This window comes from Hippocampus zosterae, chromosome 5 (assembly GCF_025434085.1).
Source record: "Hippocampus zosterae strain Florida chromosome 5, ASM2543408v3, whole genome shotgun sequence".
Lineage (NCBI taxonomy): Eukaryota > Metazoa > Chordata > Actinopteri > Syngnathiformes > Syngnathidae > Hippocampus > Hippocampus zosterae.
The window spans coordinates 7,098,869-7,236,616 of NC_067455.1; the positions used below are offsets into that span (position 1 = coordinate 7,098,869).

At 42.6% G+C, this 137,748-nt stretch overlaps 1 protein-coding gene and 2 long non-coding RNA genes across 11 annotated transcripts; all 3 read right to left on the bottom strand.

The window, feature by feature from the left end:
* Positions 1-2,796: 2,796 nt before the first annotated feature.
* On the bottom strand, positions 2,797-81,249 carry mef2d (myocyte enhancer factor 2d). 8 transcript variants are annotated; one of them, XM_052066352.1, is made up of 13 exons: positions 81,029-81,245; positions 61,704-61,805; positions 46,994-47,282; positions 40,469-40,672; positions 32,756-32,893; positions 26,666-26,903; positions 24,233-24,289; positions 10,874-11,058; positions 10,422-10,451; positions 8,508-8,625; positions 6,132-6,291; positions 5,626-5,694; positions 2,797-4,436 (listed from the first exon to the last, which is right to left on the bottom strand). In XM_052066352.1, exons 3-13 carry the CDS (start codon positions 47,045-47,047, stop codon positions 4,013-4,015), a joined length of 1,677 nt encoding a protein of 558 aa, XP_051922312.1. In that variant the 5' UTR covers positions 47,048-47,282; positions 61,704-61,805; positions 81,029-81,245; the 3' UTR covers positions 2,797-4,012. The 8 variants fall into 8 exon arrangements, with proteins under 8 accessions (XP_051922312.1, XP_051922310.1, XP_051922309.1 ...); XM_052066350.1 differs by lacking the exons at positions 32,756-32,893; positions 61,704-61,805 and adding an exon at positions 32,514-32,651 and having other exon boundaries at positions 81,029-81,249; XM_052066349.1 differs by lacking the exon at positions 61,704-61,805.
* Positions 16,258-18,634, bottom strand: LOC127601264 (uncharacterized). Its single transcript, XR_007962518.1, has 4 exons — positions 18,564-18,634; positions 17,214-17,285; positions 16,767-16,838; positions 16,258-16,388 (listed from the first exon to the last, which is right to left on the bottom strand). It is a non-coding gene; the product is annotated as an uncharacterized LOC127601264 (long non-coding RNA).
* Positions 81,250-83,454: 2,205 nt separating the features above from the next.
* On the bottom strand, positions 83,455-119,031 carry LOC127601265 (uncharacterized). 2 transcript variants are annotated; one of them, XR_007962520.1, is made up of 4 exons: positions 118,849-119,031; positions 115,802-115,957; positions 92,613-92,685; positions 83,455-83,551 (listed from the first exon to the last, which is right to left on the bottom strand). It is a non-coding gene; the product is annotated as an uncharacterized LOC127601265 (long non-coding RNA). The 2 variants fall into 2 exon arrangements; XR_007962519.1 differs by lacking the exon at positions 118,849-119,031 and having other exon boundaries at positions 115,802-117,101.
* Positions 119,032-137,748: the final 18,717 nt, after the last annotated feature.

A 137,748-nucleotide genomic window follows, 5' to 3' on the forward strand; every position in this document is an offset into this window, starting at 1 on the left:
GCGCTATAGTTTAACTTGGGCATAATGTAACACAACTCGTAGTACTGATATAGCTCCAAGGTATCGATTAGTGTGTAGTACCTCTGCCCCATGTATGGTGTTCCGCAGGGTTCAATTGTGGGGTCCCTGGTGTTTTCATTATATTTGCTGCTGTAAGAGAAATTTTTACTCGTTGGCTTATCAGAGTTACTATACTAGTACACCACAGTCATTTACTAGTTAGGTTTGAAGTCGTAGGCCAAAAGTGAATATAGTAGTTGAACCATGATACAAGTGTACTTGTACACTAATGAGGACAGAGCGTACTAGTACATGAACCTTAAACCTGCAAAAAAACAAACAAAAAACAAAAATAACGCTCAAATGGCTTTCCATTTGCAGGCGGGATTTGAAGATGATTGTCTTTTTGGGATTACGGCACCCCCTAAAGGAACCGCACAAGTAAAAACAACCACGTCGCATATGGCTTGAGGCAAACTCCCATAATAATAACAATCACATAGCAGAAAATGAATTGAAAATCGTTCATTTTACCACACTTAACAAGGACCGTATCGCACACTGTCCCCATAAAGATTCATCAAAATAAAAAGGTGCAGTGCTAACGTTAGCCTCATGGTCACTTACTGCACCAAAATTGCAACAGAAACCATTTCAAGTGGGACTTAATGCAGTGATATGTTTGTGTGTGTGTGGGGGGGAGTCTGAAAATCTTAATGGGCTAGGGGGATGATGTCATCAAAGTGATGATTGGCAGGGCAAACATGTGTGTGTGTGTTGACATGAAATATTTGCAATTATATAAATTACACATTTTCAACCCTGCTTGTAGCCTCTCTTGTGGCTTGAATGTAGCATGTCAGGGGCGGTGTTTGAAAATGTAATTTTAAAAAAGTGCCTTTACTAGCAATCAAAAAAAAAAACACGAATGCAAACAGAAGTAGTTTTCTTAAAATTACAAAAAAAATATTCATCTGTGTTGTGTGTGTGTGCAGATTAGGATATCAAGTAGTAGACTATTTGAAAAAAAAACTGACATGCAACATAGCTGAACTGATACCTTTCGGGGAATATTCATAAAGAAAACTACTCAAATCTGCACCTGTCAAATCTGCACCTGACACCGATAAAACTCCAAGGCAGAGTGTTGTTAACTTCATAATCTAATACTAGAATGCCAAAAAGTATACAAACACGTGGACGGTTGGAACCTTTGCATTGAAAATGTGTTTATGTATGTCTAAAGTGCGCTCCATCATCATCATCGAGTCCCTTTCCTGCCCCTAAAGCGCCCTCTGGTGCATTGTCGACAAACTACACTTTTATATACTGTACACACCGTCAAATAATCATAAAAAAGGAGTTCCACTGAGAACGTGTCCCCCCCCCTTACTTCCTGCCAAATACTGAGCTCCTATATACAATCCCTGTGGCGTACACGCGGCTGTTTTCATTATTATTATTATTTAAACTTGTCATACAGACGCACTCAACACACATTTATGTACAGACGCCCAATGGTGGTTCACTTCAGGAGTCGCCATTTCTCATCTCGTCCCTGATTCAGTTGTTGCTACGGCAACAAATCAGTCCAATTAAAGCTGTTTTCCTGCCTTAATTAGCTAACTAATCAATTGATGAATTAATTCATGTCTCAGCTGTCTGATTTGTAAGCAATGTAGATGTCTATTCACAAGGTAAAAAGACAAAAGGTAGCATAATGCAACAAAAACCATTTGATGGTTTTCTCTTCTCTGACTGGTCACAAGAATGGAAACAGGAAAACTAATGTGCTGAATTCTGGGAAAATTTGTCACAAAACTGGATTATGATTAGCATGGGTGGTAACAGGGACAAAGTCAGATTTCGTGAAACAACAAGTCTGCAATATTTGGGCACTCATATCCAAAAGCCAACAGAAAGTCAGCCATTTTGGGGACTCATGTCCAAAACAGAACAGAAAGGTGGCTGTTTAAGTGGGAATACCTGAAATGGAACCAGAAGGCGGCCATTTTCGGGGACTCATGTCTGAAAACTAACAATAAGTAGATCACTTATGGGGGATTAAGACCATAATTTCAAACCAACCACTTATGGGTCTCTTTAAAAAAAAAACAAAAAAGAGGTCAGTCATTTTAATTTGAATTTGAAGCATTGATGTAAACAAAAAAATATAACAGGAAGTTGGCCATTTTGGGGACTCAACTCTCGACATTGGACAGGAAGTCTGACAATTAGCATTGATGCGGCCATTTTAAGGGAGTAATTTTTTAAATTGAACCAGATGGGAGACTCATGATTAAATTTGAACAGGAACTTGGTTATTTTTGCCCAGGGAACAAAAGGTCAGCCATTTTAGTGGTTGAAATTTAACAGAAAGTGTTCAGGGAAATGTGTCCAAATTGAACAAGAACTCAGTCACTTAGGGAGGGCAGATTAGGGGGCACACTTTTCCTTCATTGTCTTGATAAATTTTGGAGATGATGGAGACACATTGACACAATAGAGCAAGGCAAGCTGGGAAACCTCTTGAGCCCCTTTTGCACGACACAATAGAGCTTCCTTTTTCCCGGCTTGCTGTCCCGAGTGAAAGGTACAAACAAATATGAAGTCTTCCTGCAATTGTGATCACAAAACGTTTGGGACATTAGTATTTGGGGTGTGATTTTTAGGATGAGCCTAAAGTGCGGTCTTTTCTTTCCAGGTCAACTTAATTTGACTTTCGTTCAAGTTTTCAACGTCCAGCTGTGCAAGGTTTCAGTGCTTTTTGCACAACTTGCTGGTTACAGTTATATAAAATTACAAACCAAAGACAAATTCTGAAAAAGGAAAAATCTGTGATTATTCTAGTGTCTCTGTATCTGTATTGCAACCAGCAGCTAACACTCTGAACTCAACCAAAAAAAATCTGAATCCACAAGATAAAAATACCAACCCAATTATTTTACAATAAAATAAAAGCAATGTGAGAATGAAATAAAAATGCAGCCTTAATTTTACACAAATCAAATATTTAAGAATGTTCGTAATCTTTTGAAGAATATTTCACAATATGTCACTGAAGCTTTAAAACATTCATTCATTCATTCATTCATTCATTCATTCATTCATTCATTCATCTTCCGAACCGCTTGATCCTCACTAGGGTCGCGGGGGGTGCTGAAGCCGATCCCAGCTGTCTCCGGGCAGTAGGCGGGGGACACCCTGAATCGGTTGCCAGCCAATCGCAGGGCACACAGAAACGAACAACCATTCGCACTCACACTCACACCTAGGGACAATTTAGAGTGTTCAATCAGCCTGCCACGCATGTTTTTGGAATGTGGGAGGAAACCGGAGCACCCGGAGAAAACCCACGCAGGCCCGGGGAGAACATGCAAACTCCACACAGGGAGGCCGGAGCTGGAATCGAACCCGGTACCTCAGCACTGTGAAGCCAACGTGCTAACCACTGGATTACCGGGCCGCCAGCTTTAAAACAAGTAAATGTTTTTCTCCCCAGAAAAAAGGGACAACAATATATTAGGGAAAAAAAAGTCACAATCTTACAAATTTAGAGTCATATTTTTGACCGATATATTTAACCGATGTGGTCAAAGGGCAGTGGACACTAAGTTTAGTGTCACGGTGTCATCAGCAGGTTGCAACTGAGAGACTGGAAGAGGCACCGAAAGGCAAAGTGGAATTAATTGGAAATAAATGGAAAAAAACCCAAACAAACATGTTGAGAAAAGCAAATTGTACAAAAAGCACTGAAACATTGTCAAATGAAGTTCAACTGAAAAGGTTCTAATGCATGATAGGTTCATCCCAAAAATTCACCTCAAAGCCCCTAACCTTTTCTGAGTAGTGCATGTGAATGTGTGTGCCCGAGTGTTAAGCATGCTCGTGTGTGTGTGTGAAGGAGTTTCGAGGCTGGCGTGTGTGTGTGTGTGTGTGAACTTGGGGGGGTCACGGGCCTCAACTGGTTCCGTCCGACTCGGCCTGGCCAAGCATGGCACTGGCCGGCACTTTATGTGACCCACGTGTCCAACCTTATCCTCTTCACGTTGTCCTGCTCCTGCGGCTCGGTCGAGGCGGGCCGCAGCAGGACCATGGTGGGTTGCTGGACGCCGGCCTGCTGGTGGAGCTGGAAGTCCGGACCCCCGCCGCCGCTCCCACCCCCTCCTCCTCCGCCCCGGCCCTGGGCGGCAGCGTCGTCCCGGTCGCTGCCGTCGTACGAGCTGGCGTTGCTGCTCAGGCTGTCGACGGGAGAACGGCCCTGGCCGCTGGCGGGGTACGACGGTACCACCTGCCCGTGGACTTGCACGCCAGCGCCCAAGGTGGGGCAGGGAGTGCTGCGGTCCCGGTTGGGCGACACGGGCTCAGATTTGATGTTGACGTGAGGGTTGGTGTTGACCGTCAGCGCTGTGCCCTGAGGGAGGGGAGCCATTGGCCTGTAGGGGGCAGCAGAGAACACAAAAAGAGTGAGACATGCTGGAGACAAACAGTGTTGCTATAGTTACACTGGAAAACTGTCTTACTTTACGGAATACTTGATTTTCAAAGTAAATAAGTTAAACTACACGTTACTTGATTACTTTGAACAGGTGCTGACTACTCAGCTCAACATAAAAATGCCAAGTGGAAGTGCCTTTTCAACAGGCATGTTTACCGATATTGGTTTTATTCGAAAATAAAATAAAGACAGACTTTTTGACTTAACATGAAAAAAAGGTTAAAATAAAAGTGTTTCTGGATTTCACTGAACCTTATTTTATGAAAATTTATTATTATTATTTTTTAATTGAGAGTTTGGTAAATTTTTGGTATATATTTTTTTTAACTTTAATTTTGTTATATTTGTTTAAAAAAGTAACAGTTGTGTAATTTTTGGGATAAAATCATACATTTGTATAGATATCAGAATAAAATCATTGCAAAAGAAAAAGCCAAACAAAAATACACTTTTTTTTCCAGAAAATTATTTTACAATAAAATCTTTTTTTCCCCAATAAAAAAGTTTTTTTTTCCAAGAATAAAATAACAATAACTACAAAAAAAAGCAGGCAAGATCGTCATTGTGGAAGTACAAAAGTCATCAGCCAAGCCTCAACACACATGATGCTGCACCACCACCACCACATCTCATTCTTCTTCCCATTCTCCACTCTTTTATTTTCCAACCAAAAAGTGCTACCTCTCAAGCAAAAACTTTTAATAAAGACTCATCTTCTGACACTGCCATCGGACCTCTCTCGCCTGCAGCTCCACATGACGGACGCCAATTTCACCCTGCCAATTAGCGCCTGTGGCCGCCGGAGGGAACTTTCTAATATGTCACATCAGTGGCTAATATGGACTCGTTCCCTGGCATATGCACACACACACACACACACACACACACACGCACACACACTCCCCATCCTCATGTTGAACATGTAGATGGATGACGGCGGGCAAAATAGGTCCGAGTCAGCGTGCCGGTGACAGTGATGGAGTTCAGAGCTGCGGCCTAGCTCCAACGCTAATGACATAGCCAGGAGCAGACGTCCTGTGTACGATTCTACCGAAGCCACACAGCACAGACAAAGATGAGCGAGCGAGCGAGCGAGCGAGCGTGTCGGCGTGGTGGCTGTGCTTCACCTGAGGTTAGCAGCAATGTTGGAGATGCAGTTAACCATCTCTGCACTCTGTTTGTCTGAACCCCACATGCTGTGGAAACAAGTGGGGGGGAAGGGGGGGGGAGGGGGTACAACCTCATTTGTTTGTAACTGACACAGCCAAAGACACCTGTTTTGGGAGCGAGCAGAGTAGCGGAGGATGTCACTAAAATGGGTCACCTTCGAGATGCACAAGCTACTTGGGTGGATTTAAGCTAAGATAACGGCTAACGGAGGATTTGAAATCCTCATTTAAAACCCGGAGCAATTGAATTCCTTAACCAAAAGCCAAACCCCTAATTTATTGCCCTAAATTAGAACTCTAATTTGGATACCCTAAATCAAACCCATCATTTGAGATCTTAAACTTAAAACCCATGCTGTGGTTTAGTACACTAAATTAACCTCTGCCAAAAAAAAAAAACCCTTGTGAAGTTCACAGTTCGTCCACGCGTGTGCGCGCGAGTGTGTGTGTGTTGCGCGCCTTACACCAGGTTTGTGAGTGAGGCCAGGCTGATAGCCGGCGCCGTCTGCTGTTGGGCGACGGACGGCTGCTGTTGCTGTTGCCAGGCAGCCATGTTGCCGGGCACCAGGCCCGCCGGCGTGAACGTCTGCAGGGCCGTCAGGTCGGCGCTCGTCAACTGGTACTCTGAAACAAACGCCAGCGTGCCGGACATCAATATGCAGCGGCGCTAATCCATATTCATCGTCATCTTCATATCATATTCAAGCGGCGGCTTTGAAGTAGCTACAAAGTGAATATTCATTCCACGCCGGGAGGCTCGCGAGATTCTTGACGACATTATTCATGTTTCTTAAACGGGCCTTACTCGGCGGGACGCTGACGTTACCTACCGCCGCTCCAGGCGGACGGCCACCCACCAACGCGTGCCGCGGCTAATGGGAGCAAGTAGCACTTCAAACACTCATTCCAAACTGAAACCCGTGTTAGAAATCCGAAAACCCAACTTATAACCTTGGTGAGAACCCCCACCCCCCACACACACGAGCTTAAAAGCTTTATTTGAAAACCAATTTGAGACATAAGTGGTTGTTTGAAACCCTAACAAGGGCTCAAAACCCTTTAAAAACCCAAACCTAAAATTTGAAACCCTAATTTCAAGCAATAACCTTGCTTTGAAACCTTAATTTAAAACCCCAAACCTAATTGGAAATCCTCTCCCAGGCTTGAGATCCAAATTTGAAACCCTATCCCTGGATTGAAACCCCACTGCTTGATTGAAACCATCCCCTAGGCTTGACATCCTTATTTCAAACACTAATTCAAGTTTCGAGCCCCAATCAAGGCTTGAAACCTTAATTTGAAACCTGGTTTGATGTGGGGCAACCTGAGGATCACAACAACAACCAACGAAAAACTGAAACTCTAATTCTGGCTAGAAATGCTCATTTGCAACTCGTTGGGCAGAATAGCAGCTCGGAGGCTAAACTGGCTAGCATGAGCGAGGCAATCCCTTCTGAGGGGATTGTGGCGCACGCTCAGATTTTACTCAACCTGACGCCCGCGTTACCCAGCGTCGCTCGAGGCAGATGGCTCGCACGAAGGCAAGGATGTGGGTCGCCCGCTAACTGGAGCAAAAAACAGGCACTTTCATGTTTGAAATGCTCGGCACACTTTCGTGTCAAAAGTTCAGCGCCAATTAAACGTGCGCTCCAAGCTTTTGATGGTGAATGCATCTACATTGTAAATAAGATTTAAGTTTTAAATCATCACAAACACAGAAGTAAAGCTGGACGACGCACTCCGTTTCATGAACCAGCATCGCGTATGATTTTCTAAAATGATTTCAAGTTATTCTTGAACATTTGAATCTGTTTTAAATAAAGTTGCAGTATGAAATTCAATTACAATTTTAAATGTTAGTGTAAATATGGAGTAGCGGGGGAAAGCATGAAATATAAAATACTGTACTAGCTGGTTCGCCGCCCTCCGGTAAGGTGGGCCTTCGGCCCACAAAAGTGTTGTTGCTTGGTTCAACTTTTTGTTCATCTTCATTGCTTATCGCGAAAATAAAGAGATGTTTAGCTCTACTAAATAACTAACAATTTCATTGCAATGCTTGTGGGTAGACAACATTTTTTTGCCAAGATGCCCGCGCGATCGTAGTGAGCCACTGCCTGAGCGGCGCAGTGGCGGCGCGCAGCGGCGCGGTGAAGTAGGTACGTTTTGAAAAGGGACAGACGGAAGGACAGACCGCGTGCGGGACGACGCGCAATATATATATAGATTTTCCGTCTTATAAGGTGCACCTCAAAGTAACTTCTAATCCGATACGTTTTATACATGAATCAATATTCTGATTTCTTAGATGTAGGATTTTAAATGTTTTGTAAATTGCTTTGCCACAGCTGCAGCAGTTGCGAAAGCTCTACATCAATAAGGCTGTATTGTATTCTATTCCCTTTGGCATAGCTCCCTCTAGTGGATTCATAATGCAACCGCAGCCAGTATTGTAGCCTTTATTCTCTGCGCCTTAATTCATCAATTAATCAACATAATAAATTACAGGTTAATTTATGATTAAAATAATTGTTAGTTGCAACCCTTGTCTAGTTGCAAATAAATATGATAACTTATAAGTTTATACTGTACATTAATTACGGGCAATATGTTTGAATTATAGATGTGTCAAATGTTACAGTGGCCGAACCTATACTTCAATCCTGGCAAGTACATTTGTTGACAGTTGTATTTAACTTATAACGATGACAAACGTCAACATTTTTCTGAATAAAACCTGATTTTTGTCGAACACTTGGGCTTACTATGTTGCATTTTAATATAAGCTATGATGACACAGATGTGTTTCTAGGACTTTAATTTAATTTGAATTTTTTTTTTACCAGTGTTGTAGGCTGTCTGCATGGCGGAGAAGGGCGCCAGGAGGCTGGGCGTCGCCACGGAAACAACTGGGGTGGTGAGGGGCTGCGGCACCTGGGAGCCGCCTAGCCGCTGAGCATTCTGGGAAGACAGAGGACAATATGGCTGAGACAGAGGTGGATCCTAGCGGTTAGCTTAGCAAACACGGCACACTACCCGGTGCTGTGCTGTGATTCGGAATTAATCGACAACATATTCATTGTCATTGTGGATGATATTTATATTCATATCACCTCTTCTGGACTTAACATGCTCGCTGAAACTTTGCCACCACCACAAATTTAGCATGGGCGTGCAAAGATGTGCCGCACATCAAGTTGCCAAGGTGACACGGGAATCATGATCAGTTGCTGTGGTGAAAAGTGCGAGGCATGCCATGCTTGTGTGTGTATTTTCATGCTCTTTGGACATTTCATTAGGTACACCTGCACAATCTCCTAATATCCTGTGTCCGAAATGGCAACCTCATGCTGCCGTCCAATTAGCTAGAAGTGTCCCTTCCACAAAGGATGTAGCATTTCCTGGTTCACTGCTTCCGTCCTGTGCTAAAGTGTTCTAGCATTCCTTCATCACAGAGTGTTGGACCGCCTGGCTGTCTGTCTCGGTCAATTTGCTACTCATCACAGGGTGTTCCACTGGCTACTGTTCTGTTGCATTTGCGGTGTATCTTCTTCATAGGGTGTAGCACTGTCGGATTTGCTGTGTTTATCCTGTCCCATTTGCCACCCTTCGTCCATTACAAAGTTTGGCACTGTCCGATTCTGTCCTGTCCTATTTGCTACTTTTCATATTCTTTACCACAACTTCTGTCCTGTCCTGTCCTATTTTCGGCTGTCATTTCCCTTCCTCACAGGATGAAGCACTATCTGTTTAACTTCGACGGCCCTGTTTTTGGCCTGCCATATTTGCTAGTTATTGCGTGCCTTCCTTAGACACTGTTGCACTACGTGGCTCACTGCATCTGTCCTGTCCTACTATCCTATTTGCTACTCATCACTTCCCTTTGTGACAGGGGACACTACCTTGCTTACTTCTATTGTGCAATCCTGCTCTGTCTGCTACTCGTCACAACGCTTCCTCACGGAGCATAGCCCTGCCTGGCTGAGTGCTTCTGTCCTGCCCCATCCTGTTTCATTTGCTACTTATCTCATCCCTCTCGAACGAGGTGGAGCTCTTTTCTGGCTCACTGTTCCTGTCCTTTCCTAAACACTACTTGTCGCATTCCTTTTTTACAGGGCATAACATTATATGCCTCACTACGCCTGTACTGTCCTATCTTCTATTTGTCGTGTCCCTTGCTTTCAGGATGTAGCCCAGCCCAGCTCATTGAGACTGTCCTGTCCTGTTCTATTCACTACTAGTTGCATCAATTCCTGACAGAGTTTAGCACGACCGGTCGCACTTCAACTGTCCAATCCAATTTGCTGCTGGTTGCATCCTTTCCTCACTGGGTTGAGCATTGCTCCCTACTCCTGTCCCCTTTGCTTGTCAAATCCTTTCTTAGTAAGTAACAGTCCCTGGTTCACTTTTACTGTCTTGTCCTATTTTACTTACTACCTGTGAACGCATGCAGCAGTTGAACAAACATCAAACACACGTGCAGTGGTTGGGCACAGCAGACAGGGTCACCTGATCCTCCAAGTTTTAGAACCAAAATAAATGAATAAAACTTGGCCACTATTGTTGTTATCATCAATGACTGATTTTGCTTTAAAAAAAAGGGTGACGGTGAGATTCGGCTGTGTCTCCCGCTTATTTCAGACGCTGAAACGACTGTGATTAGGTCATGACAGGCCTGTGCACGTTCATGCATGTTGTGTTCACACACAATTGGACATCACACGCGCGTGCCAAAGGTTGCGTAAGCTTCTATTCACCTCGCTGACCAGCTCCAGCTCTTCTTCTGTCTGTGCGGCGGGAGGAAACACACAAGGTGACCGGTCACGTCAATCACGTTGCACATGATTGGTAGCTCTTATTGAAAACAAAAAGCGTGTGATTGCGACTGTGAGTTTTTATTTGTGAGCACTTATGAAGTTTAATTTCAGCTGCGCCAGCAGTGAGGAGCGGCATGGGTCTAACTACATTTTTCACAAATGGAAGACTTTTCGCACGCAAGGAGACCTCTTTTCAAGTCATGATGATATTTTTACATGACAATAAACACAATTAGATGAAAATACTTCACGTGGAAGTCTGACCTTTTTCATTCCATAAATGATGACTTAATTAATTTTTTTAAACTCTCTATATCTCTTTATCACAGCTAAGTCAGTATTCGGTGCAGATAATTCGTATTGATATTTCACGCGCTTTTCTTATGTCTCACCAGTTGCATGAGGCTCTTGCCCCCTTGTGAGGTGATGACCCGGAGGTCCGACTTGCGACCGCTGACCATCTGAGGACTGGCAGGAGGCGGAGACTTGGCTGGGACTACTTTGACCAGGTTGCTGTTGTTGCCGTTGGAGACGGACAGCAAGCCTGGTGAGGCCCGGGCGCTCAAGTAGCCGTTAGCTGGAGAAACACACGGAGACCGGGTTCATTTCAAATAATAAGAATCATCAATAAATGAAAATAACACTTCAATGAATGCACACATCACACAAAATTACATGACGAATAAAAATGAATAATAAGCCAATAGGGAAATGCTGTGGCTCAGTTGTCATGGTTACAAACAGAATTTAAATGTGGTCTGAAGAAGAAAACTTTGGGAGAAGAGTCAAAGAGGGGTGGAGGGGGGGGGTCAATATCTGATCATCACGACAACTGGACACACACACACACACACACACACACATACACAGACCCACACACACGCGCGGGTCTGCGTAAGATAGCCAATAGCGGTTGTCCATGCCACTGCTTTCTGATAACAGAGGTGACGTGACTCTGCTCAGTGTCAATCTCTCATTCTCACACACACACACACACACACACACAAACACACGCACACACACACACACACACACACACACACACACACATACGTGTTTTGGTGCATTTTCAGGACGTCCGTTTGTTCACCCGACATATGGGTACATGCCTTTCCCGTGGTCCTACAGGCTCCAAAAAAATATGGTAACCATGAAAAAAAATCAGGAAGACAGCCATCTACTCAGATTTTGGCTAGGACGTAATTTTTTTTTGATTTATGACAAAACTACGACATATGAGGACATTGACAGGTTTTTGTGTATTATGGAGACAGTCACCTCAAACACACTACCATTTCATGTTTTTGTGAATTTTGAGCCCCCTGGATACACATCATTTTCAAGTATATATGACTTATGAAGACCAGCTAAGAGTAAAGTGTGTATTTTTAAATTGACTCATGTTACATACCAACAGTATATGTTAGGCACATGTGTCCAATTGTCATGCTCGGGCATGGGGAGAACTCTACAAAGGAAGGATGCCCAGATTCAAACATTCAAATATCAATTGCTGAACTGTGAGGCGAATGTGCCAAACAGTCGTTATACCCGTCATCCCTCAAATATTCACATTAATAATACAAGATAGTAAAATAAGCTGTGAAGAAGAAGAGACGGTTAAATATGTGGTCAGTCCACTTTCTTATTTTTTAATTGCTGACAATATGAAATTATGAACACAGAAAACATGCCACCTCCTCTCCATGACACAAAGCACTGCAATAGATGAGGGTTGTTTGAACTGAAGAAGATTATGTCAAAATGTGAATACTGCGATGAAGAATTTTTAATGAATCTGGCCATATATTGTGCCATGTGTGTAGCAACTTCTTTAGCTACCGTTAGACAAAAGCAACTTTTCAAAAAGTATTGAAATTCTTGAAATAGGATGAATTCAAATGTTTTAGGGTTTTTCCGAAATATCACCTCAAACCTAATAAGCCTATCTTTTGTGAGAAGTTTGTATATCGTACGTACGTTTATATACAGCAGGAGTGTCCAAAGTCGGTCCTCAAGGGCCGCTGTCTTTTTGTTTTCCAGCTCTCCCAGGATGTTCTAATGCTGCATCAGAGCTGACTGATGAACTGATCATCTGAAACAGGTGTGATGCAGCCGGGAGAGCTGGAAAACAGGCACGACAGTGGCCCTCCAGGCCCAGATCGGGACATGCCTGATATACAGTATAATTTACATGTTCATACATCTTCAAGGATTTTCCAAATTGCTCTTGAAGATCATGAAACAACAAACGTGAAACACAGTATCCAACAACAAATATGAAATCCATAATTGACCATCCCACCCTAAATGCACCATTGCTATTGCTTTAGTTAACTTGAACTGAAATGTACCCAGACGTGCTCGCATTTCAATGGACTAGCCATTCATTTCCCTTTTTAATGCAGTTATATCCTGTTGTGGATGTAGTTTTTGATGGACACCCAGCCTCTGTCGTTCAGAGCTGCTGGCTCTGCGTGGAGACAGGACTCACAGCTCGTTTTACCTGAAACTTTATGGCTTGTTATGAAATCAAACATATGTCGCTCAACAGCCTTCACTTCATAATCTGTCCACGTGCGTCTCTTATTCCCACCTGTAAAAGAAGGCATTATTTATTAAAAATGGAAAAATAAAATAATCAAAATAAGATATTCCAGGAAATAATGAGAATTTTGAAAATTTGAGAATTTTGAGAATTTATCTCTCATTCCATTCATGGTCTCCAGAGGGTTCAGTCAGGTCACTTGGTGTCTGCAACATAACATTACGGTGTCAACATATTCAGCATTCTTCATTTTGACCAGTTAAGAAATGAATAAATATTAATTATCATTGAACATTGCTCACGGGAGAGTTTGGGATGAATATACCACACTATAGAAAGTTAACACTGTTCAGTTCTGTGGAACAGCAATATGGGGACATTCGAACACAGGCTCTCCAGAGTTAGGTTAAGACAAAAGTCATGTCACCTGAAACACACTGAGGTTTTTCAGGTCTGAAGAAATATGAGGACATGACGACTGAAATTATGGAGAGTCTATGTTTCTGACTTATAACTTCTCCTGTGTTTGTCAAAGAAAGCTGAAAACTCAAACCTAGTATATCATGATAAGAAGTAGTAACCTGTTGTAAGAATGAAGTGGATCTCTCACTCCATTCATGGTCTCCAGAGGGTTCAGTCAGGTCACTTGGTGTCTGCAACATAACATTACGGTGTCAACATATTCAGCATTCTTCATTCTGACCAGTTAAGAAATGAATAAATATTAATTATCATTGAACAATGCTCACGGGAGAGTTTGGGATGAATATACCACACTATAGAAAGTTAACACTGTTCAGTTCTGTGGAACAGCAATATGGGGACATTCGAACACAGGCTCTCCAGAGTTAGGTTAAGACAAAAGTCATGTCACCTGAAACACACTCAAGTTTTTCAGGTCTGAAGAAATATGAGGACATGACGACTGAAATCATGGAGAGTCTATGTTTCTGACTTATAACTTCTCCTGTGTTTGTCAAAGAAAGCTGAAAACTCAAACCTAGTATATCATGATAAGAAGTAGTAACCTGTTGTAAGAATGAAGTGGATCTCTCACTCCATTCATGGTCTCCAGAGGGTTCAGTCAGGTCACTTGGTGTCTGCAACATAACATTACGGTGTCAACATATTCAGCATTCTTCATTCTGACCAGTTAAGAAATGAATAAATATTAATTATCATTGAGCAATGCTCACGGGAGAGTTTGGGATGAATATACCACACTATAGAAAGTTAACACTGTTCAGTTCTGTGGAACAGCAATATGGGGACATTCGAACACAGGCTCTCCAGAGTTAGGTTAAGACAAAAGTCATGTCACCTGAAACACACTCAGGTTTTTCAGGTCTCAAGAAATATGAGGACATGACGACTGAAATCATGGAGAGTCCATGTTTCTGATTTATAACTTCTCCTGTGTTTGTCAAAGAAAGCTGAAAACTCAAACCTAGTATATCATGATAAGAAGTAGTAACCTGTTGTAAGGATGAAGTGGATCTCTCACTCAATTCTTGGTTTCCAGAGGGTTCAGTCAGGTACCTGTCACTTGATGTCTGCAACATAACAACATTACGGTGTCAAAAGTTTCAGCATTCTTCATTCTGACCAGTTAAGAAATGAATAAACATTATTTCTCATTGAACATTGCCCACAGGAGAGTTTGAGAATAATGTACTACACTATAGTAAGTTAACACTGTTCAGCTCTGAGTAACAGCAATATGGGGACATTCGAACACAGGCTCCCCAGAGTTAGGTTAAGACAAAAGTCATGTCACCTGAAACACACTCAGGTTTTTCAGGCCTCAAGAAATATGAGGACATGACGACTGAAATCATGGAGAGTCTATGTTTCTGACTTATAACTTCTCCTGTGTTTGTCAAAGAAAGCTGAAAACTCAAACCTAGTATATCATGATAAGAAGTAGTAACCTGTTGTAAGAATGAAGTGGATCTCTCACTCCATTCATGGTCTCCAGAGGGTTCAGTCAGGTCACTTGGTGTCTGCAACATAACATTACGGTGTCAACATATTCAGCATTCTTCATTCTGACCAGTTAAGAAATGAATAAATATTAATTATCATTGAACAATGCTCACGGGAGAGTTTGGGATGAATATACCACACTATAGAAAGTTAACACTGTTCAGTTCTGTGGAACAGCAATATGGGGACATTCGAACACAGGCTCTCCAGAGTTAGGTTAAGACAAAAGTCATGTCACCTGAAACACACTCAGGTTTTTCAGGTCTCAAGAAATATGAGGACATGACGACTGAAATCATGGAGAGTCCATGTTTCTGATTTATAACTTCTCCTGTGTTTGTCAAAGAAAGCTGAAAACTCAAACCTAGTATATCATGATAAGAAGTAGTAACCTGTTGTAAGGATGAAGTGGATCTCTCACTCCATTCTTGGTTTCCAGAGGGTTCAGTCAGGTACCTGTCACTTGATGTCTGCAACATAACAACATTACGGTGTCAAAAGTTTCAGCATTCTTCATTCTGACCAGTTAAGAAATGAATAAACATTATTTCTCATTGAACATTGCCCACAGGAGAGTTTGAGAATAATGTACCACACTATAGTAAGTTAACACTGTTCAGCTCTGAGTAACAGCAATATGGGGACATTCGAACACAGGCTCCCCAGAGTTAGGTTAAGACAAAAGTCATGACACCTGAAACACACTCAGGTTTTTCAGGTCTCAAGAAATATGAGGACATGACGACTGAAATCATGGAGAGTCTATGTTTCTGACTTATAACTTCTCCTGTGTTTGTCAAAGAAAGCTGAAAACTCAAACCTAGTATATCATGATAAGAAGTAGTAACCTGTTGTAAGAATGAAGTGGATCTCTCACTCCATTCATGGTCTCCAGAGGGTTCAGTCAGGTCACTTGGTGTCTGCAACATAACATTACGGTGTCAACATATTCAGCATTCTTCATTCTGACCAGTTAAGAAATGAATAAATATTAATTATCATTGAACAATGCTCACGGGAGAGTTTGGGATGAATATACCACACTATAGAAAGTTAACACTGTTCAGTTCTGTGGAACAGCAATATGGGGACATTCGAACACAGGCTCTCCAGAGTTAGGTTAAGACAAAAGTCATGTCACCTGAAACACACTCAGGTTTTTCAGGTCTCAAGAAATATGAGGACATGACGACTGAAATCATGGAGAGTCCATGTTTCTGATTTATAACTTCTCCTGTGTTTGTCAAAGAAAGCTGAAAACTCAAACCTAGTATATCATGATAAGAAGTAGTAACCTGTTGTAAGGATGAAGTGGATCTCTCACTCCATTCTTGGTTTCCAGAGGGTTCAGTCAGGTACCTGTCACTTGATGTCTGCAACATAACAACATTACGGTGTCAAAAGTTTCAGCATTCTTCATTCTGACCAGTTAAGAAATGAATAAACATTATTTCTCATTGAACATTGCCCACAGGAGAGTTTGAGAATAATGTACCACACTATAGTAAGTTAACACTGTTCAGCTCTGAGTAACAGCAATATGGGGACATTCGAACACAGGCTCCCCAGAGTTAGGTTAAGACAAAAGTCATGACACCTGAAACACACTCAGGTTTTTCAGGTCTGAAGAAATATGAGGACATGACGACTGAAATCATGGAGAGTCTATGTTTCTGACTTATAACTTCTCCTGTGTTTGTCAAAGAAAGCTGAAAACTCAAACCTAGTATATCATGATAAGAAGGAGTAACCTGTTGTAAGGATGAAGTGGATCTCTCACTCCATTCTTGGTTTCCAGAGGGTTCAGTCAGGTCACTTGGTGTCTGCAACATAACATTACGGTGTCAAAAGTTTCAGCATTCTTCATTCTGACCAGTTAAGAAATGAATAAATATTAATTATCATTGAACATTGCTCACGGGAGAGTTTGGGATGAATATACCACACTATAGAAAGTTAACACTGTTCAGTTCTGTGGAACAGCAATATGGGGACATTCGAACACAGGCTCTCCAGAGTTAGGTTAAGACAAAAGTCATGTCACCTGAAACACACTCAAGTTTTTCAGGTCTGAAGAAATATGAGGACATGACGACTGAAATTATGGAGAGTCTATGTTTCTGACTTATAACTTCTCCTGTGTTTGTCAAAGAAAGCTGAAAACTCAAACCTAGTATATCATGATAAGAAGTAGTAACCTGTTGTAAGAATGAAGTGGATCTCTCACTCCATTCATGGTCTCCAGAGGGTTCAGTCAGGTCACTTGGTGTCTGCAACATAACATTACGGTGTCAACATATTCAGCATTCTTCATTCTGACCAGTTAAGAAATGAATAAATATTAATTATCATTGAACAATGCTCACGGGAGAGTTTGGGATGAATATACCACACTATAGAAAGTTAACACTGTTCAGTTCTGTGGAACAGCAATATGGGGACATTCGAACACAGGCTCTCCAGAGTTAGGTTAAGACAAAAGTCATGTCACCTGAAACACACTCAGGTTTTTCAGGTCTCAAGAAATATGAGGACATGACGACTGAAATCATGGAGAGTCCATGTTTCTGATTTATAACTTCTCCTGTGTTTGTCAAAGAAAGCTGAAAACTCAAACCTAGTATATCATGATAAGAAGTAGTAACCTGTTGTAAGAATGAAGTGGATCTCTCACTCCATTCTTGGTTTCCAGAGGGTTCAGTCAGGTACCTGTCACTTGATGTCTGCAACATAACAACATTACGGTGTCAAAAGTTTCAGCATTCTTCATTCTGACCAGTTAAGAAATGAATAAACATTATTTCTCATTGAACATTGCCCACAGGAGAGTTTGAGAATAATGTACCACACTATAGTAAGTTAACACTGTTCAGCTCTGAGTAACAGCAATATGGGGACATTCGAACACAGGCTCTCCAGAGTTAGGTTAAGACAAAAGTCATGACACCTGAAACACACTCAGGTTTTTCAGGTCTCAAGAAATATGAGGACATGACGACTGAAATCATGGAGAGTCTATGTTTCTGACTTATAACTTCTCCTGTGTTTGTCAAAGAAAGCTGAAAACTCAAACCTAGTATATCATGATAAGAAGGAGTAACCTGTTGTAAGGATGAAGTGGATCTCTCACTCCATTCTTGGTTTCCAGAGGGTTCAGTCAGGTCACTTGGTGTCTGCAACATAACATTACGGTGTCAAAAGTTTCAGCATTCTTCATTCTGACCAGTTAAGAAATGAATAAATATTAATTATCATTGAACATTGCTCACGGGAGAGTTTGGGATGAATATACCACACTATAGAAAGTTAACACTGTTCAGTTCTGTGGAACAGCAATATGGGGACATTCGAACACAGGCTCTCCAGAGTTAGGTTAAGACAAAAGTCATGTCACCTGAAACACACTCAGGTTTTTCAGGTCTCAAGAAATATGAGGACATGACGACTGAAATCATGGAGAGTCTATGTTTCTGACTTATAACTTCTCCTGTGTTTGTCAAAGAACATTGAAAATTCAAACCTAGTATATCATGATAAGAAGTAGTAACCTGTTGTAAGGATGAAGTGGATCTCTCACTCCATTCTTGGTTTCCAGAGGGTTCAGTCAAGATCCCGTCACTTGGTGTCTGCAACATAACACCATTCCGGTGCCATTACGGGACATTCGAACACAGGCTCTCCAGTGTTAGGTCCAGACAAAAGTCATTTCACCTGATCACACTCAGGTTTTTCAGCAACATTACAGTATCAGAAATATTCTAAAAAGTATTCTACAGTAACTGGGAAGTATGAGGGCATGACTGAAATCATGAAAATCAACATTATAGCAACCATAGAGTGTCAGAAATATGTCGTAGTTACATGACTTTTGAATAAATTAAACTTCATACACAGCACAAGCCGGCTCTTTATGGTAGTTACCACTGTACAGCTCTTATAGCTAACAATTTCAGGACAACAGACATGACTGAGTTCAAATAATAAAGACAACACCCGAAACATACTCTTTCAGACTAAAACAATGTAATGACTGAAAAATAATTCCGGTGACCATTCGTTGTTTTCAACTAAGTAGAGACTTTTGATGGGCAGTACAAATTGCTGATAAAAATGTGGATTTGTCAAACAGCTACCACAGCCTTCTTCAATCAGGTGAAATAAGCATTATGAAGGAAGTTTAAAGGCATCTAATTTTCCTTGACTATTACGGATGGTATGTGTTTTTATGAATTGTGATATTTGGTGAAGCACAATATTTTAACAGAAGCCGAATAATTTCTATTTCTATTTTTTCATTCCAAGATATTCCTAGTTCTACATGGCAATACAATATTCTCAATAATTGAATGATAATGGCTGCTAAACATTTTCTTCAAAAGTACTTCAATTATTTTTGCTTCAATATGATCAACGGCATAAAAAATATGCTGTTTATTGTGACATTTTTGGAGTAAATACAATGTACAAATACAATCTGTCACTGTGACAGGCTTTGGTTGCAGCTCTTGTCATGTGCTTGCGGTAGCCATAAGAATTAGATAGCAGGTAGATTGATAGCATACCTTTATAATCATTGATCCACTGGGCTTTCAAACAAGGCTTGTTGACTCCAGATAAAAGGAGCAGCCTCAGATTCAGGGCTCAGTCTGGTTCTTCTTTGTGACATTATCACCACCAGTAAACATCTACAATGGAAAGTGAGAAGAAGTCAGCCAGACAAGCAAGCACAATATTATGGCAGCACTTATTTTGGCTCAAAAAGTACTGAGCCAAAGGAATATTATTTTCTTCCTCAAAAATACAAAAATTCATTTCATCAAACATTTGCTGGTCAGACTAATAGATTCGGGCAAACCATTTGTCAGGCAGATAACAATGTAAAATTAAAATAGAGTAACACAATATTGTCTTGACCAAATGTACCAACAAAGCTGAATTCTGCTATAATTTCATTGCAAACGTTTGTTTTTTTTTTTCATTGAAACAGTGTACAATTGAATCAGCACAAGAATAAACAGTGTAAATACACCGGGCTTAGCGTAAATGCTAGAAGTGCCTGGCCCACTTTCATTAGGCTACCTGTACTAACTAATTTAAATTAACTGCAATCGAATAAAACAAATACTGCACTGAAATAAACATATGGTACCAAAACCAAGTTCCACAGACTGTGTTGTTAAAGATTTAGAAAAGTTTTCCAGAACCTTGCCTGCAGGACATGTCCACATTACTTTTACTGGAAGCTTATTAGCATGCTAACGATCGAGCTAGCTAGCTAGCTAGCTGTCTTATTGAATGATATTACCTTTGGTGGGCACTGTTAAACACGGTTATATTGAACAACTTCTATGTTACGGTAAGATAAATGAAAAGGAATTGCTTACCCGATGGTCATCCACGCGTGGTCGTGTTTGAGAGTAGGATTGTCTGGCTGCTTCACATGTTGGATTTTGTGTGACTGCTAATTGATGTGACTTATCAGGACGAGGGCGGGGAAAATGTGTGAGTCAGTCCGAAAAAGATGACATTTGAGGTCCTGCACAATGACGTCACTGAAAGTGTGTTAAAAGTGTGTTAAGTACCGAAGTTGGCCACTAGTTTTCCAAATGAAAAGTGAGTCGAAAGTTAAACACACTTAAACACACAATTTCTGAAAATTGTGCTCTTTCAGGACATCACTTATTTTTGGTGTGGGAGTATCCTCGTGAGCTCTAGAGTAGTGTAGACTGCGTGGAAATATGAGGACGCGAAAAATGTCCTCATTTTTCCACAGGTCCTCATTGTGAAGGTGTGTTATCATAAAATTGTCCTGAGATGTCATGAATACAAACGCACACACACACGCACACGCACACGCACACGCACACACACGCGCGCGCGCACATACACACACAAAGTCTCTATTCCACCTGGGTATTATTAGTGTCTGTGTGTTTGTGTTTCCGTGTGTGTGTGGAGTCCATGCGGTGGCGATGTGGCGACTCTGGACTAGGGAATGTCGAGAATGCCATCTGACGTCAATGTGGATGTTCCAGAAGAGTCGAACGCACAACAGCTGAGAGTGAAATACATACGAGCACATACACACAGACACACACGGGAAAGAAAGGGGATACTGAAGGGGGAGCAATGGTGAAGTGGGGCGGGGACGAGGTTCCAGGAGAAGCATTAGCTAACCACAGGAAGCTTCCGGATGTACAGTCACCTGAGCTGCGATTTGAGTGGACGGTGTTTTGGTTTTCAACACAGGATGGAGAATCTACATCAAAAGACTAGCACTAAAACAGGGCAACAAGCGAAGTAGCCAAGTACCATCTCCCGTGCAGACCTCCATAGCCATACCATAGTTTGGGCTAAAGTGTACAGTGATCACTTACTGAGCGCCAGGTTTCGTTACCTTCGAAATAGTAGTGATGAGAGATCATTTTATCCCGATCACAATAAATTAAAAAGACAATGTCATGTTAACACTAACCTGAAAGCCATTTTGGATTCATGCGCAAGCTAAGCTAGCAAGTGGATGAGTCTAAGGCAGCTTAGCCCAAAGCTAAGGTCTTGAGGCAAACATAGATCGTTGCTTTTTATAGAAGCAAATAATGGTAAATTGCTTGCTGCTGAAGTGGGATGGAATACAACCCTGGCTGAATAAGCAACACGAGGCCCCGTTCATTCGACTGTCTTCCATTGGTGCTTTTACAGTCACCGGACCGAGAGGTGGGTTTCCTGCACAACAAGCCCAACGCACCGGTCAAGTTGACAACGCCTGCTTCATTATTACGTTCCATAATCCGCAGATAACTTTATTCATTGTAGAAAAAAACAAAACAAAAAAAAGTTCACCGTATTGTGTGTTACTGTGTGCGCAATGCAGCCTGCCATTACCGGTCGCTGTACAACATTAACTCACCCGTGCAGCAACTTAAACAGCTTCTCCGGATAATACTTTGATTTATACCCTGTTGCCATCCGCTTTCAAAATAGTTGTCATCCTCCAGTGATTTGTAAGCTTTCATCTGGTGTGTGTCACAAAGCACGTGTGTAACCTCCCAAGATGGCCGCCAAAGGAAAAATAAAAAGCCCTCTCGAATGCGTGTAAGGGAAGCTATTGCAAAATTCTGACCCGAATCCACGTTTATGTAGAAGTCCTTCTAACAATAATAAAATGATCTTCACCAGTCGATGAATTCAGACGAACAATGGAGTGCACATGCAAGGTCTCATTCCAAATGCAGCCTCGTTTGTGTGATCAAGTGCAAACCGGTGAATGTAAACGCATCCATGGCACTGAATTTCCATTCGGCCATCAGAGACGGAAGCTTTAAGCTTCTCACGCCTTACTCAATTTGACTACACTTTCGGCTTGTTTGTAGCCATTTTTTTGGCTAGAGAGGTATCTTTTTTTTAATCTTTTTGCTATTTTTAAAACTAAAGTTTTGAATCACTTCAAGTCATTCGTAGACCGTATTCGTTCATTCTTAAAACGTAAGCCCCGCTGGAGCACAGTAACACATTCAAACCCTTTTTTTTCCTCTCTCAGTAACTAACATTTTTTTAACCTAGTTTTGTTTCTAAAAATCCCCAGTCACCTTTGGGAAGTCTCATTATATTGGCAATGACACTGGTAAAATGGTTTTTAAAAAAAAGGAAAAAAAAGGAAGCAAGCTGGACCCACTTGGCCAGCATGGAGCCCAGAGGGTATGGAAAAAAAAAAAGAGAAAGCAAACAAGAAGATATCTGTTAGTGCTGGCACTCTGATGTGCCGCTAATGGGCTTTAAGGGGGAAGCTCTGGCCAGCGTCAAAGTCACCTCTGAGGAGTGGTCGGTGCCAAGATTGGTGACGCTTGGGCGGGGCCACTGCGGATAGGGGAGATGAGGGGCAACAGCTGAGAGGGGCCCCAAGGGCAGGGGGTGTAGGGGGGGTCTGGGGGGGGGGGGTCAAGAACACAAGTCGATTTTATTGGCCGCAGTTGTCGTTGGGGAACATTTGCTCTCAGCTGCTTTGCACAATTAATTCTTGACGGACGTATCTGTACAGCAGTGCCTTGAGATCGGAGTTGAATTTATTCCGTGGCCTTGCTCGCAACTTAAGACGCTCGCATTTTCAAATCATCATTCCACTTTGAAATGTATAAAATCGCCATTAATCCATTCCAGCTACAAAAAAACCCAAAACCAACATAAATGTTCAACTTGTTATTGTATTGAAAAAAAATAGGCCCTGACAATATTGCACTTTATAAAAACATAAGCGTAATAGTAGCATACTGCAATTAACTAGAATGTGAAGGTTAAAACAGTTTGTGACTCATGTTTGCTTTCAAAATCTATCTTGTAGCAGACGTGTGCCCATTTTTAGCATGACGTCTCTTAATAAAGGTTTTCTTATCTTAATTTCATGCTACAATGCCCATGATCATCATGCTCCTTATGGTGTGCTCACCTTGGCCACCAGTGGGCGGTGTCATCCAGACATTATAAACGAAGAAGAATTTCATAACGATGTGACTCAGTAAGCTGCAGTCATATTTAGGGACTGAGGGATAATGATTTTTTTAAGGCCGATTCTGAATAAAATTATGGTAACCGATTACTTGGCCAATTATTTTTTTAAAAAGTACCTCATGAATAAAATAATTTACTTTATTAGTCCGATAGACGATAACGATAAAGATATTAATTTCAGGGACAACAGTTTAATGTTTTACAATACTTTTTTTTCTGTATTACCTGTTTAACTTCAATCAAAATCAGCTACAATCGGATGATTTTATTGTCTATTTTGGGGCGGGGGTTGTTTGAATGTGATCTTTGTCCGTTGTTGTAATGTGGTAATGTACAAAAGGGGGGGGAAAAAAAAGATTAAATCAACCAATTTTGGCCGATTTTAAAAGAGCTCATATCGGCTGGGCTATTGGTTGGTCAGGCCTTCATAATTAACAATAACAAAATCATTGTATTGTCTTAAAAAAAAAACAACATTCAGTAAGTGAGTAAACAAGAAGGCCATTTGCACGCAGTTTAAAAGGCTGCTTACATTTTCTCTGACGCAAATCAAACTGTTGTTCACCCGTCATATTCGGTCTTCTGGACTGTGACCTTTCGCTGTTGCCTCTCAACAGCATTCGCGTGTCTGACTGCGCGCGTGTGTGTGTGTGTGTGTGTGTGTGTGTGTGTGTGTGTGTGTGTGCGTGTGCGTGTGTGTATAGACTTGACTTACGGACTGGACTTGGACACGCTCCATTGGAGTTTCCCAGATCTCCACTGAGGAGTGCGCCTGAATACGAGGACAAAAACAAAAAAAAAAACAAACAAAAAAGAAAAACAGAAAAACAAAAACATGAGCATAACTCAACCGGTCATTCATATTCGATTTAAATAATCCATTCTAATCTCCGCATCAAGGGTCTCGTTATACAAGTATTTCACAGTTGATAATTTTGCAGTGCTTGAACACAAACGAGAAGAGCAGAATGTCAACTCACTCATTAAACAACAACATTTGAACCACGCAGATGCTCCTTTAATTGTTTGAATGATGCATATTTGAACCCTCTCATGCCAAAATATTAGAAACGGGTCTCCGTGTGACGCAACGCACGAGTACTAGTTAAACCTCATAAGTGAGCATTAATATCTTTGCACAAGGAGAATTTCCGCATTTGATGGTTTATCGAATGAAGTGGAAGTTGAGTGCAAAATGTGTTGCGCCTTGAAGAGTAAAATATAATAAAAGACAAAGGGGGGAGGGAGCCAACATGTTTCGGGAGGTAGAAGTTGTTCGTCTCACAAAGAGCCGTCAAGCAAATCGTGTGGGCGGCACTTCACAGCCGGCTGTTGTTTTTGAAGAGGCTTTTGTTTTGGCGCGCCTTCGCTTGATGATGTTTCCACACGTACGAACCTCATCAGTCAGCAGCGAGTATCAAAAGACGTTTTAGTCAGCTCGTGTGGAAGTTACAAAAGTTTAAATTAAAGCAGTAGCGAACGGGCCCTCGCACCCCCGCAGTCGCCACGCGCAGGATTCCGTGCACGTATACCGACTTTGAAGGGAAGGAAGTGTCAAGTTCCTCACAAACGAGTGCTAGCTTCTCAAATGTGGTTTCAAATTGCCAGCAATTGGACAGAATCTCCAGTGGTTAGCACGTCGGCTTCACAGTGCAGAGGTACCGGGTTCGATTCCAGCTCCGGCCTCCCTGTGTGGAGTTTGCATGTTCTCCCCGGGCCTGCGTGGGTTTTCTCCAGGTACTCTGGTTTCCTCTCAGATTCCAAAACATGCATGGCAGATTAATGGAGCACTCTAAATTGTCCCTTGGTGTGAGTGTGAGCGCGGATGGTTGTTCGTCTCTGTGTGCCCTGCGATTGGCTGGCAACCGATTCAGGGTGTCCCCCGCCTACTGCCCGGAGACAGCTGGGATAGGCTCCAGCACCCCCCGCGACCCTAGTGAGGATCAAGCGGTTAGGAAGATGAATGAATGAATGAATGGACAGAATCTCACGGACGAGTTTGGGCCACTGAAAATTTCTGAATTAACCTGAAATGGCCAATTCAAATTAAAATGGCAAATTTCTTGTGTCTTTTCAGAAAATGGGTTTTTGCCTTGAGAATTTATTTATTTATTTATTTATTTTTACTTTACTCATGACAGATACACAAATCAAATTTACTGACTCAAAGGCTTGTAATTGGTTTTGGGAGACACAGAATTGTTTCTGAAATGTGACTGAGCGCAGCTGAGCCACTTGAGCCTGAAATTTCCACTTAAATGGCTGACTTCCTGGAATTGGGAGATGTCTTTTTGAGATTATTTTGTGGGCCATATATCTAAGTCGAACGGCTTTCGGAAGCTGAATATTTTAACGCTTTCACAACATGTCCACTTTAAACAAAAATGGCGGACTTTGGGGATCTTTGGAGGCATCGCTTCTCGAGACTTTTTTTGTCGGTCTACTCCACAAAGACTGTGCAACTAAACCTCATGATGCTGAGTAAAACTGGATAAATTCATCTTAGAGGGAAGTCCCTGAAAATGACCAAATTAGACAAGCAAAATGGCTGACTTCCTGTGCTTTGTTTTTTTTTTCGTTTTTTTTTTTAAACACAAGTTGAGCCTTTTCCATTGATTCATGATGGACTTTGCTAAATCAAATGGGTTTCATGAGTTGGACTTTTAAAAAAAATGTAACATTAAGAAAGCTGAGATTGTTATGTGTTTATGTGTTATGTGTTATGTGTTATGTGTTATGTGTTATGTGTTATGTGATTTATCTTGACAGGTCAACTCAAAATAGTTGATTCCCTTTGTTTTTTCAGGCATTGCTTCTTGAGATTTTTGAGATTCTTGAGATTTTTGCGGGTCTACTCACGATAGATACGCCTGCCAAATTTAATGATACTGCGTCAAACTGGATTCAATGGCTGAACTGATTTTAAAATATGGTTTGCCGCCCCTGAGACGATTTAGCCTCAAATGGTCGTTTCAAACCAAGATGGCTGACTTCCTGTGTCTTTTCAGGCATGGCTTCTCGAGACTGTGAATCTACTCTTGATTGACATTGCTATTAAATTTAATTTGTGTAATTTGGGGGCTGAATTTTCCCAAAAATATTTCCCCTGTTTGAACTGTAAACATAAATACGTAGTAGAGTGTCATACCCGCGCTTGCAGGTCGCTGCGGCAGTCCCGGTGAGACGGTGTTCCTTTGCAGGGTGGGTTGCTGCGGTGACAGCAGGCGGGGGTCCGAGAGGGCGGCGTTGATGAAGGAGGTGGTGGTGACCAAGGTGCCGCCCGGGTTGTTGCTGAACTGAAGGGTGGCGGGTTGCGGCGGTGGGGCGCTCTGATTGGACACTGGCACGGTGACGGGCATGGAGAAGGTTGGCTGCGGGACGGTGGCCTGGGCGCAAGAGAGAGGAGAAGGGCGGGGATTTTCAATGCCAATATCCACAGTATGAGACAGTTGGTCAATTTAGCTTCATTAGCTTAGCATCAGCGAAGCAAACAAGCCCGAATGTTGGAAAACGGTCACACCAAAACAAAACAAGTCAGCCGAAGAATGGCATCTCCTAGCTCCTTCGCATGCTACTGTTTCAAACGAACAGTACATCACAAGGCTAATGTGATCCCACTATCTATATACTCCATCCCAATGTTATCAGAGGATTACATAGCTACCCATAATGCGACATTTAACTGCTAAAGCTACATTCTAGCTCGTCGTACCTAGCATTTACATTACATCCCGCTTTTAACACTGTTCAAATTGGTTATACTACAGCGCACCACTTGCTTTGCATCCCAGCAAGAAACAGACACAATGCTAATGCTACATGCTAACATTTTAAACGTTAATCAATAGTACAAAGCTATCAAATTATTTTAACTGACACGATACGACAGACACACACAAACACGCAGAGGCGTGCGGAATGACATTTTTGAAAGTGTTAAATGAAGATCTTGGTGGTTTAAACAGTTGAGTCCATAAAATGTACTAAAATTTATGTCAACCATTTCGGGTTGTCCTGGAAGGTGACCCACATCACAGCAAAAGCAGGACTTCTATTTCAAGAAAATGGGCCAAAGCGCCTAAGTTCCAGGCTCTGTGCTCGGCTTATACAGCCTGGGACCCACTTTAACTGTGAGGAAGGCGAGAGCACACGGGATGAAAGAAAATTTTGTTTCATTTAAAACATTAAAACGTTTTCAAAGATTTCGTTATTTGTTTATTTATTTATTTTTGATAAACATAACAGAAACGGGACGGGAGTTGATTCCTTCAAGAGTTTAACAGTCTGCAGAGAAGTTGGAATTTAGAGTCGCTCAACTTTAGTATTATAAGATGATTTTCCACAACACAATGGGCAGCACTAAGGTCTCCTGGAATACACACATTTGACAATAAAGTTGACTTCAACTTGAACTTAATTAACAGCGATGACAAAAGGCACAGAAATGTCCCCAACTGAGCACCAATAATATTCGTTGTTTCCACAGAGCAGAGGGACTGTGTGCCTGTGATCATTGTTGTATGTTCTCTTTGTATGTATTGCTGCTCTGTTTGTGTTGTTTGAAAGTTTACAATGGCTGCAAAATCGATGCTATTTTTTTGAAGCCTGTACATGGCGTTCCGTGTAATATGTTAGCATTAAGCCAGAGAAATACGGTTTCAAAATACAGTGCGTCAGTTTGACAGGAAGCTTCTCCTGGAGTGACGGAACACATTTTGTCTCTGATTCGGACAGTCATCTTTTTGCTTCCTCAATGTAACGTTATGCGATAGTCTCACATTTTCTTGCAAGTGAGAGAGTGAGAGTGACTGGTGCGAATCAATACAGTGGTGCCATGAAACATAAATTAAATTTGTTACGTTACCATGTGTGAGACTCAAAACACAAATGAATACATTTTATCCATTCCATCCTCTTTGGGTTTCCCCCCCCCCCACAGGGGGATAAAGAATATATGCCTTTTATGTTGTTTGTCACCATGTGTTGATGCACCTTTGTGTTCAAATACCCATTGCTTGAATGGTTTTAACTATTTATGCTATTCATTAGCCCATCTACGGTGCTGTTAGCTTTAAGCTAGCGGAAGGCAAAGTTGTGTTGCTTTAAACTCACAACGTGTGATTCTTTTTGTTTTATGTTTTAGTTTGACAGCAAACTTAACTCGTGGTTCTATTAAGCAGCTTGACGCCTCGATTTTGAATAAATGTTCATTCATTTCCAAAAGGCTGCTTTTTGTGAAGTGAGTCGACTTTACTGTTACCACACAATCTATCATAAAATAGTATGATAATATTGTAATGGAACTAGTGGCCAAAGTGGAGCTGTGACTTTCCTTGCTTTGGAGGTAGTATCAAGCTCATCGTGTCGCGGTAGTGTCAGTCTCAGGGGTAAGATCATAAAAGCGCTCAGGGTGACCGTGTGCGCGTTCCCCGGTGACCAATCACGAGCCGGGCAGTTAGCCAGCTCGTAAAATCAAACGGCACTCGTTAAGGTGATGTTAATGGCGTGATTGAGTGCCACGGGAGAAGACACCAATCGCGGTGCTAGGTGCCTGAACCTGAGCCGGTTCACGACCGAAACGCCGTGTCCAGTCAGGGACGTCTCCACGGCGACTGCATGCTAGCTCTATGAATAGCGTCACTTCTTCACAGTAGGAAGGCATGAACCCGAGGTATTAAATTGAGTTATTACGCCCCCAAAAAAAGTGTGTTTTCCTTGCCTGCGGTTGCCATGACGACTGCGGTGACAGTCCTGGATGTCGTTAACATACCTTTTGCAAGTTGCGTGATTATTTTTATGGCACACATAACCAATTGTCTCACTCACAGTTATGAATAAGGCGCATGAATTCAAGTATGGATTGTCTGGGTTTATTATTTTTGAAAGAATTACAGGAACAACACTATTTTTTTTTAATGTATAAAATCAGAGATGTACCGTCATTTCTTCACCGAAGAGTTTAATGTAGTTCAGGCTAATTTATGATGAAGAAAACATTTTTTAAAATGATTTTAAAAAATGTGTACCTATGATTGTTTCAATATTTTGTTTTATTTTTAATTGAATTATATTCACACTGAATATACAGTATGTTTATATTTAATTATTCTATGAACAAATTGTCTGTATTTGTTAAAAAAAAAAGAACCTATATAAGTCGGATTTGTTCCCAGTGAAGGTTGGACTTTGTCACTGATTCTGTTCATAACTTTTATGAACAGAATTTGTAGGCGCAGCGGAGGCGTTGAAGGGGGTCCTGTTTGGTGGTCTCCGTATTGCATCTCTGCCTTTAGCAGATGATGTGGTCCTGTTTGCTTCTTCAAGCCGGGATATTTACAATGCTCTGGGATTTTTAGACTGTATACGTTTTTAAAAGGGATAATGACTGCTCACATTTTCTTCATATTTTTTATCGATTTTTTTCCCCACATGACTTATTCTTCATATTTGGCCATCTTTTAATCTTGGTGTCATTTTCTAGAAAATATAAAACGATTGAAACTAATATGAAGACTTGAGCAAACACACAGTCAGGTCCTGGGGAAATTGTACCTCCCCAAAAAAACGAAATAAATGAAATACAAATAAGAAATAGGCACATAAACACAATTTGGCACCTTGAGCTTCGTGCACATGCCAAAAAACTGTGGCAACACACTCCACAAACATGGCTGACATGCAAGCTGAGCCAAAGAAATGTACAAAAAAAACTAAACAAAAAAAGCGCTTTATAGCTTCCATTTTTCTAAGTAAGCTAAAAATTCAGTAGCTTAACTCCTGCTGCCATAGCATTGTTTTTTTCTTTTAATATTAAATTACACTATATTCCTATGAGTACAAACTGTGAGATGACAACAGCCAAAATTGATAAAATCCTAATAATACGATGGAACCTCGAACATAGTCCCTTGCGCGTGCTTCCTGTTCTTTTTTTCTTTTTCTGTATCTTTGAACTGCCCTTCTGAACTGAGGTCTCTCGTGATGTCACACATTCATTTAGCATTTTCTGTGCTCATTTATCAACGCAATTCCAGAAGTAAAATAAATTATAATTGTAACAATTTATTATTTGAATATTTTTATAAAGGCAAATTTTACCAACAACACAAGTAATAAAAAAATAAATAAAAGTAAAATTCAAGTGTAACTAATTCATCAAAAAGTTTGAAAAAAAAGGGTAAAATAAGCAATTTTATGTGACGTGAATGTTCAATGCATGTATATGACAGTTATTTTTCATGAGCAGATAAAATAAATCATACAATTGTATTTTATTCAGGGCAAAGGTAATTTGAGCAATTTAGGTTGCGGCCACTGCATTTCCCAAGTGAATGCATAACGTCTGCCTGCCTGTCCTGCCTTGGGGGAGGTCTCCGTCTCACACACACAGCATTAGCATTAGCTGATGTGCTGGTGAGTATGGAAAGTTGTTTGAGCTTTTATTTTGTTCAAGGACAACTTCGGGCATACTAGTAGGACAACTGGACACGCTACTAGCGTGCACGAGTTGACAACAGTGCTACTAGTAGTACTACAAGGAACGTTGGAAAATTGTACTATATAACACTGAGCGCTTCACAAGCATGACTATAAGGAGCGCAGTTGTCAACTTGCGGACATTTTTGCTTCACTAGTAACATCTCACGGTAGAATGCCAATGTTGTCCTACTAGGGTGCAGAAAGGTGGAAGATTGAAAACAAATGGATACAGTCATTCTACTAGCGCGCTGTGTTATCTTACAAGTGAGGACAAAGAGTGAGCGTACTAGTAAATGGACCTTAAGATGGATAGCAAAGATGCGCTGGTAGCCGAGACCTTATTCGGAGCCATAAATTAACCACGAGTCATTTTCCCAGCCAAGGACAGGACACAAGTAAGACATATTTGGCGTCCTAGTAGGGCTAGAAAATGTTATTAGCGAGGCAGAACCATGCGCTAGTCGTTATCTGTTTAACTGTTAACTGTCGCTGTTCCTCGTACATAGCGCGAAGCTTATATCCGAAGATGTCAACTAGTAGAATTTTAACGTTTCACTCCTAGCATGAATGGCGACTAGTGACATTTCCGTATCAGTAAAGGTTTTGCTTAATTTGTAGCCGTTCTAGCCCTATGCCAAAGTTGTTCTATTTGTGACGACAAAGCGTGGACGAGCGCGCGGACTTTGAGCTGGACGTCGAGGGCATCAAATAACACATGTAGAAAAACTTAAGCACAATCGTAGTCCAACTACCTACATGTGAGACAAAACGACTAGTGGGCAATTGGCCATTAGTAAGACAAGTACATGTTATTCAACGGATATTCTCTCCGATTTTTTTTTTTACCACATTACAAGATAGGGCAAATATTCAACCTACCCCCAAAAAGGCAAAACATCTGCATTTTTCTTTTTGGTCATTTTTTTTTCTGTTGAAAAATGAAACGACTACCAAAAACACTTCTATGTATGTATATATACAAACTGTACATAGATTTTTTTTTTCCCGGCCGACTAATCAGTTAGCGGAATTTAACTCAATTTTTACCCAAATAGCGGCCTCAACAAATCCATCCCGGTCGAGCCCTTTTTACTCGTAAAGCAAAACTACTTGCGTGCTACTAATAGACTTCAGAAATGTGACCCATGCAATCTTGATATCCATCTTACGGTCCAGTACACTATTTGCCCTCGCTAGCAAAACAACTCGTGGTGTTACCGACGCAGCATTAGAAAGACACAGGTGGGCCAGGTGGCGTACTAATCACACCGAACTGGTACGAGGACGCGGACCTCAAAAACGCATATGGAGGACAACAGAATAAATGCTCAAACGGCTTTCCATCGGTGAGGGTTGCGTGGACGAGGAAGAGGAGGTGTGAGGATGGTGAATGCGAGTGCTCTGTGAGTAGAAGTCAGCCGCCGCCATCAGCAGCCCGAGGAGGCGAAAAAGGAGTAGGGTAAGGGGGGGGGGATCAAAAAGGGGTGGGGACACAGAGGAGGCGTGGCGGTACTCACTGACAGCCTATAGTTGCGCATCATTTTATCAAACTCCTCGTCAATTTTTTTGTACTTCTCCTCAGTGCGCGGCGTGAGCGAGAAAGGCTCCTCGGGGTCCGGGCTCTCAGAGTCCCGGTGCTCTTTCTTGTTCAGAGCCTTGGTAGCCCAAATAGAAGAAGGATAGGAAGAAGAGGAGGATAGAAGAGGAGGAGGAGGAGGAGAGGGGTTAGAGACGATGACACAGGTGCGAGTGTACTCACGCCGTAGCGCTTGTAGAGGGTGTCCAGGTCGTCCGTCTTGTTGCGGTACTTGTCGTCGTTTAGCGGGCTTTGGTCGATGGAGTCGTCGCCATCGGGTTCGGGGCTGTTGCAGCCGTTAAAGGATTTCTTTCGCAATGTCTGGGTAGGGGGGGGGCACATTTGCATACATACACACGTGCGTGTTATCAACAGAATTAAAAAATAATAATCATTAAAAAAAAAAAGAGAGACAGACATGTGTCCTCGCATGAGTCGACAACATTTCTCCACAGTGTCACTCGCGTGGGTCATGTCAGCTGACCTACATTCCTAATCGTTTGCCTGAAATCTTGAGGTATCAAATCCTTCCTTTCCTGTACATTTTTAAACATAAAGTACAGGTATAGTCAACTTAAAATTAACCCCTATGACGAAAAAAAAAAATCACGTCAGAGATAGATAGATAGATACTGTAGCTACGTAGCTACATAGCTAGGTAGCTAGATAGCGATCTATGTAGCTAGCTAGCCAACTAGATGATAGATAGATAGATAGATAGATAGATAGATATAGATAGATAGATAGATAGATAGATAGATAGATAGATAGATAGATAGATAGATAGATAGATAGATAGATAGATAGATAGATAGATAGATAGATAGATAGATAGATAGATAGATAGATAGATAGATAGATAGATAGATAGATAGATAGATAGATAGATAGATAGATAGATAGATAGATAGATAGATAGATAGATAGATAGATAGATAGATAGATGGTTCAGAAAATGGATGGATGGATGGACTATCTATCTAACTCGGACTCGAGTTGCCTAACGTCGCCTACGTTGAAACCTGAGAAGGAAATGGAAAAGATTTTTGGCCTTTAGGAGGAGATAACACGCGATTCCGACCTGGAATAACCTTGGAGGGACAACTCAATCTGCACTCGCAGGTGCACTCGGGAGCCCGGAATGAAGAAAGAAAGCTTCTCAATGACACCGACCAGAATGTTCTTCGATCCATAAGAGTGCTGACGCGAGCTGACAACTGACGCTTTGGAACCGCAGCAAGCCAACACCAACCGGGCAGCTCGTCAACGCAGCTGCTTGATTGGTGTGAAAGCTGCGGAGTCAGTGCCGAGGATTCCGGCTCAACCCGATTTGCCGCTAAGCTAAGAAGCTTTGTGGCCGTGTGAAGCGACGGAAGACACCGTGACTGGCCGGGAAAGCTTTCCCGCTTTGGAAATCAATTAGCGAAACTGTAAAATAGCAAAGAAAAAAAAAAGCTCACTTGCTCGGGAGTAAAGCTCAAAATGAGGAATGGCTGAAATCTGAATCTACAACACGAATAGGTTGCCTTCTTTTTTTCGAAAATTTGGAACAATAACAGTTTGAACAGTCTTGAGTTGTAACGCTTTCAAACCACCCATGGCTTTAAGAAAATAAACAGCTTAAATGTTTTCATTTTAGGAAAGTGTAACATTAATCGTTTGCCTTCTTTTATAGGAAATGAAGGAATGCAAAAAAAAAAAAAACAACCCCAAAAACATTTGAACAGTGAATTGTAATGCTACGAAACCACAAGTGGCCTTCGTGATATCATATAAAATCGCTTAAATCTTTTTTTTTTTAAAGAATTAGAGCACAACAGCTACAGTTTGTCTTCTTTTCAGGAAATTTGGACTAACAGTAACAGCTAAAGAAACAGCAACGGAATGGTATCAGTAATACATATAGTATATCTTATATCTTTTCTATTTAGAAAAGTGCAATATCTAGTTTGTCTTCTTTTCAGGGGCGTGAACAATGCAAACAAGAGCAACCGTAACGGGTTGATCAATGTAAATGATTACGCTATTAAAACACCAAGAGTTTATAATACTATACATTCGGTATTAGCTTAAATCTTGTCATTTTAGGAAAGTGAAACAGTTTAAACAGCCCGAAATATGGCGCATCTAGTAATATATACCATATAACAACTTGAAGCTTTTCTTTTTAAGAGTGGAAAATCACTTGTTCATCCCCGTTTATGGAAATGAATGATGCAGATAAGATTAACAATAACCGTTTGATCTGATTATTACTATTATTATGTGATTACAGTACCAAGGGGCTTAATATGACAAAACATAATTGTAAAAACTGTTTTTCTTCTTTAATAGAAAATGAATGATGCAACAAGGTATTTGAAGAGTGTGAACTGTGCTCTATAAAAATACCAAATTGCCTTTTTTTTTGGGGGGGGGGGGAGTTCAACCTCAATCATTTGCCTTCTCTCCAGGAAATTAAAGATACAACAGGAACAATGAATTTCTACATTCTAAAAAGGAAGTAATAATGGCTTTTGTTATTGCCTTGGTTCCATTCGAAGATCCCGCGAGAGGCGGTTTAACTCCCGTTCAACATAAAAAATGTCAAATACAAGACAAAAAAGTTTATTAAAACGAGCAAAACGAAAATTGAAGCACGCGTGCGAGCTGACACACAATGACACACTGACACACACACACTGACACACACACACACACACTCGGCCGTCCGCCAGTCATCGGGACGACAAACACTGTACACGGCGTCTCTGTCCTGGAAGATGCATAAAATCAGCACAAACAGCATAAGGCCACAATGAAAGCTTGTGACGGACGCATGAATCTTCTTTGAGGATACTGAATGGACGTCAGAGGGACGTTTGCACGCGCGCTCACGCAACCCAAAAGCTGCTGTGCAACAGTTTTACAGCTGAAAAGAAGAGGGCTGCTGGGCGTTATGGCAAAACAAAGCAACATCATCGTCCGTTTTCAAGCATCTGTACAGCAAACGAAAGAAACTAGAAAGTAGGTCAACATTTCATTAACCGATCAAGTCAATTTTTTTTCTTCATAGAACAAAATGAAAAAGATGAACACAGAAATACATGAAAAGATTTGAACTGCAATTTCCCCGCCATCACAACAACCGACCAGCTCGGGTAGAAAATCGCATGAATAAATAGAGCCAGTAGGAATATATATATATATATTTGATCGATCCAACCATGAAGCAGAATTTCACAAGATATTGACGATAAATTACCCGATCACCTTTGATGACGCTCACCACAAAGATTTCAACCAATAATCTAACTGCATTTTCCCCCTTAATTATTGTGATCGGGATTTAATATGCGATTATGATTACCAAGATCATTTTCCCATGGATTTTTTTTTCTCCAACACACCCGGGCAATTAATCAATGCGTATCAGTAATCATTTGAAAATTGCATCCCACTACACTGCAATGTTGATTTGAATTTGATGAATTGTTCTCGCTGCCGCCTGCAAGCCCCGCCCACCAGCTTTTCCCCACTTCGTATCTTTCCTCCGTCCATCACTTCCATCTGCCTTCCTTCCTTTCTCCTCTCGCGTCTATTCATCGGAGGCCTTTTCGCATCGTGCTCGCTCGCCTTGCCTTCCGCCGCTCCTTTCTCCTCTTTTTCTCGCCCTGATTGGGATCTGCAGCCGAGCGGATTAACACGTTGTGGCAGCGGAGGCAAGCCCGCCCACACATGCGCACGCGCGCGCAGTGCGTGCACCCGCACGCACTGCGTTTTCGAGGCGGCGTGCGCGTGTATGCTCCCTCTCACCGGAGTGAAGGAATGTCAAGCCGTGTGACGAATACTGACACGCACGCACGCGCGCGCGCACACACTAAAGTGCTTCTAAGCATACAGGAGAGTGAAATGGTCGTCTGCACTCTGACCCGCACTGAGTCGAGTGTATTCGTGTGTGCGCGTGCGCGTTGCAGCCTGCGTGACTACATCCACACTTCATAATTTATAGTCAAAAGCACTCGGCAGAGAGGCTCACGGAGGCACTGAGCGAGAATGCGAGCGAGTGCATTTGGTGACCGGCCAATTATCCTCGCCGGCGTCCTCTGGCCGCAGATTAAGCCCAATGTAAATCGTATAATTAAGTCACGCCGTCCCAACCGGGTCGGGCCGGGCCGGGCTGGCCTGGGTGACACAGTGACTGATGGAAGGGGGGGGGAAATATTTTTTTTTTTTTAAAAAGAAGCTTCCAATGACAGCTGCCCGACGAATGTAACGTCTCATCTCCACTTTTACTTAAGCTTTATCGATGTTAAGCTCCGAGGCTCGGCACTTCTTGTCAATTTGTCATTTATTTATTTTTTGAATATAAGGACCTCATTACTTCGGAGCTGGATACATTTCTATCCAGGCCTGTATATGCGATTCGATTATTTCGAGAGAAAAAAAATGGAATTTAGACAACGTCTACGGTTTTAGTGTACAGTTTTACCTTCATTGACAAGAATAATTGGGGCCATGGACTCTGCTTGGAACCCACTACACTTACATTTCAAATCATCTTTTCTCACGGGAAGCATTGGCGATGATCAAAAACATGTTTTTTGTTGTGTTTCATTCAAGAAAATAACACTCAATCAGATCTTACTAACATAATTTTTAAAACATAAAGACAGTTTGTACGTTAGTTCATTCTGACTGCATGCATCCATTAGCCACCTGGGGGCAGTATAATACAGACACGTTATAAACAAGAGTTTCACAACGAAGTGACTCAGTCAGCAGCTTTCCTCGCGGGGGATAAAGAATATATCCATGTGAGTTGGTTCAAATATCTGTTGCTCAAAGTGTCATAACAGCGCGGCTATCGATAATTATTTTTTTTTTGCGAATCTTTAACCCGTTTAACCCGTTTTGCATTGTGTGTTAGCCACCCAAGATTCCCCCCGCAGCCCCAATCTTCATCTTCAACTTCAACGCTGTGCTGATATCAAACAAAAAGTGCTATGACACCGGCATCTAATGTTGTCTGTTCGTCACTACAGGGATGAAGAAGATTGAATTTCGCAGACAGGCGAACGACGGGGCTACCTATTCCAGACGACTACGGATATTTTTTGGTGGCAGTAAATGGTTGGATTCCAGTTGTCAAATATAAACGTCGTGAACGAGTTAGGCCAGTGTATTTTTTGAGAGGGATCAGGTGAAACTGATTGCTTATGGTTATAATGGCATCCCTTCTGAGATGTATTTACTTGTTGTCCTTGTCTGCCATGTATTGTCTGTCTCTATATTATTTCTGCATATGATGCTGTCTTGCATTAGTACAAAAATATATTCATCTATATAAAATAATATTTTATTGTTGTTGCATGTTAATGGTTCCGCCCACAATTTTCTGGGTTGCAAAAGGGCAGAACTGCTATACAAATCCAGTTGAGCAGCATCACAGAACCGCCGATTCGCCATTAAAAAAAAACAAAACAAAACAAAAAACCGGCAAGTGGCATTTCAAAGAGGTGTCATGTGAGGACAGAGAGGAGTACTAAGTGAGGATTAACCAATCGTGGCCAGACGACTAACACCCGCTTATCGAGGAGGTGGGCATCTGGAGGGGGACAACCGAGGACAAAGTCACTGAAAGCATCGCCAGTGTGAGTGTGTGTAGGGTGGAGGGTGAGGTGGGTCACGACAGCATAGCATAGTTTAGCGCTGGGGAACGACGCTCCCGTGTAAAGGACGCACACAGACACACAAGCGCGACGCACACGAGGCTTGAATATTGTATGAGACGCTCTCTGGGGCCATGGACGAGCCGTGCAAAACACATACACAGACACACACACACACGCACAAATGAACACAAGCATAAAGAGGGAAAATAAAGACAGGGCGACTCATACGCACACTGGAAAAAACACACACACACACGCACGCACACAAACAGGACCAGTGGGGCTTGAGCTGATGTGGCCCAGAGCTGCCCAACGCCCTACGACACACACACACGCGTGCAAACACACACACACATACACATACACAGACACACACACACACATTTAAGGTCCAGCTGCCTACAAAAATCTTGACTGCTGACACTTTGAGACAGAAAGAAAAGGGGTAGATACATTACCCTAGATCACCCGTGTCAAACGTAAGGCCCGGGGGCCTGATCTGGCCTGCCACATCATTTTATATGGCCCACGAAAGCAGCTCAAAGATGTCAACTTCGATGATCCTTTCTAAAATGTCAACTCAAATTTTAAATTCTCATCTGTAATAACTAAGAGATATTTTGAAAGCATTTCCCTGTTACGAAAACCCTCATGATAGTAACTTAATGATTAGTTGACTTCTTTTCAGTTTCAGTCATAACGGCCCTACAAGTGAAACGGTAACTAAAATGTGTCCCACGCCAAAAATGACTTTGACACCTCTGCCTGAGATAAATATTTTAAAATGTAAATCCAAATCAGTGGCTCCAATCTCTTCTTTTCATTTTATCCAGGTGGCAGCATTATCTGAAACTCGCGCTTCACAAAATAAATAAATAAAAAAGGCTCACACTTTTGCTCTCATGCTATAACACACGTACCGACAATCTGGTGAAAATTGAGCATTCTCCCTCCCTGTGCTGATCACCGTCAGCAAAGGCCCTATTACAAGATGTCTCTCAAGATGATCCTGCAGGTGTGAGTTGTGTTTAGAGCATTTTTCCTCCCTGATGTACTTGATAAACCGACAATTGTGACAGTTACATTTTCATATAATCGGATGACATTTTCCTACCATTTCATTTTAAAAGGCAAACAAAAAAAAATCCCCAAAGATAAACGTCAAAATCTTCAGAGATGACACACCTTTCTTTTATTGTCCATTTGGCTCCCATCATACAACCCCACGCATACACACACACACACACACACACACACACACAACCACACACCAACAAATTGAAAGTCAGCTTTTCCTCAGCTGGTTTGACCTCACTTGACTGATAATTGCTCATGGTGTAAAAACAGGAACATGAAAACCAATTATGCCGTTAGATTTTATACGGATCATACAACATTAAAAAAAAAAGGCAACATTGTGTTTTAAAGGAAGTCAAAACAACCTCAACCTCTCCTCTCAACCATAAAATCTTGTGGAAAAAGCCAAATAAAAAGCATTATGCTGCAAAAAAAAAAGATCATGACTTTGTAAACATGCCAGAGGCTGCAAGAGCAGAGCTAAATCTTGTAGTTACTCCGTACTTGTACATGTGAGAATGTCACAAAAACTTTCATTCATTCTTTCATTTAAGAGCCACACTTTTTTTCCCGATTTTGAAGGTCTATTTGAAAATAATGTCACATTCAAAACCAAATATCCCACTCATTCAAAACAACAATAAAAATACAAAGAAAATAGAACTGTGGCTTCACACTTGTGCCAGTGTGTGTGTGTGTGTACTTTTCTAGGTCAACAATTGGTGAGGTAACCCAAAAATCGAAATGAGGATAAGCGTTATCAGATGAGTAGATGAAATGATATCTACAAAGAATTCTGTTACATTAGCAGCATTTATCCAGTTATATCGTGGCACTTTTGTGTCTTTTGCTCTTATTCTGAAAGACAAAGCACATGTCTTCCAGTCGCAGAAGTAGCTAACTTAGCAATTATTGGACGGTTAACATTCACAAATGAATATCGCACAAAAAAGGCTAATAATACAGTCTGGTGCTATAGCTAATGGCTAATGCTAACAAGCCACTTAAAAGTGTATGTCGCTAATCATTTTGTCTTTGACGCACACAGCCGAACGAAATTTACAATCTGGCATAGTAAAATATAGGTTGAAGTTGTGTGTGTGTGTGTGTTTGAGAGGTTTGGGGTGGGGGTCTAATTCAAATGTGCGATATTTCGACACGTTACCTCGATGATGTCGGCGTTGGTTCGGCTCTCGTGCGGCTCGTTGTATTCGGTGTACTTGAGCAGCACCTTGTCCATGTCGGTGCTGGCGTACTGGAAGAGCTTGTTCGAGTGGTTGAAGATGATGAGGGCGATCTCGCAGTCGCACAGCACGCTCAGTTCGTACGCCTTCTTCATCAGGCCAAACTTTCGTTTGGTGAAGGTCACCTGTGCGGCGGACAGAAACGCGGCGCAAGTTGAGAGGTGCACTGAGCATGAATATTTCAGCGACCAATAGGAGACTTCCTATATGCTTTCACGGGCTGGCTTCTTGAGACTTTTTTGTGGCTTTATTCATGACAGACATGCCTACTAAATTTCATTACGCTAAGTTCACTTCAGCTTTGGGCCAGTCAGGAACACGACGGCTACCAAAGGATAAATGCTCGCGACCAGTACAGCAGCAGTCAGCTAGAGACGCCCCGTGTGACAAGCCACCCGTGTAAAGACTCGATATTACAAATGTGGGCCAAAGCACTTGATTGACAGGCTGTAAGCTTTATCTACACGAGCTCAGTCGGGATTGCAGATCAACCCGACAGGTCTTGTTTACGCTCGATTTAACGGGAAGTACAATTTCAACACTTTTAATCACACTTCTGCTGTTTCCATTACGCCATTCATTGCATCAGATTGCATTCAAGCGAAGGGAGGGAGGCTGTTTTTAGGCAACAGACTCGAGGACCGGCTGGCCAAACATGCTTCTCGTCTGCTGTCACGTTGACTATCCTCGTCACTTTCACACTCTGCCATGCTCTTTTCCATGCCCGCCCTCTCCGTCTCTTTTTTCTTTCATACACGCACACATGTGCTCCGTCATAGCGCACACACACACACACACACATTTGTGAGAGTGCTCAGAAGGTGAGAGCGAATGAGAGATGTGAGCGTGGGGTGCCGGTTTGCTTGAAGCAAAAATATTTCAGTCAACCAACAGAAGAATGCAGATTTGGACAAATCAGCAAGAAGATGAATGATTTCTGCAGATTTTGACTTCCAAGTAGTCAATCGGTTGTGGTGTCTCACAGGGCTCCATTTTAAGCCTCTTTATCATCTAAAAACAGAAGCTCTCTTCTATTTTGACGAGGGTTAGGCAACGAAACCCGGTAGCACATTTCTACCAGTTCTTATACATCCCGTACTTACCTTTTAAATAACAGCACAAAATGTAGTTACTTGTTTCTGCGGCAATTAAAAATTAACAGTTGATTTGACCTTAGCTTACTGTCCCTTAAAAATGACTGCACCACTCACAATTTTTATTTTAAAAAAAACAACAAAACCCCCTAAATTTAAGAAATTTTACTTTACTCAAATTTGAAGTAGTCAGTGTACAACTTGTACGGTGTAAAAATGTTTTACTGTCACCTCGAAGTACTTAAAAAGCAAATGTCTAAATGCTGACAACATTAGCGATTACACCACCTACATCCCGAAGTGAAAATATTCAAATTGCGGCCCAAGTATCTATATTTTACGTAACCATTTCCTTCATACATAATCTTAATGTGATCTTTATGATTTTTCAAAATTTAAGATATTTTTTTTGCCATAAGGTACCATATTGAGCTTTGCAGGAAAAGAATATGACCGATACCAGCGATCTCAAACACTCGATCCCCATTTACAACGGAGAGCTTGTGACACTACTGAGTCACATGACACTGGGAAGGGAAAATTGATAATTCGGCCCAATTTCAGATTCAGATTCAGAAAACTTTATTTATCCCCGTGGGACAAGATGTTTAAGCACAATCATTGGACTGTACAGATCATTATTGTATAAAACCAGAAACTAATATCTTGTTTTATAAGCACTGTTTCACTGAACCGCTTCACATCTATGTTGATTCCATCAATCGTTTGCTTTTCCAGCCCCAGGACAATTAGACTGCATTTTGTCAAGTAGCATTCTAACCACGGGGATTGATAAAACTGCTTCACTTCTGTGTTATTATGAGGTAAACAATTTGGGGTAACGACTTTTCCAAATCAGGACTATTAGGAAGGACTGTAGTGTGGTCATAAGAGCATTAAAATCAGTAAATCAGTTTTTGTCACAATTGCTATTGGCGTCCATTCCCAACATTATTCATCAAAAAGTGTGTGAGTGTGTGTGTGTCCGCGCGCATACACAAATGTACTTTGGGATGAGCTTCAGGTGAGGTTAAGTTAAGATGACTCTTGAGGAAATGAATCTGTCAACATGTGAGTGTGTGCGTGGGTGTCTGTGTGTGTATGTGTGTGTTTGTGTGTGCGTGATATGTAGATGGGCGCGGAGATAAAGATGAGAGCTGTGGGGAGGGGAGGGAAGTGGAGGTGGGTGAGATGATCGCGGCACCGTGTGATGAGGTGGGAAACGGGTTGGGTGAGGGTGCGCGGAGGGGCGGGGGGGCGACGCGGAGGGAAAAGCGGTTGCCCGTGGATACGACCCCGATATAATTTGATTTGTGGCAGCAGGAAGCGACGAGAGAACGAGGGCGAAAGGGGAGGAGGAGGAGTGAGAAGGAGGCATGACAGATGCTGCAACATGTCAGAGCAGCACAGGGGATGGAGGGATGAGAGAGGAGAAGGTCCAACGTGAAAGAAGGACCTCACACCGAGTTACATCCGTCCCTCGATTCCTTGATCTGATCCTCTCATCTCCGTCATTACTCGCCTCCTTGCCGTCATAAAGCGCAATCATTTGCTATCATCGTGCAGAGAGGGAGGTCATTGGGAGAGTGGGGGGCTGAAAAAAAAAAATCAATCACTGATGCCACCAGTTAGTTGACTTCATGCAACACAGACATTAAGCAGTCCACAGAAACATTCAATTATATTGCCGTTAGAATGACAACATACAGCGTTGCGAGGCTGGAAAAGCAGTTTCGTCGATGCCAGAAGTTGGCGGACTGCATGCAATATAGATGCAAAGCAAAGCATCCATCCAGCGACCCCCCCCCCCCCCCCCCCGCTCACCCCCCCCCCCCCCCCTTCCTACTTTATTAGGTACTTTTGTTTCACTCAGGTTCGATCCAAGACAAACTAGCTGGACATTAGGTGAAAAGCAGGTAACCAATGGCAACGGAAGAAAGCCAAAAGGATGGATATCTTTTTTTTTTGATGCGTGCATGCATGCGAGTGTCTTGGCAGAGTTCTGCTCGCGTGGCAGATGGATGAGGAAAACCACCACTGAGAGCTGCGGCGGACTCTCGTCGTTTTCCCGTCGCCAACGGCTCGCTAGTGTTTGTTAGCTCGCGCGCAAGCCTGGAACGTCGACACGCTCAGAGCCGCCATGGCAACTGGCGTGGATGAAATGATGACTCGAATGGTAGGAATAATATTTTTTTTTTTGCTGTGCTTTGCCAGCTAGAATTTCTTCAATAAGTTTGGTGATTTTTTTTCCCTCCTCAAGATAATAATAGTTAAAAGTATTCACAATTTACCCCATGTCGACTTCAAATATGGTAGGAATCATTCTTTTTAGGACACGTTGGTCTTTGTGCTATCAAAAAGCTCTTTCACACAAAGTCTTCTTGAGACTTTTTTTGTGGGTCTATTCATGTTAGAGCTGTTTGTCTCCCAAATTTTATGTTGGTATGCAAAACTGGCTTTGGCATTTAATCCTTTGACACACCCTCTAACCTGATAATCTGTCCACTGTAGTGACCGCTGTCCCTGAAAGGGCTCATGAAAGTGAGAAAGCAGAAGTTTTTCAGTGTTTTTGGGGCAACATGCTAAAATGGTCACACCCCCAAAAAATGTCAGACTTCCTGTATTTTTTGGGGTATGTCTTCTTGAGACGCTTCTGTATGTCTACTAATGGAAGGATTTAAACTAAAATAGCGATTTCATGTGTCTTTTCAGACATCGGTTTTTGAGACTTTTTTTGTGGATCTACTCCTGATAGACAAAAGTGAAACTGCCTTCAATAGCTTTACTCAACAAAGCACGACTGAGAGTCATCCAACTCAGCCACCCGTGAAAACTCAAGCATTTCCCAATTTGGGGTTGTTCATCACTCTGCATCCGTTTTATAATTTTGACAGCAAGCTGACAAAATTTCCAAGGCACATTTATATGGAAGGTGTAGAATGGCCAGAATGACTTACCAACCAAAATGGCAACAACAACAAAAAATTGTCAATTTTGTTGGGGCCATACATTTTGTACCAAAAGCTGACAGGTTTGCATAATAAGAAAATCGCATTTTCTTCATCCGGCACCGGTGTAAAACATTTGTCTCGACAAAATGTCAATACTGGCTGAAAAAAAATGGGAAAAAAAGCCTAAAACCCAGCAATGCTTCACAGTGTGTGAGTAATGCTTGAAAGGAGAACAGAAAGAAGAAGAAATGTGCAATTGGAGATACTGTCATGCTTCCAGTCGGGCCCACACTCGCGCTGGGTGTTTGTTTGGTAGAGCTTTTTGGAAACATCTCCCCAATCAACATGTGGGAGGGTGACGGGCCCTCATGTTCTCCGACATCCATTCGATTCCCTTTCGTCAGTGTCGCTCTTCATTAAGCTTCAAAAGAAGACCTTTTATTCATTCTTTTTTTTCTGCTCTTCTTTTTTTAAACAGATAACTGCAAATAGACAGGTGCCCTTTAATTTAAGAGAATGCCTCGACTCAGCCTCATTTCAACGTATCGGTTATTCGTGAAGGATGCCGATACTAGTTGGTGCGACACTGCGGCTGTTTGGCACATTTGGTGAATCATCAAATGCGCCAGAAAGAGAGAAAGCTCTTTGTTCACACTTATCTGGCACTGTGTTAATTTAAATTGTTAGGTGTCACAAGTACTAGCCATACTCTCAGTGGTTTCATAACAATCTCTCAGGATGTTCTGAACTTCTGAATAGCAAAGAAAGGCAAACGGCATATACATATATTCTTTGTCCTCTGCCAAGAGCGAGTAATATTACTGTGGATTACTGAGATATCCGCGTTATGTATCGATATGAATTTTACGCCGCCGCGAGTGGCTGAGGCAAGCATGGCAAACCTTCAAACTTCAATTTGGTTCATTCCTGATTTATTCCTGGAATTTTGCAATCCTCAACCTCACTCCGGGATTGATCAATTAATCCATCCAGTGAGTTCGTCAAACCCTATCGACTCTCCGCTGGACACCTTATATGAGCTCTAGATGCATCAACCGCAAATAGCTCCGCTCGCATCTGAATAAGAATCCTCGGTAGCCTGCGGGTGTCATTTGCGCGCCTTATGGAAATACAACCTGCTGGGATTGATGAGGAAGAAAAAAAAAAGCGGAGGATAATTCCCCCCGCCACTGCCCCCTCAAAAAAAGCTGGCGGCCCGGCTTTTTATTCTATTTACTTTCTTCTTCTTCTTCTTCTTCTCCGCCGCCGTCTTGTTGATCCCCGACTGTGGGCTGCTGGAGGTGGCCATGTCAAATCCATGACTCAGTGAGCTCAATCGAGCGAAGCCCATTTTAGCAGGCGACTTGTTTTCGATAGCTCATTTAGCCTTTCATCCTGGATGACAATATGGCTCCTGATGTAACCACGCTCCAAGGACATTTTGGCTGTTGTGGTAGGATACCTTCATCATCGATTTCCACAAGTTTGAAGATAACCCCCCCCCCCCACACACACACACACACACTGATCTGATGGTCCACGATGTAATGTGAGCCTCGTAGAAAGAAGAAAAAACAAAATCACACTTGATTGGCGTGTTGTGCTGATACTGCTGAGCGACGCTCAAGTGCTGTTCAAGCTACACGGGGTGACCGCAACGGTGCATGTCACTGTGGGAAATTTATTATTCTATTTCTGTTACCAGTATTTCGCTTTTTTTGGAATCGTTGTGGTTCGGCTTTGTTATTATTCTTCGGAATAGAAAATTCAGCCCTCAAAGTTATTCGCACTTACCGACATGAAATTTGGTAGGTAAGTAGATCATGAGAAGACCCACAAAAAATGTCTCAATACACCGTGCTTGGAAAAGCACGGTGCCATTTTTAGGCAAAACGTGGCCATTTGCTGTGTTTCTTCCTTGATAAACTCCAACGATTTTGGCCAAAGAACACAAAATATTTCCAGTCAGGGTTTCATGGAAGAAAATGCACAGCCCACACATCGAGAAAATGTGTGTGTCACTGACAGCCATTAAAAATGCAGTGTGTGTGTGTGTGGGGGGGGGGATAAAACAATTTTTGTTTTATCCCCCCCCCCAAAAAAAATAAAAAAGGCAACGAGCATCCATGAAAATTTAGGGGTTGGCACCTCACCCCACAAAAAACAAATAAAAATTTTAATGCAGATATGCAAACCTGTATGTGAGGGGGGGTCCACAGTTATTCGATGAATTGCTTCAGCCCCAGTTGCAATTCTAACAACCATGTGAGCTTCGAGTGATTTTGTTTCAACTTTTTTTTGGAATCAAATGATTTGAAGGTGCAACTTTAACAACCGCGTGCAAAAGCGGCGACCGCAGCAAGACCAGCTGAGAGGGTCCAACTGTGCATTTAGCGCTAACCTGTCTGTTGCGCTCGTCGGTGATCCTCTGAATCTGAATCTTTTTCCTCCCCATGTTGATGTCGTTGCGGCGGACGTGGGGGAGGGGGGGTTCACGGTGAACGGGGGCCGAATCTTCTTCCACTTCCTGCTTGTTACGTTGAAACACTTCCTGCCGGACACGGGAGCCGTTTATTCAATGATGACGATGGAGAAAGAACAGCGGACCGGCGAGCCTTCAGATCATGGTCCTCGTTTCCAGGGCGGCTCATCCACACTGTGCCCTTGCCTTCACCTCAGCTGGCCGGCTCCTGGAAAACAACACATGGGCGATCAACACACAGGCAGCGATGTGTTGGTGGTGGTGGTGGGGGGGGGGGGGGGGGGGTTCTCGGTTTTGCACACCGTGACCCATTTCAGCCACCACAAACACCGTCTTTGCCTCAACCCAGCCGATAAACAAGAGAATAAATGAGGCAGTCATCAAATCAGCCGCACATGAAACAAGTCGAGCTGGGGGAAGGGGAGGATTGGGAGGAGGAGGGGGGGGGGTGATTTTGTTGCTACATGGAGAGCAGGAGGCCCTCGGCAGCCCAGCGAGCGAGGAGGCTGTGCTGTGTCAGCTTCATTAGAGGCATCACCGCCACATCACTGATCGGCCGGTCGCCCACGGCAACCGGCTGCCCGGTCGGGGCCGCCTGGCACGCCGGCCAATGCAGAGAGGACAGCGGCTGTGCAGCCTTTTGTGTGCGTAGCAATGTGTGTGTTTTGTTTTGGTTTTTTAATTCTTCTGACCTTTATTTGCTCTGTTTATTCTTCTTCGAAAGAAAAAAAATTGATGCATAAAACGTGTACATTTTTTTGCACTGCTTGCATCACGAGTCAAACACTTAAAAAATAATGGAATAAAGACAATTAATATTTTTTTCATGATGTTCTGTCTCTTATTTGCCCTGTAAATGTCTTCAATTGGTGTTTATTTTTTCTTTGAAAAATGTTTTAGTGACTTTGCAATTATTGTGTCGAGAAAAAACAACAAACAAAAAGGAAAAGTTAAAAAATACGATTTCAACCTTGTAGATTGGAGAGTTTTTCTGGCAGAGATAAACATCATTTAAATCCTGAAATACATATAATATTTTGCAATTAAAGATGATCAATTTGTATATTTTAGGAAATATTAAAATTAGGCTGCATTTTCTTATTCAAAAAAGAATCTTGTAAAATAAAGACTTTTTCCTGAATTTTTTCCCCCCAGAAAAACATGATTTTATTTCTTCTCGTTGTGTTAAAACTACAAATGATTTCTAGAAAAACACTTTATTTTTACATGATTTTAACAATATATGTATTTTTTCAATCATAGTGTTCTCGTCTTAAAATACAACTTCATTCTTGTAATACTACACCTTTTTTTTCTCAAAAGGAAACTATACTCAAAATATTACAACTCCCCCCCAAAGAATTACGACCTCGATAGTATGACTTAATTTCAAAAAATTTTTTTAGGGTGAATTTTCATTTTTATTATCATTATTATATATTTTTCAATTAAGACTTGTTACATTTCATATTATGCCTTTTTTCCTTAAAATATTACATAATAAATATATACACAAATATCTATATAGATATATATATGATAGATATATATAAACACAAATATATATATAAACACACACACAACTTATTCTTAGAGCAACACATTTTTTTTATCTTGAAGAGACCCCAAAATATTCCACTTCTATTCAAAAGAAAAAAAAAACATGACGGGAATGTGTAAGAAAATGTATGTGGAATAAGTAAGAGTCCAGCCCCCACCTAAATAAATGGTGCTTCCGTCCAAGCGTGTGAGTAGTAAAAGTTGGCGGTTGTGGTCGGGAGAACGTTCCTAACGTTCCAAAGTCGAAGAACGCGTGCAGTGTTGGTGCAAAGTTATGAATGAATGAGCAGGCGGCGCGACGCCGGGAACGCCGAGGGAGACCGGGGCTGCTTTTGGGCGTCGTTGCTCCTATTTGTGGCTGCGATGTAAAAATAGCCATCCATAAATAAAGACATACTGTACAAGCAGGCACGCAGACGGTTGTGTACGCACGAGCCGCGATGACGCCGCGCCAGCTCGCCGACATTGCTGCCTACCTGTTGGCCTCCATTGCGAGTCTTGCTATGCGGACAGAGGCCAAATTCAATGGCTACAAATGTACGCGGCAAAGCTCTTTTTTTTAACCTATGTGCAAATACAGCGGCCCGGTGATCGAGTGGTTCGCGCGTCGACCTCACAGTGAAGACAGAGGTCGTAGGTTCGACCTCTGATTCCTGTGTGGAGTTTACATGTTCTCCCCGTGGCTGCGTGGGTTTTCTGCGGGTACCCGAGAGTGTTCCAAATATGCATGGAAGGCTGATGGAACACTCCAAATTGTCCCTCGGTGTGAGTGTGAGCGCAGATGGTTGTTCGTCTCTGTGATTGGCTGGCAACCGGTTCAGGGTGTCCCCCGCCTACTGCCCGAAGACGGCTGGGATAGGCTTCAGCACACACCCCCGGCCCTTGTGAGGATAAAGCGGATCAAAAGGATGGATGGATGTGCAAATACAGGCGTACGATTCCAATCTAAATTGGAAGATGGAAATATTGACATGGTTCTAACTCATCAATTCAAGTCTACTAAAAAACAACGGAAGATACTTGAAAATTTTGCGGAAATTTTACAATTACTCTCTCTTAAAAATGTCATGTTTTGAGACAAAATTTGTTTCTCCAAAAAATACGACTTGATTATCATTTTATGATATCATATATCCCTGAACATGTCATGTTGAAAGTGCTTTCTTTTAAAACAAAATCCGACTTAAATGCTGACTGAATTGTCAGACGATGACTTTTTCTTCAAAGAAGAATCTCATATCCCTTTTCTTTAAAAATATGATTTGATGCCCTTAATATTCTAACTTGAAAAAAATAAAAGGAAAACTGTAGTAACAAATAACCACGTTTTCAAACGACAATACGAACTGTATGAAATCTGAGTGCAAGCTCCACCAACTGAATTGCTGATGAATTATGCACTGACGGAAGTGAGGGAAGGGAGTGAGGCGTTTTGGTGCTCATTGTTTTCCTGATGAACAACCGGAGGCGAGAAGTTCTACAGCGAGGTGTCGAAACTGTCTGCAACATTCTTGTTCAATTCAGCACCTCTGCACTCGCGAAAAAATTAAATAAAATGAATAAATAATAGGGGCGGCCCGGTAGTCCAGTGGTTAGCACGTCGGCTTCACAGTGCAGAGGTACCAGGTTCGATTCCAGCTCCGGCCTCCCTGTGTGGAGTTTGCATGTTCTCTGTTTGCGGGGCGGGCCTGCGTGGGTTTTCTCCGGGTGCTCTGGTTTCCTCCCACATTCCAAAAACATGCATGGCAGGCTGATTGAACACTCTAAATTGTCCCTAGGTGTGAGTGTGAGTGCGAATGGTTGTTCGTCTCTGTGTGCCCTCCGATTGGCTGGCAACCGATTCAGGGTGTCCCCCGCCTACTGCCCGGAGACAGGTGGGATAGGCTCCAGCACCCCCCGTGACCCTAGTGAGGATCAAGCGGTTAGGAAGATGAATGAATGAATGAATGAATGAATGAATGAATGAATGAATAAATAATAGATTATGTGGTTTTTTTGTCTCTGGGGAAAAAATTGAAAAAACATCTGATCTCTGTCTTGTAATAATAGGAAATTTGTTTCAAGTTTTTGTTTTCAAAAACATGGTTTTAGTCTTAACGAGACTTAAATGCTGTGATTAATTTCTCTTAGTTTTATATATATATATATATATATATATATATACACATACACTGTAATACATACACTTACTATAGTTTAGAGAATTCATATTCATATTATTTTCCTCTCTCTGAGTGAGTGAGAGAGAGAAAGAGAGCAAAAGAGAGAGAGAGATACATATTCTCTTAACATCGAGATTTCTTTCTTGAAAAAAAAGTAACTTTATTGTCGTGCTATCAAAACTTTTTTTCCAAGGGAAAAAAAAAGTTAAATCTTATTTATGAATTATTCACTGATGAGGGGAGGGAGGGAGTGCGGCAACTTGTCGCTAATTGTTTTCTTGATGAAGAACCGGAGGCTACAGCACATACAGCGGGAATGTCGAAAGCATCAGCAACATCCTTGTGAAATTCAGGACTTGGAAAAAAAAAATCCATTTTTAACTCTTCTTCAAATGGTCGCCTCCCTTTCCGCTGGCACAGATTTTTATAAGAGAGTTCAGAGCAGGATAATGAATTCTACCTGGATCAGATCATTAGTGGACTGTGTGTATTTAAAAAAAAAAAAAGGTAGGTGTTCTTAGAGTGTTGCACAGTCTTTCCGATGACATGCGTGTTGGTATGTTCAATCCAAAAGATAAAGTGTGTGTGTGTCATTTCTACAGTCAGTCGCTGCCGTCGTTAGCTGAGCTGGAATTCAAAAGCAGCTGCGGGCATTCTCCATCGCATGAGAACATCCTTTATCCACCTGGATGTGGTCAAATCGCAACCTTGTTACTCTTCACAAGCGACCGCTGATTGTTTATGCCGAGAGCCTTGAGTGGTGTCGTGTCAGAAACATAAACACGGATAATTAGCCGATCTGCGGCGGACCTAGATAGGAACCCTGGAGGATGCCTGGCAACATGAAAAGTGGGTTATCTCGGGAGAGCGTGGACATTTTGTGAGCGGACATAAAAGGAGACATGACGCGGCGGCGCTCTTGAGGAAATGAAGAATATCTGAGGTGCAGCTACTTTTGATGAAAAGTACATAGTCCCTACAGACGGACTGGGCAGATAGAAGCAGTCAGAAAAAAAATACCTCCTCTGATTCCAGCTCCTTCAGTGGGAATGTTTTTTTTTTTTGCTTTCTTGATTTTTTTTCAACATTTGAAGTTTTGTCTCGTGGACTTTTGACACTGAAAAGACAACCGCATCAGATTACGAGTCAGCAAAACAAGCGTAACTTAACTTCAAGACCGCATTTTCTGTTGTATTTTTAAATAAGACATATGTTTTTTTTCCACAATAAAAGACTGTCTTGATAAATGCTCGAATATGATTGTATAAAAATCCACAAAGGACTTGAATTCACTCGGTTTTATAAGGATGGTTCTGTCTCACGCAACTGCAAAATGCAGCTTCCACTGAAACGATGGCTTGGTGCGGCGATAGAGAGGCTGCCTTGAAGAGACTTTTGTGTTGATATTTGGTGACTTTTTCAAACGCAAGCGTGACAGTTATCAAAAGCTAACACTTTTCGCTCACTCTAAAATATGTTGAAATTTTATTTCTCTTTAGATTCGTAAAGGGTATTCCAAATGCAACACTATTTGGATGCAAGAGATGAAAAAGCCACTCTGACAGATTTTCCTTGGACCAGTTCTAAATTATGAAAATAAAAATGCTCAATAAATAAAAAGGCCCCGGGCAGATTAGACTGACACGGCAACACAGTGAGGCTGAAATCTGATTGGACAAAATAAATTCAATGTTCGCATGGACTGCACTGAAAGCAGTGGTCGCTGACCACCCACCCACTGCTTGAATGTATCCTTGGATGTGAAGATTTTTATTTATTCTTTTTTTTTAATGCTAAAAAGCAAAATCCCAGTGAACGCGTCCGCTAAGCTCAGCCAGGGGAGGGCATGCTAGGTCATTGCCTCAGAGCAGCCTGTCACACAGATTAGCACTAAAAGAGCAGTTCGAGAATGTTGCATGGCGGCATCATTATCCCTGACATCTGTTGCTGCATTTCAAAGCTTCAATCTGCTCTATGTGGTGGAGCTGAAAGGGCCGTGAGGGGGTCTTGGTGTGACTATTATATTTACTTGCCGTCATCACCTGCCGGACGATGGGAAGCCTGAGGGTAAGTCACCCAGATCGAGGCGGGATAACGGGTGACCTTACCGCCGACGAGGTGCCTCCGGCCTCCGCTTTTCATGCTGGCGGAAAATGGGTGACCGTGACATGCCGGAGTCAGAGCACACAATCACTACGGTTTTTCAGACGCGACTGATGCGGTGCAACGTTCACATGACGGAAGTTGAGATTTGACAACTTGAAAATATTTTTCTTGCAAGCCCCGTGAGTAAATTCCCGCAATTTGAATGCCGATTCCATGCAGTATTCCGTTCAAAAATATTTTGCCAAAGTCATCATTTGCAAGTATTCCTTCTTCGATAAATACAGATTATTCCCCAATTTTAGTCCCCAATTTTGATTTGTCTTTTAGATATTTTTGTTTAAGGATAAGCAGTCACAGGCGTATTTGGAGCTCTGTGGTACAGGTTGAACTTGAAAACGTCATCCGTTTACAGAAGTGAAGATTTTGCTCCTCGGCGGCATGTTTTTTTTTTTTTTTGGAAGACTTTCCACTCACTACGCATCCCTGAAAAGCAACGTCATGCCATCCATGCCACCTGCTAAGTACAAAACCACAAACTGGACTAACACGCTCACATTCAGGAAAGTTGACAGCGAGACAATGACGCAAAGGAGTAGAAATGTCGCGTTCGATGGGGGGGGGGGGACTTTTGTGTAGCTGTTTCACTGATAATAAATATAGACATGCTTCCTCTACGTAGCTTTGATGAACATCGTAGATTGTTGATCGTTCGTGGTTCTTATCGGGAACAAAATTGTCGAACAAGAGAAAACAATCTGAAACACAATTTGTATCCCGTTCCGATGTACACAATATTAATGGGTTGAACTATTTCTGACATATGAAAGTAAAGTCTGCCACTAGGTGGCAGAAGTGAATCCTTAACACATAGTCGCCGCACATAACAAACCTACGGCGCAAAAGTAAATCTAAGAGTCAATGAAAATGATTAAATCACAAGGTCGGGGAAAGCAAATGACGAATACTCCTGTTTGGGGGAATAAAATAGCAACACCAAACCTGTAATTATAAATAAATATTTACAAATTATCCAAAAAAAATACCTTGAAGACATGCTGGGTTTGCTTTTCTACGATACAAGTACAACAGTTTTCTTTTATCTTGAGCCCCACCAAAACACACAGCCGTTGTGTGGCAGAATCGAGCGAGGCGGCGCAGCAGCTAGCGATAGCATGTTCAGCCACGAGCTACGGCTAGCTAGTACTCCATGCTCAACATGCCGGCAACGAGGAGAAACAACGAATTACTGCAGTCACTCGGTGTCAATAAAGCGGATTTAGTGGTGGGAGCATCTGCAGGTGGAGGTAAGAGGAGAGTTAGGAGACGGGGTGAGATGTTGGCCTGGTATCGGTTTTTGGGCATCCACGCTGCCAAGCACTGGCAGAAGAACTCACCCCTCCCTTTACACTCACCGCAATCCACTTAATCAATCACGGAGGAGGCTTTAGAGAGATGTACAACTCGATTGCTGTATTTTGCCAATAATATCAAACATGGCTACATAATCTGTTTTCAAATTCAATTTCAACATTTGTGTATTCCCCACGCAAAAAAAACGTTTTATTCCAATTTATTATTGTTCATCTATTTTTCAAATTATTCATTCATTCATTCATCTTCCGTACCGCTTGATCCTCACGAGGGTCGCGGGGGTGCTGGAGCCTATCCCAGCTGTCTTTGGGCAGTAGGCAGGGGACACCCTGAACTGGTTGCCAGCCAATCGCAGGGCACACATTGACGAACAACCATTTGCGCCCACACTCACACCTAGGGACAATTTAGAGTGTTCAATCAGCCTGCCATGCATGTTTTTGGAATGTGGGAGGAAACCGGAGTGCCCGGAGAAAGCCCACACAGGCCCGGGGAGAACATGCAAACTCCACACAGGGAGGCCGGAGCCGGAATCGAACCCACGACCTCAGCACTGTGAGGTCAACGCGCTAACCACTGGACGACCGGCCCGCCCTTTTTTTCAAATTACTATTCTTCAAAATAATGACATATTTCGAATATTGTAATTTTCCTCTGTTACAATATTTTGGAATATTTAATTACACCAATGACTATTTGTCGATTAGTAATCATGATGAAATACTTTTCGCGTTGTGGATAAGCGGTAGAAAATGGATGGAGGGATGGATGTCTATTCTATTTTTCATCTAATATTTAGTTTGTTATTCTCTCTCTCTCCCTCCCTTACCTAAACAACACAGCGCTGACAATTATGTCCTGACTGTTTTTTTTTGTTGTTTTTTTTTTCTAAACTGAATGCCTGGATGAAACCCTTCAACAGCATCTCCGTCAAGACAATGGGGAACCTCTGTGCCGCCACAACAAAACAAAATTCCCCCAAACGTCCATTGTTCGCCACAAGCATGACGACTGTAGCACGACTATGTCGTTTGACCTGTCTGGTTACATCAGCAACAAGAAGCAAAAGAAGACTCAGGGGCACACCCATCCCGCCGTTAGGTGCGACATTGTTGTGAAGTGGGCAAACAATGACAAGGAAAGTGTTTTATGGTCGGGGCGGCATTGTTCCCGTTTGTGACTTTGTCTTGGCACTACGCGACAGTTTATCAACAATCTCTGGCCGTGCCAAGGCAATTAAACTAACTTCAACCTGAAGTATTCAACGACCAAAGGGAGCAACTTTGTTTCGCTTTGTTTCGATGGGTATTTAGAGTTCAGAAGCGGATGGAAATATTTGAATTTGTGATTGGTTTCAATGACTCGTGCATGATACACTAAGTCAGATGCGCAAGTCATAATTGAGTGCCAAGCTCGAGGTCATTGTGGCAAAAACTGAGTAGGTTAAGTAGATTCAATCAGGTCGATTGATTTAAAGCAGCTGTTTTTTTTTTGTTGACGGGATCGTTTATACAGACAAGGGTTGGTCATTGGTGGTGTATATCTGCTCTGCACTCTTACTTACGTTGCGGTCTGCATTGGCAGTTATCCAGTACGTATCAGGTTCTGATCCACATTTGAAAGAGGCCTAGATTTGAGGATATCCGATAACATGCGTTTCTATCGCTTTGCGCTGATGTGACACTTCTCAAAATTGTGACACACACACACGAAAAAAAAAAGGAATCATGTCACTTGAAGCACGCAAGTGTAAATACAGCCTGTGGTGGCCGACCGAAACAGAAATATCGTCCGAGTGAGTGGGAGGAGGAACTCCGGTACGATTGCACCTGTGCGTTTTATAGCCTTCAGCGCAAAGCGTAAGATGAATTTCATCTGTCATTTACGGTGAATCATGGGAACCACAAGCATGCGTAAGGTGTGCAAGTCACCACAAAAAAAAACTGGCAGACATTTTGACAACTGCGAGAGCTTTTCGGCACGCAACCTGCGCCACTGATTGCACGCGGTCTATGAAGCGTTTGTTGTCGAGATGAACTTTAGAAACAAGCATCGGCCAGCTGCTTGGAGACCGGCCCGGCTGACCGATGTCTCCCGCTGAGAGCTTTCCTACCGTCGTCTAAACAAAATATGGCGTCAAATCAAATGCCAACTGGACAAGTGACACCAAGACATGCCAAGACAGCGGTCAACAAACTGACACCAAGCCTTGTCGATTAAGGGTGAGAGCTGTCAGCAAGAAGTTTAGTCCAGAGTGTCCCAAGCTTTATTGAGCCAAGGCTAAAGGTTGGTAGCGTAGCTGAAAACCGTACTCAAGTCAGATACTGTCGTAGTATTCCAAATAAATACTCTAAGTACTGTACACTTCGGTTCAGGCAATTCAGCCTTAGTGTGAAAAATCTTTGGATGAATTTAAGCTAGCGGATGAGCGGGGAATAGCCGTTAGCCTCACTAGCTTTTGTTTATTCCAATAAAGATTCATACCAGCGGGACCTTGAAAATGATAAGACAGCGGCATGAAGAGAAACTCCATCGTATGCAAAATGATATGTCCTATAATACGCGGGCAACAACTGTGTGCTAGCAAGAACTTTATTCATCACACAACACGCACCGACACGTGTTGCTTTTAACACCTGTCGCCGTACAGCATACGGTCGTACGATGCTACAAGCGCGTGGAACTACTTGACCCCAAATGAGACCTGCAGAATGGTATCCCCAAATACAATAACGGACAAATTCTTATTTTTAAAGGCGCGTGTCTCTTCTAACAATAGTGTGCTAGAAAAAGGTACACAAATAATGCTAACTACAAGAAGACCTTAATTGGCGAACCTGGACATGGACCTGCTCCTCCCGCTAATAATTAATGCTAATAGTCACCTTACGCAATGGAAGTAGAAGGACTCACAATAAGCTAAAATCTGTTCAGCCTTTTAATCTAAGTGCCTTTCGGTTAGCTTTAATGAAACTTTGGCAACACAACGTCAACATTTATGCCAAGAACACAGTAAGATGACCTTTCACAGCTGCTCACTGATTAGCCGGCCTCATTTCATTGTCAAGGATTGTGATTGGCTTCGAGTTATGGTCGCTTTGTATTGACAGATTTGAACTTGATTTATTCCCGTTGACCAAACCGAGTATCAATGAATTGAGTTTTCCCCATATCGCGACTTATGATACAGTGGACGCAGTGGTTCTGATTTTACAGCTTTGAGGATACGCTAACAAACGCGCCATAATTCACGCGGGGTGGAAATGAATCAACATGGCGTCACAGAGTAGGTTAGCTAACTGCCGTAAAAGAAGAATTCATATATTCACGCTGACTTTTAAAGGTAAACAATGGTGTCTCGACAGGTGGCGGCGAGCCCACCATTCATGATGCTCGACACATTAATAGCCTTGCGAGGCAAGGGGAGGGGGGGGGGGGACCAACAGGTGCGGGCGTTACGAGGCCCACTGCCGCGCAAGCTAGCGGGGCTGTAAATCTATCCCGAGACACATAACCCCACCACCACCACCGCTGCCGCCTCCCCTCACCCCTCAATGACATCCCCCAGCAACTACCCCTTGTTGCATCTCAGCAGCTGACGACGGCCTCTCCTGGCCGTCTGTCAGAGGTGGGAGTAAATCACATTTGTGCAAGTCATACGTAAGTCTCTAGTCTTAACCATCAAGTTTCAAAGTAAATCCCCAGTTGCTGCGGCAAAAATTAAAGCGAGTCAAGAAAGGAAAATAAAATTGAGTCAAGTCATTATTTGGGTTCAGCATGTCATAAGTCGTAAAATCTTGCTTGGTCACGGCATTTATTCGTACCTTAGCCGCTTTGAACTCAGTATCTGTTGAGTACTGATAACTGATAACTAAGGACTACCTCAATCAAACATCAAAAACTAAAATAAACCAACAACCAAGTAACCACAGCATGTCCTGAATTCGGACTTGGACCAAAACCTTTTAGTTCCCTACGAGACTTCCAGATTCTCAGGTCATACGTCCAAATGTTATTTCCTGTTTTCATCATCAGGCTTCTGAATTGCGTTTTTTGAAACATGCTAGTCCGCAAGGTGAACAAACCAAAAAATAAAAATAAAAACGTCAAGCTTGAAAAGCTTTCATATCAAAGCAAGACAAGAGTCTGCCAAGATATTTTTTGTTACCAGGAAGTTTTGAGTAAGACATTACTTCCTTGACAAATTTTCCCCTTTACTTTTTAATTGACATTTTACAACAGGTTATAATTAAGTCGAGTAATGGCGCGATCCAAATAAACTCGCCTTGCTTTGAATTCACCTCACTCAGGTCATCAATGGCTCTTACCGTGAGAAAACCTTGCCGGTTCAAAAGCCAGGCAGTAGTCCAGATCCAGGTCTAAGATGGCAGCTAGCGTCCCTGTCGCAAAAGAAAGGAAGGTCGACGGAGCGCCGGCGCGGTGGCTCCACCAGCGAACGTCCGAGTGACAACTGCTGCTGGAACGCCCCCCCCCCCCCCCCCCGCCCCTCCAACACCCACCCCAACCCCACCAAGTTTTGGACACCCACAAACTACCGTGCTCACTGAACACCCTGAACACGCCTCCTTAACCTAACACCTCATGCAAACACATGCACTCCTCGACGCCCCCCCCCTCTCACCCCCACTCCATTCCACCCTCCACCTCCTCCCACGTCGCTGCTGCCTTCAGCAACTGCCTTGATTCGTCAGCCCTCTATGTTGGACATAGACAGTAGATTTTTTTTGGGGGGGGGGGATAATAAAATTTCACCTTGTAATATATATTTCCGCATCAAACGGTCTACACGATCAATGTACGAGTCTATTCCATCATTTTACAGTATTGGTTCGGAAATTTTTTAAATACAATTTCCAGAATCTCGACATAATAAGGATCAGTTGGCTAGTCGAGAAGTCAAGTTTACTTTTCGGCGTCGACATTTCAATCTTGAAGCCATATTCACGTGTTTCGAGCATCTCATCTCCCATCCATCCATTTTTTTTCATCTGCTTATCCTCACGGAGGTCGCAGCTGTCTTCGGGTAGTAGGCGGGATAACACCCTGAATTGGTCGCCGGCCAATCGCAGGCCACGCGTAAACAAAGCAATCGTTTGCGCTAACACTCACACGCAAGGACAATTTAGTCTTCCATTCACCTGCCACGCATGTTTTTTTTTTAATGTGGGAAGAAACCGGAATACCCGCACAAAACCCACGCAGGCACAGGGGGAGAACATGCAAACTTCACACAGGAAGGCCGGAATCGAATCCTCGCACCTCTGTACTGTGAGACGGACCTGCTCATCTCATCTTCCAACTGGCCTAATTTATCAGCCCTTCGGACTCACCCGTCTGCTTTTGTCTTTTTCCAACATCTTCCTTCAGAGCAGACTTTTAAGCCATCTCATGAGTCGAGTTGATCACTTTACAGTGTTTTCAGTGACCAAACTTCATTTTGTTACACTTTTTCAAAACATAAATTCACTCCATTTCAGCAGGTCCAGTCCATCACTTTGAAGCGTTTTTAAAACGCGAAACTTAATCTCTCAGAGACGTCGAGACCATCCCGTGAGATTAATCCGTCACGCTGCGGTGTTTCTAACTCACAAAACATCATGTGATAACGCTTGCCGTCAAAACCTCAGTTTCATCTCGTCCATTACTTTGCACTGTTTAAACCAAAACAATTTCATTTGAAACTTTCCTTTTTTAAAAAAATATACATTTCAACCCATCAAAGAGTCTGTTGAATCCATTTCAAGAGTCGAGTTTATGACTCTGCAGTGTTTTTAAGCTCTCAAAAGTTCGTCGACTTACGTTTTACACCTAAAACTAGCGGTACAATCCATTGTTTCAGTCTAGAAAACCACTTAGTATGATTTGAATTTGTATTTATGTGAGTCTATTTTTAACTTTGGGTCAAATCATGAACAAAGTCAATGGCAGGTGGGTGAAAACAAGCCAAAAAGCTGATGTGTGTGTGCGTGTATGTGTGTGTCGGTTGGGGAGCTGCTGGCAGCAGGATGTAAGCAGCCTCCAGGGCCTTTTTTCCCACTAGCCCCTCATAATAGTCCTTACACCCCCCCCCCCCCCTTCCCCATCACACGAACGTACACACACACACACACTTATGTGTCACCTGTACATGAATAATAAATATATACATGCAGATGCAAATACCAGACTGTACATTAATGAAGTGTAAGGCTGTGGCTATCATATATTTTGGTATGTGTATAATTTTTATACTTGAACAGTGCTGTTTTGTTTTGTTTTTTTTTTCTTCCAAATAACGCACCAAACTTCAAATAACTCCCCTTTTAGCACTTTATCTCGTCTCTGACAGAATCTGACCACCATTTTGATTATTTGAACTGCTCGGTCAACACTAAGACAGCTGGACAAGTCCGCGCGCACACACACACACACACACAGACACACACACACATACACACACACGCTCAGCTGTCAAGAGTGTTGTCCAAACACATTGCTGATGTCTCTTGCCTTTTGGCCAAACGACACAGTAGTGGTGGTGGGTGGATCGATCCAAATATGGATAATATTGATACAGACATCGGTAGTGACGAAGACGGATACCATTCAGATGAGATAAGGTGGGAAAAAAAAGCCGGAAAACACTTCAAAAGTCATTCATTCCATTTGATAAGAACCAGTCGAATTTGAAACCCTTGCGCTGTCTTGAAAACATTTTGAATTTGAAACCCTCCACTGATTGAGGCCTAACTCAGACTTGAAACTTGAACTGAAGCCTGAACTGTATTTATCCGTTTTTAAAAAAAAAAAAAAGCAACCCGACCATCGCAGATCGTCTTTTTCTACATTCTCTGCATCAAACGAGCCGTTTCTTTCGTCTCAAGCGTCTTGTCAATCACCCCTCGTGCTTTCAAGTCACAAAATGTCATCGTTTTCGACGCCCCCCGGCCCCCGCATCAAATTGAGCTTTGATGTCATCTCAGGAATTTAAAAGACGGTAACTTTGCAGTGAGTTCAAGGTACGCAATAAGATGTTTTTCCACATTAAACAAGCCATGAGTCTGCGTCGTCTATCAGTTTGCCGGGTTTGAGGTAGGGCTGAACCATTTTGAAAAATTTAGAAAAATGAGAATTTTGACCTCAATATTGCGATTGCGAGATATTATGCAATTATTTTTGATGCAATTTTTTAAGGCCCTCTTCCCTTTTCAAGGCCCTTTTCTATCTTTTTTTTTTTCCAAAGTACATAGATTTTTTTTAACCCTTTCAGGGACAGCGTTCACTACAGTGGACAGCTTATCATGTTATCAGGTTACAGGGTACATGAAAGGGTTAGAAACGGTTTGGGGTTATATTTTGCATTTATATGAACCACAAATTAATATGAGAGACCGCTTATTTCATGACTTGAAGAGAAGCAGTGAACTTACTGAATGCTTTGTCGTGCCGTCTTTTAAGCTTCCACTATGACAAGTTCCCAAAATTCTATAAGGGGCAAAGTATGGCGTAAACATGTCAGTCCGTCCAAAACTCTGCAAGAAGAACGGAAACAAATCTGTGACTTGATCATGACAACTTTTCACGAAACAAAATGTAAACATGTTGACCGCACTTTGTTCGAGCGCTGAACTTATCTACACACGATATAAAATAAAACACTAAAATATACTCTACCGTATATTCCGCACTATAAGGCGCTCGGGAGTATAAGGCGCACCTCCAGTGAATGGCCTATTTGAAATCTGTTTTCATTATATAGGGTGCATCGCTTTATAAGGCGCAGAGGATAGAAGCTACAATAGCAGGCTGTGGTTGTGTTTGCATCCACTAGATGGAGCTACGCTAAAGGGAATACAATACAATACAGCTTTATTTAGAAAGAGCTTTCACAACCCCTGCGGCTGTAACAAAGCGCTTTACAAATCATTTAAAATACTACGTCCAAGAAATCTAAATATTGAGCCATGTATAAGGCGCACCGGTTTATAGGCGCACTGTCAGCTTTTGAGGAAATGGAATGCTTTTAAGTGCGCCTTATAGTGCAGAAAATATGGTACGTATCTATTTGACGAAAAAAAAAGCCTATCGACTGACCGAAAATGCATTTGAAAAATGTATTCCACGACTGTGTGATATTGACTTGAATTTCCCAAATTGTTCAGCCCTAGTCCAAAGTCACAAAACGATGTTTTCATGTGCATTCTTTCGCATCAAATCAGACGTTGACACCATCTCGTGAGCGTCGTCCAACTATGGTGTTGTGGCAAATCCTCAGGTATGGCGTGAGAAATTTACCCAGTTTCCCTTCATGGGTCCAAAAATTATTCACGTTAAGGGGCCGGTGGTGCTTGAGCAACAACAGGCGGCCAGCGTTGCAAGTAAATGAGGAAGGGGTTTTGGAGATAAGGCCATTCCCCCTAATCACAGTTTGTTTTTGTTTTGTTTTTTTTTTGGTTCAGCACTGTTGATGTTTCTCATCATCTGGCACATTTTTGGGGGGCTCCCGGCAGCCCCGGCGCGATTTCTCCATATTAGTTAGTGCTTCCAGACGCGACCGCCTCTTGGAATGTGGCCCACGGGGGCCGCTGGCACAGACGCGACCGCTGCACCCCTCTCGGACATTCGTGGCGTTGTGTGGAAAGTCAATGACGCGACTGTTCCGCCCGCTGCCGGACCCCCCCGTTTCCCACACCCTCCCAGCCCCAGCGGAGACTTCAAGGTCAAGAAAGGGCACCAGGCTGAGAGTTTTTCCTTGGGAAGCCCAGTCGCCTTTGCTCGCAAGAACTCACTCGCTCCTTTTACAGTCCTCAAGGCAGGCCTTTTATTTTGAAGGACAAGAGTACTTCTTGGCTCTTCCGGAAAAAAATTTGGTGACCAATCAATACCGCATATTCTGTCCATCGATTTTTAATGTCATGAAACCTCCCAATGGGGTTTTTTTTTTAATAATTTCCAACTGTAGCCCTTTATTAATAATTATACTGCTTAAATCGGCAGGATACAAAAACTTTTCCTGTTTCCCAAAATAAAGAACACATTTTCAGAACAGACAACACAAACGTAATAGGTGTATGTGGTTCGCACGTTGACCTCACAGTGTTGGTTGTGTGGGTTTGGTCTCCGGCCTTCCTGTGTGGAGTTTGCTCTCCCCCGTGCCTACGTGGGTTTTCTCCGGGTACTCCGGTTTCCTCCCACATTCCAAAAACATGTATGGCAGGCTAATGGAACACTCTAAATTGTCCCTAGTTATCGGCGCGGATGGTTGTTTGTCTCTGTGTGCCCTACGATTGGCTGGCAACCGGTTCAAGGGTGTCCCCCGCCTTCTGCCCGAAGAAAGCTGGGATAGGCTCCAGCACGCCCCAGGACCCTTGTGAGGATAAAGGCTTCAGGAACAAAAAAATATCTATATAATTGTTTTTTAATAGGTGTATTACATTTTTATAGCCTGCAACGATTTCATTATCCTATGAGTGGAAGTCCATGCTGTATGAGAACTATCTAGTACAAATGCCTATTTATTTATTTTTTCCTCATCCCGCAATGTTGGCCAGCGGCCAGAAACGAGGATCTGTGATCCTTCCTCCGCTCTCTCGCCGAGCCAAGTGAGGACCTGCCAGGTTGAGTGGGGGAGGCAGCGGGACGTTCTTGTCCAAGAAGGAGGAGAAGGAAAAAACAAAACAAAACAGGAGAACACTGCGAAGAAGGCAGCCAGTCGGCCTGCAGGCGCATGTATTTAAGTCGAAAGCTGAGCTGAGCTGAGCTTTCCATGGCTGCCAAACGCCATTCCGCTGTGTTTGTTTGTTGTTGTTTTTTTTTTGTTTGTGTTGCTTTACAAAGAAAAAGAAGTCACGCTCGTTTGCCACAAATAGGCGTGGAAATGAACACGACGCGCTCGCAAGGCTTTGACGGTGTTATGCAAATGAGCCTTCCTTCTCCCTCCCTGGGGAGGATTGGAGAAATTAGAAGAAAATGACAAAGCTTTCCTCTGCTCTGACCTACATTGTGTGGCAATTGTACACATTCTCTCGAACACGTTTGACAAATCCTGCGGCGTAATAATGAAAGCGGGACATGCCGCAGACAAAAAGCTGGAAAAAAAACTTCTTGAAAGCTGCTCAGCCGCAAACTGATCAATCTCGGGCTGGCCAATTATGGGAAAAAGCTTAATCACGATTAACATTTTTTAATTATTATTTTCGAGTGGCTGAATGAGGTGTACGTAAATAGACCGGATGTTGCCCCCCCCCCACCCCCCATCGATCCAAAAATAATGTGAGTACATTGTGAAATACTTCAATAAAAGTACCACTGGCTTCAGTTTTGCTCCCGTTGCCTTTTTAAAAAACATACGCTAGCTAGCTAGCATGCATACATGCTAGCATTTATTTTTTCAAGCTCGCACAGAAACTGCCATCTATGGTAATTTTCAAGAGAAAGACCGTCCGGAAAGAAACGTTTCCAGGCGGAGTGTTCGTGAGGGTAAATCAAAAAGGATGAATGGACGATGGAGAAAATGAGAGAGTGGCTGAGTGAGGTTTACGTGAATAGAATGGATGTAGTTGTTTTTTTTCTCCATACCTGGATGAGGATTAATCCAAAAATAATGTGAGTACATTGTGAAATACTTCAATAAAAGTACCACCGACTTCAGTTTTGCCCCCGTTGCCTTTTTAAAAACATACGCTAGCGAGCATGGATGCTAGCGTATCTTTTTTTAAGCTAGCACACTTTATCATACCCGTGTCCAATAATGCAGTGCGTCTTATGAATGTATGAAATATAGAAATTACACTCATAACTGACATGGCGCCTTTTGTTACGATATGGTATTTATGTTTGAAGTTTTGTATTTTTAAACTGTGCATGACATCTGCATTGTTTTCTCATACTTTTGATCTTTTATTTCTCTGGCATTTTTTTTCATCAAATATTTTTTCCAATGTTTTCAAATTCATTTTTTCCACATAATTTTGCGGGCATTTCCCCCCCCCCCCCAATATTTGTGCGTTTCAGTATTCCTTTTGCTGTTGTGAATGAATATGCAAGTGTACCAAATGTTTTGATTTGTGGACTCAGATGAGCAAATGCCTGACTTGCGGTATTTCTAGCAAATAAGATGTGACACATGCTGTCCCGACTAGCCCCCCCCACCTTCCAACCTCCCTGAAGCGGTCACAGCCAAAGGTGAAAGTTCAAGAGAGTCACGACGAGCCCTAACAGACGCTACAAGTCTGCTCTGCTCAGCTGCCGACTTAAAAAAAAAAAAAGAAAAACGTCCTCAGCTGCTGCTTCTTCGTTTGAAGGTGAAATTCATCAAATGAAGAATCCGCAAAGAGACGACGAGCGGGACTTTGCCGTGATATCCTCATTAACACGCCGCCCGTGTGGCTGTGTTATATTTTAATCTGTCAGGTAAATTAAAGTCATAAATCACCCGACAGCTGTGACGACTCCCATGCCGCGACCGATCGGGAGGCGGCAGACGTTTCGCTTACGTGCGGTAAAAGAAGAGCAGAGGCGCCCCGATGAAATGAAAAGGTTTGCTCTGGGGGTTGGTTCGGAGCAGGAAACAGGAAGTTGATTGCAGGCCAAAAAGCTCCTGGACGCTGCTGACGTCAGCGGTTCAGGTGCCGCACGGGTTTAAAGTGAGTTGGCCATTTTGTAGGGGAGGGAGTTGGACTGTACAATTAATCGAATTCAAATCGCATTGCTATGTAGTCAAATGCAATTTTCAAATCATAAAAGCTGGAATCGGGGAGGAGAACAGCTTAATTTTTCTTGATCTGGCAGCCTCATTTTATATTCAGACAGAGGAGAGAAAGAATGTACGTTGAATTTTTGTGAAGATGAAAAGACTGCGAGTGTTTCGTAAATTAAAAACCCAAGTCCATAAAGTCCATAAAGTTCATAAATAAACGTCTTTTGACTTCATTCAGATTTGCCGTTATTTGAGCATTAGCCTAACCTACAAGGCCAAAATATTCACAGTCTGCATATTAAATTTGATATGGCAATCCATTTTCTGATTCTCTCTGTCCAAAAAATGTCATTGGGAAGAGGACCTTAAAAAAAATCTCATATTAAATCGCAATTGCAATATTGAGGAAAGAACCCTAGATTACTTTTTTTTTTTTTTTTTACAAATTAAGTTGGCCTGTCCATTGGCCGACATGGCGTCCCAAGGATGCGAAATGCTGTCGGAGCAACCTAACAACTGACCACCCAATGAACTATGCAACCCCCCCCCCCTACACACACACACACACACACACACACACACTTCTGCTCAGAAACAGCTGACGTTTTAACAGGCTTACAACAGCTGACAGGGTGCAGGTGGGTCAGAGGGGACCCTTCATAAGTCCTCTGTCCTCTCTTCTCCCCCTTTGTAGAGCTTCCACCTCAGTGCGCGCACACACACACACACACACACACACCTGTTGTGACTCCGGAGGAATTGTCCTGGGTGAAAAGCCGCATCAACCACCTCCTCTCTGGGCATGAAAACGAGCCTTTATGACCCTCCAGCATGTGTTGGAGAGGCCTTAGTCCGTGTGTGCGTGCGTGCGTGCGTATGTTTGTGTGGCAACAGATGCTAGCGGTGAGCCGAGCTAAAGGCTAAAAGCTATAAGCTTCTTTGCTTCGGTGGAGGAGGCGGCTGCATTATCAGCAGCAGCAGCAGAAGAAGAAGAAGCCATCACGTTAATCCGTCATCACTTGAATAGGAAACAATGACGACACCTATACAACATAGTATACGGATAATGACACGCATGTTTGAGTATGACGCTAATGTTATAATCTCACAGGTTCAATTTAAACGAGGCATTCTTTTATGAGCATGGCAAAATATGACAACCCGTGAGCAAAAATAGCGCAGTTTCGCAGTCGGAAAAGTAAAAAAAATTATACTGTATTTAAATTAAAAATCTTCAATGACATTTTTTCCAAATTTTTGGGGGTAAATAAAAAGCTTTTTTTGCCCCTCAGTGAACACCAACTATTTTATTTTATTTTTAGAGATAATATCGCAAGATTTGGTAAAAGACGAAACGTGACACAAGTTAAGTTTAAATAAATATTCATATATTATATACATGGTAACATTCTTCCTCTGTTTTAATTATTCTTAGTGAATCACAGTTTTACGTCACTGGTGAGCTACTTTGAGAATCGACCCGTGGGCTTTGTCGGTGGGGCTAACTAGTACCCACTGGCACCATTTGATTTTCTTTAAATTAAAAAATAAATGTAAAAAGAAAATTACATGGCAATTGCTGAAAAGCACGTACGCGGCGTTCCACAGATAAATGACTCGAAAAATGATCTGATTTTAACTACTTACTCTCGTTTACAATGTGATTTTCTCCTATTATTCTACTAAATGATACGATTTACTCTAATTACGATTCATAATTACAGGACCATTTACTCAAAATAATGCATCATGTGCTCCTCACAAAGCCAGTATTATTTACTGATTGATTTATTCATTTAATTTGTTGAACTAAAATCCGACAAACGCCGAAGGCGTAAACATTTTCATGGCTCTCAGTATGTAAACACGATTCCGTTATTGATGAGGGTCGTTTCAAAAGGTCATTTGAATTATGTATGCGTCAAAAGCATAAGAATGTTTTTGAACATTTGACTCAGTGTGTTTTCAAAATTATAATTTCATGCTCTCAAAGTAACTTTTGCTGGCTCCTTTATTAATATTTTTGTTTTCAGTTATTTGCAATTAAAACGGTTGTGAGCGGAAAAGAAATGTCAGGAGCCAGATGCTAACATTTCTGCTTAGAAACTTTTGTCGTGTGAGGACGGGAGAAAAAAAAAAAAAAGGAAATGTGGCGGGATATTTAGGACAAACTGACACTTGAAAGCACAGCCTTTTATACCCGTTGTTCGTTTGACGACAAAAGCAAGCGAGGGGAAAAAAAAAAAAAATCAGTGCATGATATACTCCTGCCGCGTGGGCAAAAACAGCTGAAAAAGTTTCAACTTTTCAAAACACGCCAAACCAGTTTGTCGCCCAATCGCTAAACTGCTGCTGTGTTCGCCGTTTCATATTCATGAGCGTCCTGTCCAACAACATCGCTGCGATGCTGGGCGAACGGCGAGTGGCGGCGGCCGCTGTGAGAAGTCACTGACGCCAATGTCTTGTTGCCATGGCGACAAAAACATGAGCAACGCGGTCAGCGTCCTGAGATCATGAACCTGTGGCTTACTCCATCCTTACGAGGGTCACCAATTACATTTTAGCTCCCCAAAAAAAAGTCTATCCTTTTCCTCATCTGATAAAAACATGCAAAAGAAACATCCAATTAATCGGATGGTCGATTAATCGGATGGTCGATTAATCGGGAAAAAATCCATTGATTTCTTTTTTGGGCCCAATTTGATTCTTTTCGACATTAACACATGACAATGTAAGACAAAGATTGTGACATTCAACCATCCCCAACCTGCCAACCTCAAAAAATCTGGAAAAAAAAAGAAGTTGTAAAGTCAAATAAATATAGTACTGAATTGTAAAAAAAGTTACATATTGTGTTGGTAATTTGTAAGCCTTAAGGGACCAAAAAAAATAAGTAAAGTATTTGTATATGAAATAACTAGCTGATGAGCCGCCCGGAGGCTGTGGAAGGCTGGTAAGGTGGGCCTTTGGCCCACAAAAGTGTTGTTGCTTGGTTCAACTTTTTGTTCATCTTCATTGCTTATCGCGAAAATAAAGAGATGTTTAGCTCTACTAAATAACTAACAATTTCATTGCAATGCTTGTGGGTAGACAACATTTTTTCGCTAAGATGCCCGCGCGATCGTAGTGAGCCACTGCCTGAGCGGCGCAGTGGCGGCGCAGTGGCGGCGCGGTGAAGTAGGTACGTTTTGAAAAGGGACAGACGGAAGGACAGACCGCGTGCGGGACGACGCGCAATATATATATAGAAGATGGAGAAAGTCATCATCTCATCCATTTTGAATGAGCAAATATACATTTGTTCACAAAACACTAATAATGCAAATTGCATCATAAAAGGCTAATGTTGGCGTTCGACTCAGCATGACTTAGATTTGTTCTTGATTTTACTGCTTGGTGCTTTCTACCGCCTTTATTACCGATTCGTCTTACTGTTTATTGTGTATGTTAAATCGCTCCATGTACAGCACTTTGTATGCAGCGATGGCTGTTTGAAAGTGCTCGAGAAATACTGTTGACTTGACTTAATGTGAGGATAAACAGAGATCGCTTCCAAAAAAAAAAAAAAGATCAACTATGGCATTTAGTTCCTGACCTGGCCACAAGATGTCGCCTTGGTATTGGTCTCCATCGCAAGTATCCGATAACCTCGAAACAAGGTCGGTAGTCGCCCGTTGCTGGCATCGGTTAACTGCTGAGCCCCCTCGCGAACCAAAACAGCGGCACTAACGCCACGCGTATTCAAGGTGACCTTTTCCGCTTCAGGTTTTTCACGACAGTCTCTGTCGGTTTCTGACACATGGCCACTCCGCAGTGTTGTGTGCCTTCAGGGTTGCTGCGCACCCTTTCCCGCATTTCTCCGCAAGGCTTCAATTTCATTGGACATCAATCGGAACATCCCGCTGAATAGCGTGAACAGCATTCCAAAAACGCATTTCCATCAAAACATCCGCGCATTTGCAGTTGAGGCAAGAAACACAAGCGCGGTTCCGTGCGGTCGTTATTAGAGCTCGCTGCTTTGCTGAAACAACAATAGCGCCGTCGATACCGTCTTCTACAAACGAGGTCGTCTGTTTGCGTGAAGCATACCACAAGCCGGAAACGAGGAAGCGCCGCACACACCCGCTCAAACTGAAGCTAGTCGCGTGATGGTAACGTGCGAGCAAGACACTAAAAAGACACTTTGGCGTCTGTATCCTCCTGGCGGAAGAGGGGAGGACATTGGAGTTGCAGCTGTAATGTGATAACCAGTTCAATAACATAAACAAGTGCCAGAATCCTCCAGAGATTGTGTGCGTGCGTGTGTGTGGATGTGTGTGCGAGTGGGCGGATGTGTGTGTGCGTGTGTGTGTGTGTACATGAGTCCGTGTCTTTGCTTGTGTACGCATGTGTGGGCTGGAGAGGCCTGGGCGAGAGGTGAGGACGAGTCAGCCATTGAACAGCATCAAATAAAATGTTATCTAATGCCTGCCATGCTGACACCAAACAAGTACTCTCTCTCACTCTCTCTCTCTCTAACACTCATTCGCTCTCCACATCGACTGCGAGTGAGCGTCACTTTGATTTTTGCCTGCTTGAAAAGGGAAAAAAAAACTTCCGCATTTGAGAAAATCTACACAAGTTCAGCGCAAATATATATTTATTTTTTAATCACTTCCAGGACCTTTTGATTGTTTGTGTGTGTGTGTGTGTGTGTGTGTGTGTTAAAGCAGTGGTCCGCCAACGATATATTTGGTGTTGATGTTATGAAAGCGGGCGGCCCGGTAGTCCAGTGGTTAGCACGTCGGCTTCACAGTGCAGAGGTACCGAGTTCGATTCCAGCTCCGGCCTCCCTGTGTGGAGTTTGCATGTTCTCCCCGGGCCTGCGTGGGTTTTCTCCGGGTGCTCCGGTTTCCTCCCACATTCCAAAAACATGCGTGGCAGGCTCATTGAACACTCTAAATTGTCCCTAGGTGTGAGTGTGAGTGTGAATGGTTGTTCGTTTCTGTGTGCCCTGCGATTGGCTGGCAACCGATTCAGGGTGTCCCCTGCCTACTGCCCGAAGACAGCTGGGATAGGCTCCAGCACCCCCCGCGACCCTAGTGAGGATCAAGCGGCTCAGAAGATGAATGAATGAATGAATGTTATGAAAGCAATGTCGTCTAAAAATGTTCGGTCAGTCAACCGAGAAAGTGGCCATTTTGAAAATGTGACGATTCCGCCCGATAGCGACAATAAGATGAACGGCCCCTTGTAAAATTTGCCGAGAGTCTGCGTTTGTGTAAGACAGTGGTTCTTAACCTGGGTTGGGTTCGACGAAGCCTCTGCCGTGGAGAGTAAGACACACGCGACTCAACGTGTTAATTAATTACGACACGCCCCCTTGGCCATCACTGGCTGCAGATGATCACATGACATTGCTTGTCCAATCAGTGCTGTGGGAAATTTAGTTCACTTCGTAGTCAATGTGTGATTGTTGTGGTTTAAAAAAAAATTATATATATATATACTTATCTCTTGAAATGTTATTGACTTTTTTCTGTTTTGAATAAATGTGTTTTTTTTATCTTGAATTTGTAAAAAATAAAAAAATAAAAAATATTTTTCACTCATGAAGAATTCGGTGAATGTGCATACTAACTGGTTAGGTTCGCTACCTCTAAACAGGTTAAGAACTACTGGTATAAGTCCTTCAAGAAGGACTTGGCCTTAAAAAACAGTGATGATGCTCAAACTAAAAAAAAATTTAAAATGAGGCTCGGTTTAGACTACATTCTAAATCGACGTGACCGTAATGGATCGCAGTCCATTCATTTTGGCTGAGGGTTGGTCAAGACTAAATGCTGGATGGTGATTGGCTCACGTGTTGGCTGTTTGTGAACAACTCAACAGAGTTGATGAAGGAAGAAGTTGAGATGAGGCGACTCAGATGGCACTCACACGCCCCCCCCCACCACCACCCCCTCCTACCACAAAAACAGGAAGTAGCAGGCGCAGGAAAAAAAAAAACATCGAATCTCCAAAATGTCATGCGTCTGTTTTAGAAAGATGTCTTGGAAGAGACTCATCTCCCAGCCTCCGTGTTTTGAAATCAAAGAGCCTTTTGCTCCAAAGCGGAATACGAGCTGTGAGTCGTCTTTGCCAGAAATGCTTTTTGTTGGAGTCGCTGCCAACGCTTTTTGACAGCAGCGCTCATTGCGGCTCGGGAAGAAGACGGAATTGAAGATCTGGAGGTTGCTCACTCAAGCCACCGGCAGTCCCGTTGAGTCTCGCTGAGGCTAAATTCAGATTTCGATTTGGCTTTGCTCATATACACTTGCCAGAACCTTTTTTTGGGGGGGGGGGGGGCCGGGGGGGTTGGACCGCACTTGTTCTTTTGATAACGCTGCCGTCACATGACCTCCTTCTGGTTTCACCTTCTGTTGCTGGCTCGGCCGAGGAGACTCAATGCAAAACCCCAACATCCAAATCATTTTTTTTATTCAACCTCCGAAGCCAGTTGACCAAGCAACATTAACCCTTTCAGGGACAGCACTTACTTCAGTGACAGCTTATCAGCTTATCAGGTGACGAGGTGCACGAAAGGGTTTAATTGAGTGGATCCGTCTATCCAGAGTACAGTGGTCCCTCTACTTACGAACGTCTCTTCATATGAAATTGTCAAGTTACAAAAAACCTCACCAGGAAAATATTGCCTCTTGTTATGAAATAAATTTCAAGATTAGAAAGGTAAAAAAAAAAAAATACAGTCCGGGCTCCGAGTTTCCGTAACGCAACATACATATAGCTGCTCTGCCATTGGCTATTACCGAGCATCATCCTGGCATCCCATTGGCTAAGAGGGACCTCCACCATGTATGTCTATGTGTGTAGATCAGGCATGTCCAAAGTCCGGCCCGGGGGCCAAATCCGGCCCGCGGTCGAATTTCATCCGGCACTCGGCCCCTGTCATAAAATCAGTGCCGTCTGGCCCGCAGGTTGGGCGCAATGGAACACGTGTTGCATTGACTGAGGTCTCGTAGACTGGTGAGTGATGTTTCATAGAGTACTGCTTCCCTCTAGTGGCTAAATGAATAATAGCATTCACTAAATGAGTAATAGCATTTAGACACTAGAGGGCATCACTCACGAGTTAACAAGACATCACTCCGTGTTTATATTGACTGATATGTCATATTTCAAATGATCCTTGCAGTTGTGGATATGTGTATTGCTTGTTCATTTCCCTGTTGTTCGAGTCAAAGGTTTTGTGACTATTGAAAAGTCATGGTGATACATTTTATGTTTCAAATCAATCAATTTGCACTCAGGATACTTCTGTTTAAGAAAAAGTCAAGTGAATAAGCAGTTGCATGTGTTATACCTGTTTCAAATGAACCAAAAGAAATTCTTAAGATTGTTGAAATTAAAATAAAAATGGAAATGTGAAACAGACTGGCTTACTAAAATTTGTTGAACAATATTGTTGTTCAATGTAAAGAATGTCAGCCAAGGTCGGCCCCCCAACATTTTACCACATAAAATCTGGCCCCCTTGGCAAAAAGTTTGGACACCCCTGGTGTAGATAGATCTGTGTCTATGCATCATTCCCCCGCCCCCCAAGTCATGAGGCGTTCCGATATTTTGACGTAAATGTGAATCACCCAGAAAAAGTGTTCAACAGTCAAGCGATCGCTTCACAATGCTGACGTTTGCCTTGAACTAACACGAGAGCAAAAAAAATCCCAACTAAAACTCTTCATTGTCACGTTTCTTCTTCTCCGCTTCAATCTTCTGCCAAAAGCTCCCGCAAGCATAATTGACAACCAAGCGCAAGCATCTTAAAGCAATTTCAAATCAAAAGTAAAGCGTGGCTGAAGGTTGCCAGAAGCCGAACTAAACGGATTCAAATGGAATCTAAGTGGATTTTGACACCGTGACCCAGTCAAGGTCAAGCCGGGCCTCAGAGTTCGGCTTTTTCTGCGACCATCCTCCTCCTTCACTTGAGGATAATCCCGCAAATTGCGCTCTAAATTGCCTTCAGCCTACATGAGACTCCGCAGCTTGTGGATCCAAGCCGGACCGCCGGCTTTTGGATCAGACTCGCCTGTGGTTGTCGAGAGAAATAAAAGCGTCGGCAGGCACAGATTTCCCGGATATTAAATGTTATGAGTCGGCCAGATTCTGTCAGATTTCGTAATCCCCGATGAAAACAAATGTCGTCGTCATTCTGTGTTTTTTCATTTGCTCATCTGCTTGTACTCGGAGCAATCAAAGCCAGGTCGGTCATTTCCACCCTGGCTCGGAAGCGGCGTATTTAGAGCAATTCCGTTCGGAGGCACAGCAGATAAATTTAGCGCTCTGTGCTGATTATTTTTAGCCAAAAATCGACAACTGAGCAGGGATTACCATCTCCCCCCCCCCCCCGCCTTTTTTTTTTTTTAATTTCCATGAATGTTTATGCAACATGGGGTGGACGGATGATAGCCAAGTGCATGAAAAGATCAGGAGTGACTCTACAATGAGATCATCACGCTGTAAATGATCCAATAGAGTCCAGCGACGCTGATCTTTAGGACAGGAGCGAAGGCCCTGCCGGCTGTCCAATGAAATGTGCTGTTGGGGAGATCCGGTGTCTGGTATTGTTCCAGTCAAACCGAGAAGTGAAGCATTTAAAATTGGATCTCGCATGACAAATCAGCCACACAGCAGCAATTTGAACCCGAAATGAAGGTTCAAGTCATAAATGCACACTCCATCCTGATATTTTGTTTTCCACTTCAGTTTTGGTAGCAGTTGGACAGAACATCTAGGAAACGTTTGTTTTTTTCCTGCAAACGGCTAATATCACCCCAAACTGTCCACTTCAATCAAAAATGAAGAATTCAGTGTCTGTCCAGCATGGCTACTTTGAATTTTTTTGTGGGTCTACTGATGATGCACATGCCAACCAAATTTCACGTTGCTAAATTATACTGGCTTCGGGGACCAAAATATAAGGTAGCCTCCAACCGAGATCCATCAAGCTTTGCCGGAATGCTCGACCCACCAAAACTAAATATTTTTGCAATTTATCGCCGCCCATCTGTTTGGTCCAAATTTGGCAGACATTAAACCAATCTCTCGTAATTGTCCGTCTCTGACAGGACAACTCGAAAATGGCTAAAATTGTCACTTCAAACTCAAAGGTCCGACTTCGTTTGACTTTTGACTTTTCGAATTTTTTTGTGGATCTACCGATGATAGACAAGCCCGCCATATTCACTGTTAAGTGAAACTGCTCACTCCACTTGTGACAAAAACTGTGGAGATTAGCGCTAAATACTTTTTTCACTTGTTTCTGTGTGTGTGTGTGCGTGGGCGCGCACACGTGTGTTGAAAAACAAAAACACATTAATCTCTGTGACATTTCTTTGAGAACATTTGTTCCTCTGGACCGTGTTGCGGCAAAACCAATACTAATTGCATCACATTGCAGCACTGAAAAAAAAGAAAAGCCAGAAGATTTTTTTTAATGAACTTGAATCTTCGTTGATGTTTAAATAAATACATTTTAAAAAGGGGTGGGGGGAGGAAACGAGAAGAATACCACGGGCTGTCTGACAATTCCCTGAATGATTGTTGATTAAATAAACTGATTGATGCTCACGGGGGACATGCAAAAAAAAACACGCATACACAAACACCCGCGTTATACTCTGATAATTTTTGAATTGCTTGCTACAAATGTTTTGGACGTTCAGAATACAGCTCACCGCGGCGAGGTGACTCATACAAATACGCTAACGAGGCAAAAACATTGGGACACTCCATGATCGATATTTTAGATATTTCTATTTTTAGAAAATGTCAATACTTTTGTCATTTTTTTGGTTTATCATTATTAGTGTAATGTTTCTTTCTCATACTTTGATGCTTTCTTGTAGTCAGGCCTTTTTGTCATATTTTCGATTTTTGTCTGATATTTGCATATTTTTTGTTGACTGTTTATCGAATGGCCATGTATATTTACAATTTTCATTTCATATTTTGGTATTTTTCATGTAAAATGTGTGGTCCTGATCAAATATTCATGCATTTTTGTGGGGGAGTTTTCCGAATATGCATATTTCACTAATATTTTGTAATAATCATGCATTTTGTGTCGCATTTGTGTATTATTGTTTAAGGGTTGAAGGGGTGATTTTTTGGGGATCAAATATTTGTATTTTTCCATTTGAATTTTGAGCATTTTTCCATTAAATACTTTTGTCATTTTTTTCTGGTGTTCAAGTATTTTATGTCAAATGTTTTTCATATAGTGTGATATTTGTTTGTTTCATGTCATCAGGCATTTGTGTAATAAGAGATATGTACTTTTTTTTCCCTCCCTAATCACACATGCACTTTTGTTTGGTAATATTTGCGTATTTGTTGTATTTTTTTTCCTATTTGTTGGCCTTTTTCTAATTTGTACTTTGGCAGATCTTTTTCTCCAATACAAATTCATTTGTGTGGAATATTTGCGTATATTTTGGGCAATGGCAGTTCAGTCCTTCCTATCCTCATATGAAAGCTTGGAAACAGACACAATGAGAAGTGGGGGAGCGTGGGTGTGTTGGCCTGCCCTGGCAAGAGACCGGACACACGGACAACACATGTTCACCTGGCAGGACGTTCCTCCACCATGAGAGAGGTAAGAGGTAAGCGGCCAAAAGCAGCATTTCGACGCCAGCCTGACAGCTTTCGACAACAACAGCGCATTGGATCGCCCCGCAAATCGCTTGAGGCCTTTAGCCCAGATTATTCATTAAGAAATAGACTACCTGATGGGTTTTTGGGAGGCAGATGCCGTTATCCGATGTTTAGCAGAATAAAATTCAGATCACTGATTGTATTGGCCGATGATGCAAATATATAATGAATAAAATCAATGGTTGCAGATTTTGGAATATTTGTGTAGTTTTTATATATGTGCATTTGTGTCTGATATTTTGTAGATTTTTAAAATTGTTTTTTGTATTGTGAGATTTTTTTTTTTTACGAATATAATATTAATCTATTTTTTTCTAACATTTTATTTAATTTGGTGTGTGTTGTGTGTAACAATCATCAACATCACATTTTGGGCTACTTTTGAGATTTTAGTATTCTGCAATATTTTGTTTTTATATTTTTGGTGTTCGCGCCAATATTTGCATGTTTTTCTGAATATTTTGGTACCTTGTTTTTAATATTTGCAGATTTTTTTATTTTAACATTTAGTGTTTTTAAGGATTTGTCAGGATGTTTTTGCATTCTTTTGTCATTGTAAATCTCCTTTTTGTATATTTAACAGATTTTTAAAAACATTTTGTGTTGCACTTTTTTCCAAAGACTCATATTTTTCACATATCATTATGACATTAAATCTTTGCCAAAATTTTGCATTCGTTCAATGAATTTCTCTCTTTGTATTTTTAAAAACTGTATCAAATAATTGTGCATTTTTGTCGAATATTTTGGAGGTTTTTCAAACAATTTTAGTTATAATGCAGTATTAGAATTGATCCGTTTTGGGGGGTTTTCCCTAAAATGTGTGCATTTGGCATCCAAAAACTTTTTTTGTTAAATATTTGTGAAATTTTGAGTTATATTTGTGTATTTTTGTTCAATACATTTCCCCCCACCCTCAATATTCATGCACTTTTTCCATCTGCATTTTTTAAACACTTTTACGTCTTTTTGTACTTTCACCTCATTTTTTGAGCATTACTGCAGTCAAAAGTTCTCCAGAGAGCCTGATGAGAAATTCATCTTTAGTCCCGATTCGGACCTGGCTGGAAATTGTCGTCGTATGCGCGGCAAATAAAGCCGGCAAAACAGAGCGTTCCCCTCTGTGATGCATTGTCGTCTGCTCCGCCGCAGGAGCAGAAAACGTTGCAAAGGATCTGAAGGGAGAGGAAGGTTCACGTGCGGCAAACCGAATGGTCGGTGCAACGCAGCCCCGCGGCGCACAACAGCGCTCTGTGTCACGTCTGGAGTGCACGCCAACTGAGCGACGTTCCGGCCGTTCGGCAGGAAGAGAGTGAAAAAAAAAACGAGAGTGATTGTACTTCCGTAAATGAGCTGTAGCGATGATGGGGGTTGGTCTCCTCTCTATTTTATTTTTACAAATACAGATGCATACTATTTTTTTCCCCAATATTATTTCTCAGCCCTGTCAAACTGCAAACAAAATACTAAATGTTGTACATTACTCACCCAAATTGTTCAACAAATCTATTTAAAATGAATAAAGCTGGCGAGATTAATGCTAACGTGCATCGCCAGACACCAAAGCCAGGCTAACTACATTGTACGCCAAACACTCTCAATTCGAAACCCACAAAAACCAATGACTTCAAAATCCACGATATACTGAGTGGGCGAATGATGAGCCGCAACACAGCAGGGAAACGGTGCACGCTCTCGCAGTCACTTAAAGACCGTGATGAGAAAGTGAGGACGAGTGTCGACAGCATCCACCGGTAAAATGGCCTGAGGAAGAAATGAGAAGTTTGATGACACTCTCCTTCCGGGAGAAAGGCTATTATGCGCCGTAATGAGCGCGGAATGGGAGGAAATTGGCTTGGCGCAAAAAATAAATAAATAATTGAGTCTCTTTATTGTATCGGATTGCGACACAAACCGTCCTCGAGGAGCCAAATTGTGATTTATGGCCACACGTGCCGTAAACGTACCATTTAACGCGCCGAGTAAATAGATGAACGCGGTTGTAAAGACGTCAACAAGCGCCGCGCAATGAACCGGGCTTCCTCCGCTACTGTAAATCAAGAAAATACAAAATGAAACTTCTCACAATCTCCACCGCGACGCGCTAACTCAAACCCGGAGAATAATCCTTCAGAGAAGCTCCATTTACCGTCTGTTGCCGTATAAAAGTGTGGGAAAAAAATCCATACGGTCTGGTTCCAGGGTGAAACTATGTCAGCATTTGGGAATGTTTCACTGCCCGTTCCAGGATAAAACTGTCTACTTATTGTCCTTTTCCAAGGTGAAACAAATACTCAGTTCTAGAAAAAAATAATAAATCACCATTGTCGAAACTTACTTAGGTGTCTATTGCAGGGTTAAACTGTCATCAAGGGTAAAACTGTCCCCTTCACAGAGCCATTATTAAATTGTCATTGCCAATTTTTTGCTGATTGCTTTTTCCATCCATCCCCCCATCCATTTTCCGATCCGCTTTATCCTCGCAAGGGTCGCAGGGCGTGCTGGAGCCTATCCCAGTTGTCTTCGGGCACTAGACGGGGGGACACCGTAGGGCACACATAGACGAACAACCATCCACGCTCACATTCACACCTAGGGACAATTTTAGAGCGTTCAATCAGCCTGCCTTGCATGTTTTTGGAATGTGGGAGGAAACCGGAGTACCCGGAGAAAACCCACGGAGTCTCCCAGTTGTCTTCGGGCACTAGACGGGGTGGACACCGTAGGGCACACAGAGACGTACAATCATCCCCGCTCACATTCACACCTAGGGACAATTTTAGAGCGTTCAATCAGCCTGCCTTGCATGTTTTTGGAATGTGGGAGGAAACCGGAGTACCCGCAGAAAACCCACGGAGGCATGGGGAGAATATACAAACTCCACACAGGAAGGCCGGACCGCCTTCTTGTTTTTGACATTTACCACACTACAACACAAGACAAAAATAATGACATTCAAGACAGAAGTGCCCGCCCCCCACTCCCCCGTTGTAAACAGTCAAAGGTATGGCCGGTAATTCATTCATTCATTTAAGGGACTAAAAAGGTATTTTCATCACAATATAGTGTGTTAAATTAATCAGCCGTTTATCGGTATTGGAAATCCGTTCCTCGCCTCAATTCTAACATTTCCCCTGGCTCTGTCTTTCAGGGTCAAACTGTCCATTAAGTTTCAGTTCCAGGGTAAAACCTCCATTACCCAACCACAGGGAGGTAAAACTATCGCCATCGTGCGACCTTCATTCAGGTAACTTGTCTGTTCCGGGATCAAACTTGGTAACACTTTCAAACTTTACAAACTGTTGGGTGCAAAGTCAAAATGTCACCATCACCAGCGCTTGCATTACTAGTTTGTTTAAAGGTCAAATGTTCAGCACTGTGGAACCTTCATTAACTGTCCTTTCTTGTGGTCATACTGTCACAATCACAGAACCAGCACTTACCGTCGGTGACAGTTTTACACTGAAACTGTCGCAGAACGATCATTAACTGTCTGTTCCCAGACAAAGGAATTTTCTGTTTTTAGGTAAAATGCTCAAAGCTATCCAACCTTCTTTGCCTGCCCATTTCAGGGTAAAATTCCACCAACTGTTTATTCCAGGATAAAACTCAGCATATTAAAATGTTTACTGTATTAACTTTCCAGACCAGAGTAAAACTGTCGCCTTCAACGAACCTTCATTACCTGTCCATTCCTGGGTAAAAACCACCACCATCATCATCATCATCATTATCACAGAACCACTATTAACAAAACCACCAATAAATCGTTTGTTCCAGAGTGAAACCTTAACTATCACTGTCATAGAAGCCCAATCATGTGGACGTGCAAAGCACACTTTTTACATAAATAAATAAACAACATCAACGCCCCCTCCCCCACACCCCGCAACCTAAAAATATATTCTGGTTTAAATTCATATAGAATGCAATTTGGTGTTAAGAAAAGCCAAAGAAGAAGCCGAATTACAGTCACGCCTTTGATGCTGACTAAGATGCAGTGTACAAGTTTCGTGCATGTACTGTATTCCATGACATGCTACTACTTAATGCATCAAAGCCAGCTGCTCAAGGCAGATGTCCGACTCCCCCCCCCACACCCCCGCCGCCCCCCTCCACCTCGCCGTCCCCGAAAGCAAACATCACTTTTTAAAAATGTAAATAAAAGTAAATGCACCGAGTGAGGCACGCGCGTGTTGTTATTACCACATTGAAACAATGTGACGGAAGTAAAAACAACAACAAAAACAAAACTACCTTCCTCCTCCAGCTTTCCACGCACATTCCTAAGCAGCGGACTCACACACATGCTCACCCCGAAAAAGATGACACGAACCCGGACAGAAACAGCAGTCAATCACTTACCGGGCCAAAGGAGCATCAGCATATACCGGAGAAGGCGAACGTGGTCTGGCTGCGTCCAACGACGGCTCAAAGTGTCCCAAATCGCGACCGCCTACAGTTCTTCGTCCGGCCGAGCGCGCCCCGGCTGCGAATGATCAAATTGTCTCCGACTTGACGTGCGGCGTAACTATTTAGCTACGCTGCAAATGGAGACGATGCTCGTCCTGAGGCGGGCGTCGTCGTACTGTGATTGACAGTGACCTCAAGCCAATGGTAGGGAGGGTTCTGCGACGTTAGAGCCAATCGGGGGCGGCGGCGCGGTCGGCGAGGTGAGAAAGTGGGATGTGGGGGGGGGGGGGAGTAGGCGGGGGTTTGAGACCTCTGGTTGGCTTGTATCCCTCCGCTTGCTTTGAGAGTCTCACGCTGTCCCAACAATTCATTTATACGAACTTACGACAAATGTCAGTTTATGTTACTACCGAGACTGCTTGGTCAAATTTATCGCCCAGCTGGCTAACTGTGATCGGCCTTCACGTTGACCCTCGACGCGGATAAATTGACAGTAGCGATTGCGAACCAACTACTGGCCGTGATTTATTGCCACTTTCTGCATGATCATCATGTTCATATGTGGACGAAACGAATAGTATACGCGTTAATGTCGCCAACAAGTTTCATCTTTTGCCGGGCGGTAAACTTGACATTGCCATTATGTGACCACGACCGGCGACAAGTATGAAAAGTCGCACTACTTTGTCAAGTCGGTGCGGATGAACACTGTGTTTACGGTCGGGAAGGCGGAGGAGATGACGTCACGACACCGGGAGGGGAGGGTTTGGTGGCGTGCGTTCTGACAGTGCAGCACGTGCACGCATCGAGCAATAATAACGACTTAAGACGTGTAATGCATTATTTTATGGTACGATATTTGAACAAATATTGGTTTCGGTTTCGGCAAGAAGCAAATATATATTCGTAATGACGTATAATCTTTGGTTGTGATGACGTCCCCAGCAACTTGGCTCATCGTGATACCTTAATATTGTGAATTGTCTTATAAATGCCATTCAAACTGAAATAACTGAAATCAAGACATGAATTGTCAATAAAATAGATTTGTGGAAAAAGTGTGATCAAGCATAGCCATATTAAAACCAATTCTTGAAAGATTTTGCCATTTCACAGGGTTGAAACATATTTAAACATGGATAGCACAAACTTAAACTTGTCAAAACACACATTTAGTGCAAAACTTACACCTAAACCAAAAGAGAACCAAACATCATATTATTTAGTCAATAGAAGTAACGGTCATTATAAACCTTCAAGCACCTGCTTTTTAACACACGCAGCAACGACACATACAAATCATAAAGCGAGAGCTTATAGCGCCACCTGTTGGTGTGGCATGTACATTAACTATTGTGGAAAATACTGTATTGTTTATAATGCCCATGTGCAAAATGTCTGAGTTTTGTAGTTGTGGTATCACCAAAGAGTTTGGAAGAAGGATTACACACTGTGTGTTTTATGCTTTACATAAGAAGATTACGCCATGGATTTCCATTGCTGTAGTCAGCTGGACGCTCACTCCCGCAGCTGGGAACGAACACCGGTGAGCGCCGGCGTCATGGAAATGCCGCCACAAGGAATGACAACAAACAGTGGAAATACTGTAGTGACGTATGGGACAATTCATGAATAAAACACCATACAAAATCTGCCTATTGAAAGACACAGCAGGAATCAAAAGTTTCTGTACCCCAATTCAAATGTGAGGTTAGTGTGACAGCAACAAAAAAAAAAGAGACCAAGATAGTTGATCTTGGTCTAATTTTTGAATTTCAAACGTTCTCCTATGCTTAATGTGACCGATAACGTGTCAACAATTGTAACCCGAGATAAAACAACTGAAATAAGATGGTTGCAGAAGTGTGCACACCCTCATTCAATCAAAATGAACCAATTCCATTCAAAATGATCAAGATAAAGTTCACGGATGGAGAATGGAGGTTCACGTGTTAAAGAGGGTTTTTTTCTCCTGTATGTTTTCCTTTCTATCAGGAGCCTTTTAAAAAAGGAATCTTAGGGAATTGGAATGGTTCACAATACATTTGAACAATGAGATCCCCTGGATACTGTATGACGTGACCAAAAAAATATATATATCAGGAAAAGCCTTTTAGAACATCTGAACTGTAATCAGGGTTAATAAGAGGCATTTATAATGGCGACAAGTATGCGTTGACTTCCATTTCTGAATTTCAGATGTACTGTACAGCTCGAACTTCCGCAGATTTGCTTCACAACTATATGTAATTTGACGCCCCCTGTCGGAACATCTGCCTCACTGAATGCCTTCATTTGTTTAGGATGACTATTTCAGCGACATGACATCTCCAAGTGGATGTTTATTGCTCAGGAAACACCCATGGAAACTTACTTTTTTTGGTGGGGGGTGGGGGCAGAAAGTGTGCACATGCCTGTGAAAACTGATTGAGGAGTTCTGGACACGAACCACCAAAGGTCACTCAGAAGCATCCCCTGCACAGGTAGAAAGAAAACAGCCTCTGAATCAGTTTGAAAAATTAACATGAAATTCGGTGGACATGTCTATCATGACAGGGTGCATGGAAAGGTCTGAAGGACCAATGGCGGAAATCGAACAGGTCAAGGCGAATTTATTTCCATCCCCATCACATTTCATTCACAAGGCAACTCGATGTGCTTCACACAACCAAAAGCAGACCACAGAGAAACATATCCAAACACAACTGCAGAACTGTGCACACTCTGCTTCATTAAACATTTTGATTCAGAGCTGTGTGTCCCAATTCTTTTGCCCATTTTGTCTTCACAAAAAATTACATTCCAAAAAGTGGACGCGCTGAATAAACTTACTGTGTGTTTGCTTATCCAAATGTGAAACTTGGGCACAGCTCCTCACCATTTGGCTTGTGGAGAAAAATTAATGACACACACACACACACACACGAAATCACAAACATTGTTGTTAAACCAGTGCATAAAAGGAATACTCACTTTTCTTACATTTAATTTTTGGTCTACAAGTTCAACATTTTTTTCTATCTTTCCATTCTCCTCTCAACAATAACGAGCAATTAGCTCTACTTTAGAACTAATAGTATGTTAGGCAGCAGGTGAGCAATTACTTGACTTTATTTACCTCTCTTTTGTGTGTGTGTGTGTGTGTGTGTGTGTGTGTGTGTGTGTGTGTGTGCGTGTGTGTGTGTGTGTGTGTGTGCGTGTGTGTGTGTGTGTGTGTGTGTGTGTGTGTGTGTGTGTGTGTGTGCGTGTGTGTGTGTGTGTGTGTGTGTGTGTGTGTGTGTGTGTGTGTGTGTGTGTGTGCGTGAGACCCGCAGCTTGTCTTCCGCTCCGGCTGCACCGCATCCCTGCGGTTGCCTAGCAATGCCGACGGTCTCCATGACAACCGCGCCAACAAACGCCCCCCTCTCCTCTCTTGTCTGTGGCCGTCAATTTGGACTAAAGTGCAACCGTCTCAATGAGCCGTATCACACAGTCAAGGCAAAGGAGGATGAAAGGTTCAGGGGGCGGCGTCGAAGACCAGTGACGTGAGGCGAGGCTCATGGCTGGTGAGGCACTGACTTTAGAGTCAGATTTATCAGTTGAGAAACCAAACGGAGTGGCGTTTTTGTTCATTCAATTAGCAGCCAGATTGGGTGTAGATGGGAGCAGCACTCTGTTTGTAAAGAGTGGGTTACTTTCATATTTTCAGTACTGATGTTTGAGGCGGTTCTGGTAGTGGTCTTTATGAATTACATCTTGTTTTGATGGGTAATCTAATTGAATTCAAGAAGTTTTGATGGTAGCATGGTGAGTCATTTCGAGCAAAATTTTTAATGGACTTCAGCTGCGCACGAGATTTTAGAATTGCAGCTGTAGCTCCATGTATGCATAGAACAACCAACGTCAACCTATGTGCTCTCGTACGATGAAATGCTTCTTGTTTTCAGTCTTCTTCTTTCAAAAAAAGTGTGCTGCCATCTAGTCGTAGATAATGGCATTGCAACCCGAAGGTAGGACAAAACAGTTATAAACTGTAAAAAAAATGTCACAAAACGGGACAGCAAACCCGGAAATAACCTCGCCTTTACTGCACTATAATCATCCTGTGAGTGTGAGTGTGTGTGTGTGTTTGTGTGTTCATTCAAATCAAACATGACGCGAGTGAATTTTTCCCATCGTGAGGGGAGATTTCAATGATGCAAACTGTTCCTCTTATGTTTTTCGTTATATGGGCTTCCTCGTGGTATGTGAAATAATTACTGAATGAATTACAAAGAAAATGTACATTAACAGTATGACCTAAAATTCAGGCAAACATTATAATGACGTTTGTTGCCTGCTGGCATGTTCCTCTTTGTTTGTTTTACTTTTCGTCTCGCGCATAAATTTTGTTTAACTTTTATGTACAGTAGAATACAATGAGTTGATTACAAAGTACAGGTACTACAGATGTAGAAGGCTCTGGACAGATTAGACTGACGCAGCAACACATGGAGGTGAAATCTGATTGGAATGAATGAATGAATGAATGAATGAATGAATGAATGAATGAATGAATGAATGAATGGATAGATCGATCGATCGATCGATAGATCATTAATCATCCAACACATTCATGTACTGGAAGAAGTGAAATTAAGAGAAACATTATGAAAGAACATGAATATATCGATGTGAATTAAATTATTATAATTGAATGTGAAGAACATTTTAGGTTGGTAATATTTAAAAAAAACTATTTTACAGTTGAACTTGTAGTATTCAAAGTCGACCGCTAGAGAGAGACAAAGGACTATCAATATGAAGTCGCAGCAGTGCTACCCTTTGTCCTGCAGATGGCGCACTGTGTCCTGCCATTGGATCCGCTCTTCTTTCTACATTACAGCGCAAAACCTGAGTCATCATCTCATCAGAATCAGACCGTTCTTTTAAAAAATATTTTTAAAACCCACCGTAATGTTAATCATCTTCTGGTCTACCTGGTCGCTGGTTGTGTCATTTTAAATGCGAACATATTTAATTAGATTGATCCATAATACATTAAATTGCTTTTCCCATATTTTGCTCCACTATTCATGTTCATTTAGACAAGGAAATGCGAATATATAGGCTGGACAATTCATTAGATACGCTAAATTTTTTTAAAAAAGCCTTCATAAAGAGTGTCATGAAAAATAAAAATAATTATTCAAAGTAAACTTGTATCTTAAACAAGATTACTTTGACAATATAACTGTCTGACTGCACTTCGTACTCAGGACTGTTCCTAATATTTTGTCACCTTATTTAGCGCCAACGAATGGTCAAAATATTAGAACCAGGTCTCTTGTATTGGGTAAAAATTAAAGATTAATTAGGACGACGTGCATTGTATGCTGATCATTTCGATGACGATGACGATGTTTATGACTAATCTTCATCCTGGAAACAAAAGTGGGGGAACTGAAATGTAATATAAACTTCGAACACACGTGTGAATGCAATGTGGGCCATTTCTTTTCCTCCTGCAGTTCCTCTTTTTTCCCCTCTTCTTCCTCCTCCTCCTCCTCTTCGTTTTTATAGACAGAGGGTCTTTCTTTCTTTCTTTCTTTCCCATTCCTGAAATTAACCCCTTAAAAAGGAGAGGAAAAAGCGTCTCACTTTTAATTTATGTGCATATTAATTGCTTCCATTGTAACTTGCATCGTGGGATACTGCATGAAAATGCGTGTGTGTGTGTGTGAGTGTGTGTGTGTACGCGCGCGTGTGCGTGAGTGTTCGCTCCAATCAAACATCACGAGTGAATTTTTCCCATCGTGAGATGCAAAATCTTCCTTTTACTGTTTTCTTCAAAGGGACGTTTCATTTATTCTTTGACGCACCTGAAAAATGTCACATGACGCCCATAATTAATTTGGACAAAACGTCACAAAGACGTTCCAACCGTGCAAATAAACACAATTCATTTCATCGGTTTAAATTTTAATTAACACTATAGGAAGGGAAGAAAACGCCAAGGCAAAAAGGCAACAACAACTAAGCTGAGCAACGTAAATTACTACACCTCATCCACGTAGAAATAAAAGGTGAATGATTAAATTTTTAGAGTGAAAAAAAAAACATAATCTCTGAATGACATATTGTGCTCAGGGGAATTCAAAAGTAATATTTTTTTTTTGCACTTCCCCCTAATTTGACATAAAATGTACATTCAATGTCTACAACTCTATATTTAATTCCGGTGTCTGACCTCAATTTGAGATAAAAAAAAATCGAAGCAGGAAAGGTTGAATACGAAAAACATTTTATTTTCCTCTTTTTAGCTTGCTCTCGACTATGACCCACTTTGGATGCAAATAAGCACGACACATTTCCGGCTTGACGTACATTAATGACTAATTAAATCACCGCCACTTCCTGTTCTTCGTCACGTGATCCTCGCACCTGAGCCCGGGTGTGTCAGAGAAATATGCAAATGAGATGTAAATAGTAGGGGGGGGGGATAAACCAATCCAGGGATATTTGATTAGGAATCACGAGGAATGAAGGAGCCTTAAAACCCCCCAAAATAATTAATAAATAGACTAATAAATAAATAAAAGCTTAATTTTAAATGCAAATAGGAATATATCATTGTGGTCACTTCATTAGGTATACGATAGAATTCTATTCGAATATGATGTGAATTTTAAAAAAGTGCATTTATTAATAATAATAATAATAATAATACATTTACTTGATTAGCGCCTTTCAAAACACTCAAGGTATCTATTAATAATTGGTATTGGTATGTATGATTGTCTCATGGGTCAAAATTTTAGAGGCAGCCAGCGTATACTTTGCTGTAATAATGAAGCAAATACATATCAAATTAATAGTGCAAAAGAACGTTCCATATTTTAATGAAATATCCATTTACGTTATCTCTCTACTCTGACGTGAGATTGGTGTACCTAATGAGGTGACTAGTGAGTGTTATTTTATTTCAATTGGTGACGCAGCAAAATGAAACTCACTCCAACATCATGAACATTTGAAAATAAACATTGAAATACGTATTGGAGAGTTTATTTAAAGTAACGTTTAACTTCTAAACGCAAGAAATTAATAAAACTGCACTCGATTTCTCAAGTGCGCATGCGCAGAAAAATGAAGGTTCACTAATTAATTTCACACGAAGAAGCTTGATGAAGCCCATAAAAACATATAAAGCTTTGGTAAATCGTATTTTAGTATTTTCTACAATTATTGCCTGGTGAAATCGAGTCGCCATATTGCAAACAAAACCATCTTTAATTAAAACCAACAGAACATAAATTATTCATTTATCATCTTTTTCACTGGATCTTCCGCACAAAAAAATGAGAACAACAACAAAAAAACTGAATGTTTTTTTTCCCCACCAACTTGAAATGAATGAAATACATAAAATGAAGATTTTTTTGTGACTTAAAAGGACGAATTTAGATGAAAATGTTCCTTCAAGGCCATAATAATCATCAATATCACACAGCAGATTTGAGCTCTTCAAAGAAGGAAAGGGGGGGGGACCTGATCATATCCCTCCGGCGACTAAGCACATGTTTTTTATCCCGCATTAGCATATATGCAAATGACTTTCTAATTGCGGCTGTAATCACTTTGTGTGGCGTGGGAGATTTTTCACACCGCCATGTTGGCTTTGCGTGTCGTCTTCCTCAAAACGACACCTAATGATTTATTTCCGACGATTTTCGATTGTAATAATTATTATTATTATTTAGATGTTTTTAATTTTTTTTACATTTTTAAATTTTTGCCTCTGTACACACGTGGTCGTCGTCAGTCTGTCAGCTGAGTATAACCCCCCCCCTTTCGCCACTGCCACCCCCTCCCAAAAAAGGAGCTTTTGGATGCAAGCGTGGATCATTCAAGAAGGTGAGACTAACAAGGAGGGTGAAAGGGAAGGGTACACACACTTTTTGGGGAGGTGAGGGTCCTGGGGTGGTGGTGGGAGGAGGATGGGGGGGGGGGGGGGACATAAGCTGCAAAACAAATGCGTTTAATTACGCTTTAAATGTGAGCCAGTCGCTGCTTCCTATTTAATCATCAATTGTGTGTGTGTGTGTGTGAGCGTGCCCGCGTGCGCGTGAGCCATTTTGACACAGTGGACAAAAGCACGCGGCTGGGACACGTCCGGTGCGCGTGCACTCGTTCCGACGTGCGTGCGTGCGCGCGCACAACAGGTTCCGGGCAGGATCTCTGAGCTGCCGTTTCCTCGTCACTCGTTGTCATATCCCATATCGCAAATTTCAAGATGAACAAGACCCGGATTCGGATCTTTTAAATTCGCTGTGTTCGAGGAGGGAAATCTCGATAAACGTGCTGGACAGCGCAGTTTCTAAATTTGAGCAAGTCTAGTGGGTTTCATAAAAATGTATCATGGTCAAAACAAATTGCTAGAATGTAAAAACTATTATTTGAGTGAAATTGGTTTGATTGTGGTTTGATAGGAGCCAATCAGAGACCGTTGATTGATGGGTTGATCCAAAATGGTCAACTCAACTGTTTGCTATTTTGTCTTTTGGCTCAAAATTTCAAGTCAACAAACTGGTACATTTTTTTTTCAATTGGGCAATTCAACAAACTGCTTGAAGTTTTAAGAAATAAATAAGAGTTGACAGAACTAACTCTTGCTTGTATTGTGCCCCAACTTAAAGATGTAGGTTAAAAAAAAACATTCAGGAAATTGTTATACAGCAAAAAAAAAAATAAAAATAAAACGTGTTTGCTTAGTTGTGCTAATTGACATTTCTATTTTATGTTCATCTATATTTGAAAGTTGTTCCACCTTGAATTACTTTTAGCCCTCCATAAAGTACAAATTTGGCTTTTTACAGTGTGGAACTTTGGGATGAAGACTTAAATCAAATAAATATGACTTAAAGCTCACTGACGGTAAAGTATAACCATTAGCATACAAAGACATCCCCCCCCCACCCCCCACCTATTGATTTGTTTTGCCGTCTGTTGTCATAAATCGGGATGGAAGATAAACAAATGCTGTGGGATGAATTCACCTGCAAAAATGCATAGATCATGCAAGTTGGAACGGGTTGAATCAGTCGACGATTATGGAGGCGCTCCTGCCGTAAAAAGTTTCTTCTGCTGCAAAAATGTGGGAATTTCGACAAAGGAAGTCGTTCCGAAGATGACCTGAATAAATTGAAACTGGAATGGTTTGAATTTGGTCAAGAAATGTGGAACGATGATTAGGTAAATATGTAAAGTGAAGACTACTACTACTATATCTACTTTGGGATGTTTTTTTTTGTTTAGGTGGAAATTTGGGAATGTCATAATTGTTGGAATGTGGAAAAAAAACAATTGAATGAACACAACTTAACAAAGTGTTATAACCAATCATAACCAATGCAACTGCTCTTGCCAAATAGTGATCTGTACTGCCAAATTCACATCTCCGGGAGTGCCAATTTTTGCATTTTGAAATTATTTGTCCATGAAAGTGCTACTGCCACGTGACAAACTATAACATATGTCTTTGGAAGAAGGATTTATGTGCAAACAGTACAGGTACAGAATATTTTGTGTTCAATTTTATGAAGGCCATCCTGACATTTTCTTGGCTTCATGCTCATATTCAAATATCGGAGAGGTCTTTGTAAATGCAATATGGCTAATTGGTCAATCCTGAACAGCGAGCTAAAACATTTGTTTATTACACGCCACCTCTCAAATAGTAAGCTGTGCTGCCAAAATCCACCTTCGGCATGTGGAAGTGTACCAAACTACAATTTAAGTACATTTATTAGTTAGAAGTAGCAAAGTGCAGTGATCTTGTGTTCCATTTATGAAGGCCTTGCTGATAATTTTCCTGACAACACGTTGACCTTGAAATATTCATAAGTTCTTTACAATAAAGCCGCAGTTATTGTGAAATGTTTTTTAAAGTCATTTGCTAACTAGCTAATAAAGACTCCTCTTTAACAAGCTGCTACAATCCATTCATAACAGCAATTACTTGCCAAATAGTGAGCCAAGCTGCCAAACTGTCATCGGCAGAGTTCCCATTCTTGCTTTATTTGATTATTTGCATGCAGGAGTGTATCGACTGTAATTTACATATTTAGATTTGTTAGACAGTTATAAATAGCATATTATATATATATACAGTTTATTAAAATATCTCGTGTTTTACAAAATGTGAAAGTGTACCAAACCATAATTTACATAGTTAGATTTGTTCGTTATAAAGAGCAAAGGGTCGCCATTTTGTGTTCCATTTGAACACTAAACTTGGCCACATGTTGACATGAAATATCGAATTGTTCTTTGCAATAAAGCTACAGTTATTAACGGGGTTATTAATTCTTTATGTCATTTGCCAATTCGTTAATAAAGACCCCTCTTTAACAGGCTCAACCCATTCAACAACAACATTCCGCTCGCCAAATAGTGAGCCATGCTGCCAAACTAATTGTGATTGGGGTGTTGCCATTTTTGCCTTATCTGATGATTTGCATGTGGATGTGTACCAAATTATCATTAGTGTATTCCGATTTGTTAGTTAGCTCCAAATAATAGAGGGCAGACATTTTGTCAAATTGCTCCAGCCATGTTTTCTGTTTATGACTGGCAAAAAGTGAACCTTATTGTTGAGTGCAACTAAATTTCTATAATGACCTCCCCTCTTCCAAGACGTGTGTGTGTGTGTGTGTGTGTGTGTGTGTGTGTGTGTGTGTGTGTGTGTGTGTGTGTGTGCACGCGCGCATGTGCAACAAGGGCGCAAATGAACTTGGGTGGTGGTGCTGGTCCGTCTCGGGTTCCCATGCAGCATGAAGAGGGAGGAAGAGAGTAGGATGGATGTGGGATATTGAGAACGAGGATCGGTGGGGGCTACTGGATGTACCCCCATTGTACACCCCCCCCGACCCCCACCCCTTCACCCCCTCCCCTCCCACCCATCTATCCCATTAAGCACCTCAGAGCGGTGGTCTTTCCCAAGAGGCGCTCGGGGCCTGCCGCCTGCCTAACCCGCCGGACGCGGTAGCCTGGCATCGGCGAAGGCGCGCGCACACACAGAGACGCCATTTAGAGGCCTACGTCGCTTCCAGGAAAGAGAAGTGGAGAGAAAGACAGAGAGAGAGAGAGAGAGAGAGAGAGGGCAGAGACCCCTGACAACCAAGTCGTGTGTGTGTGTGTGTGTGTGTGTGTGTGTGCGTGTGGAGGTGTGGGGTGGGGGGCTGACAAAGTTGTCTCTTTGGCAGTCGTGCCTCCTATTGAAGCAGTAATTTATTCAAAGGAGATTTTTATCCCCGCCATGTGATTCTTATGATAATGGGGCGGTGCACGCCTCCTTTTTGGACCCTTGTCTGCGGCTCCAGGCTCGGCGCTGACACTAAAAACTGATTTGCACGCTTCCCACAAATCCCACCGCAGCCCCCCCGAACCCCCCCTTCTATCCCAGATTCCTGGACTCCCGCGTACATCCCACGCACACACCGAGCGCCACGCACGTGCATGCTGGAGACGGGGGCTCGCGGCCCGCTTGGTGTCAAACAGGGATGAAATGCTTTACCGGTAAAGAGTGATGAAATTCCTCTGGGAAACGTTGTCATTTTCAGCTTCTCCCCTCTCACAGAAAACAGAGACTAAAGAAGAAAGTGAGAAACAGACAATGTTAGCGTGCAAAGAGGGTAAATATGGGATCACAGAGCAGACAGTCAAACAAGAACACTGAAGCCAGACCTTTTTTAAATGGAGGAAGCATAAAAAAAGTACAAACAGAAAACAATGATGACAATCATGTCAGTACAAAGTATCTCTTTTTGGAGCAGTGTAAGAATCCCCGACGTATAAACTAAAGTAGGTGAATGGAGTCAAAACAGAAGCTAGATGCTAAGGACAAAATAAAACCTGACCGCTTGCGAAACGAGTCAAGACCAAACTATCACAAGCAACACGTTATGAACAACGCCGAGTACCGTCTTGTGAATTGTGGCAGGTACGTTCTTTAAAAGAACGTCGACGGGAGTCTCTTTGTAAATTGGAACGGCTGTGTAATTGCTTATTCCACTCTCGACAAGCCTAACCAACCGCTACATCTTTAGTTTAAGCTAGCTGACAAGAACAAGATACGGGTAGTCTATGAGTTCTTGGTTTCGTCGTATTTTTCGACTGGAACGGTACTTGGGCGGCGACGGATGACGTTTCGCAAGACCATAACGACGTACCAACAGACAAGAATGCAAACTAAGAAATGGCTAGACCACCGGTACCCAAGTCTGGTCCTCGGACGGCCCTGTTCAGTCTTTTTTTTATATATTTCCCTCCTCAATCTCACCTGATTTAAACGATCGGGATCGTGAGCAGGCTTCTGCAAAGCTTGCTGATGAGCTGATCATTTAAAGACAAGAAGATGACAAAGAAGATAGCAGACGCTAATGGTACGGTGCTACAAAATAGACGCAAGCGACACGGTAACGGTAAAGTAGACGCCCAAGAAGGAGACACGATTCAAATTGACGACTGACGACAATAACATAAGAAGCTAACAATGACATGTTAGCTTCTTACGATAACATAAGAAGCTAACAATGACATGTTAGCTTCTTATGTTATCGTGCTATGACTTAGAATTTTTTTTCCGAACGATGTCTTCAAACCACAAGTACTACTTGATTCAATCAAATGATCTATTCTTGATTTGCTATATTAAGTATGTTAACGTAAACTGCCAGATCTAAAACACAAGCGCCACCCATGCTTCTATTCGCAGAAAGCAAACAGTTGGGCTTGACTCCATTTCAAATGTCATAATCCAGCATTACTGCATGAATGGGGAGGCCAGCACGGTGAAATAGCGATTAGAACATTTGCCTCACAGCCACAAGGTTCCCGATTCAAATCTCTCGACCGCGGTTGCAATTTGAGTGTCCGTTCAGTGCTTGCGTTCCAAAAACATTCATGTTAGCATCATTCACGAACCTAAATTGGACACGGTTGGGAATGTACTATGTTGGGAATGTAAGTGCGATTGTTGGTCTATATTTGTCCTGTGGCTGACTGGGGACGAGTTCAGGGTGTCCTCAGTTTCTCTCACCTGCATCTGTAATGAGGACACACTTGTAAATGGAATGATGGAGATTTTAGTCATCTTCCAATTCCGCTGAGCTAGGGCATACACCAGCTGCGTCACAGTGGGGGGGTGGAGGGAGCTACCCGGAAGTGACCTGCGTGACGTCAGGGAGGGGCGTGTTCTTTTTTGACCACACACACATATATATATATATATATATATATATATATACACACATGTTCCTGGAACAGCCATGTCCAAGTTCTCAGTACATGTGACGCAATGACGGAGAGCGCGAGCGAGCCGCTAGGGGGAGTCGGAGGGGCGAGGGGGGGGGGGGGTGAATGATGATAAGGCGATGGAAAAAGGAGGGTCATTTTTTTTGGAGAGGGGGGGGGAGAGCCAGTTTGGCGGGAAATAACGGTTCTGCCGCTGCCATTGGAGGATGAGGCAGCGGCAGGCGTCTGAGTGGATGGACGTCACACGCACGCACACGCACGCACGAACGTCACGGCCTGGCGCGGCCGTCAAGAGCGCGCGCGTCAGCCTCCGCCGGCTCAGTCGCAGCTCACTCGCCATCAGTACGCACTCACTGCCGGGAGCCTCATCACACGCTCGGATGGTTCCGGTTCCGGTCCCACACACGGCGTGAGTATCAAACATCACTGCTGATATTCGTACAATTTTTATTACTCATAATCATATTTTTGTTCTTGAATTGAGGGGAAATGCACTCGCTTGAATGTCATCTTGATTGTGCGCCATCCCCATCCGCTGAAGAAGGCAAATAGAAATAAACAACGTGAATTCAGATTTTTTTCCAACAATATTATGTGCGTTTAGGAGCCAGTGCTCGATCACGTGTTGGTTCCGCTACCGCTGCAGCTGCTGCCGCTGCTGCTGCTACGTGCACGCGTGGCGGTAAACAACGTGCACGTGCGTGTGATTTGACGTGATCTCTAGCATCTTCAGTATCATTATTGCTCGTCGTGCATGCGCACGCTGGCAGCAGGCCCAAACTAACACGAACAAACACGAAGACGCACTTTTTTTTTGTCCTGCACGTTGACGCCGTGCGCGGCCACGTGAGTCACATCGAGATGATGAGGAGGATTATGCCAGCAAAAGCCGCAGTGCACGCGCATTAATAACAAGACAAAAAAGTGCAGCTTGAGGCTTCACATGGAAGGAAAAATTAGCGTGTTTTCGCCTGTATACGTATGTAATATATTTATACGCACGCACGCACGCACACACACACACACACACACACACACATACACACACATGTACACCCAACAGCGTGCGCCCATTCGGATCAGAACATTTAGGGAAGAAAACACGGATTATGCAAGGTTCCACATGATGTGGCTGTGAGATTTTCTCGGACACACACACACACACGCGCGCGCGCACGCACCAATAGTTACTAACTGAACGTATCGCAAACATAATTACATAGATTTATTGTGTTACATTTTGTGATGGTTCGTATTAAAATTTAAAAGCAGAAACACACGTCTCGCATTGAGTGTGCGCTGGCGTTTATAAACGTGTGCAAAAATTGTGAGTGCACCTCTGTGGAAATTGTGCTCCATTTCACTTTGTATTCCACGAAGTGTGCTCTACAATAACTCATTGAGCACCCGCATTTTGAACATTTTCAAAAGCAAAACGTGAGCATGCGTGTTTGTTCCATTTGCGGAATAAAAATGTTGTATCTCCTTTTTCTTTGCAGACGTGCACCCACGCGCACGCACACTCAAAGGCCTGACGATACCTCACGCACCGTGTAGGTAATTGACCACACACACGCGCGGGCATTCGCCATATCATTTTGTATTTTTAAAATTTGTATTTTAGTTTTTTTTATTTATTTTTAGACACTGGTAATAATAATTCACGACTGCAAAATAATTGCGTTTAAACACGTGAGCAGGGTTCAATCGTGCATTAAACACAGGATGTAAGTGACAATGATACGATAATCGAATCTAAATTTATAATGGCAGGTCATTTAAAATAAACGTGTACTTCATGTTTTAAAAGCGGGGAAAAAACATCACAGCGGCCAGTAAGTATAAAAGTGCATGTTGATTATTGTAGCATATTAAAAACTTTAATATTAAAGTCATATTAATGACATTAATATGCTACAAAGGCGAAGAGGAGCATATTGACAGAAGTGAATGATTACAAATCGTGAATACTGTCAATAACTCGGTGTATTATTATGATTTTTATTATTAGGTTTATTATCATCACCTTTGCAAACCAAAAAATAATGAGTGTGAGGGGGGGGGGGGGGGGAAACGTAAAAATGATGCAACAAAAGTGTCAATATGCTGTTAATAATTAAATACATGTGCTGTATTTGATACGTGTGTGTGTGTGTGTGTGTGTGTGTGTGAGAGACATTCTATGAATGTGTGTGTGTGTGTGTGTGTGTGTGTGTGTGAGACATTCTATGAATGTGTGTTGTGTTTGCACTGTGTGTGTGTTCACATGTACGAGCGTACTTGTGCCCTCCCGTTGATTGTGTCGCACATGCCGGTTGTTTTCGTCTTCGTGTGTTAGCATGTAGCATCCGCGGTAACACAAAGTAGCATCTGTGCTAACACGTAATAGCGTCTGTGCTAAAGGCACGGCGTCCATGTTGACTGGAGAATATGCCACCGCCTGCAAATATATAGCTCCATCTCCTCCCTTTCAAAGAGGGGGAGTGACTTAATGGGGGGCGGGGTGGGGGTGGGGGGGGGGGGGTTGTGGGCACACACAGCCGCTTTAATTAGGCGCACCCCTGTGCCATGTACCCCACTGGGTGTGTTACATTATCGACATCTGCTTGTGTGGGTTTTTTTGTTTTTGTGTGTAAAAAGGTAATATTGTATGTGTGTTGTTGGATTTTCCTCTTCGTGCTCCCTCCACCGTGCCGCCTGTCCCCCTGTGGCTTTTGGCACCAACCTGAGCGTTGGCATCAGATAATGGAAATGAAGACGAGGGTCTTTCTTTTGTAGTCCCAACAGCCAGCATCCTGGTTTCATTTAAAAAGAAATTTTGGTCCAGGCGGGGGGTGGCGTTAGAAGATGTCACTAACCCGCAGGGCTCGCCCGGTGAGTGACGTGGGCGCGCCACGGGGGAGGGCGGGCACCAGGCGGTGGGCTGCTTTGAACCGGCTATCGCTCCACCCACCACTGCTTTTCTTAAAGCCTCGTTTACGAAAAAAGGGTTGTGTTCAGACCATTTGCGTTTCACACTAAACACAGCAAAGTAGGAAACATTCCCCAAGTAAATTTCAGGTGTACTTTCACATACTAGCTTTGATGTTGGGAAATTTGCAATTTGAATTCTGCCGAACAAAACAAAATCAATAAATAATGCCATCTTTAACGGGCAGCGTGAAAGGGGTGAATTGAGTTTGATCCCTGATCCGCCTCTGTACTTTTCACACAGTGACATGGGGTGGTCTAAATTGTGCTCAGAGACTCCTGAAGAAATTTAGTTGGGGTCGGGGGGCAATGGGGGGCGGGGGGTCCTCACGCTACTGTATGTTGTTACCTTTCAAACAGAACATGGTTGTGCCTTCAGATACGAGTGACTCGACTTGCGAGTGACTCCTTCAAGATCCAAGCCGTTTTGACTTTGAATTTCAGATACCATACAACTCAACACACCTTGTTTCGAAACAAGCAGCAGATTGGCAGAGAGACTTATAGCTCTTTAATGCCCCTCGCAGTTAAGATATCCTTTATTAGTCCCACACTGGGGAAATTTAGTTGACGTTCACTATCAAACTAAACATCAAACAAAAGATCATTTCACACTGTGCATTTAAAATAACCGCACAACTTTGCTCCACGCTATCCTAAGGCTCACACACAATGCAAAATGCCACAAATGAGGTCATGAGTAGCATCCAGTTGCCATTTTATCACCTTTAAGCCACAAATATTTGAACACAGAATGTGCAGTAACACACGAAGACAGACAAGATGGTCTTATTTTTTATCTGCAGTGAATAAAATGACTAATATTATAGCAGCAAACGGAGTCACAGTAGTTTTGACGCCATTCTTCGTTTGTGTCCGCTTGACTTTATTATACTGCCCCTCAAGGACCATGTCATGCAGAAGGAGATGCATTGGATTAATCATGACACACAAAATATTAATTTTTTTACATTCTCATGATAAACTACACCATTATTGAGTGATTTTCCCCCCCTCATTAAAAAGCATTACAAATTCTGTCAATTTAAATTTTTATTTGTTTTTGGGCGGAGGCTGGAACAAATAAATGGCAGTTCCATTCATTTCAATGGGGAAACCTGATTTGAGTGTGGTCACGGCACAAATTCTGATTGTATATCAAGGCACCACCATCCAGATCTGAAATTACGATGGTGTGCCTTTCACGCAGATAGATGGCCATTGTGAAGGTGCTTCAGATTGTATTTATGAATTGATCAATTTGACTTTGAACACCCCCTAAAAAGTCTAACTTTGATTGGCAGTGTGAAAGGGGCTTTGGATTTTACATGCGTGATGCCTAAATGCTGCGATCATGACCCCTCTAATCCATTGGTGAAAGGAGACTTTGTTTCTCTCCTCTTTCGTCTATAACCGCGACAAACAAGGCGTACGTTGGAATAGTTTTTTAAATTGAATTGTTGTCAAGGTTTATGTTACATGCTCTCGTATTATTTTGTGTGAAATGTTCTGTAAAGCGCTTTGTTGCTGGTGCAGCTGTTGTGAAAGCGCAATATAAATGAAAATGGGGGAACTTTTCACGTGAATATCCTTGTCAGACCTTTGTGACTACCTCCAAGGCTACCTTTCAAACTAACCGGCAAAAAAGGGGGAATACGGGATTGATGTGTGGTCTGAAAGTGTCAAAAGAGACTTCTTTCAAACCTTGAAATGAAATTTGCCATTTGCCGTTTGACAGACATTGTAAAAGGTGGAACATATACAGCTTGAATAGGCCGCGTGAAAGGGGCTTTAAATTCTGATACCAGTCAAATCTTTTGCGCTTTCTGATTGGCCAGAGCCCCTGCTAACATCACAAACTTGGCAGAACGGATGTTTTGGGGCTATCGAAGCATGAGGGACGTTGATTTGATTGGTCGCAGACATGTGTACTGAAGGAGCTTGTGTCTGCTCACAGGACGGCGACCGCTCGGTCCAAGCTAGCCGGCAGCGGGAGGATGGGTGGAGCCTTCGGGGTTGATTGTTATCTTTGGTTATCTAGCTGTATGAGTGATGTACATTCTTCATAAAGCTAGATAACCGAAAGTAACAAGAATCCCATTACACTCCTGGAAAGGCACCAAGACCCACGAATGGACCTCGCTACGCAAGAACAAAAACAAAAAGAAAGTCCAAAGGACTCGGTGGGGGAGAGCAGCGAGAGGTATAGTACCAGGTTTTTGTTTTGTCCTGCACAACGGTGGTCCACAAATGCGAAAAGCACGCGGCATTGAACACAACAGTCAGCGGGAAAAAGTCTTTGAAAAAAAATTATAATTAAGTATAAGGTTCTCTTATATTTACTTGGTAGTACAAGACAACTTTTATCCAAGAGGCAGGATTTTAATAGTTTTGGACTTTTCATTCTAGTTAGTTTTTAGTTAGTTTGTTTTTCATATTCAGTTAATTCAAATTTGTCTTTGAACCTGTGACTTCTTTTTTAATCTTTTTTTCCCCTTTTTTGTAAATGCGTCATCTGAGTTGATGTATTTATTTTTTTAAGATTTTGCAGTAGTTTTAAATTTATTTTTTTTAGTTTATAGATTTATTAGGGTGGTGTATCTTTTTGGGTTGTGTTTGGAATCCCCAGAGTGGACATATTTTCCACCCCAAAAATATTTTGTTTTGGTGCATCCTATGATGACAGACACCCAAATTCATGTCAATCAGGATGACTTCATCGTTCAAGTGAGATTTGGGGTGCTGTGTTGAGAACCCTCAAATACATTAATTTATACCCAACAATGGGGGTCATTGAGACTTTTTTTCTGCATCCTTTTCGAAATGTCCACCTAATTTAGTGTTGATTTTAAATTGCTATTGGGAACCCTTTTAGGGGGTACAACTTAGTTTTGTTGTTGTTGTTGTTGTTGTTCGGAGGAGGCTTTTGGACCCTTAAAATACTTTCTTTTTTTTCTGAGGACCTTGTTTTTATGCGTTTCCTTTCTCACACGTGCAACTAAATGAGTTTTGGGACATTGTTAATGACCCTCCCCCCAAATACTGCTACAAAAGATTCATATGTGTCACTTCTACGCTTCTGAGTATAGCATTGAGAAAGGGGATCACTTGTAATCTAATAAGCTGCCCCCCATGATCCCCATGCCCGAGGAGGCATGCTGGAGCTTAGCACACGGACAGTCACATGGGCAGCGCTAATCAAAAAAAAAAAAAAAAACACCCGGCACTGAGTCACCCCTGAATCCCGTTTGGATTTCGACAAGTCTCTTAACAAGTTGCAAACAGCTAATCATGTTGCTAGAGGTCATCTTACACCCTGCCGGCATCCAAGTCTGATTTTTATCATTTCCCTCCTTCTTTCCCCTTTTTTAATGTTCCACTTTCTCTGTGTGAAAGGATGTTTGATTTGAGGGGTGCCGGGCTGTTGTGTCATTTAGTGTGATGGTTAGCTCATAACAACATCCGAAAAGTTGGGAAAAGTATGGCTTTGTTGGTCAGTGTGAAAGGGCCATTTCCCATCATCCCCCATTTTCGACACGTTACTGTTCTGCGCGAAACGCACAGAAATGGAGTAGAGCGTTTAAGACCACCTGCACATTTCACAACAGCTTTGTGAGAGGGAATAGTGGAAAGCCAGAATGCGGGTGTGATGTTTCGCACCCAACACGGACATTAAAAAAAAACCATGCGCAGAATATTCTTCAGAAAAGTCCCAAATTTTCACAATACCATCAAATAACATTGAAACAGCAAATAAAAATAATAAAAGGTGAGAGTACTGACATTTTTTTATGTACTGTATGAAAGGTACTGAAATGTAATGGAGTATATTAAAGTCAACCCAGCACATTTTCTAGCTTCCAAGGTAGCATCAGAGGCACACCGGAGACGGAACCGCTGCTGTGTGAAAATTAATGAAGCAAAACTTTCACGCAGCCTCTTTTTTGCCTCTGTAGGAATCCATAAAATTTGATTTGACCCATGAAACGGCTGCCTTCCATGAAGGAAATGACTGATGGGATCTCATTGAACGGCCAAAGGTTGGGGGGGTGGGTCCAACGGGGTAATCAAGCAGACAGTGACCCTGGTGAACAAACTGAGCCTTTAGCCGTGGCCGGCGGCAATTGGTCAATCAGATCGGCATGGCGCATGCCCGCGATGGCTGATTGAAGGTGTGATTTCTTTTCTGTCCCTGAAAGATGTAGGGCGGCCCCCTGCTGGTGGCAGCAAAGGGTCCGAGACCGCTGCTCACCCTGCGATTCCGATGGCATGTGGACACTTTTGCTGTCCCAACAAGCAGCAGCGATTCATCCCTCTGGAATTACATTTTGGGAATATGTGCAATCCTAAAAAAAAATTAAGTGCTCCTGAGAGTCGCTTTCACACAGAGCTGCAGCAAAATTGGCACATCAAGGAGTGTAGCAGGGCAAAAGCAGCAACTGCGTGTACTTTCAAACAGCCACATTTTTTTTTTACGTCAGGGCCACCACAACAGAGCGGGAAAAGCGAATGGCACACCCAGACTGGCTTTCTGCTACCCCCTTTCACACAGCAGTCGACACACCTCTGATACTACCTGTACCTTAGAAGCTGCAAATTCGCAGGTTGACTGCAGGTTTGATGGGCAGCAGAAATAGGCTACAGACCCAACCAGCAATTAAGTCCAGGAGATTAAGTGGCGGTACCTTTCACACAGAACAGTATGGGTCTCCAAATGCAACCTCCGAAGTCGTCCCAATCATGGTCAGTGAACTGTGAAAAAGTTGGAACAGCAACCAAGCAAAAAGTGCAAAAAAACCTCAATAGTCAAAGGGGTTAATTTGTTCAAAACAACAAAGCTAGTAGTGGATTGCCCCTTTCACACAGCCTGTGTATAGCTGGCTTTTCAGACTTATTCCGATGCCGAATTTATGAAAGGGATCAAAGTGGAAGTGGGTGTTGATGTCACTGATCTGGGCCGGCATCTCTGATCGCACAGGGAACTCTGATACTACTGTAGAAGCCAGAAAATGATCTGCATCTGTACATTTATGGCAACAAAGGTAAAAACGGCGGGGGGGGGGGGGGATGTTAGGTGAGGCTAGCGCTATAGTTGATCTTAGTTATACTCTGCATTTATTCTCCCAAGTGTCAAGTAGAAAAACAGCAATTGCCCCCCCCCCCCCACCTCTCACTTGTCCCCTTCCACATCCCCCAGCAGTAGACTTTACAGTCAATAGAGCAAGTCCACTTGTCACCCCGGGACAAAGCGGCCTTTTGCCTCCTTTTCAATCCTGCCGGGTCCGAGTAGCCAGACAGTTTTCTCAATAAGCCCCTCTGATTCATAACCCCCCCACCCCCCACTCCTGAAACACAACCCCCCTTTTCTCCTCTTCTTCAGACACCAACAGTGTTTAGAAAATGGCTTCAGTGTTGTCCAAAGGCACAGCACCCCTCCTTGTCACACTAACTTCAATGTATGACCGCTGCGCAAGCCCTCGCACAAAGAGATTAGTAAAAAGTGCGCTTTCCTTAACTGCGTGGCTCCAAATATGTTAACTGTATTGGTTTTGAGCCATAGACCCCCACAGTGCGGTGGACTAATTTCTTGACGCACAGGCCACATGCATTGAAAGCAATTGTCACTGTCAGACAATTATTTGATAGAGTATGTCATAAAATAAAATACTTGGGTCAGTCATAACATGAGAAACTGTCCACTGTCCTAACCGCTGTCCCTGAAAGGGTTAAAGACGTGAGTGAAAACAACTCCGCAAATATGGTTTGAAGCTAACACAGTGCCTGCTTTGTTGTGCCGACTCACACTGTTGACATATCAATTTTCTGATCCGCTTAATCCTCACAAGGGTTGCGGGAGGGGGTGCAGGAGCCTATCCCAGCAGTCTTCGGGCAGTAGGCGGGGACACCCTGAACCGGTTGCCAGCCAATCGCAGGGCACACAGAGACGAACAACCATCGACGCTTGCACTCACACCTAGGGACAATTTTGAGTGTTCAATCAGGCTGCCATGCATGTTTTGGAATGTGGGAGGAAACCGGAGCACCCGCAGAAAAGCCACGCAGGCCCGGGTGAGAACATCAAACTCCACATAGGGGAGGCGGGAGCTGGAATTGAACCCGGTACCTCTGCACTGTGAGGTCAACGCGTTAACCACTGGATCACGGGGCCGCCCACTGACATAAATGTGACAAATTTTATTTTAAAGTTTCCCCAACTCAACGTTTTAGCTCCTACATTAGACTTTTTTTACATTTTACAGTGTGAGAATTGTGTGAAAGGCACATTTTCGTGAACATTTCTGAAAGTGCGTGAAAGGAGCTAGGATGACACTAAAAGTACGATAATATTCACTAGGATCACACAACTTAAAATTTTAGAAGGGGAAGCCAAAATTTCTAAGTGTCCAAGCATCATCGAATTAAGATCCCGTGCATGTACACTTTATCAAGCAGTCTGATTTCGTGTTCACTCATTGATAATATAACTTCGATCGTGTCTGGGTGAGCGCAAAATAGGATTCTACGAGAAATTTTGGACTCTTTTTGAAGAAGAAATATTTTTTCGGATAGTAGTTTTCCACTGAAAGACTTAAGAAGTGAATTTACTGAATTCACATGCAACAGAATGTTGATGTCAACAACTCCTGTAAATGTCTTCCACGCAGAACGAGATCTCAAGAAAAAGTCAACAACATAGACGCTCTCAATCACAACAAAACAAGCCTTGTGAAGATTTTACTGTAGAAATTCCGGCGAAAAAAAACTTTGTCATTGCTGCCAACGTTCACACCTCCGTCCCGAGCGTTCGCCTCTCCCTACCATTGTGATGCTCGACACTATCGAGGCATATTTGCATAAGGCACTTTTCTGCACAAGGACGACGGCAAAGCGTTTGGAAAGCGGGCTCCACTCCAGAAAAAAATGTCAAGTGCCAATTAGGAGAGGTTTGCCGCCCATTCACCGCGCAACCACCCCCCCCCCCCCCCCTCCCGTCCCTCTGCCTGTCGCCCACCGTGCTTTGCGCCCCAACTCTCTCACACTCCCTAGTCACCCCCTTTTTTTTATTCCTCCGTCTTGCCACCAAATCTTCCCTCGGGTGACGTGGCAGACAAAAGAGGCAGACGAGAGCGCCCCCTTGGCTCGTTAATCATGTCTCTTTGTTGCGTCCTGCCCGTGGATGTGTGGTGTACGTTAGCATCGTGGCTAAAGCCTACAATTGAAAGTCGTGAGAAGCTTTATTGTGCGACATGCTAAATTATTGTGAGCCAAATAGCATGACTGCCCACCGCAATTTTGTCTTATTGTTCCCAAATCTATAAAAAAAAAAATACTCATCTCGTGTGTTTGGTATAAATTGGAGGGTTTCTTTTGCCTAGTTTTAGGCTCAACAACAACAACCAGACTGAACTGAGACAACTAGCACTTACTTCTAGAGTCAGACAAATACTAAGGCATATGAATAGAAAATTAATAGCAGGTCTCTCTGAACACACGTGCGCTCAGAGTCGTATAAGAGCATCAGAGTTCATTCCCAAAACAGCCCTGAGTCATGTTAGGATGTTATAGTGAATTTGCAAACTAAACAACAAAAAGTAGCTACATGATGGGAACTTAGCTTAGCTAACAATGTTTTTTCATTTGTAGAAGGATGTGTCACATTTCTTTGATTCAGCCTAGTTGGGTCGTCTTTCGGCTAAACAGCAACAGGCATCTGGTTTGAGTAGGCCAGTAGGCATACATAGTAATTGATGGATGCATGAATCTAATTTATTTGGTTTAGCTGTTACTTTAGCTTTACGATTAAAAAAAAAAACTACAAACAAACAAAAAAAACACAACAATAAACTGACATTTATTGAGTCAGCCTAGTTAGCTTAGCTTTAGCTGGCTAAAGAGCTGCTAGATGATGCATAAAGTTAGCTTAGCTTTGAGCTAACTGTGCCTAGTCATTTGTGCATGCCTGAATCACATTTTCTGATTTTGCCCTTAGCTTAGCATTAGCTGACTGAATGACTGACAACGTGTCTTTATTTTTCGTCACTTCTGGGACATATGAGCAAATTCGGCTAATTCCGCCTTCTCCTGCAACCTCCCGCCAATTCCCGGCACACTGACCTGCACTCTACTCTTGTCTTTTCCCATCCTCTTTTTTTCCTACACTTCCATTCATTCATTCATTCATTTCATTCATCCAGTCAGTCAGTCGGCGGCGTGGCTCCCGCCCTTTCCTCTCTCCCCGGGTCTCACATGCTTGGATGTGATTTGCATACATTTGCATAATGAAAGTCATTTGCATGCCGAGGGGCAGACTGTACCATGAGAACACACATGAAAAGGTGTGTGTGTGTGTGCGTGCGTGCGTGTTGATGGGAAAATGGCCTCTGATCTTTGTTTTTTCTGTGCAGGCTAATGTCGGCCAAGTTGAAAACGACAAAGAAGAAAAAGGAGGAGGAAGGATCTCCTCATCGTCCACCCCGACTCCCGTTTCCTCCCCATCCTCCTCTTCCCCTTCCTCCTGCAATCCTCCTTCGCTCCATCCTGGCTATGCTGCCCCTCTTCCTCCAGCTCGCCACCATCTTGACGACCCGCCGCCAAGTGCAGGTATCAAAACCCGCACCGTCCGCCATCTTTAATCACCACGTTGTTGTTGTTATTTTTAATTGCCGCGCCGACGGGTGGGCGTGGAGGTGGGCGGGGTGGGTTTTTTGTATTTTGGTCTTAAATCACGGGGTGCTTCAATACTTGTCTCTTGCGAGGCTTTCAGCCGGCATCTGTGCGCCACCGTACCATCTTTCTTTCTTTGAGTGCCATGCAGAAGAGGTGAGGTACATGTGCCACAAACACACACACACACACACACACACACACACACACACACACACACACATATAAATCGCCAAACACATTTTTAAATTTAGTCAGTTCTAAAATAAATTAAAGGAGATTGACAGGATGTTTTTTTTTCCATCTTGATTTTTTTTTCACCTTTTTCTGTCATTTTATTTATCTTCGGGGAAAAAAAGGCCTGACCTGAAACCCATCAAAATGCATTTAAACAAAGAGTTGGTAACCAAGTAAAAATAACCAACTGAGAGTAAGTGTAAGTGAGTGGGGGTCTCCCCCTGAGAGCCTTCCTGATCATATACAAGGTGGTGCAAGTCCAGCATTGCTTCCCCCGCTGTGCGTGTGCTTACTGTAATGTTTTAAACCTGCTTAAATGCCACTTGTAGTAATTAGCGGATGTTGAAACAATATGCCATTATGTCCTTGCCAAACCACCGACGGTATTTTGCTACTACGCTTCCTACCATTGTGACTCAGGTGGACAACGTTTTTGGTGGAGTTTGTTTTGTCTCTCCCAGCTGACATTTCCTGTAAATCTGACTCAACAACAACACAGTAATAAAGACTGTCTTTTTCAATTAAAAAAAAAAACACAATGACAAAAGTCTGCTAGCTTAATGTGAAAATCGAATGTGTAATGCAATAGTGAGGCTAATCGAAATTAGCATAGATGTTATGGTACTTGTAAACCACACATGAAGTAGCAGCACATGCAAACAAAACATACAATAAATCTCAGCGGCATCATTTCTCATGATCATGTGAGAGCAATAACTATTACATCTTCAAATACGTTGCACCTCTCCCAGTAGAGCTCAGTGCTGCCTGGAATGTTGTGGCACAACGTGGTACTACACTGAGGGAACGCAATTTAAAATCGGGAGTTGTGTGCCGAGTCCTGTAAATTGTCTCAAACTCGAACAATTGTGAGGATTTGCAAAGGTCGCAAATGTTGCGTTCTCGTCAGATTTCGTGCAACGCAGCCAAAGCTTTAGCTGTAGTGTTTTTTTTTCTTGAACGTTCAACATTCCCTGGCGACAAGAAAAGTACAGACAAACATCTCCCGAACGTTTGGCTTACATGTGTGACCTTGAACGAACCCTGACGAACTTTAACATGAACACAACAATTCGTTGCATTTGAAAACACTCACAAATGTTTGCCGGTAAGTAGTATTAGGGTCTTAAAAATCCATTAATTAAAAAAAAAAAAAAACAACGATTGCTTAAAACGATGTAATACAGTTGGGGCTCGAACGATGTATTGCGATTAACTTAGCGGTGTGCTACCCAATGCCAGGCCAGCTTTTTTTTTTAAACAGGTGGTATATTGAGCAGAGAGGTTGGGGGGTGGGGTGGGGTGCGATTCTCAGCCGTCGTCAATTTATTGTGTAAATTATGCAGAGCTGAAAACAAAGCATCCAGGGCAGACAGTGGAGTGGCGGCGCGGGCTAATGAGATGATGAGGAGCCTGGGAGCAGGTTGAGGGTTGTTTTTTTTTTTCAGGTGGGGGCTTGGGAGGGGTTGTACGGCCAGCAGCTTGCGTCTGGATCTTTGTGTGTAACAAGGGGGTCTGGAGGATGACTGGCAAAGAAGGGGCACACACCGTCCCTCCTCAGCAGACTGCAGCTGCGTTGGGAACCACTGTGGCAGGGGTCCCCCACCCCGCCCTCCCTCTTCAGCGCTGGCACGTAGGGGCCCCCCAAAAGTCTGGCTGCGGGCCTGGGGGGCCTGGGAAGCACTTGAAGTTCACGGCCAGACCTCCTATTGAGCTGACAGTCTGACTGTTTGCTCAATCCGGGCTGCCTATTCAGAGCAGTGTGGGGGGGGGGGGGGGGGGGCATGGGGCGATGGGGGTGGTGGAGGGTTCTTGGAGGTGGAGGGGGGTACCCATGATGAGACACGGTAACTATTCACACGGAGAGTGACGACATAAATAAGATGGGCCTGAATCCAGCCTGGAAGTTTGTATTGAAACGCTAGTTTGTATTGTTAATTAGCGGCGTGCCTTCTTCTCACACACACACGCACGCGCACACACACACACACACACATCATCATCATCATCAGCTGTACCACATGCTGCAGCAGTTAATTGTCCATTTAGCGGAGAATCCACTGAAGTTTCTTTAAAAGCACCAAGCAGCATACAAAGTCAACAAACTGACGATTAGGATGCCACGTTGTAGCCACGCCCCCTAACGCCACCGTCTCTCAGCATCTGCTATTTCTCAATCTATCTATTTTTGGTTGACTTTCCAAAGAAAAGGAAAGAAAGTAATTGGGTAGGAAGTATGTCAGCAAGGAAATGGGAATGAGGTAAGTCCGAGGTGAAAAGAAGGACGGAAGGCGGAAAAGTACTTTCAAGTGAAGGGAGACAAAATAAAAAGCAGGCGTGAGGAAAGGAATATAGAGAAAGAAGGAGGGAGTTCATGAAGAAAAGATAAGGGGAAACCGCTAACTTAGCTTCTAGCATTAGCCGCTTGTTGGCTGCAAACTGGCAGCGTCAATGGCCTAATTGGATTCACCAAAATAAAATAAACCACTTGCTTTGTTTGTGTTACTTACAATAAAACAACATAAGTCCCATTATTGTGTGCCTGCAGGTGTACCTAATAAAATGTCCATATTGAAGGGTGTTAGCGGGATGAAAGTAGTCGTTAGGGCGACTGGTACGCAACGAGGCGCTAATGCTAAGCGCAAGCATGTGACGCCGTCTTTAGCAACGGCTCAGACCAAAACGCTCAGAGTTTTAAGAACATGAACCTGGGTCAATGAGTGCCAGGCGCGACTTGATGGCATGCTGGGACATAGACTCTGTTCGTACGTACGAGGCGCCAGGTTTCCGCTACCAGAAATTGGCGGTCATTTAGACCCATAGATTAGCTTCTGGCACTATCACTTGGCTAACTAGCTGGATGACTGAAAAGAGTAGTTTCTGTTCAGTCACGCTGCTTAAGTTTATTAGCTAGCTAGGTAACAAACAGCTAGTGCGAGAAGCTAACTCTACGTCCTTAACCAGTGTATCACTGCACAGAGAGCTGTTCATAATATTTTAGTGAACTCAAGAGATGGTGGTTAGCAAGCTAGTAGCCTACTTGCTCTGTTTTGCATTAAGAGTGGAGTAAATCCACACAGTCATTCCGAATACAGAATTTTGGTTACCTCATTTCGGCCACTTGCACTTACAGTTGCTAGCTATGCACCTTGTCTAGTTTGTGGCAGTCCGGCGTACGGCCAAAAATCACTTCCGTCTGTGCTTATGCCATCGGTGTTTCAAAGTTACCACCAGTTGTCCGTCTTTTCTCGTATTTGTCTTTTCTCAGTGCACCCCCTTTTTAATTTTTGTAAAACTACATGGAGATCTGTTCCTAATATTTAATTTTTTTCACATTTAGGCCGTTAGCTGGCTAATGGCTAATGCAAGAAGCTAACGTCACAGTCCACATCTGCAGTCATTGCTCCATCTTCGCTGTTTGTGGTAGTGGGCCACTTTATAGAGATTTATTCCTTACATTTTAGTCTTCACTTTTAGGCCTTCCCCACATACATGCAGCAGTGAGCTAGCCAATGGCTACTGTGAGAAGCTAACATAGCCGTCGACCTCTTTGATCTGTTCCCTTTTTCCTTTTGCACATTTTAACCCTTTCACGTCATCTTTGTATTGTCAGGTTGACGGACACCTGAGCGGGGAGGATTCCGGTTACGCGGACGCCATTCGGCCAATCAGAAAGAAGCAAGAAGTTCGTTGTGGAGTTGTTAATGATGATGATAATAATAATACGAATTACACTCATAATAATCATAACAATGCATGAATCGAATCATTAATGAGCGGTGGTGTTGCCGTAGCTCGGACTGGTGAATGTGAGACCCACGGCAGCGGTGAATCATACTGCACTGTGATTGGACAGCTCGTTTGGCAGCCGGCGTGCCGGCCAATGAGAGCTGTCGCCTTTAAACTCTATGCAAACGCCAGTTTTTGGAGTCTTATGTCTTTCGTCGACAATTTCCTCTCATCCTGCACAAGAAACACGCCTTCATTTCCTTTTCTTGAGACACACACACAGATATAGAACCAATTAGGGTGTGATAGTGCTTCATATTAATTTTTGGCAAGTGGCAATTTTTCACCCCATTATTTGGATTGATAATCTATGCAAATCTTTTAAAATGTGATTTTAATCATCTCAATTCAAGGGGGTGCTATCGGGGATAACGTTGTGATCCTCAATGATGATCATGGATGCAGATTTTTCTTTTCTTTGATTTAAAAAAAAATGTATTGCATATATAAGTTGTTTGTGTGATGCAAAAAGCTGTGTGTGTTCACCATTGTGCCTTCTATGAAAAGTGTTGCAATATTATTAAATGTTTACAATGAAAACAATGCAAATGTGACTTTTTTGGTGTATTTTGTGTTTTTTTTTCATCTGGTAATTCATAAGTTATGTTATCCATCCATCCATCCATTTTCTGAACCGCTTAATCCTCACTAGGGTCGCGGGGGGTGCTGGAGCCTATCCCAGCCGTCTTCGGGCAGTAGGCGGGGGACACCCTGGATCAGTTGCCAGCCAATCGCAGGGCACACAGAGACGAACAACCATCCACGCTCACATTCACACCTAGGGACAATTTAGAGCGTCCAATCAGCCTACCATGCATGTTTTTGGAATGTGGGAGGAAACCGGAGCACCCGGCGAAAACCCACGCAGGCCCGGGGAGAACATGCAAACTCCACACAGGGAGGCCGGAGCTGGAATCGAACCCGGTACCCGGTACCTCTGCACTGTGAAGCCGACGTGCTAACCACTGGACTACCGGGCCGCGTTATGTTATCATATCTTTTATTAATATTCATGTTCATCGTCCACTAATGAGGTCATGTTCCCAAAATTTTTATTCTTGAGATCATTGGAACAAAAGGCAAAAAAGAATTTCTCAAGCAAACTAGATTGAAAAAAAATGTTTTTAAAACGACTGAAGACCATCACAAGGCTTTTTAAGTCTTTTAAGTTTTTTAAATCTTGTCTTTTTCCTAAATTGAACTTACGGTTTTACATTCAGTAGTTTGGTTTCCTTTTTGATATACTGGAGGTCTAATAGACTTTTAAAACATACTGATGTATAGTTATCAATGTTAAAAAAAAATGAAAAAAAAAAACTTCTGCTTGGCCTTTTTTTTATACTGTATGTATTTAGCAAATCATTTTAATTAACCCGTGTTGCTGTGTTTCTTGTTCCTGGGTCAATTCGACCCATTGCAGTTTTTGGTCATAAAAATTGTTTTCAAATCATATATATATATATATATATATATATATAAAATAAAAAGGCAGGGTGGGCCACCCAAGTACAACTTGATCATATTTATACATTTATTTTGCACTTATTTTTTCATTCATTTTCAAATCAGACAGTATCGAAAGGTGGTTACACTAACCCATGAAACAAACAAAACAAACAACAGCACCAAATATGGGCCCTTGTAAAATAGAGAGGGCCGATTCTGGATGAGAGACACATTTTAAAAATGTTGAAATATTCCATCTTCAGTTTGTTTTTAACGAGCATTTTCAGTGCTCGGGGCGATTGTGTTCAATGCTAAGCTTACACGCATGTGGAATCCAGCAACATGTGCATACGGACGTGTGTTTTTCGCTGTCTGACTTCACATATGGCCACTGTGCGCGCGCACACACACACACACACACACACGCAAATATCATTCATTAACACTGTCATGCAAACGAGGGCGCAGAGCAGTGCAAAACAAATGAAACGTGCGTCTTTGCAGTACAGCTGTGCTGCTTCTTGTCTTTTATGAAGTGTGGCCTAATTCAATGAGGAAGCTTCTTAACGTGCTCCCCCACCCCTTTTTTTTTTTTAACGCCAATCCTCCCCTGCCAGATGGGTGCATTTTGCGAACCGCCGCCACCGCTCATGTTTACAGCGTTACACATCAGCCGGCTGCGAGTATTCCATTGGCCTTATAAAGCAGAGGCCAAGCTGTAATTACATTACAGTACATCCTGTCAGGCATTGATAGACTAAGCATTTGCTTAAGGTCCTCGTGACCACTAGAGGGGCACCCCGAGAGTGATTAACAAAAAAATATCTATCCATTTATCACTGGGAAAAATGAGCAAATTGAGATCCTCCATGGCACCAGACTGAGTGGATTAGCATATTAGCATTAGCCTTCCGATTTCTTACAGTGATGCCATTAATCGTTAACTTGCTAACATGACCGGCGAGGTCATTTCGAACAGACTGTCTGAATATGAGTCAAAACAGCAATGTAGCTTGCTAAAATATCGCTTTAAAGCTAAAATGGTGACCATGAATGGTGTCAAAATGGTCACCCTCCTTGAATTTGGTAACGATGGGTATTGGGTGGGGTCCAAATGTGAGGTTTTGGTTGGCGTCCAAGTAGCTCGATGGCTCCTTTGAATCAGATCCTCACAATGGCCATTGCTATGCAGGAATGTCTTCCTGGGGTCTTTTCTCTGCTTTTTGGAGGGAAACCAAATCAGGGGACGTCAAAGTGCTCCATGCCAACGTATCACTCGCCTGACTATCTTCCTACGTCCTTGCGATCGGCCTCCTTAGCTTCTAACGTCCTCACTCTTGGGCCTCCTTCCTACTTTATCTCCTCGCCAACTCGTCTTACCTCATGGACATCCATAAAGAGTCTCCTTGCTTCCATCAAGTCCGTGTATGCTTGTCTCCTTGCTACCTCACCATCTCACCTTCTTGGTTCCCGACTGGCTTTCCTACTCACCTCCTCAACACCTTATCACCTCACGATCATGCCCGCGCCCCCTCGCCAACTCATCTCATCCTGTCGTTGCCAACTCGTTTTTTTGCCAGGACCATCTGGATCCGTTTTTGCCACCTTGCCTTTTCACATCCTTGTCCCCTTGCCTATTCACCACCGCAAGACATTCGGAACTCATTTCCAGAACGCCTCACCTCTTGGCCAACTCACTTTCGAAACCTCCCGGCATCCCTTACCGCCTCACCTCCTCAATGTCTCCACAACTCACCTCCTCATCATCTTGCCTCCTTGGCCACCTCGTCTCCTCCCCTCTTTGCCTCCTTATTTGCTCACATCCTTCCCTATGCCTATTCACCACCGCAAGACATTCGGAACTCATTTCCAGACCGCCTCACCTCTTGGCCAACTCACTTTCGAAACCTCCCGGCATCCCTTACCGCCTCACCTCCTCAATGTCTCCACAACTCACCTCCTCATCATCTTGCCTCCTTGGCCACCTCGTCTCCTCCCCTCTTTGCCTCCTTATTTGCTCACATCCTTCCCTATGCCTATTCACCACCGCAAGACATTCGGAACTCATTTCCAGACCGCCTCACCTCTTGGCCAACTCACTTTCGAAACCTCCCGGCATCCCTTACCGCCTCATCTCCTCAATGACTCCACAACTCACCTCCTCATCATCTTGCCTCCTTGGCCACCTCGTCTCCTCCCCTCTTTGCCTCCTTATTTGCTCACATCCTTCCCTCCACCTCCTCACTGTTTCGCCAACTGCCTCGTCAACTTGCTTCAAGCTTCCTTGGCTCCCGACATCTTTGCCACCACATCACCACTCCTCCTATTTTCCTACTCCCGTCCTCATTAGTGACCTTTTCACTATCTCGCCTCCTCAAGTGTGAAGTGTTAAACAAGCAGGTCCACTTTTAATATTTTAGTGTCACTTCATTAAAAAAAGTCAAAATCCCTGTCAAGTTATTTGATCTTAATTGCCGTTTTCTTCTCCTTCCTGAAGTCAATGCAATGCCTCAACTACCTGTAATCTCTCCAAAAATACTGACAGTTGTACCCTCTTTGTTGATCATACATTTTACTAGATTGTCCATCCATCCATTTTCTGAACCGCTTAATGCTCACTAGGGTCGCGGGGGGTGCTGGAGCCTATCCCAGCCGTCTTCGGGCAGTAGGCGGGGGACACCCTGGATCAGTTGCCAGCCAATCGCAGGGCACACAGAGACGAACAACCATCCACGCTCACATTCACACCTAGGGACAATTTAGAGCGTCCAATCAGCCTACCATGCATGTTTTTGGAATGTGGGAGGAAACCGGAGCACCCGGCGAAAACCCACGCAGGCCCGGGGAGAACATGCAAGCTCCACACAGGGAGGCCGGAGCTGGAATCGAACCCGGTACCTCTGCACTGTGAAGCCGACGTGCTAACCACTGGACTACCGGGCCGCCCTTTTACTAGATTGTAAAAGCTTTAAATCCAAACAATATTCATATTTTTTTGTCTAAGCGGCACACAAATGAGCTGTAAAAGCTGCCGTGCTAGTATCCTGTTTAAAAAACAAAACAAAACAATAATCATGTTTTAACAACATCATTTGTTCTTTTTATGGCAAGCTTTATGGACATTTTCAATGCAGGATGCTGCACTTTCATTAGTGGAAGCATTTTAACACATCTGTGAGGTGGGCTATACTGTATTGGGAATCACTCCTTATCCACTACATAGTCAGTTCACCATTTTGTCGAGCTGTTAGATTGCTTAGTAATAGTAATCTCTAGTAATGGTCACTAGAGAAGCAATGTTGGCTTGCAATAATCGTTTTTAGTGAACTCCGGTGTACAATCCACAATATTAAGCTACGCACATAGAAAAAAAAGGGGTGTTTAATTTACTCATTTTTATTTTATCAAGAGGTTGCATGAAATAAAATCATTAGGATGCAGATATATTTTTAAAAAATGGATAGTCTACTTAAAAAAAACGATCAAAATCGTGTGTGTGTGTACATAGTGATTTGGGAATGAGTGAACAATCTCCGACATGAAGCCGAGGCCTTGTCGAGCGTCCAGATCACAGAGGCGAGGATGCCAACCCAACGGGTTGCTATACTGGAATGTCAAGTCGTCGTCGATGAGTGGAGCCTTCGAGGCGGGTGAACCATTGGACTAATGTTTCCCCTTTCACGCTATGTGACAAGCCCGTCTTTTTCTTCCCACCCAACCTCAACTAAGCCCCTCAAAACGTGCGAGAGACAAGTTTAGGGTGATGTCATTCATATGCAAAGCAGGCGTGCAGTTGAGTGCGTGTGCGTGTGGCTGGAGTGGCTCATGGCATGACTTGAAGGACCATTACGTTACGTTACCATTAAGACCATTATGTTTCATTTGCCTGTCAGCAGCCAAAAGATCGTAAGAAAAAAAATTTGCACATTAAATCATTCAGCGGTGGGAAGCACAAATACTTTGTTACTCTACTGAGGAGAGTGTTCTTATTATTGTCATTTGTACTTTACTGGTTAGTTTCTCTGATCATTTTTGACCCCCTTCATTTGAAAACATATATCTGTACCGTGTGATTTTTAAATATGGCCAGTCATGATGGCATTTCGATTATAAAAGAGCTTAGTCATGATAAATAATCGCGGAGAACGCATAGCTAGCTTCAGCAGAATTGCAGTGCTAGCAGCGCTAAGCTAGCATGAGCGCTGTAAACGAGTGCCCTTTCGCCAAAGCTGCCACGTCGATAGCGTGATTTATTCTTAATCAAGCGCTACAAGAACACTGAAGGTTACAGTTTGACATTTCTTTTTAGAATATAGCATCAATTAAAAGTAAAAAAAAGTGTACCTATTGAGCAGAAATCCTATTCATTCGGCGTCACTTCCGAATCCTCTCAGCCGCTTTCCGTCGGCTTCTGTTTGTTAGTCTTCTGCCCAGTAGTTGTCAAACTACTGTCATGATTTTTTTAGAGGCGGAGATTCAGTCGTAGTTCCAGCAAAGCCCCTGAACCCCAAGACATCATGGGAAATTGAAGGAAAAAATGTACACTCTGAAGATACTGTACACTGAAGTTATGCAGATTGATCAGTATATATGTTTGTGGTGCGAGTCCTCCTAAAATGATTTTCTCAGGTTTTTTTTTCTCACAAACACAAAAAGATTAACCAAATACGGATCATATCATAATTATCAACAATTTCATAACAAGGGAAGAATTGATCTGTTTAACTTAGGATGTCAGTGATTTTAGCACAGGCGACCAACATCATGGGATGGTTAAACCCCCAAATATGTTTTTGTCGAAATATGACTTTGGAGGCCATTATTTTAAGCCGGTGATACACACAACGGCCTTATTCTCTGGTGTCTCTCACCTTCCAATTCTTTGCTAGCTTGCCACAGGGAAAGAAAGGAAAGAGGTAACAGTAGCATTAGTCTGTGTAGTGGTGAATGGGGTATTTGTCGGTTTGTGAGCACTGCTTAGTGATCACTGAGCGGATCAAGTGTGTGACCTTCATGTTTCGGCCTGCTTGCACTAATCTTGAGCAGAGAGCAAAAGTTCAAATGCCTTCAATGAACTCCGAGGCACGCGAACACATCTACACATGCATCTGCGCATATTCATACATATGCACATTGACACACTAAAACTTACCAACCCAGTGATTGAGTCTCCCTTGAAGCTGAGCATGTGTTTGTTTTGTCCTCTGTGACCTACAGGCCAGAGTTCACCCTGGCCAATAAAACAGCTCTTAACCTCTCAACATGGCCGCCGCCCTCGTTCATCACGTCAAAGGAGGGGGACGTGGGTGAAGAGGGGGATCAAAGAGAAGGACGCATGTTGAGATGAACTTTCACCCCTCGGCCTGCTGCCGTCACACAACGACTGGGACAAGCAAGTGGGGTGATCTTGTGCGGTCAAATGTGGACTTTCAGTTGAAATTAAATATATGTATATAACTGGCAGGTTTTAGGACCAGGGGGACGCCAAATGATTGTCCTTCCTTGTGAGAGTCATCTCAATTCTCCATGTGCTGATTTCTTCTTATCACCTTCTCCTTTCCTTGAGTTTGTCTACTCACCTTGGTATGATTTGTTTATTGAACATAAAACATATACAGTAATAATTTGACAGAAAATAAGGTAAATAAAAATAGTCAAAAGGAAAGAGAAATCAGCCATCATTCAACACAGTTATTATGTTCAAGGGAGTCCTCACCTTTCTTCCTCACCTCCTTTTCTCCTTTCCTCGTTGCCTCCTCGCTACCTCACCACATTTTGTCATCACCTCCTCATCTCATCACGTCTCAAATACTGACCGTCTTTCCTTTTCGTCCCCGAGCCACCTTGCCACCACTTCACCTCACCGCCATTTCACCTCCTCACCACCTCCCAATCCGACTCCCTCACCTCCTTGTCACCTTACCATCTCAGCTTCTCACTTCCTCACCTCTTTGCCCGCTTACCTTCTAGCCACCCGATCTTCTCACTTCCCTGTCACCTCCCAACCCATCAACGCATCGGCTCCTCATTTCATCATCATCATCACCGCACTGCAAGCTTACCTTCTTTTCTCCTCACCCCTTTCAATCCTTGCCCCCTCATGACCTCACCCTCCTCACTTCGCAATCCCTTGACCACCTCTCCTTTTCTTCGCCAACTCCTTACAAACTTGCTTGCTCACTTCCTTGTTTCCTTATCTCCTCATTTACTCAACACCTCACCTTCTCAACTTACAAAACCTCCTTGGCACCTCCCGACCTCACTTCCTCATATCCTGGTCTTCTGTGTATTTTTTATGTTTGCATTTGCATTTTTTTCTTTTTTGGAGGGGGGGTCACCTCTTCAACTTCTTATTCCATGCACCGACCACCTCACCTTGTTGTCTCTTGGCCGCCTCAGTCTCTCGCTTCATCGTCTCCTCAACACCTTGCCAATTAGACTCCTCTCCGCCTCTCATTCTCACCACCTCGGCTCGTATTTGAAACACAGACGCCTGGACAGACTTAGCCGAGGTGCCACGTTTCACCTCTGTACGCGGTTCCTTGGTTGCCGTGGTAACAAGATATCGGCATGTATTTGTGTGTATCCCCATTAGCAACGCTCATTCTTGATTCATGTTATATTATAAACACGTAGACCCACAGGCATTGTTGTACTAAAATTGAAAACTCAGGGTTGGAAAAATTATGTGGTGGTGGGCGGGGTATGGAGGCAGCTTTAAATTGGGGTGAGGGGGTCGTCATTCTCAGAGCCCACCCCCCCTGTTCCCTTGTGCATGCACATATTTGATCCCCTCAGGTTATTTGTTGTTCAACCTAATCTGCTTGGCCCCGCCTCCCCTTCATTCGAATGGATTATGCCACATACTGTGTGTTACGTCTGTGTTTGACTATGAGGCAGCTGTTATCTAATATATTGACCGATTTAGTAGTTCATTTTCCAGGAAGTTCCTCACGTGACGTCAACATGCTAATCAACTCGAGAGATTCCAGTTGTGTTTTTAATTGTCGTGTAAAAGAGAAAACTGCAGACTCCTGCCACCTTCTGGTCAGGAGAGTCATAAACTGCCACGCGTGGAAAGAAGGTTCATGTTGGTGGTGTGTCACCGGATTGTTTTCATCCTGCTCTTCTCCACCTTTGCCACCTCATGCTTGCCACTTGGGGAGGCATGGCTCAGGGGTCGTCGTCATCTCCCATGCCAGATGGTTGGGGGTTCAATACCCGGCCATTGCGAACCTTGTCAAAGTGTCCTTGAGCAAAATACTCAAAGTTGCTACGTCATCAGCAGATAAAGGGACAAACAATGTAAAGCGCTTTGAGTACCAAATGTAGAAAAGCGCTATATAAATGACAGCCCATTTATCGTTTACTTCACATCCTCGCCATCTCACCTCCTTGTCTCCGAGCCTGCTCTTCACTTTGCCACCTCGCTTTCTGTCCTCTTCATTTCCTCCCCTCTTCAGTCTCTTAGCAGCTCACCTCCGCTCCTTGAAGCTGCCTCAGCTAGGCTCCTCCTCACATTTGTCACCACTTCACCTCTCCACTCCTTCACCTTTCCCTCCTCGTGACCTCCCCACCATCTGGCCTCTTCAGCTCCTTGCTACCACCTCTACTTTGCGATGTCGCCTTCTTCCAACCAGACTTTCTCTCCTCTTCATCGACTTCCCACCAGAGCCCACTCACCACTGCGAACATTTTAAAGAAATAATGCTAAACTAATTCAAGATAGCTACTGTTGGTGTTTTTTTTTTTACTCCCATCTCATATGGAGGATTTTGACTCCAGAAAGAAATATATGGCATTTTCGCATTATGCATTAGCATTAAGCTAGCACACTTGTAATTTATGTCGTTTTGTTCAATACACCAGGGGGATCCCCTACTTTTTTTGCCCCAATGACCGGTTGAATGATATTTTCAGGGACCGGCCTTTATGGTTTGACGGATAAATACAATAAATAATATGATATGACCTGCATGGTGGTAATTTCGAAACATAATAATAAACACAAATCATGAGACGAGGAACGCCCTATCTGGCCGCGACACTCTTTGGTCGAGATGGTCTCTTCACACTCCACAGGTTCAAGACCAGATAATTTTTTTTTTTCAAATTTTCCAAGACTTGGGGTAAAAAAAAAAGGGGCCAAAATTTGCTGGTACTGCATGAGTTAAAGGTGCCTTCAAAATAAGATACACCAAAATACAAAGTGCATCAAAAATAGGACTTACCATCGCCGCATATTATGCAGAGTGGGCTTGGTGAGTGGGGATCTCCCGTTGAGATAGATCCATATTTTAAGTAGGATTCCTGATACTGTCGATTAGCGTAGCATCGTAGCCTTCTTTTTCTTAAAAGTTGTAGGCCCTCTTGTGTCTCCTGGCTTGGCCTTTTTGCCTTCCCAAAGACGTTTTTTTTTTTTTAACTCGTTTTACTAGCTCCTGGGCTTCAATTTAGCGGTAACCTATCATCTGACCGAGAAGCGCGCCTTGAACTGCGTCAAGATTGACATACTATAGATGGATGTAACAGAGAATCAGGTAAAATTTCAAAATAAAACATGGCTCAGGTTCCTAAACAAATCAAACGGAAGTAATGTAAATGAATTTATTCTTTATGTGCGGCCCGGTACCAAATGACCCACGGACCGGTACCGGTCCACGGCCCGGGAGTTGGGGACCATTGCACTACAACAAATATTATGCACTTTGTTTTCTGCTTAAACTTTAACTTGGGCTCTTTTTTGAATAAAATATTCACTATCTGCAGATTGTTGTGAAATGAAAAAAAAAAAAGACCTAAGTGCCATCTCAAGGCAGTAGTCAGGTTGACCACATTAGCCCCTGAGCATAAAAGATCTGACAACGCTCCCCCACCTCCCTGAGGACCACCACCTCAGGTCAAGGTTGAAGTCGATCACTTGACCTCCAAGTAGATCTTGATGGCCTCCTGCAGTCTGGCACAATAAGCAATCACCACTCACAAGACTTGATGATTACACACAGACCGCAAGAAACACACCGAGCTTTTCGGACATCATCCCTGATCGGGAGCGTGCCTGGCCATACGGGCCGCCATTCTTGCATTATATAAGAAGTGATATTTAAACTTCCTGGTTGCGCCTGATTGTCAAAAGTCTTCTCACTTAGTGCCTTCCTGGACAACTTTGAATGGAAAATGTATTCCCAAAAAGCCAGAGACTTAAATCAAAAAGCAACGATTGATTTATGACCCCATTAACGGTGTCATTTAAACTTCCTGTTTGCACCTGACTGAACAGTGGATTTGTGAGATTAAATTGATTAAATTTTTTTTTAAACCTGTCAAGCTAAACTCTACTAGTCAAATGCCAAAGACTCAAATGAAAAAATTACAAGGATTGATTTATGACCCCATTCACACGTCATTTGCACTTCCTGTTTGCACCCGATTGGACAGAAGTTACCTAAAGCCAAACATTTTCCAAATGGGCAGCTTGCTGGAACATGTTGCCAGAGACTTGAGTTAAAACACGCGCGCACACACACACAGACAGACACACACACACACGATTGGGTAGTGGCTTGCCAATGTCACGCAATCACCAATCACGGCGGGTTTGATATATAAAATGTTCGAATAAAATGTTATCATGAAATGTGAGAGACGTAAACAGAGATGTGGAATGACTCATTCAGTGTTGTCTGCACTTCTTGCTCCCACATGATTGGACTGCGGCACCCTGATGTCATTCCTCCAGCATGGAATCTGATTGGAAACCCTTCAAAGAAAAATATCTTTCTGAAATGCTGGAGACTTAAATCAGGGAGCCAAGTGATTGATTTATGACCTCGTATAAATCTGAAAACACAATTATACAGTCTATCGTATGTTTAAATGTTCAACCAAACTATGAATTTCAGCTCATAAAAGTCCAATGTGAGATGCCATAGATGGGCTAGCGGAAATTGGCATCGATGTAATTCGAAAAAACAGGTACTCTACACACACACACGCACACGCACACACGCGCATATATCGGGAACAGCAAATATCACTGAAGCTTTTGGAACTTTCATCATATTTTGTTTGTTTAAGTGCCAAAATCCCACATCCCACATTGTTGTAGTATGAAAACAAAGAGGATGCCATTGATGATGTGACCGTAACGCGCCGCATATGTTCTCCGTCCCGTCGCAACTCTCTGGGATTAGGCCTGCGGGGTTCCCCTCAAATAATGTTCCTTCATGGGTGCCCCTCTTCATTAAAACACAGACAAGGGAGGTGTGTACAGGAGGGAGGGGTTGGGCGGTCCTCCAGCCTGTCTGCTTGGGAGTGTGGGAGCGCGTGTGATGTTTTTGGGGCGCAGGGGAGGGGGGCGGGGGGGTGTATGGGAATTGACTTTGCTATTAAATGACTTGACTAAGGGGAGAGCCGTCGCGACAATTTGCTGTCTGGCCGGCACAAAGGGGGAGTTCAAAGTTCAAATAAGTGCGCCGGGTTGGAGGTGCTTTGTCATGTTAATGCGGCCGCAAACAAGTCGTCTTCGTGGGCATCGTGATGGACCAAAGTTTAGAGAAAAGTCAGAGCATCAGCACATCAAGGCTTGGCGTCAGACAGTGTCATCTGTGAGGTTTGAGCGATGTTTGTTTTTAATAATCGTTCAAGTAGGGCAGGGGTGTCAAACTCATTTTCGTCGCGGGCCACACAGTCATTACGGTTTGCCTGAGAGGGAATTTGTGAAACCGTATAAATGTTCATTCATTCATTCATTCATTCATTCATTCATTCATTCATCTTCCGAGCCGCTTGATCCTCATTAGGGTCGCGGGGGGTGCTGGAGCCTATCCCAGCTGTCTTGGGGCAGTAGGCGGGGGACACCCTGAATCAGTTGCCAGTCTATCGCAGGGCACACAGAAACGAACAACCATTCGCACTCACACTCACACCTAGGGACAATTTAGAGTGTTCAATCAGCCTGCCACGCATGTTTTTGGAATGTGGGAGGAAACCGGAGCACCCGGAGAAAACCCACGCAGGCCCGGGGAGAACATGCAAACCCCAAACAGGGAGGCCGGAGCTGGAATCGAACCCGGTACCTCTGCACTGTGAAGCCGACGTGCTAACTACTGGACTACCGGGCCGCCCCGTATAAATGTTTAATCACCTCCAAATATTACATATTCAGCGCACAACAAATTGGTGGATAACTAGTTTTAAAATCAGAAGTCAAGAATAATGGTTTGCTCCGCCATTATTTACGTTAATGTATGTAATAATGAAACGGATAATGGTTGCGATATCTCAATGTTATGATGGACTACCTATGACAATTTGAAATTTTAGTTCAAACTTGAGCAAGCATCATGGGAAAGTTGACATGCTTGATTTGCCTTGAGTTTGACACCGGCGATATAGGGCGTAACATTAAAAGTACTGCTTTGGGAAACATTTGGAACATCACACTCATGTTTCAAGACTACAACCTTCAACTTTGGAATTTGTTTGGAAAAACAAATAAAGTCATTTCAAAGTAAATGTTTCTTTTCCAAAATAGAAAGTCACAGGCGGTGGGGGATTGAGCTGCATGCAGGTTGCAGACCCCCATGATAGAGAAAAACAAGCAGTCACATTCACACCTACGGACAATTTCGAGTCCTTACTGAAGCTAACGTGCATGTTTTTGGAATGTGGGAGGAGCCCGCATACCTTATTATTATTTTAAATGCATTCCTCGATTTTTCCATTCGCTATCACTTCCATCGGGTGGGTGATGCAGTGGGCCAGTGGAAGGAGAAGGATCGTGGTGAGGAGAAGAAGCCGTTGAGGCCTTGCAGAAGAGGCCCAAGTGGAGGAGGCCTCACGGAAGGAGGAGACCCGGGGGCGTCTGCTGGGGAATCTCCTAATGGGAACAGACAAGCGGCTGACGGAGTGATGCTTAATTGGCGGCGAGTCGTGGGAACGCGTAAACAAACAGCTGCCACCTCGGACCCTCGCGCTCATGAATAAAGCGCAAGCTGGCAGCTGCGGCATCTAAACAGCCGAGAAGAAGAAGGAGAAGGAGAAGAAGGGAGGAAGAACAAGAGGAGATTAGCCTCGTTTTAATCCTCCTGCAGTGGCGCAGCACCCACACACACACGCAGACACACACGTACGTGAACAAAACGTGTGAACATACATGCTCTTAATCCCCTCCCTTAAAAACATCTATCTGCCCCCACACACTACACTATCAGCACTGAAGATAAGGCAGTCACGCTTCCCTGCTTTTCTCAACCCTTCAAATGGGAATTATTCATTCATTCAATTCTTACAAGCCTGTACATGATCGAAACAAGAAATATTTATTTTTCACAGACCTTTTTAGCTTAAGGAGGCCCACATCGGAATTGGAGCAACAATAAATTCACACCCAGAAAAATATTGCTTTTAGCATCCCAAACATATATTTTCTTTCACAGTATTTTTTTTTCACTCTGCAAATTTTAATTTTGTATTTTATTTTCATTTAAATTTTAGAAGAAAAAAAACATCTGAAGTAGATTTGGAAAAATACAAAAAATAAGTCATAAAAAAACAAAAGAGTTAATATATTACATACCTTAATCATGCTGTATATTCTGGAATTGTAAAACAATAAAATGAAATACAATATTAAAAGTAAACATGAAGAAATCGACAAATTTATAAATATTTAATGCATAGGTATAGATATATTCAGATTAATAAATAAACATAAAATACTGTCTAGAAAGAAAGAGAAAAATCAATAAAACAATTAAGACAATTTATTATTATAATAAATGTAAATGATAACATATTAGACATACATACTGTACATATTTGTATGAAAATATTAACAAATTATTTTTAACAAACGTACGTATGGATTTCTAATAATAATAAATAAGTAATAAAATAACATTTAGATTAATATAGAGTTTCAATATCATTGTACATGTGTCGAAGAAAAAGAAGACCTTTGAAATACACACAAACATAACAACACTATATTACTGCAATCGTATTAATATAAATATTGGTGAAAACTTTCATTATCACTTAAATTGTTGGAAGGTTCCGTTTTAAATAAAAGATGGAAATTTGGTTTCAGATGGGGTGTTTTTGGGGGTTTTGTTTTTTTAAGAAAGAACCCAAAGTCACTGGCCCTTTCATTCAACACTTTCACTCAAGAGTTCCCTTTGAATTCTTTGAGGTGCGGCATCGAATAATAGGCCTGTCCATCATTGGGGTTAATTGGTACGATGCAAAGACTTTTGGTCATTAGATCAGTCCCACCTGCTCTCAACACCCCCTCCCTGGTCTTTTCACAAGATGGCCGACACGCCTCTTCCTTTACGAGTCATATGGGATGTTGCCATGGCTAACGAGCTAGCTCACAAATATGTTTTTGGGCATCGCTTTGAATATTATTCAGCTAGTGCTAGCCAAGTGTTAATGTTATATTACTAAGTTAATGATGACCAACTAAGGGAGCCATCTCGTGGTACCAAAGGATTTATTGGCCGCTAAAACAACAATAATTGATATGTAATAAACCAATCAACAGCTTGTGCTTGAACTGTTTCCTTCTGTACTGCCTGACGTTCTGGGCATTCTATGTCCCCAGTTGGTGCGACTTGAGCACATTGTGGCACTCCTTTTTTATTGCACTCTGAAAAAACAAATTGCATGTTTGAACAATGCTTGGCATTTCTGAACGGTCAGAGGGAAGCAGAGTGCGGTCCAGGGATATTTTCCAAAAAACACCCCTGCTAATTTTTTCCTTTTAAACCAGCTCAAGGTAGAGTGTGTTCAGCCACCCTCCAATGTAGCAGCAGAATGATAGCAAGATAATGAGAAATGGCTACTGTTACCGCTTCATTATAGCCTGCTAATGCTAAGCAAGCTACTGTAACCATCCATTGCTAGTAAGCTGATATGAACAGCTAATATTAGCATCCTAACTCGTAAGCTAATATGAACAGCTAATATTAGTATCCTAACTCGTAAGCTAATATGAACAGCTAATATTAGCATGCTAACAATAAGCTAATATGACGAGTTAATAATAGCATCTTAATACTATCAGCAAATGAAAACAGTTCATGGTTGCCTTTATGCTATTGTGCCAAGTCTTGCCACCGAAAACAATTAGTTCATTAGAATAGAACACAATAAAATAGAATCAAATATTTTTTTATTGTCCACCATGTTGGAAATTGTCTTTTTTTTTGTTCACTAATATAGAGGACCGACAGCACTAAATACAGATATCGTATAGATATACATGAAAAACCCCCAAACATTAAACACATTGAAAATAGTAGTAAGATATATCGAGAATAGGAATGAAAGTGAAGATACAATAAGAGCTAATAAAGGAATAAAATATTAGTGTGGAGCAGTTTAGATCTAAAGTGTGGCCAGTGGAGTTCTGCAACACCTCCCAGTCTTCAGAATCTCAAACCAGCTGTACAAAATGTGAGAGCAGACTGAAATGCGATGCTCAGTGCTTCAAGATAAAATCAATATTTTCAAAGAAGCTCAAGTCACTGTAGAAGTGTGGACATGTACATTATTTCAACGTTTAAAGACGATTCTAGCCAGCTAACCTAACCGGATTATGTTAGCCTGCTTATGCTATCGCGCTTATCCTGGTCAGCTCATAGAAATGGTTCTATGTATGTACGTGAGGTGAAAGGAAAAGGCCAATGAAAGTGTAATGTGTTCATTTTGTTCACAATGACAGACACACACACACACGCATGCACGCACACTCACACTCCTCTCGCAAAATGCACTGGCACATCTCCCATGATGCTCCTTTTGCCAGCTTCCTGCCTCTGTGTGCCATCCCTGGAAGCACCTCCTACCCTTTACCCCCCCCCCCCCCCGCCCCCCACCGTCCCTCCGAGCATTAATGAAGGCCATTGAGGGGCAAAGAAAGCCCCCTTTGTGGGCACCCGTTTGCTCACACACAGTTTCAGAAGCCAGTGCCAAGAGCGGAGATCCAAAGACGAGGGTGCCGAAGTGGCATGAACGGGAGTCGAGGAACGGGTAGAGGTGAAGGGGGCATGAGGGGGGCACGGGGGGGATGTGGGGGAGTTGGCATACAGCTCTGCATGATGAAGCCAGGGATATTCAAATTGAATGCTACAAGGTATCACTTTTTTTTTGGTTTGGGGTTACTTTTTTTACTGGAAAAAACACGCATTTTTAACAATTGAGACATTTTGACAGTTTTTTAATTTAAAAATATAAAAACAACTGTAACAAGATACACTACTTTTACTTGAGTCTTTCATGAAGGAAAATTTGTCACACAATGTTGAAAAATAGTTTAATGATGCTACAAGATCACTTTATATTGCCAAAAAATAAATGCAAAAATATCTACATTAAAATGTATGTTTTTTTTATATTTTAACTTAATAAAAATGTATTGTATTGTGTTGTATAAAATAAATTAATGTGACACACTATTACACTCAATTTAAAATGAAATTAACTTTCAAAAATTGTTTAATGAAAGTTTATCAATGAAAATGTGATCATTTAAAAATGGCTACATAAATACAAGAAATCACAATAATTGTATTTTTTCTATCAAACCAAAATTTATTTTTTTTAAACGTGCTTGTCTTTAATTTTGTACTTGTAAAAAATGTGTCGCAAGGTATCACACACACACACAAAACTTTAAAAAAAATTAAGATATACATTTCTTAATAAACTTCACTATTACAAATTATCACCTAATTTTTCCTTTAATTTTTGACGTTTTTTTTTTAAAGTTGGAACTCCTTCGTGGAATAGGTTGACCTGCAGCGTATTTATTTAATTTTCGCATGTTTCATAAACATAAAGTGAAGTGGACCCCCCTGTCCTTTCATTTTTCTGTTACGTGGCCCTGAGTGTAAAAAGTTTGGCCATCCCTGGATTAAGCAAATTAGACAGTCAGTGTGAATAGTGAGAGGGGGGGAAAAGAAGGTGAAGGAAATGGGTGACAAACAGAGAAAAGACATCAACGGGGGGCAAAAGACAAAAAAAGCGGACGTGGCGCACTTCGGGCTGATTTATAGAGCTCGGATTGTTTGTCCCTGGATCCAACAGATGCGCTTTGAACGCGCAGGCGCTAAATCTGACCTAACGGTTTTTGTTGTCAGGGCCGTGCCAGCCGGGCACTCAATGGCGTTCCGGGCATTTTGTGTACGTGTGTGTTGCTTTTGTCGTCATTCAAGTGAAAGAAACAAAAAATACAAAACGCGTTTCCTGCTGCTGCGGTGCCAATCTACTCCTTGGTTACTTTTGTTTCTGTGGAATTTTGGCGCACAGGTGGAAAGTGAGCCAGGAAGGGGGAATGGCCCGCCGCACACCGGGGGAAACGGCCAAACGCGCATGAACTGGCAAACAAATTACAGTCAGCAACTCTCATTTGCAAACCAGCCGATTGATCCTCGCACATATGAACTCGCTGTTATGGACGAACTGCAACCGCTAGTGTTGGTAATGGTAATAAAAATAGGTGTTTTTTTTTTATGTACTTGATAAAAGCATACAGTAATGGCATAAATGGATCCTAAAAGCCAAACTATTTTTGGCACTTTTTTATTTTTGCAGAGGATAAAGAATGTATGCCTGTGAATATTGTCTGTCTAAATGTGTTGTGAGCTGCCTCGTTTGTGTTTAAAATCCACTCTTTAAAGTGTCAACACACCACCACACAGATGTTATTCGTTAGCCCGCCTATGGCGTTTATTTGTTAGCGTAAAGGTAGCGGACCTAAAGACATAGTTGCATGTTTTTTGTTTTTTGTTTTTTTTTTAACACAAGATTTAATTCTCTGTGTTCTAAGTTTAGCCTGACTGCTTGAGGCCTCATGTATACACATTTTTACTCGCAAGTCACAGTAAAGTCACAGTAAAGAAAATATCAAGGGCTCCTATCTTAAGGCACCACTGTGGTCCTCAGAGATTGTGTTTATTAAATGTGTGTGCAGATCTCTACAAACACGTTAAGCAAGTTTTGTTCTGACCAACCGGAGGTTGGAAAAGAAGTGACATCATCAAAGCTGTTTTGAAATCTGGTCAAAGAAACTCTCCCGTTGCGAATATAATTGACGTTACATCAGCCGCCACAACCGATTCCGAAAGCTTTGGGCAGATGAGATTGCCATGGCAACACCTAAAGGCCATTGACCTGTTGCAGGTGAGTCTGGAATGTATCCCAAACTGATTGATAATATTGGGTGATTAGATGAACATGCTCGGAACCAATGCCAAATAAAGTACAATAAATTTCAACGGATTCACTTTCATTTCCCCACAATTGTCAACAGTGACTCGAGGTTGCCCCCTACAGGTGGGCTACCAGCAGTCCTCCATCCCTGCTGGGTGGCACACCGCCTTCTTTCTTTGTCCCCCTCGCCAGCCTCCTGCCGCTAATGGCCGACTGCCACGGCCCGGAAACGCTTGTATCCCTGCGCCACCGTGGGAGAACGAAAGTAGCGCCGTATTTGTCATCTGCTCGGCACGCCTGATTGACTTTCACTCCGTGGCTTCCTAATTAATATGCGGGGGCCCGCCTCCTCCTGTCGTGCTGTAAGACAAAAGTGTTTTTTTTCTTTTTTTTGTCGTTCCTCCTCTTTTAATGACGCTCAAAAGGGAGCCTCGTCATCAGTGTGTACACGGACGTACAGTGTGTGTGTGTGTGTGTGTCCACATACACAAGAAAGCGTGCTCATTTGTCGCCTCCATGCAAATTGGCGCCCGATGGAGGTTTTTCTGGCGGGGGCCACAATGGACGGTTTGTACTGGGAACCCAATGGGAGAGGTTAGGAGGGGTTGTGGGGAGACGACCGCGACCAAATTCCCATCGCGACGTCACGTTACTTTCTTCCCTCGGCATCCATCGCTCACTTATTAATTTAGGCCAGATTAGTCGCCTAATAATTAACAACCCCCCCACTCCCCGTCCCCACTGCTCATTTTTGCCATCTTTGCCTTGCTTTTATCAGTTTATCAATGAGGTAATGTGCCAGCTAACGCCCCTCCTTCAGCCAAAAAGGCTCTTTTCATACAATAGTGGGATCTTCAAGGCTCATTGAGACACTTCAAATTATAAATGAGGTCATAATTTCATGCGATCACTTTCAATATTACTTAATATGAGGGGACAGAGGAATCTGGTTGAAAGAGAGAAAAGTGTGCAAAAGGCACCCGCTTTTAAACCGCTCATTCTAATAAATGACCATTTCAAATCCATCGAACCATTTATCAATCCGCTTTATCCTCACAAGGGTCGCGGGGGTTGCTGGAGCCTAACCCAGCCGTCTTTGGGCAGTAGGCGGGGCATACCCTGAACAGATTGCCAGCCAATCGCAGGGCATACAGAGACGAACAACCAGCCACTCTCACACTCACACCTAGGGACTATTTAGAGTGTTCAATCAGCCTGCCATGCATATTTTTGGAATGTGGGAGGAAACCGTAGCACCCGGAGAAAACCCACGCAGGCCCCGGGAGAACATGCAAACTCCACACAGGGAGGCCGGAGCGGGACTCGAACCCTGCACCGCTGCACTGTGACGCTTACGCGCTAACCACAGGCCCACCGGGCTGCCTACAATTTAAAATAAAAAGTCAAAATCTTCCACATCATTGTCAGCGTCACAAAGCGTGAATCAGTAGCCTCTCCCCTCAGTCTCCATTGGGCCACATGCCCCCTTTCATCAAGGTCTCTCAATTAAGAAGCCATGAAGCCCCCTCCACCAGACAACTCTTGAGCCCTACAGCCCCGCTCCTCCCAAACCGGTAGTCACGCATCCCCACAATGGCAGCCTCTCGTTGGGATGCGTGCGCTGGAAGTCGGGGCTCAATGGTGGTGGCTTGCGGAGGTTAGTGGAGGTGAGGGCGTGAATGGATGCTTGATGATGGGAGGGGTTGAGAGGTGGGTCAGTGCTCTTTTGTTGCGGTGGTGTCCGGCATGTCCCCAGTCACCCCTGGGGTCTTTCATAAGGAGTGTGTAAAGGCGGCCTTTGTTGGTTTTCCCTGGTCTAATGGCTCCGCTGGGAGTCCTTGTTAACGTCCGGGTTGGACGCCAGGGGACTTTGCGGGAACTCTGGGATTAGAGGCCGCACTAAATGTGATCTGACCAACCCCTCTCTTGTCACAATGGTCATTCACACGTTACGTCCGACGTTTTTTTTTCCTCAGATGCTCTAATTGCCAAAGATTTCGTTTGTTCTCTCTGAAGGTCTTAAATTTGGGCTTTGCGTCGTCATTCACACCTCCATGATATAATCACCTCAAAGACATTAACGACATAGAGACCAGTCTTTTAATCCAACAAAAGCATCGTGCACGGGCTGTTAAATTGGCTTGTTTCGGCCTTTCAGGTCCTGACTAGGACTAGTTTTTTTTTTCTTTTTGTCTAAACGGGCTGCTTTAGAAATAGAAATCAACCCAAAGTGTTTGGTGTCACTGTTTAAAACAAAAATGTATTTAACAAGCAACTCTTCAAATCAACTAGCAGTGGCAAAGGATAATTAGCACCTACGTTGTTTTGCCGGTTTGCTGCCTAAATGGGCTGCCAGGGAAACAGAAAAAAAAGAAATAGGTTGGTGCTTCTGTTTTAAAATAACAATGAGATGATAATGTCCTTGAACAAACAAGTCTTAAAAGGACAACTGGAAGATGACAAAGGTATTTTAGGCTTAGTAATTAGTTTTCTGCTTAAATAGGATGCTGTAGAAATAGTAACAAAAACATTTTACACTAAAAAAGACTACGTCCTGAAAAAAACAATGAAAATCAACTAGTGGCAGAAAAGGGGAATATACGCCGAACTATTTTGCAACCTAGACAGGCTGCTACACAAACAGAAATGAACACGGAGAGTTTGGCACAACTATTTTGAAAAAAAAAAGAAGAAAAGATCACATCCTGAGCAAACAATCAATAAAAGCAACTAGCAGATGACAAAGGTCATTCAGGCTGAACTAACTTGCTGCCTAAACAGGCTGTTGTAGACGAAGCAATTAAACAGGAAAAATGAAGTGCTATTTGGAAGTGAAACAGTGAAACGATTAACGAAGCAACTGGGAGTTGTCATTAGTAATTAAGGCCCATGTCGTTTTCTGTCAAAACAAATATTTTATCTAGTTTGGCGGTTTGCTGCCTAGACGAGCTGCTTTAGGAACAAAAATAAACACGAAGAGTTTGTTGCTACGATTATGAACGGACAAAAAAAAGGGAAAAAAATGCCTAAATGGGCTGCCGTAAAAGCAGAAAGGGTGAATTTTGGTGAGACAACGGCCAAAAGGAACAACATAAAGCAGGAGAGCAAAAGGGTAATTCAGATGACCTGTAAATAGTTTGCTGCCTAAATGGGCAGCAAATCAAGTTTGATTAAAGATAACCCATACAATCCTAAAATGCAAAGTGGAGTTTATTGGTGGGAGGTCAGGCTGTCAGACAAATATGACTGTGGTGAACATTTTGGGACATGAATGAGGTGTCACTGCTTTTGTTGATTTGCCTTTCACACGACTTGTCATTTTTCCACTTTGGAGTGCTCCGACACATTGGAGGCAATTTGCCTTCAGTCAAGTGGCTGAAAACCTCTCCAGCTGAACAACTTCCTGCGTTTAGTCAAGCACCCCCCCCCACACCCACACCCCAGCGACTCACCCTCCCTCCAAACGGTGTAGCCGGCGTCAATAGCAACCTCCCAGTGGGCTGCCACTGTGCTGACGAGCTGCCTTTGTTCAGAGAATAATCCGCAAGGGGGCTGGAAAATGCAACGTGGAAAAGAGCAAATGGGATCGACTAATAAAGAAGCATTTGTGCGGAATTTGGATGCACAGTATTTATCGGGATCGCTAAAGTATGTCACGTAACCTAGCTTATAGCATAACCCAACGTGATCTCACTTTTTGTAGCCTAGCATAATGCTACATAACCTAAACTAGCATCTCCGGACATCACCTTGCGTAATGCAACCTAACGTGACATACCAAAATAACATAACAATGCAACCTAAACGGGTGATTGCCACCATTTATTGAACCAATTTTTAGCCCCCCAAAAAAAATCTCATGGCGCACCACAAAACCAAAAAGTGGATTAATTATATAGTGTACTTTGCGCCATCACATGCAGCGGTCCCCAACCCTTTTTGGCCCACGGACAGTATTTTCAGGGACCGGCCTTTAAGGTGATGAATAGAACAAATAATATGCATAGCTGTCAACTTTTCGGAGCGCCAACCTGTATAAAATACCAAAAAAATCGGTATAAAGAGCAACAAATCCTTATAACATACTAAAGCATTTTATGTCAAAATAACGGCACAGAAAAAAAACCACGAAATTCATTCATTCATTCATCTTCCTTACCGCTTGATCTTCACTAGGGTCGCGGGGGGGGGGTGCTGGAGCCCATCCCAGCCGTCTCCGGGCAGTAGGCGGGGGACACCCTGAATCGGTTGCTAGCCAATCGCAGGGCACACACAGACGAACAACCATCCACGCTCACACTCACACCAAGGGACAATTTAGAGTGTTCAATCAGCCTGCCATGCATATTTATGGAATGTGGGAGGAAACCGGAGCACCCGGAGAAAACCCACGCAGGCCCGGGGAGAACATGCAAACTCCACACAGGGAGGCCGGAGCTGGAATCGAACCCGGTACCTGTGCACTGTTAAGCCGACGTGCTAACCACTGGACTACCGGGCCGCCCAAAAACGAAAATGTTCAATGATATTTATTGTAGATCTCCATAATCCAATATATGGTTAATGTCTAATCATCATTCTACTTAGTGGCATTACTGTGTTCAGAGTTGTATTCCGGAAAGGAAAGCATTCGAGTAGACGAGCACAGTTCTGGGCAAAAGCATACGGAACTACCTGTCGGGAGGTGGTACGGGACGGAATCCGTATGATTTGTGCGATACAGCCATATACGTAAGATTCACCACAAAATCCGTATGAACTATGGCTAAACCGTATGAGTTGACAGGTATGAACATGATCCAACCTGCATGAAAGAAAACGGTCGTATTTTCGAAACATAATAATAATAAACACGAATCACGACACGAGGGGCGTCCTATCTGGCCGCAACACTCTCTGGTCGCTATCGTAACGTTTAAATGTGGCTTCAAAAATAAGATACACCGCAAATACAAGTTGCATGACAAATAGGACTCACCATCGCCGCATATTATGCAGAGTGGGCTTGGTGAGTGGAGATCTCCCGTTGAGATAAAGCCGTATTTGAAGTAGGACTCCTGATACTGTCTATTGAATGTAGTCTTCTTTTTCTTTAAAGGCCCTTCTTCTGTCTCCCGGCTGGGCCTTTTCCCTTTCCCGAAAAAAACGTTTCAAAGACGTTTGTTTTTTTACTCATTTTGCTAGCTCTGTAGCTTCTTTTCGCGGTAACCTATCACGTGACCGAGTAGCGCGCTTTGTTCTCGTCAGAAGTAACACACTGTAGACGGATGTAACAGAGAATCTGGTAATTTTTCAAAATAAAACATCTCTCAGATTCCTAAATAAATAAAACGAAAGTAATGTAAGTTATGTATTCTTTCTGTGCGGTTGGGGGTGGCTGATCTAATGGAAAATCATTTATTTGACTGACTTGACTTGACTTGAAAATGCACTAAAATCAACTAAGCTAACCTGCAGAATCAGAATCGCCGTTATTGTCATGGTATTGCATACAACGAAATTTGGGTGCCACTCCTTAGTGCATTTCGTAAAAAAATAAAATAAAATGAAGTTATATTTTATTTGCAATCCTTAAATCAAATTACAGCTAATGTAATTTGATATGATTTGGCCTAAAGATAAGATAAGATATCCTTTATTCGTCCCACACTGGGGAAATTTACAGCCTCCAGCAGCAAGAATGTATGTAGAAAGAAGAAAGGAGAAAGAGAAAAAAAACAACAAACATCTTTCAATTAAATGCAATATGAACACAATGGATAAATCGCAGTACTATTTACAATTTTCCTTCACATAATTTAATTATTATTATTATTATTATGATTGTTATTTTTTATTCATCAGCCTGACAGCAGTCGGTAGGAACGAGCGTCGGTATCTCTCCTTCTTGCAGCGCGGGTGTAACAGTCTCTGGCTGAAGGAGCTACCAAGTGCTGTCAGGGCGGGCTGGAGGGGGTGGGAGGGACTGGCCATCATAGCTTTTAGCTTAGTTAGCATCCTTCTGTTGCCCACCTCCTCCAGAGTGTCAAGGGAGCAACCCAGGACAGAACTGGCCTTCCTGACCAGTCGCTCCAGTCTCTTTCTGTCCCGGGCTGAGATGCTGCCTGACCAGCAGACAATGCCATAATGGATGGCCGAGGCCACCACCGAGTTATAGAACGTCTTAAGGAGTGACCCCTGAACCCCAAAAGACCTCAGTTTCCTGAGTAGGAAGAGTCGGCTCTGTCCTTTCCTAATCAGGGTGTCCGTGTTTGTAGACCAGTCCAGTTTGTCGTTCAGAAGAACACCAAGGCACTTGTAGGAGGTCACCCTCTCTATGTCCATACCCTGGATGTTCATCGGTGCTGGTGAGGACTTTTTCCTGCAGAAATCCACAACCAACTCCTTAGTTTTCCTAGGGTTGATCTGGAGGAGATTCTGCTCAGACTAAAGAGATTTAACCTGACATCATGTAATATAACCTAAGGAAAAATGTAATGTAACTTTACCTAACGCGACTTAAATGTAATGTAATGTAAAGTTAGCTAACGCAATGTAAAGTAAAAAATAATTTAATCTAATGTCATGTCACCCAAAAATAACTTTTACGAATGTACCATAATGTAACATCACCGAAAGAAACATTACATACCGTATAAATTCATGTCATGTAACAGTGTATAACATAACAGAATGTGACATGATATCATGTCAAATACCGAATATTAAATAACAATGTAAATTAAGATAATTCAGTGTAACCCAGTATGCTCGTCCTAATTCAACATATTGTAAATCATGTTATGAAAAAAAAACGCTCTTGCAGCTGATTGGTCGAGTTAGGTGTGTGAACCCTTGGTTCAAATCCTAACATATGTTTAGAAGAAATCCACTTTTATCAGATTATGTGAATTCAAAACATGTGACCCCCAATGGCACCATTTACATCCAGTCCAAAAAAAAACAACAACAAAAAACAAGAAAGCCACAGATTGGATATATCCTCTCAGCCAGCGCCTCCCATGTTCCCTGCAGGAGGCCCCGAGGGTTCCCTTTAAGCCTTTATTATCACCTACAGCGCTGATTCAAAGGACAGCCTCCATCTTGTTTATTAAGGGCCGCACGCAGAGTTGACACCTGATGTCCCATTCAAGGAACGTGGGAAATCATCACGCCGTCATCATCGTCATCAGGAGCCACAGGTGCTGCTTTGTTTTAACTTAAATAAACAGGCGGAGCCAAACAGCGTTTTCTGGCGTTTCCACTCACAAAGCATTCACATCTTGTCATTTCAAAGTAGGGTTTTGAATAGGGTTTCAAACAGGGTTTAGGATTTCAAAAGCGGGTAAAGGCTTCAGGTGGAGGATTCAAGGCCATTGTCAGGGCTTCAAGTCTGTGTGTGATGAGTTGGTGGAGACCCGAAAAGTGGTGGTGAGCACCTTCATTCCTTTTTTTTCCTTCATGCTTTCCTTCCTCTTTTCTTTCACTCTGTCATTATTTCATTCCTTCCATCCCAACGTCCTGATTTTTTTCCTCTTTTCCTCCCATCCTTTATTCCTTCCTTTCATCCTTCCAACTTTCCTTCCTTCCTCCCCTTCTTTCTCCCTAATTCCCTTCTTTCCAACCTTCCCTCATTAAAAAAAATGTGAACCTACTTTTAGCCCACCCCGTTGTGGATATTTCAATTGTTCTTAACCATTTTAACCCATCTGACATTTTTTTATGTGTGTGTGTACACAGTCAAGAGTTCTATTTTTATTCAAAATGGCTTTTTGGAGACAATGTGTCAATACTTGTCCGAATGGCTCTCACGCTTCTTTCTGTCTGCATTTGAATGAACAGCGTGAGGCTGAATGGACCTTGGAGTGGGAGCCGCCATTCAGGCAATATTTGACCACCTGACCACCTGTCCTCAATGTCCTCTGGTCCTCCATATCCTGGGAAAAGAATCCGCTCGTTCATACTCATGCACTATAAGAGACCCGCGTTATGGGGGAGATGCCCGCAGCCCACAAGGGGCCCTCCTCGTATCCGTGCCAGCCCAGAATTTATACCACCTCATTTAATTGCATATCACCAAGTCATATGTAATGCTGTCAGTATGCGAACAATAGAAAATGGGGGGTGGGGGGGACAGGGGGGGGGGGGGGGGAGTATTGAGGACACTTTGAAAAAGTGAAAAGAGAAGAATGTGGACAGGGTATATGAGTGAATAAAAATATTGGGACAGGAAGTGAAAAGACACAAATGTTTGGACAAACAGGAAGTGAAATGTGAATGAATTTTAGACTAATGAGTCTGAACAAAATTATCGGGACATCTAAAGGAAGTGAAAATCTGAAGGATTTGAATGCCCACAGGGAGCGTAAAGAACCACCGATGGAGATTTGATGAACGAATTGGGACAAGAAGTGAAAAGAGAAGAAATGTGAGGTTTAGACAAAAGTATTGGGACGCGATGTAAAATTTCACACCGTACAAATTGTATTCTGAATAAATTATTTTGGGAGTGGTTTTGATAAGTATGATCAGGAACCCTTCTTTCCCATCACCCCCATCCCTTCCCACCCAGTGGCACAAATCATCCCTCACACCCTGGGCCCAGAGGATGGCATATATATATATATATATATATATATATATACAGTATATATATATAAAACCAGAACGCCCGTTTTTGGGGGGCCTGTTTGATCCCCTCGAAATGAAAGTGTGTTAATTAAGCAACAAGAGACAAAGCCCATTTGGAAACCCTTGCATTAACCCCTTCCACAATCATTAAGTCCTTAAGACTGAAAAGATTAATGGCGACGAACACTTGATTGCAATGCCTTCCTCCTTAACTACATGTAACTTACACATACATCTATACATACATATTAGTTTACAGTGAATTATTTTGCAATTCATTGTTCATGATTGGGCTGCATGGTGGAGGACTGCTACGTCTGCCTCACAGTACAGGGGTGCAGGGTTCGATTCCTGTGTGGAGTTTGCATGTTTTCTCTGTGCCTGCGTTGGTTTTCTCCGTGTACTCGGGTTTCCTCCCACATTCCAAAAACATGCGCGGCAGGCTGATGGAACGCCCCAAA

Excerpts from the sequence above, each read along its gene's own strand:
- mef2d (XM_052066350.1), bottom strand. The coding sequence starts at position 47,047 with ATGGGGAGGAAAAAGATTCAGATTCAGAGGATCACCGACGAGCGCAAC. Across the intron at positions 26,904-32,513 it reads TGCGCAACTATAGGCTGTCA|GCCACCGTCCCGCAGCCAAC; the intron begins GTGAGTACCGCC and ends TCTTGCGCCCAG. Across the intron at positions 5,695-6,131 it reads GCCTCACTCACAAACCTGGT|CATGTGGGGTTCAGACAAAC; the intron begins GTAAGGCGCGCA and ends TTGTTTCCACAG.